The sequence below is a fragment of the Nymphalis io genome, chromosome 2 (assembly GCF_905147045.1).
Source record: "Nymphalis io chromosome 2, ilAglIoxx1.1, whole genome shotgun sequence".
In the NCBI taxonomy this organism is placed as follows: Eukaryota; Metazoa; Arthropoda; class Insecta; order Lepidoptera; family Nymphalidae; genus Nymphalis; species Nymphalis io.
In genome coordinates this window covers 5962536-6106714 of record NC_065889.1, presented here as the reverse complement: position 1 = coordinate 6106714, position 144179 = coordinate 5962536, and the positions used below count along the sequence as shown (strand labels likewise).

The following is a 144179-nucleotide window of genomic DNA, read 5'->3' as shown; positions in this document are numbered from 1 at the left end:
TTGCCGTCTCAAGCTTCGCAAAACCACAACATGGATAAATCTCATCGTCTCAGTATATCAAACAAATCCAACTCTTCAGAATGTCATTATACAAACTAAATGTGAAACTATATTGATTGACACGTAGTATTAGTGTGTGAATTATCTCAGTTACCATTTTTTTATTAAGCTTTCTAAACAATATGCGAAGACGCACGTAATGTAGTACGAATGCTATAAATACACAGTATGTAAATTTATTTATAAAATAGAATAGCAAGAACCAACCTTAAACTGACCCAAGTTATGTTGCAGTAGCATTCTCATACACCTCCTATAACTGACCAGACGAACGTAAGTGAAATATTATTAACTAAATATGCATTTTATAATTCCGATCAGTCACTTGTACTATGAAAATAAGCAACTGCAAACTTTTCGAAAATATATATTTCTATTTGAAATGGGACATTTCTCAATATCAACATTTGGCACACAATATTACTGATATGTATAGTTATTTCATGAAATAATAGCACGGGGTTGTGTTCAATACGATTATTCGCTATGGAAGCCCCATTTGACTAGATGTATACAATTTCAAACATTTCTCAACCTAAATTCAACTTCCTCGTTCCTTGTCATTCACACAAACTGTTCATACAAGTAACAGTAAAATGTCATTATAATCTTACATTACAAAGGCGTAACTGTAATTTTAATTACATTTTATTATTGCTATATTTATGGTTTGATTGAGAATGACACAGGTCAAGAAACTCTCTTTCCTTTTGACATTGTAACCAGTTTCATTTCATTCTGAATTTTAAAAGGAATTGTCCCATTTCTTATTCACTAAGGCAGGTAACGTGCATGTTATCATTATTTATAATTCAACTGACATTACAAATCGTTTTGCAATTCAAATATCACATAACAAGTCGAAAGTTTTTGAAAAGTAGATACAAATACACAATACTACCATAACAGCGAAAAATCTGTAATGTTTATATAAAATGCACTTTATGAAATAACTATAGATTATTTATTATTAAATACAAATTTCATGAAATTAGTTTCACCATGCGTTAACACTATCACTAATTATTATATAGCAACTCGTCTACTACTTACAAATTTTAAAGAATTCCTCTAATTCGATGTATTGAAATTTAGCTTTCGAAGTCTGTTTATAATTATGTTTGTTTTTTTATGACATCAACGAACAAATCACAATAACTAGAAGAATATCAGTTATCTACACTACGCGTCGTATTCCATTGTAAGAAACTATGCAAGTCACATGCTGATATGTATGCCGGTAACGGTACAAATATTGATAGGGATTTGGCTTGATTTAGGAATTTTGTTTTCATTACGACTCAACTATTTGATGGTAAACGTTGATTTGGGTCGAGTTTTGACTTTTTTTTTTGATACAAGTTATGTGGTGATAATATGGACTTTAAATATTATAAGTCTCAAACCAAGTGCTAGTAAGCTAACATGTTTTAAGCGTTCTATACACAATCGGACCAATCACAGTTGAAACCACATTTACCAATAAATACACTAAAAATAATTAGGCCATTTTAGGACAGATAATCACAATATTTTATCTAATTTAAACAATTCCTCATAGATAAAATCTCACATTTATGTCGAGTCGTTTCTTCTCATGCTTCTCCATCTTTTATCTTTGGATTTGTATCGATTTACCTGTAGAAATAAAGACATACTGATGAATGTCGTAATCTTGCAAGAAACATTCTTTACGTACACCTTCGATTCATTAACAATTAAAATGGCAAATCTGATATTTTTGTAAAATTATAAATATAAAGGTCTGTTTATTGCTTTGGCCGTTTTATATGCAGCAAAAGATCAATCGGCATGATTTTTTATAAGAGACATAATTTATAAGCCGAAGATTGCAAGACTACTTTTAATTTACACTTGGTGGTAGGGCTTTGAGCAAGCACGTCTGGGTAGGTACCACCCATTCTCTTACAGCGATAATGTCTAGTGACGATGGTGACCACTAGGTGGCGGTTTGATCGGCCACCTACCGATTTCATAAATTAATAAAAATTCCGGACAATTGATGGGACCTAGATGTTAATCATATTGGTATAAAATAAAGCGTAGCACATGTGGGTACGCACGTGGCGGCCGTGGCGGCGGCGGGCGGCGCGGGCGCGGGCGGCGCGGGCGGCGACGGCGCGGACGCGTTGCGCGAGCGCCCGCCGCGCGGCTTGATGGTCTCCGAGATCTGCCACATGGTTTCCTCGCTGAGCACGTCGTCGAACTCGTTGAACATTGCCTGGATGCGCTCGTTCTTCTTGAACTTGTACTGCCTGGAAATTAAATGTAATTTCGTTTCACTATAATCAGTAAATACGATAAAACGTAATTCTATATGTTTTGTTTCGAGGGACTCACTCTTTGTGGAAACGTTTCATGTTTTCCATTATATTATACTGTTGCCATCGTTTCGTGAAATTAATACTGCCGTCGGGAAGTAAATCCGGGTTCCCCACGTGTACGAACGTAAGGTCTTGAAGAAATAGGCCGCTGTAAAAATATATAAATTTGTAAATTAATAAAATATCAAAGCTATATGTGTTACTTTTCTAAGTAAATAATGTACGTGACATTAAGAAACTGTGTATGTCATCTATAGCAAAAGTTTTGTTTATAAGAGAGTCAGTAATGTTGTAGTTTCAAAGCAGTCACATGTAGGGTATGCAGGGCGGCTGCGTGTCGGCGAGCGCGTTGCGGTAGGCGCGGAAGGAGTGCGAGGAGTCGATGAGCGCGCAGTGGTCGCGCAGCGCGTCGGCCACGGCGCGCGGCCAGCCCAGGCGCCGCACGGGCGGGCAGTCCAGCGCCGACACCAGCGCCAGGTACGAGTTGAAGTTGTTCAGCTTGCGCAGAGCCTTCATCACCTTCAGCACCTTGCTCGCGTACTTCTCCCGCTCGCGCGCTTCGTACTGAAAAATCCGAACGTATTAAAAACACTTATACGAATAAATATAAACAGAAATGTAAAGATTCAATATTTGTTATTAAAGTTCCCAATGATGGTTTTCGAATTATTATATAGTCACAAATTTTAAATTTTTACAAAATACACTGGATTTCCTCCAACCCTCTCTTAAACTCATGATGTGATTTTAGAAGTAATCATTCCACAATATAGTGAAACTCACTTGCTCTAATATCCTGGAGCGTGCCCAGTAACTCATCTTGTTGAAGTGCTCGGTAAACCTCGTCAAATTGGGCGAGCTCTCCTCGGACTGGTCGCGCGGCCAGGAGAGCACCTCCGCGGTGGTTATACGAACAAATAAAGCTGAGTCTAGTAGCGTCATCTGCTCAGCTAACTCACTAGCTTTGAAGTCTAATAACGTGTCCCGACGAAGGGATACGGTACCATAACAGGGCATGTCGTATTCGTATTTGTTATTTGTCTGTAAAATAAAAACAAACATTTTATTAATTCGTACATATTCACATTATAGACACATGTTTATAAATAAATACTTACATTTTGGAAATGTAATTGTTTCTGTTTATCGACTAATATTTGTCTTAGAGCTTTTGATATAGGGAGCTCCTCCGTTTCAACGAGCCAATAAATGAATTCCATAATTTCCTGCATTAACGTTCGTTCTAGGTCAGCCATTCTAAAAATAAACATAATCTGCTAGAAATACTTAAGAGAGTTATTGGGATTACAGAACAAATATATACAGTCATCACTACTTTATATATTATAACAGTGAATTGACCTGAATACTGAATTACTAAATGTTTGTTTTCGTAATAAGAAAAATGGTATATCTCTTTTGTCTGCCCGCAACAGTGTGTATGCCGGCGACGCGCGCAATTCTTGTATTCCAAATGATAATTACAAACACAATAATTAACATTTTCAACTTGTACCAGACTTATGTCTATATTCTATAACTCACGTGAGATCGGCCACGACCCTCGTAAGCAGGCTGAGCGTGGAGCGCAGTTCGTGCGGTCGCGGGCGGTAGTGGTGCGCGCGCCGCACCAGTTTGCGCACCAACTCGCCCGGAGACACCCACGTCCTGTACGTCGCCAGAAATGCTTCCTGATACGCGAAATCTGTGCACATAGAATTGTATTGAGACATAGGCGGTAAAGAAATACTCGTTTGAGCTAACGATTGGTGTGAACGTGTGCATTTATTACAATATTGTTTTCTTTTTGTAACTTTCAGTGTTGTCAAGAGATTAGTGTAAAAATAGTAATGAACTATTATTTTATTAATCATAAAAAGCGATTAATTTAATAATGTATTTAAAAAAACTAATGACGCTTACAATATAAAAAAATGTTCTCTACTCCGTTCACATCAACGTTATAAAAAGGCAAAGCTAAATTTTCAAACTGGTAACACTATTTTGTTTGCAAACTAATATATCTAAAGCTATTTCAAACAAAATGTGTCACACTAATACTAAGCTAAAGCCATGTGCTTCAAACACTATGCGAATTACTATTTATCATTATATATTTCATAGATACAAATATCAATATATTATCTAAATTTAAAATATCATGCTCTTTGTTTATTAAAAGTGTGAGTTTGAACGCCAGCGAATCGCGTGAAAGTTTAGTATATTCAGTAATATAGTACTTATATAATTTACATAACAAGTGCCTCTAAAAACCATATGAAGCGAGACCAGCTAAGCTATAAAAATAATATTAGTATTCAACCAGCTAGTGTCTGTCAGCCCTCATACTATGATTCACTTACACTCGTCCGTTTCTGTAAAGTGAAAGCATGAAAGTTAAGAGGTTAAAAGCGATGCCAATTCTCTTTTTTTTATTTAAAATTTACTGTCTTATAAATAAGATGTTTATTTATTTTTTATTGTGCTTCGTCCATACTTTCTTATTATATGAAATGACTAAGACATGCTTTGTTATCTTCCAATGAATGTTTAAAACCGTTTTCCCGTATTAGTTAACTTATTATAAAAAATTGGCATCAATTGTCAATACTTAAATTTAACCTTGTCCCAAATATTGGTAAGACTGTAATAATGAAGACAAAATATGTTGCAAGGATTTGTTATATTAAACAAAGTACCTTTGGTAGCTTTAGTAGCGAGTACTATTAAGGCGTCTGGGTGACCACCGCGTACTTCGCGCACTTCGGAACCCTCTTTGGTGGTACCCTTCAAAAGGAGCCAACCACTAACGTCCGTCTGCAGGATAATATCGTCAGAATCGGATGTGATTGTGTCATTTGCTTCGGATACTTGCTGTACAGGCTCTGTGCTGCTTTCACTTCTCTATAAATATAGATATATTTTTTGTTTAAATAACTAGTTTGTAAAATTAACTACTTTAGTAAAAATAAATGTCGTTGTTGTAATCCATTTGTATAATAAATTTTATAAACATACCTGTGAAGGCACGGGAGAAGGCAGAGGCACGAGTCTATCTAATTCCTCCTCGTCGACGGGAAACTTGCCCGGAGATGACGAGCTCACATACAAATCGTCTGTACTCTGTATATAGAAAATATTTTCATTATCGTATCAAACGTAATAGTACAATTAAAGAAAATCTAAATTGATAACGCACCACGTTATTGAGCATAGATTCATCAGCTGAACTGTTATTTGAAGACGGCCGCGGTGAAGGTGGGGGTAAAAGTTCATTGCTCGAATTCATTGATATCTGACAAATAAACAAATATATATATCAATTATAAATGTCTAATTACATGTTCATGTAATGTGATTAATAAATGTTTGTTGACTATGTACCTGTTTAGTCTTATTCATCTTTGGTGGTAGCGCTGGAGGCTCGGGAGGTACTGGACTAGTTCTGCTCGATGTCTTCATACTGACACTATCTTCAGAACCACTGTCAATCAAATGACATGTATTTAGCAACAATATTTTTAATCTTTAAATACTTGTCTCATGGTCCTCCATTATAAAAAATAACATAACTTGATAGTCAACTACTAAAAATATTACATTCTACATAATTGATAAGGAAACGAAAACATTTAAAAATAATTTTGGAGTGGAGGATTTATAGGTTGAAAGGGTAACATAAAAATTACGAGATTATCATTTAACACATAGACAATTTCAAGTTCACGTTATAAAATCATTAATGAATAAGAAATATTATAATAAATTTTAATTACTAAAACAAGAAATAAGGACGAAACGAGGAGTTTCCTCGAGTCTTTTGTCGATTCTAAAAGTTCCTCTATGACAATACAAAAGTACTTGTGAGAGCCTATTTGAAAAAGTATATTTTGTTTTTATTTTTTATTTTCTTTTTACAGTATAGGTAGGCGGACGAGCACATGGGCCACCTGATATTAAGTGGTCCCAACGCCCATAGACATTGGTATTGTAAGAAATGTTAACCATCGTTTACATCGCCAATGCCCCACCAACCTTGGGAACTAAGATGTTATGTCCATTGTGCCTGTAATTACACTGGCTCACTCACCCTTCAAACCGGAACACAACAATACCAAGTATTGTTGTTTTGCGGTAGAATATCTGATGAGTGGATAGTACATACCCAGACGAGTTAAAATTATGGGTATACAAACCTTAATGGTGGTGTACTCAAATGTTGAACCGTTAACGACGAAGCCATAGTCCTTTGCATCTGGTGGTGACCCACGCTTATCGCTCCAGTACTCGAATGTTGTGCACTACGGAAACATACGCCCGTTATCAAATATACACAAAAAATATTAGGACTAATATTAAATCACGCTTAAGTTACTATTTGTATTTACATAGAATCAAAAGATTAAAAAAATATTGAGCATTGACCGACATATGATATGTTTTAATTAACAATGTCATCAGCTTAGTTACAGTTTATTGACACAAGATAACAAAAACGGATTCTCTACCGTATTCAATAAACGGATTCTACAATAAGTCAATATGTATTGCTAACACTGATATAAAACAGAAATTTACTATAAAATAATTTTACCTCGTTAAATTATACGTGTGTATTGAATGCCTAAACATGTCCGGTGGAGCCTCGGGATTGATCGGAGGGTGAGCGTTGAGCGTGTGACTGCAGTTTCCAAACATTTCCATGTAAGCCATTACTGAAAAAATTTGTTCGAAATATAAAATCATATAAAAATAAAATTGCCAAAAAAACGTTGTCTAGTAACAAATGCGTAACATGTTCTTCTATGCCGCCTAATAAAACAGCAAAGGCGCCGTAATGAAGCGTTAAGTACATTCATCATCTCAGGTGATAATTAACTACGCGAAATTCCGTTTGTATTATTAACAGACACAAAATAAAGCAGCGTAAGCCATATTGTGATAAGCAAGCAGTTTTATTGGTATGAAAATGTATCGTGAAAGCTAGAGGCACATGAAGTTCTCCAATCCGTCCGATTATTTGGAGTCGACGAGTTTCACCGCTAAATTACTCTCAGATACTAACGGTCTAACCAGTTGACTGACTTAAGTTTCATTAAAATGAAGTTTATCTATGCGAAATAGACACAATATATAAATTATATATAACACATTATATTTATATAACACATTAAAATTATTTACTATAATATTATTATTGACATAAGTATTTATTGAGTCATGAAACAATTAAAAATTGCTGCATTATTTCGCAGTACAGACGTTTATAAGACAATGTTGCAACTAGTTGGACTACCGTATCCGAGGGTATAGCAGCGCTAGGCTGAGGTATCTCGCATCTGGCGGGCTGTGGGAGGCAGTAGCGAGCATGCATTCCACTCACCGCTGTACGCGACGCTTTGAAACACTGCGGCGCCGCACCGGCACAACAGACAAACATGCCGTTATAACCCCCACTTAATTAAACATTAATAATCCCCGATTTTGGCATACAAGAGACAGTTAATTCGGTTAAATTACTAATGTAAGAGAAAGAGAAAAGAATTAAAATAAAAAATAATTATTGAACTGTTACACTATATACAATACCATTAAAAATAAACAATTCTTAACGGCACAGGTAGTTATATCTTTTAACGAATTAACTGTATAAATATTATTATTGATTCATTTGAGAATTTCCCAGTAGCCAAACATTAACAGAGGACAAAGTGGAACAGTAAACCATACCGACAATATTATTTTATCATATATTCAAGAGTTTTAAAGACAAATTAGAAATAGAAAATTAGAAACACATACACTTGAAAGTCGTGTACATTTCCGTAAATAGCATTTGCTCGTGAAATAGAAAAGATTCCACATTCTCACTTTCAACAAATATGCTACATGCAGTCAAAAACATCACTATAGTGACATTCATACATACATCTAAAACAACAACACAAGAATCCTTTACGCTAACAAAGTGTAAACTTGTTATATACTTTAAATTCGATATATTTATTAATGACCTAAGAACAAGTATAAGGATTTTTGCAACTTGTAAAAAAGTTTGATCAAAACCAATAAGTATGAAGTATTTTTTTTTTATTCATTACAATACAATATAGAGCGACAGTCAAGGCACCGGCCTTATTACGTCGTATTAACCAATTAAACTGATTTTGTGATTTTAAATTCTTTTGGAAAGGATAACTATTATATAACTTTTTCCTTCAATAAAGAAATATTTTCTGATCGCACACAGTATTCTTTATGCAAACCATACTTGTATTTTTAAAATACTGTGTTTTTTATTCATTTCTTATACACAAACAATAAAAGTATACTACAAGGTGTAATAAAATAGACGATACATAATTATGTATACTTTAGACGCGCGATACGCGACATTCTTATTATACAGATACTGACTGTGTTTCTTTTTGAGTGGTAGTGGCGGCGGTCGCTGGTGATTGTGCTCTGCGAGAGTGTGCGGCCGCGCCTCGTGCAGCGAGAACGGTGGCGTTTTCCTGTGTGATCAAACGGTTAGCTTGTTACTAAATTTTCAGATATTTTCTACGCAAAAAGTTTTTTTTTCGGGCTTTGATTTTGAATGAGATTGAAATATATATCTCAATCTCAATATCAAAAGTAACATATTACGATATGCATGATTTAAAATAATAATAATGTCCTCTGAACCGATTTCGGCCACGACGGAGAAATTCAAGAGAGATTAGCCAATTGCGCAGGACATATTAAAGTGCACAAGCTTACCAATAGCTTTACGTGCTTTAAGAGGCACGGGAGTGTAGTGTGTACACTCCACACACTTCCAACTTCCAGACTCCGGGCTGCTACTGAGAATTTTCGACCTGGGATTCGAACCCAGGACCTCCGAGTCTGCGACCTCACATGTAGCCACGAGGCAGTCAAATAATGATGATATATACATGATATATATATGTAGAGGAGCACCTGATCTCGACGTTGGGGAAGTACTGCTGCATATCGGCGCGCACGGCGCGGCGCGTCTTGACGGGCAGCTCGGGCGGCGTCTCGCTTTCGTCCGACGTGATGCTCGCCAGTCTGCGGACACGGACTCTCATTAACGAAATCACTCGACTCTACTTTTATTTTTTAAATATAATATGTAAGAAAGTCACCAGAATATAAATAATCTGTAATATTTACATTCATCTTATAAACAAAAATCGAGTAGATATTCCATTTTAGAAATTACAACTCTTAGCTAGACAATGTTAACAAAAGTTGTCATTGCATTTTTGTCTAAATAAGCTACTTTTACTCACGCGTTACTGTACTGGTTTTTTTTTCTAAATTTTCTATAAATACTACTAATTTATCATAATAGTTCAACGGCACACAGTCCAAGTAAACCTAACACATACATCTTTGCAACGTGCAATTTGTGCTACTTATTAAGAATATTAGTGACAAAACTGTCTATGATGATAAGTAAATGATTTCGAAATCGTTATGTAATTTTAAATATCTATTATTTCTTTTTTAAATAATAAATATTTTCAAGTAATGGTAATATATTTCTAGCAACAGTATATGATATAAAAGTGAGATCTTATAATTTCTTTTGATCTTATAATTTAAAACCGAACTTTACACCACTTTATACTTTCGCAATGTATTATAGTAACCATTTTATATATTATATTCATATAGCTCGTGACAAGGGCAATTCTGTCAAAGAGTCGAGGAAAGCTGAAAAAAAGGATCACGTATGATCACGGCTGAAACCCGAATATAATATAAAAAATGAAGAACCTTATTAGTACACCAAAATTATAAATCCATCCCGCCTACCTTCAATCTTAAGTTAAACAATTAATAAATAAAATAAATTTAAAAAAATTAAATAAGTCTGACTAACGGAATGAATCCGATTCAAATCAGTGTAATGTTCGTAATTATGACAATCAAAAACAGACGACAAAGCAATAAAAACAAATGTCCCAAGCCGGAGCTCGAGGCGCCGGCGGACACTCACTTTGAGGAGTTGTGCGCGGCCACAGAGTTCACACTGAACATGCGGCCCTCAACGCTCTGCAGAGTGCACTTCATTTCGCTCACATACTCTGTACTTTCAAAAGTACTGCAAACAATAACAGGAAGCATGACACGAAACAATCGAAACCAAAGGTAAGGTGAGAGGAGTTAATAGTGAAATTAAATAATTGTGTCCGGCGATTGCGGAATTTCATCTGGTATTATATCATATTTAGATCCTGTTTTTTTTTTTAATTTTAATCAATAATTTAATTACTATACTATATTTTTAATAAAAATGATAACGATACCAAATCGAATTCCTTAGTTATCGAAAATGTAATGCAAACAAGTGAGTGTACAACATAAAACAAACAAACAAGTGTGGGAACAAAACGTGACGTGAGTGATGCATAATATGTCACCTGTCCGTATGACTAGAGTAGTGATGCGAAGAGAATGTCGATGTAAAACTGTGTTCTGTTGATATCTCCGAGTGACCGACCGACACGAAACCGGATTCGTTGGAGAAACTTTAAATAAAAAAAAAATGCACGATAAATAGACTGAACAAAAATAGAGGAGAAAGATAAAGTAAATTTGTCATAATTATGCAATTGAACAACCAAAGCCTGTCGAGTTCGGAGCCAGCCGGGTATTGTTTACTCACCGATTGTGGTTGGAGTGACCGTGGACATTGTTCATGTGAGACTCGTGCGACTCCACTGAGGTTCGCATTTCGTTCATGTTATTGCAACTGCATATGCCTGTTATTCATAAATATATATATTTTTATATAATATTTAAAATTAAACAAACGAGATAAAATAAATACGTAAAAATCTCTTAAAATTAAACAATAAACAAAACCATAATCAAGATTTTGGTATCAATGACTTTATAATACTTGAAAATTTTCTCATAAATTTAAGTTGAGTCAATTACAGTTTGTATCTTAACTCTTTGATTTATTTGATATGTTCCAAATAACAAAAACAACAATAAAAAGAAGATTAGAAAAAGAAACATTTATATTAAATTACTTTGATATAGTTTAGACTACTAACCCACTAAATCAGAGTTAGGCGGAGTAACAAATACTTCATGGTTCATAGAATCGTGTGTATTTCTGTCTTCATCATTAGACACATTGAGCATTGAATCTAGAGAGCCACTGCTGTGGGATTGAAGTGATAATCTAGAAAAAAAAATTTAAAGTATATTGTATCTTTATAAAAAAAAAAACTTTTATTTTCAACATGTTAGTACCGTTAGTGCAGATAATTGTCACTTTTCCTAACAGGAAGGGAAGTGAAAGTGGTCATAAAGCATTAAAACTTAATAACTAATTATACCTGTCTATGGACAGTCCTAGTAGGGAGTTGTCGTTCGCGGACTTGCGCTTTGGCGGTAAAGGAGGGGCCAACTCGATTTTCCTGCAATAAACTTTCACTTTTACCAACCAAACATGAGTTCACATTATACAGAGAAAAGTGAAATTCATAACTGTGATGTCAAGGTCACACATTATGGAGATGTTTAACTTGATTTCTAATATATTCAAAATTTTATTTTATTTAAATTAATAAAACTAAATGTTAATGTAGTATTTATTGAACAGAGAAAGCATTAGTCTTAAATTATTCAAACTGTATAAGAAATATCATTTAATTGCTTCATTAATCGGTCGAAAGTTGTTTATTTACGACTGCGAAATTATCATAATTGTATTGATATATTCCATATTCACTTTTTTAATTTAAACATTTAGAAATCAATCAATTAATCATGTTCTAAATAAATCAAATCACTTTTCTATAATCTCTACATTCAATATATATTCAAACGCTTTTTGAAATCATTATATTTTAAATATATATATATATTACACATGCAAATTTGATGTTAAAAATTATAAAAAATTATATTAATTATTTTATGTAATAAGTATCCTTTTCTTACAAGAAGCTGATATTTATTGATGGATGGAATATTTATAAATATGAATTTGCTAATTTTATTTAATATGTATGTTGGTTGAGTTTTTGAGCAATACTGTTGACTGCAAGTAGTCTCCTTCGCCTAACCCTATTTCACTTTTTATTGTCTACATGTCTAGTATAATGCTGTGAGCACACTACACAATCGGACCGTACGAACTTGTTTCGAACCTTGTTCGATGAACTTACACTTTTTAATAAAACAGACGAATAAAACATCGGCTTCGAATGAAAAAAATATTGGCCTTTTAACCCCGAAAGTAAAACGTGATAGAAATACTGTTAGTCCTTATAAATTTTAGGTTCGGTTTAGTTATGTCGAGTTAAATGGTTTCGTGACTGACCGATTGGAGACCGGCCTGGCTGGCTTGGGCGGTGGCGAGTCTGGCGCGTCTAATATGGACTCCGACGAGTGTGACGCACGCACGCCGCTCGTTTCCGTACCGGGTTCTCCCGTTAGGAGGGACAACTCTTTAGGCGTAAGAGGTATGTCTGTAATAGAAAAACAATATGTAATGAATAACACATAAGAGGACTAAGAATATTTTACCCCAGTACTAACTATTTGAACATATTTTTTTTTACATTTAATATGATCAATTAATCATTATTGTAGTAAAGCTACTCTTTGTAAATTTAAATTTTAAAACTAGTTCGCAATTATCTAAACAAATTAATTTTACTATTATTGTTTACAATTAGACAATATAATATACTGAAATATTACTATTATAACTTTTTACTGGTCGTAGAGATTTATGCGAGCTCGTCTGGGTAGGTACTGCCCACTCATCAGGTTTGAAGAGTGAGTGAGCCACTGTAATTACAGGACAAGTGACATTACATCTTAGTTCCCAAGCTTGGTGGTGCATTGGTGATGTAAGCGATGGTTAACATTACTTACAATGCCAATGTCTATGGGCGTTGGTGACCACTTACCAACAGGTGGCCCATATGCTCGTCCGCCTTCCTATTCTATAAAAAAAAACTATTATAAGAAATGTCTATGTCATTGTGACTATTAAGTAATTGGAAATGGTCATGGGAGCCAGAGCCAGACAATGGCTTTCCGCATATACGGGCGCATTTGAGGGCCGTAGCTAACGCGCTCGAGACGTACCGGGTAGAGAGTTCCTCTGCGTGGAGGCGCGCGGCGACACGAGCGCGGGGCGCGGCGACAGCGCGGGGCGCGCCATGTGCTGCTGCGCCAGCGCCGCCACCTCCTCCACGGCCGCCGTCACGCCCTTCACCACCGAGCTCACGTGCTCCGGCGACAGCGCCGCCGTCGACGTCTCCATCTCCGTGTCGTCGGCGTTGGCTCGCAAGCTGACCACGGTCACTTCGTCGCAAAGTCGTATCAGCATGGCTAGTGCCGTGCACAGCCGCTTCACGGCGCTCATGAGCTGCGGCGACCGGCTGCAGTATGGTTTTATTGCTGTAAACGGAACGTCCAAAACGATTCATTATTATCGACTCCATGACCTCATTAAATGAACAAACGTAAAATAAAGTTTCTGCAAAACGGCAAACGCGATACGCATACAGATGCAGATACAATACCCTGGGTTTGGGTTTGTGTAAACAAAAACACAAAAAAAAGATCATGCATTGATAAAAAATGTATAATTAATTCACCTTTGTGTATATTTGCGATCGATTCGAAAACAATAGTGCCGTTATCCGGCAACATTTCCAGTTTCCTCTTTGTGATGACATCGGAGAAATGTTTTAAACCGAATGTGACCTGAAATTAAATACAATGACTTTTTAAATAAACTCCCTCATAAAGAAACAGCTTTGAATAACATAATTTACCTCAATAAATATCACATATTATTGTTTTGTACTATTTATTTGTTACAAAGATAATTTTATTTCACTATTATTCGTATTCGTGCGTGTGTGTGTATAGTTGTGTGGAATTTTAAACGAGATTATGTCAATAACCATTTTATTACCTCTTTGACTAGCCGTTCGAGTTCTTTGGCAGGTGTGATTTCACCCTCCTCCGCCGTGACGGATTTGGCTCCCATGTTCCGAGGTTTCGGACTAAGTGGGGAGTGCGACCTGGAAATAAAACGATACAATTTGAAATATTTTAAATGTAAACACAAACTGCATAAAGATATAGAATATTTTCACACTTCGTTATTAAAACACTTGTTTTTAAATGTGGGAACCACATTGTTTATGTTTTGCAGGAATACACACTGTACATATTATGATTATCGCATTTTACTTGTATTAATTATTTAAACAATCTTTTGTTTTGACGATTTTAATGAATACAAATTAAAATTCATCAAGATAGTTGTAATGTGTTTTCCGGCCTTGGCTAACGTAGATAGAAATCTCTTGTCTAGTAGTTTTTCACAATGATAAAAAAGTGCAAACAGAATAAATCTTAAATGACAGACTGCCGTCGTGAACGGCCGCTTTCAAAACGAACTTCGTAACTATGCGACATGACGCTGCGTATACAATTAGCAATTGGGCAATTCGATAAAAAATATTAAGTGGCACCGTTACATAAAAAAATATCACCCAAATGTACAACTGACTGAAATATTCGTATTGCGAAAGAAACTACTTTATATGCAAGCCAGCACGGCGCGAATAACAAAGCTAAGCTGTATTTGATATTCAAAGTCCCGGTTCATTTTACTCTGCGCATGTACAAATAACTTACGCATAATAAACACACATATTCATACAATTAACATTAGCTTTAATGATACTCGTGTGCGTTTGTGAACTTATTTGCATTTTGTCACATGCTGTTTAAATGTGTCTGTTGAATCCATTTACAAATATTGACAATTGTTTACTTTGATATATTATTATATTTTTAGAACATAAAAACCCGTTTTCACTGTTTTAAAGAATCTTATAATACTAACTAAAATAATTTAAGTCATGCAAACAATATACATAATCTTTTATGTATATATAGAGTATATACAAAATATAATTAATGACAAAATGTTTTTAACGAATATTGGACACGTATTGTAGACTACATAAAGAATAATCAAAGACAAATTTAAGTCATACTAGAGAAAAAATAAGGTCAAGCCCGCAAACTTTGATCACGAGCTCTATCGAAACGTACAATAAAAGAATAACGAGTCATTTCGAAAGATATAGTTTGTACCGTTATCGATCATGATACGACTTATAATAAACGTTAAACCATGTTAAAACTTATTCACTGTTTAAACGATGTATGGTTTTTATTACCCTTATAAACCGTACCGTTTTCCATTGTAGACGAGGCGCTGATGAAGCTTACTCGTACGCTTGTTTATCCAAAACCCGACAGGCGATCGTACCGTGTTCGACATTTAGACACACCGACCAAAACACCTGAACCGTAACGACACTCGATCACACAAGATTTTAATATTCACACAGTAATTTACTTTCAAATAACCTCAGATATTAAATACGCGTTCGGACACACTAAATAAAACAATTCACCCACTGACAGTCCGGTCGCGGACATTAAAATGTAATCACTTAACATTGCACGTTCCGAACTAATGAGATTTCAGCGGACAATGTCATTAATGCGAGCGACAGTCTAGCCGTCCGTGACTCATAATAAACGCCACATTAAACGCATTAAATACTACAGCATAAGTTAAACAATGATTTACAAAAGTATTATAACACTTTTAATTTCATATTCATATTAGATGACACTATTCATATTGGACGATATAATATTCGACCTTACGAGTCGAGATAAAGTAATTAAAATGAGCGACTTTCTTGAATAGCTGCCAGTATGACAGTAGAGTTATGTACGTATATGCAAGACTATTATCAATTCAGATAAGAAGCAATAGCTGGTGCAAAGATTTCATTGCTATGTACACAACTTGGAAAGATAACATTTTGTAGTGACAGATACACACAAACTTTATGATAGTAGAATAATGACTTGTCAAAACATCTTATGCGTAACATACGGATAATTTAAATTGTTATAATTTCAAAGGTTACATGCACAAGACACTTAATTATCATAAATAATATTGTTTTAAAAACAATTAACTAAATACGCAGTAGCAAATGTACCTTTAATTTTTAGTATGAATTTCATTCATTGAACTCCTATAATAAAGTAATCTATTTGAAATTGCTTAAGAAATCGTGTTTACCAATTAGTATTACAATGCGTAATTATTGATAATCACTATAAAGGTCATTAATAATATTTTTTTGTGTAAATGAAAGTTTTTAATTTTTATTTAAAATTAACAACAATTAAAATAGACCATATTTTACGCCATTGTCTCGCATCTTGTACCAAATTCCTGTCAACGGACGCGCGAGTCGCTAGATAACGTACTGACCTGATATTGGAAGCGAGATGCGGCGGATGGGGAGGCTGCGCAGGCGAACGCATGTTTGAGATGCGCTCGAGTAGGTCGTCCTTGAAGGAGCGCGCGCGCCGCGCTAGTTTGTTGGCGCCGCGCAATGATCCGCGGTGCCCCGACCCCGCTTCACCGCAAACCTCGTTCTCTGTAACCATTTACAGAAAAGTAAAGTAGATGACAACCTTTACAGCTATCTCATTTATGGATACCTAGATCTTAGAAAAAATCCTTCAGAAATGTACCACTATCAAAGGCTAACCTAACCTAAAACTCGTCTTCTAATTATTTAACAGAATTCTGTACCTTTTGGTTTATTCTTCGTTCACGTAATTTAAGGATAATTATTAAATATAATCAGGAATTCTATTATGAGACATCAAACATGCAGTACGTGAGGCTTTTCATGTAAGTGGAGAAATCCCTAATACCATTACGGAATATAAGTATACAGCGTCAATCTTCTTATCTTATATATTTCTTTGCTCATTATCCCTATTGTCGATATATTAATTGTACTAATAAAATTCAGTACACAATCAGATGCCAATTACACACTATCACTGACCATCGTTGTATAGTATCTGTACAAAATCTATGAACTAATATCTTTTTAAAATGAAAGGGGGCAAAACTATAAGGATGCAGGGCAATGGACTTTTATCAATAGCGGAGAGACAGCTATTCAATCCGGGATAAGAGATCCGATTCTCTACGAACTACCGGACGGACAGCATTCAACAGAACATACGAGCAGAGACCCGAGAGGCAAAACAGGGGTTGCCAGGACAGTGATACTTTGCGGTAGAATTTCTATGGTAATATGGTCGCTTCGATGATATGGTCGGTCGAATCGATTTTTGTGATATGCCAAGTGATAAATCGACTAAATCTGTAATTTTACAAATATAATCGTCAATCGTTGTGTCTTAATCTATGCCCGCGTCTATGTCAATTTTCCATATATTACGTAAAACAAAATCGGCCATATTTTCTTTAAGTCTACGACTATCGCGATCTTTACAATTTCTTCATAGCGAGCAAGTGAGTACGCAAAAACAGGTGCACTCTATTCACTCACGTAGTCCGATAGGACGGAAATCCGACACGACCGGAAATAGATCGGATAGATTATAAATTTTATAAAAATAATTTGACGATTTTGGTTGCATGAATGTTATTGATCACTTTAGATGTTTCTATATATTTGATAATGTTATCTGTTACATTATACATATATATGAAGCTGACTGTACCAATTTTTATGACAGTTAAATGTTTGTCACATTTATACTTCAAGGCTGAATATAATTTAATATTATTTCTATAATTTGTGTTGGCATAACGATGTATGCACATGTTATACATCGCATATTAAAACAACACTTTATAAATGGTTATATAATCAATCAATACAAGTTATACAACTTATACAAACTTTCTTTTTAAAATTATTTTTTACCAATTTTCTACTTGCTGTTTGTATGACGATTAGAAATGGATAAAGTTTTTATTTCTTATTAATTTAGTATAGCTAATGGGTCTGCTTCGAGGAGGCGTGAGCTCTCCGTGTCTTACTCTGCATGTAAATCTAAAGAAAAATTCTACCACTAATCCTAATTCAAATCCTTGAATAATGATGTAAAACTCAGATATTCGTCACGTATTGTGTATATATTAATTGACAATTTCGCCGAATGTCATGTGGGTGACATTATGTGGGTATGGAATCAATTGGAAATTTAAAAAACCTTTTACAGTGGAAAACTCGAGATTCGTCATATGTTTCTCTAAACAGCGTTTTCTCCTTTCAACAGCGCATTCAAAACGTATCTATGTTAAATATAAAACTATAATACTTATTCATATATACACTGAAACACCGGCATATTAACGAATCGTTTATAACCCTTAAGGGAAAATTATTGTAACAGGAACTCATTACGTAATTCATATTGTCGCTATCACTTCTAATTAAGTAATTAATCATGGAACAAAAATATATTAATTTATACTAATTATCGATTTTTTAATATATATTTAATTATACTTTATTTGAAAGCGCTGATCACATACCAACCTATTAGTCATATGAAACAATATTTATAGTTTGCATGATATATATAAAAGCCGAGTTGGCCCAGTGGTAAGAACGCGTGAATCTTAACCGATGATCGTGGGTTCGAGCCCGGGCAAGGACCACTGAATTTTCATGTGCTTAATTTGTGATTATAATTCATCTCGTGCTTTACGGTGAAGGAAAACATCGTGAGGAAACCTGTATGTGTCTAATTTCACTGAAATTCTGCCAAATGTGTATTCTACCAACCCGCATTGGAGCAGCGTGGTGGAATAAGCTCCAAACCTTCTCCTCAAAAAAAAGGAGAGGAGGCCTTTAGCCCAGCAGTGGGACATTCACAGGCTGTTATGGTTACGGTATGATATATATAAAGTTAACTGGCTCTATAACTTCACGGTATGGCCTTAATAGGGTTGTAATAACTTTGAATGATACTATAATTGTTCTAAAAAACTGACGGCACATATGTGTATGATATAGGCAAGTTTCCTACAATCCAAATTTACTTGAGGGTAGGTCTTTGTGCATGCCCGTCTGGGTATGATATGGGTTAAAGGGTGAGTATAATTGCAGGATTAATGGAAATAATTTCTTAGTTATAAGAAATGATTAAAGTTAAACTGGCAGACAGCTATACATCTGATTTTTGTATATATAAAATATTGCAAGACAATCCGTTTCGCACAGTTAGTTTAATACAAACTAGTACTTTTATATGATTCGATATTATAAAAGGAATTTGTTTACTTTATTAAACAAACACAATCGCCTTGTAATATAAGCATAACAGACTTGATAACCAAATATCTTATTTAAAGAATGTTCAAACGACGTGACGCATAATTCAACAAGAACAAATCAACACCGAGGCCATACAATCAAGGCAGACAACGATCTTTAAAGAATACCCAAACCTTATACGGTAACTCGTATTACGCATTACGGCTTTGGTGTTCACTGAGAAGATAATAAGAAGCAAAACAATATTTATTATTTTACTCGTTTCCGGTAGCGTGTTAGGGGTGTGACGGGGAGTTCAGGTATTAGGTATCCCATGTTCTTTTCTGTACCCCTAACAATCGGTTGAGTAATTAAGACATGAAAGCATTAACAAATAAACTCATTTATATATTTATAACGTTTATCATTAAATACAAGCAAATTATAAAAAAAAAAAAAAAACTATAAATAGATATTTGTTATATCATAATTGTTAGATAGTTATTAATGATTATATCCTCAACTGATTATTATTGTCTCGTTACTCAATGTTTATATTTACAATCATTTTAAAGTTCTTATATGTAACAATGGCTTTCCGTTTTTGGTTCTGGCCATCGTTGACGTAATGTTTCTATATAAACAAGTCTACAGTTAAATAATAATTCCAATACTTACACAGTACACAGTAATATTCCTATATGTTCCTTATCACTTTAAACATTTTAGAGGAATCGTTTAAGGATATACTGAACTAAAGTAGAAAACAGATTCTATTTAACTGAACTTAGCACATACATGCAAATTAAATGTGTATTTGTTTTAGGGGTATTTTTATACGTAAAAAGACTCAAAAGACAGCGACGCTACCCGTCTGTGCTCTGATCTCATCTCACTCTATTTCCTTGATTGCATCAATATTATCAACAATTATGTCTTAAATGTGCTAGATTAACCTCAAGGTTTTAGTTTACATTTAAGTGGACCATTAAGTTGCTATTTTCGAAGAATGTTTATATTTAACAAACAAGGTCTTCCATGCCACAGTACGTGCAGGTCAAAATAACTAATAAGTTTTCCTTATTCATCTACAAACTCATTTTACATGAATCACCAACTTAACCCGCATATATTTGATCACAATACATTTTTGATCAAAAACTGATCATATCACACTCACTTTTGTATTATAATCGAAAAATCTTCCAAAACTTGTTACGAGACGCGTTGGAGGATAGGTAAACAGTTTTATCAATGACGGTCGAGTTTATAAATACACGCGAAGGCGACAGCAGGACGCGCCCAAGCCGCGCCGCGTGACGACTGAGACAGGCTACACTAGTCGAGGAGGACACCGCACCGTCCCGCGCCGGACGGACGCCGGGTCATGCCCGCTTCCTGGGCTCGAGTGCGTCATACATATCATAAACAAAAACTAAAGCGGAGGACTTACAGTAAGAGATTTTTTTTTATTCGTAACATTTGAAAAAAAAAACATAAGTGACATTATTTTTAAATATACAAAACACTACAAGTATTTCATATGATATATGAAAAAATCTAAAACATACCGTTTCAACGAGATAAAATATAACAAAAATCGCTATGCTGCACTAAGCCTTAAAACACTTAGTATTCATATTTAGTAATAAGCGCCTGGTTTGGATATGATGTTACAACCTTTTTGAAAACTAGTTATAATACCTGGCTTGACTTCGCATTGTCTTTAATTATTGTTTTATTTATTATTTTTTAACATGTCGATATATATACAACCTAACCATTGCTTATCCATCATACCGTACGCCAATCGACTTTTCTTCTGACGCATCTTTGAATGTCTCCGAATGTCTAGTTAACTACTAGGTCTGAATTGGATGTTTTCAGCAGCAATTTATCTTTTCAAAATATGTTTCAAATTACAATGCTCTTTATTTACACAATACTGTATTTTTTTACCAAAAAAAGCGCCCCGACAACTTTTTTTTTCTGCTGTTACCTTACTGTAATAAAAATGTCTTTTAAGATAAAAAAAAACCAAAGGTCAAAGAACATCTTGTAGCTTACGCTAGTAAGGGGTGGTTACGCCCAGAGAATTGGAATAGTGATTCAACGGAGAAATGCATGCTTACTGGCATTCTAGCTATCATTTCACGCTTTATGAATTCTGTTGTAGTTATTTTAAATTCGTGTCTACATATCCGCGTGTGAGCAAGGGGGGGGGGGGGCAGGCACCCCTGACGTGTATAAAAATTTCACGATGATCGGTTGTACATTTTGGTAGATTTTATAATAATTCATTTAAAAGAGATTCAATGAGTACACCCATAAAACTTGTTGGAATTTAGTCTAAAATAAAAATGGGCTAATTTCGACCGCAAACGATACTTTTTATAAACTCTTTCAATGTAAATAACATACTTTCACAACAAAATAAAAAACATATATACATATACAGCATAAGCCCATAAAATATTTATATGTTAGTTTAAATGAATAAATATTATTCATTTACACTATATAAATCTGAAGAGTTTATTTGTTTATTATTCAGGATCCACTAGTTCTTTTTTTTGTGCGTAGCCGATTTATTGTGGAAAATATAGATTAAGAAAACATTTTCTTAGATATTCATCATAAATAATAAGCAAATGTTACAAACGTGAGATTATGTTGGTAAAAAATCATAATAGGTGTTTAAAGATAGTGTTTTTGAAATTTTGTAAAGTATTCCTAACAACCTAAAAATATTTTTGTAACAAAATACTAATAGCTGTTATAATGTTTAAAAATAATATTGTGTACATTCTTTATAAAAAAATTCTATAACGTAGTCATTAAATATAAAGTCAGAATTGACAGCGAATGATTAGGCACGATTTATGAGAATTTAATATTTCATTATCTTATAATTAAAAATTGATTTTCCAAGCGACCTCATAAAATTATAAAAACTTATGCACGTACTGGCAGGACTTGAATGACGTTATCGCATACGTAGAAGGGGATTTAATACATTTATCCTTCTTTACAATTTACATAACTCACATAGTATTACGATTTTATTAGAATTTCAGATTTCAGTTTTTTTTTTTATTTAGACGTAGGACTTTCTACAGATTATAAGTTTTATATATTATAATCCTACACAAATATCAACGCAAGAGTTGATGTGCCAATGTATTGGCACACGGGACTAAATGGCATAGATCCCATGACTATCGGCGCATTAACGGTATGAGGAGCGGTTTGTACTTCTTGCAGTGTCGGTGTCAGTCTTCCTTAAATTATAATAATTAAAAATTAACTCAAAATTTCCACCTTTTCGGAATGTACAGTACTGAGCGGAACCGAAGTCAAAAAAAAAAACTATAATGACTCTTTTATACGAATTGTAATAGATATATGATCAAATTTTTTAAAATTGCAATACGAATAAAATTTCAAAATACATTTTTTTTTAAATAATTAAAGATATTTAACGTGGAAAATAAAAATTAACAATAGTCAAAAACATTAAAACTTCTGGCAATCTCACACACTAACAAATTCATGGCACATAAAACTCAAGAAAAATAAAAGTATATTTAAATATTATTAACGACTTTTTCCGACGGCCTTAACATTACAACAACAATACATACAACTCTACACAATGCCCCGTTCTCGCGTATCTTACGTTTTATTATACAATATCAACTACCTCGTTGTACTCAGCTCTACGATACAACAAGAGTAAGAAAAACCGAATGCATTTCACATTCTCTTCCGTTTTATATAAGGAAATGAGATAGCGATTTAAATGTACTGTGCATATTATAATGAAAAAAAGCAAATATTTGAATTTTTTATACACCCATCCCATTTGTCTCATAAATTTCGAAAACATTTTAATAAGGTTTATTTTTAAAATTATCAAATTAAAGTGTTTTTGTCCAATGTATACTGGGTAATGAAAATGTGGACAAAATATACCAAGCAGAGTTAAGTAGTTTTTGAGGTTAGCGCGTTCTAACAGAAATACTGTTAGACATTCAACGTACAGGCTTAGTTTAGAATTGTTAATACACAAATATGTTCAATAGATTTTTGGGTGCAGTGTTTTAAGAACACATAAACCGATTTATTTTTTTGTAGAATAGGAAGGCGGACGAACATATGGGCCACCTGATGGTAAGTAGTCACCAACGCCCATAGACCTTTGCATTGTAAGAAATGTTACTAGCCAATGCGCCACCAACCTTGGGAACTAAGATGTTATGTGCCTTGTGCCTGTAATTACGCTGGTTCACTCACCCTTTAAACCGAAACACAACAACACCAAGTACTGCTGTTTTGCACAAAGCCCTACCACCAGTCATCTTTACAACAGAGCCAAAGGAAACAACACGTATTTGAAATAAAAATAATCTCAAATTATACGAACATACCGTTCAAATGATTGCTAGCGACACCGTCTCCGCTAATTTTCCGATAAACACCGACACCGGGAACCGCAGTAGTCCGCGAAAAGCGGCGTTGCACGGGTCTTCGACGAGCTTCCACTACAGAATACGAATTTCTAACGTCACCCCCCTTACGGGCAGTTTTACAATCTTCAACAGGAGAAACGTAATGTTTCAAACTTTCGTCGTGCAACAAATTTTGAAGACTGGTTCCATTTCTTATTTTGTCTTTTATAGAATCTTTCTTACCCTTTTTTAATGTCAAGTTATCGAAACTCTTGCAGGGCGTTAATTGCGGAATATTATTGTTACGTATATCATATTTCCGTGGATCGAAGGTACTGATGCGCGGGTAGTGACTTACTAATATGTCGGGCTTTTTACATTTCGTTACAATCACAGTTTGGGACGCGGATGACTCTGGTTTATATCTGTTACCGCGATGCTTGATATTCATAATATTGCGTTTTATTACAGAAGTACCTCTTACTTCTACAGCATGTATTACATCATTAGATTCAAGAAAGCCCAAAGGGTGTAATCCTGTCTTGTAAACATGGTAGCTCCGTTTATTTCTTCTCTGATTCTGATTATCGTCGTGGATAAAACTCTCATCGTAATGAGGCATCTTGGCACAATACATAGTGACCTTTCCAAATCATATGCGGAGTTGGAGTTATATTTATTAATAGAAAAACGGCATTTTCACATTTTCTTCTATTAAAGTCATGGAAAAGCTTTGTAATTAGATATTTGCAGTTACAGAGAAAGGGAGTGCCCTTAGAAATCTTCGAAAGTAGGCACTACACTCTCAACAAGTTTCTCCTCTGAATATTGATGAATGCTACACTGTCGTCGCAAGGTGTTGTGGGACACTGCTTGACATTCAAAATCACATCAGCAAATAGCGATCATTCAGGAACCGAAATAGCGAAGACGTAAGGTACAATTAGGTCATTATTTATTTACAGTTAGCGTCGCAACAAGCTTTATGTGCGCATCGCTCGATCTTTTACAGACTTCTGTCCAACATGCATAGAGGACCTTGGCAATGTAAATTTAACTAAATTAATCGATCTTTTTTGATCTAAATATAATAATTAAAATTACAAAAAAAAATCAAATTAAGTTGCAACAAAAATGCCATTAAGGATCAACGATATTTTTAAAAGTTAATTTGATCTTTCAAACCTATAGAAAGTTACACTATTATGTCATAAAACATATTTATAAAACGAACTTTAGACGATGGAATTGACTACTTTCTCTACAAATACAAACGGCAATTTCAAACTTCACTCAATCACTCGACTTGTAAGTGTGTCGTAAATAATATAGTGAAAAGTCCCCACTTAACAAACACTCATTACACATGTTGCCATAAGTTACGAAAATCCACTGTGTAGACCGCCTCGCACTGAGATAATTTCGTGTAAGCACGCCGTCTTTATAAAATACCTAGTCTAAAAATAGTTAACGTTTTTTCACAACCAGATCTCGATATTCAGCAGAGCAACGAGTAGGCGAGGTAATGGGCAGCAGAGCATACTATTGACACAGGATGTCGAATTGCGAATCGGTTAACGAGATACGCGGTAGAGAACGGTGCGGGTGGTGCGGCCGACAGCAGCGGCGCGACGGCACTGCGCCGACTGCCCCTGGGCCGCTGCTGTCGCACCAGCGAGAGTGAAAGTGCCAGATCCATGCATCTCCGCAACTGCGCCCGAGTCGGCACACCTGTCCTTACAAACGCTAGTATTACGATAATATACGATAGTTAATATCTGTTATCTAATACACGTACGTCTTCCCGCTCCTAGCACTTAACTGTTATTTTAACTGATTGAGAATATTACAGCAGGCGGTGATAAAATATATAATTTTGAAACATGGAATGCGAATAGATTTGCAGTTATTTTACATAACATTATGTTTGCTAAAAACTATATGATAGCGCGTGCCCTCTTTGGTAAGTACATAGAAACGTTTTTCGTAAATCATACAAAACTATATTTTTCTAGTCATTTTATCAACGATTTTCGAATGGAAAGTATTTACTGAATATTAATCACAATCCATCTAAATTTAAATTGAATAATATACGAAACGCTTAACTCTTTTATTCCATGATAAATTGAAATAGAAGCGTGCCAAAGATCTGTGTCACTTGACCATTACCAGACCGCCAGGGTTACACGCAAGGCAATTGTAACCGTATTAAACACGCAACTTATTAAATTAATCAGAAAATAATTAAGATAAAAATAACAAGTTTTTACATCATACATATGTTCATTATATAATAATCATGTTTATGTACATTATTTAAACTAAAAAAAAAATATATTTAAAATATTGCAGATAAATCAAGATTTTTCTTTAAAATTTTACAGATGATAATATTATTTTAATTCACGATAAAAACTGTTCCTATCGTTAAAATTAAAGTGTTCATTTGTCAAACGGTAATTCTATTCCAAGCGAAGTGTTAAAACAAATAAAAACTGCCACTCTCGAACTTGTAGCTGTAGTGCGTCAAAATTGTTACTAGAAATTAAATTCTATTTCGTTCTTTAAACAAACCGCTTTGTATATACAAAAGTGATATTTATAAATTACATATTGACCTACATCATGATACACAAGTAAAACGAAAACTAATAATAGTATGATAATACTCGTAACAAGATAAATAATGTTTGTTTATTACTTTTATTACCAACTGCTTGCGTACACTCGATTGTATTCCACTAAGAAGAAACTTATATTAATTAACTATACCTATTATTATACTACAATAACTCTTCCTAGTATTACTCTTAGGGCCCAAATTACCTCAATTTTAAGACGCGACAATTTTAACTACGTTTTTTTATGGTATGTATATACTTGAAATTAGTTTCATACGAATAAATAACGCAATGAATATATATATCGATTTATACTTTTTCAACTAAGTGCAGGAAACTCACACAAACGTGTGCTCGGCCACCAGCCACGGTCCAAGCAACTCACTTTCCAATAAACTAGCCCGATCGCGATACCTAATCTAACGGGATCGAATTACTCCTAGCCTTCTACTTAACTCGCCCAACCATTAAGTATAGCAGGGCATCATTCAATTATTCGTCGTATAATCATTAATAAAGAATTGCGTAAAACAATAAAATACTAGTTACATCATTACGAAACACATTCATCATGTTTTACTCAACATTGCGGTGACAGAAGACCCATCACGATTCCTAATGATAGTGAATTACTTCAAACCTTGAGTTAGATACAGCGATGAGCAGATACAAAGGTATCACGTACAGTGCCTCTATTGTAATATAAAAAAATAACTTATAAATGACTTTAAAATATAATTGAAATTGAAGAAAATAGAAATGATCTTATATTATTACTTATTATTATAATTGCTATTCTAGTGGTTTAAATATTATACGACTGTATCAATATTTAAACCACTAGAAAAGCTATAGGATATTTATATTCTAGAACACCCAATTAGGTAATAAGAATTGAACGGGGCGAAGCCCCCGTACGAAAGATACCAACTTAAAGACGAAGCTATGAAGCAATCGGTGATTATTTCACAGATCACCTCTCACGTTCAGTCATGTCAATGCATGTCATTAAGCTTATCAATAACCGGAAGAAAAGATGTGTGAAGGTCTATTTATGTGTTAATCTGGGAACTCGGAAAAAACATTTATACTCTAGTAACTTCTGAAATTGAAAAAAGTGTCAATTCTTGCTACTGCTAGTAAAAATACTTGTGACGGCTCATTTGATTCGTAATGACTAATGAAAATTAGAAAAAAGTACAAAAATTTAAGACCCGCTCATAATCATTTGCAATAGATCTGAACAATTACGGCCTTACTTATAAACGTTGTTTAACGGAAGATGATTCGTTAAGCAATAATTACTTATTTAAAATAATAACTTATTGACTCGAAATCCGAAAAAAGAATATAGAACATTGCTTCAGTTAAACACTGATTTCTCTATTTCTGTTAAGAAAGAGAGAAATCAGTGTGAAACAGTCGCTAAGCATCGTTTATAAGTAAGGCTGATTATGATTAAATGTCAACAATTTATAGATAAGATCTAAAAATGTGGTCTCGCTTTTTGCATATAACTCAAAAATGATTTAAGTTAGATAAATCTAACAAAAGGATTCTGAAAGAGGAGAATATTTCATAAACAATTATTGTTTAATGTTGAAAATAATTATTAATACTTAAATTTGAGGAGTCGAGATCCAGTAGACAGAATGCATAGTTGACCGAAAAGTCAGTCATTAGTTTGTTCAAAACCACAAAAGAGCCCCTTGGTTTTTCGTATTCTTAATTTAAATTTATATTTTGCACGGCGATAAGAGAAAACACCTTTGAAATTAGACGTGTATCCGCAAGCCGCATTGGAGTCTTGTAATGGAATAAGCTGCGAGTCAATCTCCATAACAAGGGAGGTCATTGGCCCACTGTGGGACATTTGCGAATTTTATTTTAGTTATTTTTATTTGTTGATGTAAATGATCCAATAAATTTAGAATAATTCGAGTTAATGTTATATTATATACAACATTTACCTCTCGATAAGTAAATATGAATAGAAATAATTGTAATGAGATAATCCATTAAAATAAATATCATTTGTTAACAATTGTTTAACTTAGTATTAATTATAAAGTGTATGTTAGTGTCTATACTTTTATATGAAGCTGAAGAGCTTATTTTTTTAAACGAGCTAATACAATTTTCTCCGAGTCCTATTTGACTTGTTAGACAGCCCATTTATTGGGAAAGGTTATAAACTACATAATATCACGCTACGGCATACGAGGGCTGAACAGTAATGTTTAACGGGGTGATACCGAGCCGAGACGAGAGGCTAGTCTATAAATAAATTGTCGTGAGCAATATTGTTAAATATCATTGTCAATATTATTAAGATCATTGCTTAAGCGTTTGATTAAGCAAAACACTAAGCAATTATGAAGATTTTAGATAACGTAATAACCATTTAATCGATTTGCTTCGATATTTATGATCAAGCTTGGGCGATGTCTAAAGTTACATTAATATTATTATATAACGATTTCTATATTACTAAATGAGATGGGAATATTAGTGATTTTAGAATAAAAATCTTGAATAGCAACGAGTATATATATATGAACACACTACACATTACAAAACCAGACAAAACAACATAACGACCTCAGAAATTAGATATAAGGTCGTTATAATATAAAACCATTTGACTGAGTCTACTGAGCAGCAAGCGGATTAATCAAAACATGAACTATATCGAGTGTCATTTATATTACTCGCGTTTGATATCAATAAGTTGAAGATAATTCGAAACTAGATTTAAAGGACTCGTTTTGCCATTCACTTTCGTTAGTAAATACGTCGATCGACGACGGTGCTTTTGCTACCGATGGAGTCAAGGTAAAGTAAAGTAATCTTGCACCTGTCGCAATAAGTCTATAAATCAAGATCCACGCGTGAGTAGTCCAACATAGCATGCACACAGACGTTTATGCAAACATTTCCATGTGAATGGCTTAAGGTAATTGAGGAAATAACGACTTGTGTGCCGAGTACGAATTGGTTCCCTATAACGGATCTTCGGAATAGAACTTTATGGCATTCGAATAGCCCGAACGGCGCGTAGGGTCATTGTAAATGATTACTTGTAACTTAGGATGCCGAACATATTATATAAATGTCTTTTGTTTATTTTACATTTAAAACGAATTGACTTTTTTTTATAGATTAGGAAGGCGGACCAGCATATGAGCCACCTGATGGTAAGTGGTCACCAAACGACCTTAGACATTGGCATTGTAAGAAATGTCATCCATCGCTTACATAGCCAATGCGCCACCAACCTTTGGAACTAAGATTTTATGTCCCTTGTGCCTGTAATTACACTGGCTCACTCAACCTTCAAACCGAAACACAACAATATCAAGTATTGCTGTTTTGCGGTAGAATATCTGATGAGTGGGCGAGCTTGCACAAAGCCCTACCACCAGTGACACAGCGGGGCCTTATGCGGGACTTGACTAGTCCATTATACTCTCACAAGATATTTTATCAACAATCAGCAATACCTTAAATTTCCGGTTTGAAAGACGAGTATAATAACAACCTGCAAATGATGCACTGCTGAGCTAAGACCTCTTTTTCTTAATCACATGTGGCAGATTTTCATCCTACACAACACATATTAAGTTCATGAAAATTGGCCCATAATCTTCGCTTATTATTTTGATATTCTAATAATTGGATCATCTCAAATCAAGAAAGACGGGTGACACAACACACAGACACAAGAGAAATAACAACTCAGATCCCATAGTAGTATCAGAGTAATTACTCCAGCAACTTATATTATCTTAATAAATATAATAAAATAATTATTAATATTTTAATTACAATTAGCAAATCTGCTTTCCTATTAGGAATGTTAATAATGTAAAATGGGATAATCATCCCCTTCGTAACTGATTTATAAATTTAGAAACAATGGTAATACTCGTTAACTAATTAATTAATCGCAAACAGCATGTAGATTTTACATAGGAAACGACATCGCAATTTACATAAGCAGCAACAACGCATGCAAAATACGATAATATTTTAAACAATCTTCATAATTGTATTAATAAACAACATCTTTGTAACCTTGACTTAATATTTTATGTAATGTTTTAGTACATTTCGTCAGAAAATTGTAAATAGAACAAAGTATTTAACTCGGCGATATTATTAAACTTAATTTTAAGATTAACTAAAAGCTTTTATTTGATCGATGTACTCAAACGAATAAAATAATAATATGATAGTTTATCTATATCACCACCAGCGCAAATGTGCGCAAAATTTCAGCTCAATCGTTTGTGTGGAAATGGTATAAAATTCAATTGCAAAATTTCATAAAAAAAAGTAATCGACGTTTACGTATTTATATACCGATATTCGAACTAAAAGCTTTGAATATAATAGCACGTTCAAACACTAAGGAAATGGAAGCTGAGCATTTGAACTCTTGTCGACAGACGAGGTCCCGTTACAGTGCCTTAGCAGATAGGCCAGAGCACGTTGAGCTAGAATCTACCTACATAATGAGTATTGTGCATATCGCAGTGATTACTTATTAAATAAACGATACATTCATACATTCAATATTTAATAACCTTTTTTTAATGATACTTATATCTGTCGTTAGGTAATTACTACTATTCACAATTTCTACTTATTAAGCATAAGTTGAATACGTTACGATTATGTTATTTGAAGACGACATTGTACTTACTCCTAAGGGGTCCACCTAGCGACTTTCACGACGCGAGGCGGCCCGAAAACTGTTAAGCTATTGTCACTTCATTTCCTATATGATAATTATTATGCTTGAATTTCTTAATATGTAATAACACAAATAGCAGAATAAATAAATAGACTTAAATAAAAATTATGTCATATACTACAATTTAATTTAATTTCCTTTTAGGTCATATTTTACATAACAGCTAACTACTTACTACTAAATTTAAATCGTTTAAAAGTATATAATATTTTTAGAACGAATGCGCATTATATCTTTTATCAATGTCTTAATAATAAAGCATTCTGCCCATGCCTTTGGTGGATAGGGAGCCAGCGTGCATTTCGGTATATGATTTGCTATGTTTTATGACGCTAGTACCTAATAAAAGTTAATTTCAATAGGAATCGATTTGGTAAAGTCCATTAATGTCTAACGCACGCAGCGAGCTTTTTAGCGCATATCTTCGGGTATGTTCTTATTAATTCTGCCTCTTTCGAGATATGTTCACTTTTTTAATCGCAATCAATTGAAAACGCAGAGGCAGAGCATTTGTGATCTTTTACATCGTCTAAAACTGAATAAGTTTGTCTTAAGTATGTGCGTATCAAATACTTTTTCAAATTATAAAAATATCTTTAAAGTCTTATTTCTAAAAAAATTATATATAAATGTCTGCCACTTCGATTTTAATTATTATTTATATTGCCAACGCGCCAACAACGTTGGGAACTAAGATGACCTTTGTGCCTGTACTTACACTGACTCACTTACCCATCAAACCGATACACAGAAATACTAAGTATTGCTATTTGCCGATAGAGTGACGAGTAGTTAATACCTAGAAGGGGTTGCGCAGCAAGCCTTACTACCAATGTATACGCCCGTAATTAAAAAAAAACAGACCTAAGAAGGAGAGACGAGTCTTGACCCTTAATGTTTACTAATTATCACTATTAATAGAATGTTAAAAATTCTAGCCAGCTTCAATAAGTGACATATTTTGTTGAAAAAAATATATTTATATATTTCCACTACCTGACCCGTGCCCATTTCATTGGGCGATAAACATTTTTACTTGTGATCGATTGGCCGAACATTAATAAAATTGTCGCGCGTATTTGATATTTTAAATTATCTCTTAAACTATGCAACCAAAAAACAAACTAAAAAATGAATTTTATCTAAATAAAATTTCCTTGGTAATAAAGCAATTTATTTTTAAATAAATTGACGTGTTGTAAATGAAAAAAACCGTCTAATAGAAATATCACTCAATACATTACGACATGGTCGCGGTTCCATACCTACGTCATATTATCTCTTTAACCATTGGTCCAAATTATACGCAGTAAAATGAAAAAGTATTTTGTTTTAAACACTTGAGACGATACGTTTACTTATTTTGATAAGAATTCATAATTGTTGATAATATGACCAATAAACATGACCTAACGATTTTCATTATTATTTTTTTAATATAAAAAACTACTTTTTGTGACAAATATAAAATTTATATATATGTTGTCACTGACTTTTTTGTAGACATTATCAAGCTCTACAACTTTTCTCAAGAACTCAATCATATACCTCTCATCGTTAAGGCCGTGTTCGTAAGAAACATTTTCGTTCGACCGTTTTTACTCCGAGTTACTTTGCAAATCCCCACTACTACGAAAAAGGCTTTTAATTTTTCGGGTTAATATATAACACTTACAAATGATGTGGCTTTCTATTGGTAAAAGAATTTTCAAAATCGGTTAAGTAGATCAAGAGATTACCCGCTACAACCTCTCAAACTTTACCTCTTTATAATATTATTATAGATATCAGTATGATTCATAAAAAAAAAACTTATTTTATAACAGCTGTTTTAGTAGTTAAAAAATCAAGACCAAATACGTAAAAATCTTTATAAAAAGCTGGCTTTAATCACGTTTAACATCCGCTCTCAATCGTTATTGATCAAATGCCCGACACTAACATGTAGACATAAAAAATTCTTTCATATTTATTTAACATCAAAATATACTAATGCTTTATCCTTTTTTACTATAAACATGAAATTTATAAATGTGATATTCTCACATCTAGGTCTAGAGTTTATTAAAATTTAAAGCCGTTTATAGTAATTTATTGCAAGGAATTGTAAAGTACATCGTTGTTTAGAACTCGACCTCTTTTCGAGGAAAGCTAAATATCTTGAACGGCATTACACGAGCTGTCGGGCGGGACCGGCACGACGGCGTGGCGGTTTCCAAGCGCTAACCGCAGGAATATTAATAAAATAAGTCGGACGAACTACGCCACGAAGCGAGCTGAATAGCATACATAATATCGTGTCTTCAACCTCAGACAGTAGACATCTAATTCTGATAGACTCTATTCTAGAATAGTGCCGTTATAAGCCGACAATCTAAAACAGTATAGACTTAAAGTCGGTACTTTTTGTTTGAAAAGATTTAGTTTTTATACTAGTAATTATGTTATTATACGTATTTAAATCACATATGATAATAACTTTGAAAATTATATAGCGTTTGTATATTACTGTAAACTCCTTTTAAAAACGAAGAACCAAAATAATATTTATTAAGATTCATGTTAGTTATGAACTGTTTTCAATAGGTCATTAAAATATACATTTCTATGTTTATGTTAAAAAAAGAAAGCGGTATTGTGAAAAACGGTCGAACGACAGCTCCAAAACAAAAGTGACTATGTTTTATTTCTATCAATAACCAATCGTATTTTTTCTAAAATCATGGATGTCAACGCTTTTCATTTCACGGCTAATTTAAGTGTCCGGGGAACCACGAAGAAAAAACTTTCACAACTGTCTAGAAACTAAAATAACCCAATCGAATCCGACAATGTATTGGCACACAAAGTGCTTAGCCGTTTATTTACTACGTACTGTGAATCAATTACGACTCTAGCAGTAATAGGATACGAAAGTTTAAGTTTTTTATTTATATCTTGCATGTTCTGATTAGGATGTTTCTTTATATATTTTTAGAACGCTGAAGAAATTAGAAGCTATGGGATTTTCTTGATTAGTGCTGATTGATTTAAGTAATACTAATTAACAGCAACACTAATGCGGACATACGGCGAAGGCTCGTGAGGCGAATAACATCTGCCCCGAACAATTCGTAATACTACATGGCAGCCACGACCGCTCTAAAAAGAGTGTCACGACGAAGAAGAAGAATTAACAGTAGCTTTACTTTTTTTTTTTGAAATAGGCAGGCCTACGGGCAAATAGGCATTGGCACTTTAAAAAATATTAACTATCCCTTACATCTTCAATGCGCCTCCAACCTTGGGAACTGGGATGTTATGTCCCTTGTGCCTGTAGTTACACTGGTTCACTCACCCTTCAAGGCCGAACACGAAAATATTAAGTATTGCTGTTCGGCGGTAGAATATGTGATTAGTGGGTGGTAATATATGATAATATATATTTAAACTAGCAAAAATCGTAAATTACACTCGTTTCGAAAAGTTAAGCCTATGGGCAATATTTACAAATGTTCAATAACACTCCATTCATTTTAATCAGTATCTTCAAAGTAAAAAAGTAATAAAAGGCATAAAAAATATATTCTACATGTTGTCTCTGAAATGCTGATCAAATTAAGTTTTATTAATATAGCTAAATACTGAATACTCATTGGCCGACATTTGCTTCATCAACTGCCATTAACCAAACCAAATAAACAGTTAATCTTACTTTAATTACCATTATTGAAACTGTCAGTAAAAAAATTACCTAAATAATAATATATCATTAAAAAAAAGGAATAGCATACCATATTTACATATATTAAAAATATATATTATCATTAAACTTAAAAAAGTAATTAAATTACATAAAAACCGTTTTTTATAATTATTAACAAATTACTAAAAACATGTTAGTTCTAACATAAATGGTTTATTTTAATTAAAAAGTTTTTAAAACAAATAAGATCATTTTTATGACACATTAATTGATAACCAGCTCTGTTAAGGCTGTACATTATTTGTCATTTCTCATTTTATTAAATAGTCATATCAAAGTGTCATAATGAAAACTTAAACAAATATTAATTATCTTAGTTTTTTTAGCACAAACTTTTTTAAATTAGGATATTTACTAACATTTATATACATTAAGTGTTTAAAAGCAACCATGGATTTTTTTTTAAAGTACTTTATAAAAGTGTAATAATTAATACTCAATTCTAAAATAAATATTATCTATATTATTTTTCAAATGTAGCTATTTTCACAAGTAAATTCTTAAAAGGCATTATGATTATGAATGAAAAATAGTAACATTTTTGATGATAGTAAAGTGTTAGCAATTATTTATTCACGCATCATGAATAATTAGATTTATTATTTATTCTACTAACCGCCAAAAATCGTAAAATGCGTCCATTTTTTTTTATTATAAATTTATAATAAATTAAAATACACGAACATGACATGCTTAATACAATTAATTATGTTATAAGAATAACAGATTAAATAAAATAATAAAGAAAGTCAATTTACAAAATGTCTTTCATGTTTACTAATAACGAAACTTAAATAACAATTTTATGTATAGAAACTTTAAGCTCTCTACAAAAGAAAGAAGAAATAAACAAAGATTAGTTTAAATCTTCTTGTTTATTTAAGCTTAGTGTAAGTGAAAGAAATTTAGTTAGGTATTTAGAAACCAACAGCGCATTAATTAATTAGTTAAGTAGTTCGTCTAATACAAAGTACCGGGCTATTTTTTATAAAATAAAATAACCATTTGCTAACTTAAGAATAAGTCATTCAATAATAAACGTAGTAACAAGTCTAGAAAACGGAACTATTTATAAAGACAAAGTAAAATACTTTTCAATTTTTGATACCTACTCATAGATGAGATGAAATTAATGCATAGCTTACCTTGTCCGCATTTCTCTGACTTGGGAGTCGAAGTCATCATGACTTTTCCTTTAATTTACAGTCATATTAACACATATAATGTTTTTTTAGAAAGTTTAAATAAGTTTTAATAAATGCTAATAAAATAAGGATCGACCGGCAGCCATATTAGACACCATATTTTATTTTTATTCTGTCAAATTTTTGTTTATGCATAAGGTTCAGCATACATGACCGGGGATCACCGATTATTAGTCATAAAAAAATATTTTTATTATAATAATAATAATAAGTTTTTATTGAAGTCAAATTTTTAATAAAAGATAAACATATTTAAATTTTAAAACAAGTTATATTTTATTGAAAAACAAACAAAATACGCTATACAATTGTATATTTAAAAAAAATAACTTGTTGAAATCATTTTATTTTCAAAATAATTAGCATTATTTATCCCATACTGTTAAAAGAAATTTTTGCCAAATGCAAAATATAAAATTATTAACACCAAAATATATGTTTAGTCTGTTATTGTGTTTTATCTGTTGTTTTTATTTAATTTGACAGCTACAACTTGAACATGGAGTGTTTGACACGGTGCTGGAATTGATTTAGTGTTTTATTTAGAAAAGTTATTCTTCGACTGTTTTCTACTCTCAAAGATTATGCATTACATACAATAAATGTGTATTAACTATTAAATATTTTTAATAACTAAATAACGTTTGCAAAGTGCTCATTAGCGCAAATAATTCGACGTAATCATGGCGGATCCTTTAAGTTTACTTCGCCAGTATAATGTAAATAAAAAAGAGATTATTGAACGCGACAACCAAATTATTTTTGGTGAATTTTCATGGCCAAAAAATGTAAAGACTAATTACCTTGTCTGGGGGTAAGTAGAAATGTTTGTGCTGCTTTTATAAACAAAAAAAAAACATAAAATAAATGTATTCTATATTTAAACAGATCTGGAAAAGAGGGAAGTGATAAAGAATATTATACCCTGGATTGTCTGTTGTTTATACTCAAAAATGTACAATTGGCCCATCCAATTTACGTTAAGCAAGCAGCTGTAAGTATTTTGAGATCAGATATAGTTTGTTGGTGATGAATTTAGAAATTTACTATATTTTGTATTTCAGGCCGCTAATATTCCTCCTGTACGGCGTCCTGATCGTAAAGAGTTGCTTGCTTATTTAAATGGTGAAACGGCAACATGTGCATCAATAGATAAAAGTGCACCTTTGGAAATATCAACACAGGTAGAACATTTAGTCAATAGATGGGCAGGAAAGACATTGTTTTATACTAATTTGAACATTTATTGCTATATCTAAAACCACACATTTAAGGTTAAACGCACTCATGATCATGATGGAGGTGAATCTGCAGCTAAGAAGCCTCGTATTGAGGAAACACACGTTCAGAAAGTGCGAGAACAGCTGGCGGCACGTCTGGATGCGCCTAAAGAAGCTTCTGTTACTGTTGATAATATTAAGTGAGGTTTTAATTAATATAATATTGTCTTTATACTCCTTCAAAAATATAGTGTATTCGTAAATTATGTTTCTAAAAAAACTACTTCAAGTTTATTACAAAGTTGTGTTAAAGTCAATTTACATACTTTAATAATAATTGTTTTTAAAGGTCCCTATCCGAGGCTATGTCTGTGGAAAAAATTGCCGCAATCAAAGCGAAACGTTTAGCTAAGAAACGAACAACTATCAAGAGTAATGATTATTCAGACACACTTGGTGTTGTGGGGTCCGATCTCAGAGCCATCCTTGACTATGATGTTGACCTTACTAAAGATATTATTAGTCGAGAGCGGCAATGGAGGACCAGAACTACAGTATTACAAAGTAATGGAAAAGTAAGTATGTTTGGAGATATGTTGTTTCTTAATAAATTAATATGGTTTGGTATTTATCATTATCTGTTCATTAAAAATATAATAGCTATAAATTTTAATTAGAAACAATCAAAAATTTCTATAAATAATAATTGAATTTTCGACATCAATTCCACTAGTAATTAGTTTTAATAATAATTAAATTTTCTTTGATTCTATTTAATATAGAAGATATTTCTAAGAATAGTATTTAAATACTTAATAGATATATTTTATGGGAATACTAAGAGGCATTATGCTCAATTTTCAGACTTTTGCAAAAAGTATTTTAGCCCTTCTTGGTAGTATAAGAGCCAGGGAAGAGGGCAGGCCAGGAGCACCTAGACCGCAACCAGTGGTTATGCCTCCACCTTCAGCTATACCTGCACAGCAAACTCAGTATAACAGATACGATCAGGAAAGATTTATCAGACAGAAAGAAGGTTTGTTGAAATAAAAATGACTTGTAAATATTAAAAAAAAACTTTATAATAATTTATGCTATATTTTCTTTCAGAAACGGAGGGTTTCAAAATTGATACTATGGGAACATATCATGGTATGACCCTAAAGTCAGTGACGGAAGGGCCAAGTGTGCCAGCACCAGCTCGTGCTCCACAAACACCAAATCATCCAAGACAAATGCCACGTAAGTACTACCTTAGCTTTTATCTCGATATTTAAAAGGAACAGTGGAATCTGTTTATTAGTCAATTTTATTCGGTTTAGTATTATTTGTTTTCATTCCTCGGCTAAATCCTAAATAATAATGTAGTCTACAGTATTTCTAAGATATAGAAAAAAAATTAAAAAAACACCAGTCACAACCTATTTATCTAGGTTAGCACAAGTAAGTCAAACTGGGTCATTAACTAGGCCAATGTTATTCATGACAACGAACGGGTGTCATTTTGTGTGATATGAAATCCAACGTGCTATGCGCGCAGAGGGCGTGGCGCCGGGCGGCACCCCGCGGCGCGAGCTGCTGCCGGCGGCGGCGGCGCGCGCGCCCGCGGGCGGCAAGCGGCCCTCGCGCACGCCCATCATCATCATCCCCGCCGCCGCCACCTCGCTCATCACCATGTACAACGTCAAGGACATGCTGCAGGAGCTCAAGTGTGTAACGTCTATTTTGTACTTATTACGACATGTAGGAAATCTACATAGAATCATTATATAGTTACCTCTTCCGGCTTATTTACTGTCGATTAATGCACCACATCCATCTTGGTCTTTTCGACGACTATTACGATACGATTTGAACCGCAGTCCCTAGACAAGTGGATCGTTTGAGGAAAAATAAAATTGGTAAAACTGGAATTGTTAATAATGATGTGTAAAATTATAAATACGAACATATTAAAAGATATTTTTTAAACATTGGATAATCATTATAATAAATAATAACTAGAAAATTAAAAAATATAGTTATTATGACATACTTTTGTTTACATATTATTTACTGATATGGAACATATTGTTGCTACTCGCCGTGTGTGATGTCCAAAACATGATAAGTGCATAGTTTGAACTTGCAATTAAATGTTTTATATTCGCCGGGAGGACAAATGACTCTACTTCACCTGATGGTAAGTGGTAGTAGAGTCCAAACGCGACGACGGCCAGTACATATATATATATATATATATGTATATATATATATATATATATATATATATATATATATATATATATATATATATATATATGTTGATATATATATATATATATGTTGATATAAGAATAGCGCCTGTCTGTCGTTTATTAAATGTCATATTATAGTAAAAAGCATTATACTATATTCTTCAGAATAATTTGTAAAATATGTGCATATTATTTTTTCTTTGTATATAAGCATAAAAATGAGATCGCATCACAAGAGGGGCGTGTAAGGGACGCGCGGGTTAAATCCGAAATTTTGCTAGTTTTAGGCTCTAGCCGAACTGTCTTAATTCAATCGAAAACTTGGGCTATGTATAGAAAAAATATATACTGTCATTAAGCATTTTACATGTAATTTGATTAAATTCAGTGGCAGCTTGAGTCTAGTCCAGAATAGCTGGACCAAACTAAACTCTCTGGTGTTATAAAAAGAAAAAATATACTGCAAATGTAGACATAATAATTAATAATATGCTAATAAAACTCAACAGATTTGTACCAGTTGAGCAGAAGAAAGCAGAGGGTGCAGTTCGGGAAAATGAAGTATTATTACAAAGAAGGAAAGGACCCACCGGTGATCAAGTACCTAATAATGCGACTACGATAACGGTTTGTGAAACAATTATTTCTATATTTATTTCAATTTGATTATTCAATCCATTTCATTGCCTTCACTGGTGACAGGCAGGCTGGTCCATTATGTCAGAGCGTCACGGTAGCATGCGAAAGCGATCCCGTGGCACTCCTCGCTAAGACGGAACCCCCCCGCCTGTTCCCGCGGGGGAACGTGTTTTTCCAGCGTTAAAAAAAAGGCTGGTCCATTATTCGTAATTGCGGTTCAACGGGGAAACGCTACTATCACTGTTGCCGTAGCCATAGGTCATGATTGTGCAGTAGCTATTTTTATACAAATATAGATATAGATTTTATACAAATAAAAATAGTTACCTTAATGTTAATAATTATACCCCCTTTTTTAACGCTGGAATAACGCGTTACGCCTTTCCCTCACGGGAACAAGGGGGAATGTGGGACTCGCCGGTGTCCAAGGCGCCGAGTGCGGCCCGAACATCGGAATACCCACTAAAAAATCCAGCGGCGGTACCCTTTCCGTCTTAACAAGGAGCGTCACGGGATCACTTTCGCATGCTACCGTGATAAATAATTCTACCCCTGAGTCTACCCCTAGCCGTCTGATTCTTAGAAAAAAAAGCCAATGATTCATTTGTTACTTTGGCATGCTGTTTCATGCTACGAACACGGAAGTAGTCGACATCAGTGTAACTACAGGCACAAGGGACATAAAATTTTAGTTTCCAATGTTGGTGGCGCATTGGTGATTTAAAGAATGATTAATATTTCTAACAGCGCCAATATCTATGGGCGATGGTAACCACTTAGCATCAGGTGGCCCAAATGCCCATCTACATACCTATTTTAAAATTTATATAATTAAAAAAAGTCTTTCTAATTTGGAAATGAATGTCATCTCTAGTTGCATCGTATTTACTTATACTAACTTGTTTTAATATCTTTCATAGGTACCTTATCGAGTAGTAGACAATCCTGCAAGATTATCTGCTGCCGAATGGGATCGAGTGGTCGCTGTATTCGTCCAAGGCCCGGCATGGCAGTTCAAAGGGTGGCCATGGGATGGAAATCCTGTTCAGATCTTTGCTAATAGTAAGTTTAAATAATATATTTTATATGAATATAAAATTTATTAAATAAATAATCAGACAAACTGTTCAGCTGATAAACTTTCAGAGTTGCTTTTCAGTAAATACAATTATTAGTATTAAATAAATGTTTTGGTTTATAATGACTGTGGTTATAACATGAATTAAAAATATAACACCAAACTAGAGTAGAGATATAAACGGCATCCTGCCACTTCTCAGTATGCGCGTTCCACCTGAAGTTCGACGAGATGAAGCTGGACGCGAACGTGGCGCGTTGGGCGGTGACGGTGCTGCACCTCAGCCGCACCAAGAGGCATCTCGACCGCGCCGCCCTACTCGCCTTCTGGGAGACGCTCGACAAGTACGTACTGTAGTTATGGCCGATAATTATCGATAATGATGATGAAATGTGAAAGATACATAGAACTATAGTAATATATACAAATGCTGTGTGGTTTCGGTAGAGTTGAATAGAGCTGCTACATCTCAATCCTTGGATGTCGTTTAATTTGACTAACTATATATGTATCAGGCTCGTCCATATCCATCCAATCGAGCACATTGCTCTACACATTATTGCCAAAGACGGAAGGAAGGCTTTCATTGCCTACAAAACACTTGCTCCATTCTGTTTACACACTAAGACCCCTAAAATATGATAAATGAGGCGATCGTAATAGATATTTTTACAAAAGTAAAACACATCCCAGGTATCCTCTAAAATTTACATTAGAGCTGAGTGCCAATTTATTTTACCCTATTTATTTTTAAGCACAAGAGATATAACATTGTCGAATACTACCATCAACTCGTTCACTTTCTCATATGCAATCCTTAAATAAAATAAAAAAAACAGCTATTCAAGCAATGGAATAAATAAAAACAAAATATGTATATTGCTTTATGTTTGTTTTAGTTATAATATTAATAGACGGGCGTGTTAATTTGAGTTATGTAATAATTAAACATTCTAAATCTCTGTTTCAATTCATAATTTTCGATTATTACTTACTAAAATACATAGTGAGTGAGATTAGTGGATGAAAGGGAGCAATTTAGTTATATGTTAAAAATATGTTTTTTTGTTTCAGACACATGATGAAGAATAAACCGCACCTTAGGTTTTAAGTTTGTTGTAGAATTATGAAATTTTATCCTATAGACTATTATACCGTGTGAATATCCAGAAGCCTTAAAAGCAATTAAAATCTAAGTCAATTCGTACCATTTAAAGAATATTTTGGTAATATTTCATTATAGTTATATAATATTTTTTCCTTTACTATCCATTGTAGTAGAGTTATTGTCTTTTATTATAATGAAAAAATATTTTCTTTGATTAACAAAAGGTTATCGCAATATAAGGTCCGTTATAATCAATGAATAATATTAGACAATTACGTACTATTTTTAAAATTTATACATTATTCATTGTTTATAATGTTATATGTAAAAGAGACCTTGCATTAATAAAATGAAAAAGTGTATAATGGTCGCAACTTCGTTGAACGTTGTATAAGGAAATATATTTTGTCACTATGCTGTTGTTATGGATATACGATAAAATATTAGTCCCAACTATGTTGAGTTGCATTAAAATCAATTCAATACTATCCGTGGTAATGCATTTAAAGTTAAACATTTATATTAACAACAGTTTGAGGCAATTGTTAAATAGTCTGTGATTCATCGTTTTGGAATATATTTCTTACATAGCCCACGCTTTGTATACACTAGTGACTTTGATTCTGTCACTTTAATAGCTCAAGGACTCTGCATTCTAATTATAAAACAGTGATCAAAAATAACTTGCATTAACAAAATTAACGGTTTTATGTAAATGTTAGACGAAAACGAATAATGACCAAGATTAATGGATCAGTCTTGAATGCTTTGAATCCAAACAACTTCAAAAGAAATATATTAAAAAATAGCATCGTTTTCGACATTTAAAACATTCAGAATATTAAAGTATTTCAGATTCAAGGGCAAGTGTTTTCACCTTTGAAGAAATTCAATGATATTTTCTTTTGTTAGACATTCCCGGGTCTGTTTTATTAATTAATATTATTAATATACCCACAAACTATATATACTATATAGGAAATGTCTTTTAAATGATTAAAATGAAGAAAAGTATTGGATAAAATGAATTAATATATTCTTTATGCAATATAAGTGTATTTACTATTACATATTGAGAATATTTTATTAATATTGCCTCGTTGGTCTAGTGGCTTGATATAACGCCGCAGACCCGGAGGTCCTGGGTTCAATTCCCAGGTCGGCCAATAAAAAGTTGTTGGGTTTTTCTATAAGTAGTAATTCTCAGTAGCACCCTAGAGTCTGGAAGTTGGAAGAATATATAAAATCCCGTGCCTTGGAAAGCACGTAAAGCCGTTGGTCCTGCGCCTCTTCTCTTTCCGGTCATGTCGGATTGCCGTCCCATCGGATTATGAGAGTTAGGGAATAGAGAGTGCACCTGTGTTTGCGCACACACTTGTGCACTATAATCCTCCTGCTTATAGTGCACACTTACTCCTGTGTAGTTGGCTAATCTCTCTTGAGATTGGCCGCTGTAGCCGAAATCGGTCTGGAGGACATTATTATTATTATTAACAATTCTTAAAACAGTCACAATTTTTGTCTTCTTCATTTGAATGTTCATTTCTATTTTTTTATCTATATATTTATTATGTAAAATTTGAAATACATGTGCATGCCGTTGATTATTTCAAATCTATTTAAGTATCAATACATTTTTGTTAATATTAAACCAATTGAACGAGTAATGTATGTTACATTTAAATATTTTGACGTAGCTTAGTATGAATTTATGTAACTGTGATAAATTTCATATATATAATATACTCCTAATATTCAGCCTTATATGTATATATTCTCATTAATTGTCTTTTTAAGGTCTCGAGTCTCGAAAAATATCGAGTAGTAGTTTCAACTTGCGATAGTGTATTCTAACTTCAACGTTGTTATTTTATTCAATAAATTATTGTAATAATAATAACATACTACCTATATCGTCTTAATTTTCAACTAAAAAAGCCAAGCAACTCAACGCCTCTTAATATAGTCATCTAAATTTCAGTTGGCAACAGTTATTTATTATAGATGGCTACTGGCCTCTATCTCAAATGATTTGTGATAATAATTGATATTCGGATATTCGAGGCCACTTTTAACAAACTCTGATCGAATAAATTACGTTTCAATTATAATTATATAGGGTAAATATTAGTTGTAACTGTTCGTGGATACGTGTCTATCGTCTCAAGTGTTATGTTGTAAAGTAGTAGTACATTTATAAGGATCGAATACTTCAATTCAAATACCTCTAATTGTTAATTGCAAAAAAAAAAAAAGTTTTATTTATTTTTCAAATAATAAAAGACAATAAAAGAAGTAGTTTTATTTTTTCACATGCATTTCATTATCTGTTTCGTCTTGTTTGTAATGTCATATGTGTAGCGTATAGTTATTTTAGATTTATATATAATGTACAGCCAAAATATGTTTTTTAAATGGTATCGAAATGTTCAAAGATCTGTGATCTTTGTTTATTGACAACAATAAATTGTTGAATATTTGATCTGTGATTTTTATTTCATTACGATATTTTCCACACCATACTCGTAAATACTGAATTCAAACAATAACAATACTCCTTACAAAATCACAGCAGCATACGTATGGTAACGCAGGCTTAAATTTTAGGTCCTTTTTTATTTTTGATATACATAAATGACCCGTTCTACGTTAACAATTAATCAGGTATTGTGTCTAGTGTCTTGTCCTGAAATAATTAACAGTTTTTTAGACAGACATTATCATATATACATATATTAGTCGTATTTTTTCTTAGTATAAATAATACTAAAGTTTTTTATGTCATGCCTTACAGATAGACTCAGCTTCGCAGGGCGGTTATATAAAGCTACTTAGCTGACTTTAGTTCTGCTCAATTACTATAAATCGTACCATATCTTTTGGTTTTATACTTACTAAGCATGGAAACTGCAGTGATAATCTGTAAGAACTCACTTCATTACTCACCCGTGAAATGTTGACAATTGACTTATGGTGGTATACTATTTTGATGTATGTGTTCTTGATTTGTTATAATATTATAATCAATATCGTTACTGACATTTCACGACCATTTTCTGCGATGAGTTCCGAGGTTCTTGCAGAATAGTCTACTGTTTTAATTCAAGAGCTGTTTTTTCTATTTAAAGTCTACATTCCGAGCCGGTGTACATTTAGTTTCATCTTGTAGAATGGTTCACAAGTACTTGTAAACCATTAGCCTGCCAAATAAGTACTACTTAAGGGGTCGGGGAGGAATGTTTATCATATTATATTATCATACTTAAGTATTATGTAGAAATAAAACAGCGGCTTCAGTTTTAATTTGTCTTTATTTAAAATTTCATTTAATTCAATGGTAGTGTATAACAATAAATAAATCTGTCCTTTATTAAGAGATAAGTACATAGGTTATTTCGCGTAAGTATAGGTATTTGATATTTTATCTGTACACAAAATAAAACCATCAGTTTTACCCATAACAGTATATCACATTGTTAGGTGTGTACTCGTGTGCCCAAGTTCTTACAAGTAACATATATTTAGAGTTTAGACAGTAATTGATATACGTAGATCTCTACACAATTAGATCGTTTAAAATGGGGTAATTTATAGGATTTTAAGCATCGTGGGTCATCTAATGGGCTTAAACGCTACTATTTTTTACTGAACATTAGACATCTACAAATAGAATTGCAAGAGCGAACACTGCTTATGAAAATATTAATGTATTACTTTCATTATAAAAAGTACAATTGCGACTGCATCGATTGCTTGTAATAAAAATGTTATAATTGCATGATTTCTGAACTAAAACCTATCAAAAATATTCCTTAATATAAATATAGATTGAAAAAGAAAACAGCGGTCACAGCTTAGTTTCGCCCCGGTAAGGAATGATAAGACCAATTTTTACCGGTCGCAAAATTGCGCCGTGACTCGCGGATATATTAGTCAAAAACCACACTTTAGTCTTTAAACGTGGGATAGAATAACGATGGCTTTATATAATATTCTTTTTTTAAAACCGTGATTTAATTTTTTGAACTATCTAAAATATTATAGTAAAGTTTTTTTAATTCAGCTATCATATAACAAAAATGAATATATTCATTTCTGATTTACTCGACGATATTTTTCATTGAATAAAAAAAGACAACTGTTTTGTATCGCAACAGATGAAAAAAAATTAAAATATTATATTTCGCTATCTATCCCTTGTAAGTAAAAATATTGCAAAAGAGAACAATAAATTTAAATAAACACAAGAATACTTACTCTTATAAAAACTAAGGTTTACTAAGAATGAGATGATATCTATAGACTATGAGTTTAGCACAATCACTCATAGTGATGCGAAAGGGGCTTTGAGCCTAGAGATTTGCCACACCGTCACAAACGTTGAACGTTTTCTACCTTTAGCTACTTTTATGTTATTAAAAATATTATAAACATTTGAAAACATTTCTACATTCGTTTTAATTTTCATTCAATTTATAATATTGGCCGGTAACGAAGTTTTCATCGTCATTACTAACTTTTGGATAATAATAGTAATATAATCCTTTTAAAATCTATATAAGTATTTGCAATTAGAATCGTATTAGTTGCCAGTTAGTATTTTTTTCAATTAATTTTAAATTTTAGCAATATTCAAAAATAATATCAGTTCCTTTAAAAATATTTGTACTAGAAACATCGACCTGGCGAAATCTCTTCACAAATGCCCGTAGGAATGATTCGTGCAAACTAATGAAATGAGAAATGTTGTCTTAAGTAAACAAAGATAAAAGTCGAATGGGCTTACAATAGAAATAAGGGAGCACTATACTTAATAAGTCGACTGACTATTTTGTAAATAAGTAAAAAAAAGTTTTCATAGCATTCAAAGATATTTTTGAAATAAATAAAAAATACAAAAACAACGACGATATAAAATTTCCAATGTTAATAATATAATATTTTTTGTAGATATTTATTTTAAGGTATAATAAGGAACCTGTTATATCAGTCAAAAAATAATTAACTTTATGATACACTGAATTGGCCAAACTTATCATAAATTATTATAGATTCCTTGCAAAATTTAATTGCTTGTCATTTGTTATACCGTACATCTTTCAATTTAATGGCCGAATCATAAATACGATTTCGAAAAGATAACGAGCCAAAAAACCGTTTGAAGATTTAAAAAAAAATGCCTTTTATAGTCCAGCGCGGACTTAATATTCGAAAGTCGTCGACGTCGGCACCACCTCCAGCACCATTTGCAGAAAAACTGTTATCTTGTCTGAAATGAAACAGATAACATAAGTATTATACAGCATTAAGCCATTTTAAGGTATTGAAACAACACAACACAACTAGTAAAAGGAACCTATGTTAATGATGTCGAGTTAATTGCAATTTTAATTTTATGGCGATAATTTATAGAGAACAAAACCATGATGCGTGTCGTTCGATCTATATAGTCTATATTTCATATACAGTTTTGTTTTTATTATTTAGTTTAATTCTTAGCGAAAAAACTAGTTAAGTTCAGTATTTTTTAACATGACTTAAAATTTAATTAGCGATACAGTAGAACTTCAGATAAGTAAGGAAAAAAATCATTTTTTCGACCGCTGACAATAATAATATACTAAAAGTCAACAAATGCATTATTCACTGATAAAAAAACGGAATCATTTACCGAGCACTAATAACCAATAAAGTAATGTGCAAATCTCCCACCGCTGGGATATTCTCCTCTCTTAAGGAAGTTTGGAGAAAAACTTATCCCATTACAATGCTCTACTGCGTGTCGGATATTACATGTGTTAACGTATACGATATAAGATTCGTGCGGTTTTTCTTACAATGGCTTCCTTAACCATCAAATAAACATACAAACTTAGTATACGTGTAAGTGGTGCGTGCTCGGATTTGATTAAACAGTATTCGGGATCTACGTATTCTTTCTTCTTACCACGCTAACTCGGCTCAAACAGATATGTCCACATACCCATAAACGGTAACGAATATCCCCACTTGACAAACGGCAAGTACACCAGCAGGCCGCCGAGGATGAACCCCCCCGCGTACAGATACTCCCATTGCGGCTTGTCTATGATCGGCGCCACGACGAGGTAGGCGGACACTATGAGCACTATGTATGGGATTATTATCGGCACCTGAAAATATATATAAACTGATGTCACGGGACTCCATGATGACAAGAACCATAGTATTTCATAATAGCATTCATAGCACTCCTTGTTAAACATAGCGTAAAACTAGAATAGTTATATATTTTAACATTTAATAGTTATATTATTATGAACATATATGATTTATTTAATAGTACTCAATTATTACTATTTTAGAGTAAGTTTTAATGTTATGACTGAAATTTATTGCAAGCAAACGTTGAGTATCGAGTCAGTCATCAAAGTAACCTTCAAATGTTTGGCTCTCGATCAATACAAAATCCCACGTGGATTTTTATTATGTTCAGAGTTTTAGATGCTGTTTTGGTATTTTTAATGAGTTTAAAAATAAGCAATTATAATAATTAATAACTAACCAGTTTTATTTAAATAACATAAAATTACATTATTATTATTATTTTAATTAAATGAATATATCAATCGCCTTTTAAGAGAATAGTATTTTATAAAGCCTGCTCCACTACAAGCCAAATGTATGCGTTTTACAATATCTTTCGACACATCTATGTTCAACGCAATGTACTTTATCACGAGAGTAAATGAATTATATAAATACAAATATAAACAATGATATTCGATCAGTAGGATGATCGTCGGATTTAATCTTGCTATCTCCCTTTAACATGTCGGCTCGATCTTGACTAGGCGTATATCCTTCTCATCTACCTTTCTGAACTGACTTTGACATACCTTATAAGGTCTGGGCGCATTGGGCTTAGTGTATCTCATGACGATCAAAGCAAGCATGGCTCCACCGTAGAAGATCCAGGCAGTGAACGAGAAGAAATCGATCAGCGAGTCTATCGTCCCGTACAGCACCATCGCTACCGCTATCAGAGACTGGAACACAACAAATTTATTAACAAAAGTTTTCTAGATACTGAGAAGGCAATGTTATATTTTGAGAATGCTTTCTCATAATATAACATTACCTTTTTGAGAATGCTTTCTCATAATATAACATTGCCTTCTCATAAAAAAACTATTTCTATCCTTTTCGTTGAGATCTACGTGCTCGTGACTCCGTGTCATCTCAGCTCTATAATAGTTATCCATGAGGTTCGTTTAATAAGGAACAACCTACAGTAGAGCGGATGACAATACATACAAGGAGTGTAGCAGAAAGTTTAATGATGCAGTTAAAACTTAAAGTAATAATCTTTACACCTTCGTCGGGGATCCAGAAAGATTTAAGCAAAGTAATGCACTAATAAAAGTAAAAAAGTAACAGCCTATGAATCCCACAGCTGGGCTAAGATCTCCTCTCCCTTTGATGAGAGGATTTGGAGATTATCCCACCTCGCTGCTCCATTGCGGAGTGGTGGATACATATGTACCAGAATTTCAGTGCAATTAGACTTAGGCAGGTTTCTTCACGATTTCTTCCTTCATCAGTAAAGTTGACCTCGGCCGGTTGGGCACTTACATGGAAGATCAGTCCAGGAGCTGGAGTAAAACGTCGCACGTGGACATATGATAGTATATCCAACAAGTGTCCCTCCCGAGATGCCGCAAAACACAATCTGCCAACAAAACATATATATGTCACTTACTGTTAACTTTTGAATAGCATTGAAAGTTAATCAATTGTTAAAGTCACAGCCATTCCAGTTTTTAACAATTCATATTTTTTCTGTGCATACAGTATCCATAATAAAATATTTTAAATTATTTTTATAAATGAATACAATTATTTTTATCGGTTTTCTTAAAAATACATATGTACCTATACATACTTACTATATACATACCAGACACTTGAAGTTACCTTTCAATCATAAAAAATAATACATATGTCTAATTTTGAAGACGACATCCCCTGACCGATATCGGTCGTGTGCGTTCTCAACGGAGTCGAGCCAGCTGCGCAGGAAATTATTGTATTATTGTTGCTATATGTATATTGTGTTGGCTTATTAAACAATTCACTATTTACGTATTAATTGTCATCGAGGTAACTGACATAGGCCTTACTCACACGTAGCCTCGTAGTGGACTGTCAATTATCTTATAGATATCGGGATGCGATGAGAAACAATTTTAAGTATTTTTATAGTTTTGACATATTCCTAACAATTATAGTCCAGGCGCATGTGCCAAACACATGTCTGACGGGACGGAAATCCGGACACGACCGGATCCGACGCAGGATCATCCAGTTTTACACCTTGAACTGCTGAGGATAACCCAATAACTTTTAATGTTTCTTCAAGGATGATATATACTTGAAAAACTAGACATTTAACTTGTTGGTAGCGATAATATATTATACATACGAGTATATACTTCATATACACACAAATATGATGCTGTTTATTATACCAGTATAAATTTGACTGGGCTTAAAATTAATATTTTTTTAAGGAACTAACCTCCCAGCAACGAATAGCGTCCCATTAGCGGATCCGAAGGTAGAGATGGTGACGGCGAGCGGCATAAGCCAGGCGAGAGGGCCCAGCAGTCGGTTGCCGAACGTGACGGCCACCGCTTCGCTGTCGGCCATCTCGCTTACCGACATGACGGCCAAGTACGATACGTTGACCAGCGCGTAGCACAGTGTCACCAGCGGGATACCGATTATTATGCTCAGTGGGAGGTTCCTTTAATGTAAACGGGAGGTCCACAGTGAATAAAGATTAATCTTAAATCAATACAATGCAAGTTATATAAATAATAATAATAAGGGTGAATAATTATTTAATTTGATATTACTTATGCAACGAAAAAACAAAAAGGTATATGAAAAGCTGCTATGAAACTTTCTAATTAATTAGTTTAATACACGAAGATATATTGTGCAGTGTGAATAGAAATACATTTTCTTGGACTCGCACAATAAATACCTAAATCGCTATTTTTAATATAATATTAAAATAAAACTATCAATATTCGATTTATTTTGGTGTAAAATATTATATTTTGTTATAATAAAAACTACACTAAATATATAATAAAATATTACTTACTTGGATGGGTTTTTTATTTCCTCTGTAACATAGTTAAGGTTATTCCATCCGTCGTAGGCCCACAGGCCCGTGTAGAAGGCCGTTGCGATGTTGCCCAGAGTCGCCGTGCTACTGGCGAAGTTGGGCTCCTGTAAATGTCGCGTATTACCTGCACCATACGGACACAACCTCCTGTCAGTCTATTCCGAAATATATTTAACCTTTATGATTATATATCGATGAATTGAACCATGGTTATGAAACGAATGAATAAAACTAATGAAAAGCAAACGTTTAAGAATTTAGAATTTCGTTAATTTTAAAGGCGAAATTATTATTTCATTACAAAATATATTGTTAGTCAAATCGGTTATTCTGTCGATTTATAGTTTATAACGGAATGTAAGTTTAACTGAAATGATGTGTTATGTGAATGTGTTTTTAGTTAAATGTCTGTGTGGTTTATTACCTAATATTAATTTGTACGCTCCTCCGCAGACGATTATTGCAATCGCTACCAATTTTGCCGCAGTGAAGATGTTTTGAACTTTCGTCGCTAAGTTCACACTGTAGCAGTTGACCGCCAGGATCATTACTAGAATTATAAAAAGTTTAATTAGTGATGTATAACAACAGACCATGCTCATTAAAAATAAAATAACAAATGTAAACACAAAATATATCCACTTTTAATAACAATAACATTTCATGCCCTACATTACGTTTCTCGCTACGTAAAAGCCCGTAAAAACCTACAAATTGGGCTTTCGCGAGTTTCAGTACGTTCATGATATTTTACGAGTGAAAATGTCGAGCGGAATAAAGCGTTTTCGCCGTAAAAATATCTAATTGACATCTAGAAATATAATGATTTACTTGTATGTTATATTTGTTATAAAGGTATTAATGTATACAGATACAATATAGCTTTATATAACAGAATATTCGCCACAAAATAATACTTAGTTTTAAAGTTGAGAATAGAAGTATCGTTAATGACTTAATTACCAATAGAAATGACGGCCACTAGCTTGACGAGAGCGTGTGGTGGTTCGCACTCCGACACGAACGGCTCTACAGCGTATTTAGCGAAGCTGAGGCAGATGATAGCCATTTGAGATGGTTTCAGTACTAAAGTCGAGACCTAAAATGTAAAGCAAAAGAAATATTTTTATATTTGAATGTTTGGTGATTGTATCACATAGAAAAATATTATATAAATATATAAAAGGCATAATTTCTTTACCCATGAAAATAAAAATGCAGGAGGTCCTCCGAAAGCGTCCATAAAATACGCGTACTCAGCTCCGGATGATGTATTCATCGTTCCTAGCTCCGCGTATGCGAGCGCTCCTGTACATATGATTGTATGAATTGTACTTACTGTTTTTAAAATAATTATAAAGCATCCGTGTCGATTAAAATACCTACATGCTTTGGAATGCGTTGTCGTTTGAAATTTCTGACGGAGTCTTAAAAAGTATTATCCTACATCACAAATTTAAAAATGTTGTAGGTAATAAAAATAACATTAAACTATTGAAGATGCACAACATGGTCTTATCGCTAAGTAGCAATTCTTCCAAACAACCTAAGGGGCTAAAGATAAATGTAAGAGTGGTGAGTGAGTATATATATATACAATATAATAATTTAATGTATACATACATGACATCATAATTATAACATATTAGTTAGTATATACAGTAATATTTATTGTTTAACAAATATAATAAAGAAAATTGTGCAAGTGACTAATAGTATTAAAAATTATGTGATAAAGGTTTATGACGGTTAATGTATTTACCGAGCAGGGAGAGCAGGCCACACGCCATCCAAATGATGAAACTTATGCCCACTGAGCCCGTGCGCTCCAAAAGCCCAGAGGGCGACACGAATATTCCAGAACCTTCGATAAAACAATGCTAATTAGAAAATAATTGAATGATTATCGTCAAGTATTCTATCTGTGATTACACCATACAATTAGAAGCCTACGATATCTTATATACTAGTAACATTTTTTACAAAAATATAAATGCTTTAAAAAATTAAGAAATTTCCTATTAAAGGGAAACATATGGAGCAAATAAACCGCTATTCCATTGCGGATTGCTGTACCTACACATGGCTAATATCACTACATACACATGCAGATTTCATAGCGATGTTTTATTTTACCATGAAAAAAAAAATATTTGTCTGCGTGAATATGGTTAAGAATTTAGTGTTTTATCTTTTACCTCTTTTCATTTCGAACATTATACGATATTTAAAAATATATTCATAAATATAGTAAGATAGTTATGGTCCACGGCTTTACTTGCAATGAATACAAGTAATATACATTTATTTTACAAACAGTTTGCCATATTGATTGTCGTTTATCAGTTCCGGCTTTTACAGTCGTTGTTTGATGTCCTACTAGTATAAAAGTAAAAGTTTGTGACGATGTTTGTTATTTGTTCATGCCAAAACTATTGCACGGATTTAAATAAAATCGAAATAGAGATAAAGTATACACTGATTTAAAAGATAGGATAGAAATTCTACCTAACCTACCTGGCCCCCATCTCACAGGCGGACGTAGCCGCGGGCGGGAGCTAGTTACTCATATATGTAACCCGCCCTAATAAATGGAACATCTAACGCCGAAATAATTATTCAATTAGCGCGCTCAACCATGCAATCCAGCATTATAATGTACATATATAGTATATACAGATTAGTATACAATGTTAAAGGTTTATCGATTTAAACAATTCCAATACAATAACGTCTTTGTACGGTTTAAAGCAAAAATGTACACTGTGATTTTACACGTGATATTTGATCAGAATGTATGTATCTATGTGTATCATATATAAAATTACTAAGTGTTAAAGAGTGACTTTATTTTAAATATCAGAGGTGTCGTATCCGGTTGCGACCGTCACATTTATCATGTTACAAGTATAATAACCGCTATTGTACTTGGAATTCAATTGTAAGTAAAACATGATGATGATTGATGAAAAGCATTGTTCATTTTACTTAAGATAGATTGTTTCATTTTAATATTTTTAAGTATGGCACGGCCTACATTTATTACAATATAAAATTGCTTTTGGTACTACTTTTTTCATTATGATAAACCCTCTTTAAGTTATAAGCTAAATTGTATTTTTTTTATTATTGAAAATAGGAAAACAGACCACCTGAGGGCAAGTGGTCACCAACGCCCATAGATATTGGCACTGTAAGAAATTACCTTATATCTTAATGTCTATAGAAGAATAAAAATTGTATAAGAATTTTTTTTGTAATTTTTTAGCTTAAACGTTTAATCTCACTTTCAGAGCGTAGAAATAAGGGTAAGCCGTACTCTAGATTTTATTCTCGACTTTAAAGATTATCCGCGCATAAAACTCGTTCTATTTATAGAAGCTTTAACGTATTGTCATTGTATGAAATCATTCATGTCTTTACAGTAGTGGTGATTTTGGTGTGTGTAATGTGTAATATAAAATATTTGGAAAACTTAGTCTCGTGACCTGCTATCATTTTTAACCCCAAACGAAAAAGTGACAAGATTATTTTAATCCCTTTAAATTAGTTTTAAGATCGTTTACAACAGAATCAGATTACGCTCGTTAATAGTTTTGATTCGATTCGATGAAATCTGTCGTCATTTCGTCATTATACCAGACAACATGAACGTAAAGCTACTCCCCGGTTTAGAAAGTACATGTATGTTTCTAAACGAATGTTTTTTGTGACGTATTATATTTGTCAAGACCTTTTACCAAATCAAATTAACTTAACGAAAAACTTAACTAATGCTACATTACTACTGATTTGCAATGTCCAGGTATGACTAATTTGTAATAATTGCATTGTTTTTTAAAGCCGAAGAAATCCAAGAAGGTGCAACGATTAGTAAAATGTACTCAAGGTTGATAGAAATACTTGAAAACGTACACTAAATAGCAATTAGATAAGAGACAAACCTTAGTCTTCAACGGAAACATTAACAGAAAAAATATATTACTTCCTAAGTGTAAATAATCACAATTTTCTTTATAAATAATATACGAGTATACTAATGTTGAAATAGTCAATAAAAAAGTCAAAGGTTATTTTATGTAAATATCAGTATTTACCGAGATGGCTATTTATATGATCAAGACCTTTTATGCCAATCGGAAAAGATATATATATATATATATATATAATTGTGTATGCACCTATACAATTTGTAATCACTAACTTTTGAGAAGTTTTTTCGTTTGAAACTAAACTTGTGTTTACTTAAACACATTTTTAACTTTTCCTTTCAATATACATGGTCAGTCAATGTCAGAAGAAACGCCGAAAGAATGGCAACTTTACAAATGACGCGAATAAATCGCTGCAGCGTTTATATATAAATATTTTTTGTTCGTCTGGTGCGAAATCGACGTGTCTAATGTTAATCTTTGTATCGTGTTTATCGAACACATGTTTTACTAATGGTTTATCTGCGTCAAAACTTAATAGCATCAAATATTTACAAGTACTGTGTATATGACATAACATGAGTGTCACAACTAAGCAATCATTATGTTTGTTAGCTTATATTCTTATGGCTTTTGTTAGTAATAAAGTATTTAAAATAATCGTGATTATTAAATTTATTATTATTATAATTATATTAATTATTATTATATTGAGTGGACAATTATAATAATTGAACATGATTTATCATAACTTTTTTTTTTATTGGATTGAAGAGCGATAGTGTAGCTCTTCAAATACAAAACAAATAAAAAAAATGGTCGACAAGCAGAGGAAAAAAAGGTACGGAACTATATCTATGCCTATTTATATAAGAATGTTAAGATTCTTACCAATCATAGTGCCGACGATTAGAGCCACCCCACTGAAGAGTCCCACCCGTCTCTTGAGGTGAACAGGGTCGTCCGGAGCTGCGTCCGACCCCTCCAGCTGTAATTTATGAATTAAAACTAGCTCTATAAGATTTACAATATGAAAAAACATTATTAAATACATAGGAATTTAAGAATTTAATATTAAGAAATGTAAATTTCTCTTCCCTCCTCTCATTTCCTCCCTTATCATTTTATCGTTTTTAAATTATTTTATAAAACAAATAAAATGTCACAAAACATATTTAAAAATATTGTAGTACGAATTTTTATTTAGAAACAGATGTTTTTTTTAATGCAATAGCACCTTTGACTTCATATTAAGAACTCATGTTTAAGATCTAAGGTTTTAAATAAAATTTATTATTACTTTCAAAATGTAATAAATAAAGTTTTATTAATATTCTCAAAAAATTCTATTCCTTCGTTATTATTTATTTTACACAACTATAAGCTATCGTCATAAAGATTATTAGAATTCACCCAATTGTTTTCGCGTACTGCGTACAACTAGACAGACAATATTACTAAAAGTTCTGCATTGGCATTTTATCAATTTGTAGTAGAATAAAAAGTAATTAGATAGGGCAATTATTGTGTAGAATTTTATATTTTTCTACGTTCTTAATTAATTACACAATAGCTTAAATTTTCCATTTAATACCATATTTATAAAGAATTATTGCTTACATTGAGAATAATGATTTTTCTTTACTAAACTAACTGACAGCTCGCTTAAATTAAGCCAATGGAGAAATTTTAGAAGAAATTATGAAGTTCTTCTTTACTTTCCAACGAAAGTAAACAACAATACATGCAACACAAATACGTCTTTTACAGATAAATAATTATACCTTAATCTAGTAATATGTACTATAAACATAAAGCTACCTACCCTAAATATAAACATTTCAAACCATTATAAATTATCTATCAATTTAACTAGATCGATTTAAAAATTGGTTTATTATGTTTTTTACCTTTTACTTACACAAAATAGAGGAGTAAATAATATTACCAAGATAAATAATTAAAGCTGTGTGATTTTTATTCTCTGAAGATAAAAGAGCACTACCACGCTGCTATTCATTCGAAGTGTGCAATATTTTTGTTGTTGAGTATTTCACCTTTCTATTTATTTAACTCTTCGCAACCCGATCTTGAACTTGATTAAGAATATTTTGTTGTAAACATAAATCCTCCATACCAATAAATATGTCATGTTATTAGCGACGCCTGAACTGGTACAGATTGTGTTTACCTGCTTTTTGTCCACCCATCCATGTTTTACTATTATTAACGACCAAATGCCTATCCACTAATGATGATGTCTTCCTGACCGATTTCGGACACGGCGGCCAATCCCAAGAGAGATTAACCGTGACACGAGAAAATTTTCAGGCACAGCTTTACGTGCTTTCCGATACATGTACACAATATTAACTTTCAGACCATAGACTGCTACTGAGAATCTTCGACTGAAAAACCCAATAGCTTCTTAATAGTCCAACCCGGGTTTGAATCCAGGACCTTGGCATTCACGGCCATATAACTAGCCACTAGACCAACGAGGCACTTAAATTCACTATTTCACCAATACTGCATCTATATAACCTAGCCACTAATATATCACCTATTGCAGACAGATTAAAATTGTGTAATCAATAAATTACACATTAGAATATTTTTTTATAGAATAGTCACACCATCGCCCTTATAGATTGGCGTTGTAAGAAATATTAACCATTTCTTAGATTGCTCTATATCCTTTGAGCCTGTAGTTACACTGGCTCACTCACCTTCCAAACTCCGATTTGGATCATAACAACACTAAGTGATATTTCTGGTCTATCTGATGACTAATGACTGATGACTAAAAAAATTGTAACTGTCCAGTCGAAATTGCACAAAGCTCTGACACTAACTAATTTTGTTGGATATATCTTTTATACGGACACGCCAATTTTACAGTTTTATTATAATATGTATGCATTTAAAAAAATAAAACTAAATATTAAAGAGGAAGAAATGTATCCTCACAACGAACGGAAAGTCTTAACATTATTGCAGATATTTCAATTAACTTTACACTGACACACCCGCTCTGTAAATTAATATAATGTAAGTAACTTATAGACAAAAATAAAACGAAATACGTTCGTGACGTAAGAACGTGCGTCTAACACAAAATATTATTTTTTACTACTCGCGTTCGTGTGTGCTTTAAATAAAAAGATTTATTGGAAATGTATTGAGAATAACAGGAAATAACATTGATCCTGAGCCATTGAAGTAAAAATTGAAATTCTCGTTCTAACTATCGTGAAAATATATGTGTTTTAACTTCATAATAAATATCATCCGCTCATTAAAATAATGAGAGAATGTATGAGTACACGCTAAAATAATGAATTTAATGTTGTATTGAATTTACGACCTGTACCTTGTCTCCTGGGTTGGCGTTGCCGTCGGTGAGTGTTCCCGCCGCGCCGTCTTCGGCGTCGCAGTTGGCGGCGCACCCGCGCCACACCAATCCGCCTTCGCGTGCACTCCCTGCAACAATACCACACATTAGTAACTCTACATCTCAATAATTTTTCAATAAATTAAGAAAAAGGGCCAACAATAATTAACCAGATTTATAAATATTATATTTTGTGATGTACCGCTCAAAAGAAATGGAGTCATTAGCCCAGCAGGCATTTATAAGTTGCTTACTTTACTTGTATATACATGTAATTTTTTTTGTCGAGATTAAACTTTTTTATGTACAATTAAAGTATCATTTATGTTCCCCCTCTGTAACGGAAACGGAGATAGGGAAGTTATTTTGTTACATAATTCGATTCCATTACCTAAATATACGCGAAAAAAAGACATTACTTTCTAACTCGAAAAATAAAACTTTGAAATGAGCAAAGTTTTAATGTTCTAGATATAACACGTGCAACGCTGCAAATACTTCGAATTTTTATTTAATTTATCGTATAATTCAACAACGAATTCTATGTTATTAGAAGCTTTACCCCAAAATAAGATTCCCGTTGATATACAGTGGCAAACGTTACAATGATTATAAATTCTTTGATAATGGCTTCGCGAGATCGTCAGCCATTTACAAAACGTCTGCCAACTATCGAAGACCTCCCAGAGGTGTTTCGTTCGATAATTTTAAAACAATAATTAATTATGTTCACACTTGTCCGTGACATTCCGAAAACAAAAAGTAAAATCAGCGACTTCGCATGGTTGTTAATTCAAGTTTGAAATGAGAATACATATCAAATATTTTTTATTGTTTATTTATATTAGTGAAAAACAAAACGACCTCGTCTTCGAGAAAATCTCAAGTTTTTCCTTTTTACCGAATACTTCGTATTCTCACTGTTTCAAGACTTCTATTCCACACAAAATGTATAAAAATCTAGTATAGAGCAATGAATAAACAACTGAGCAAAACTACCCGTAATTTATTAAATGAATTATAATTCACTTAATTAACAGTTATTTATTTCTTACGATTATTATGTACTTTGTACCTTTTAAAAAGTAATAAATCTATGATTTTTACTGAAACTTAAGTCAGATTATTGCATGTGAAATAACAGTTGGTACGTTTATAATATTGTCAGTAATTTTGGACATGAACGGAACATAAATTAAAAAAAAATCTATTTATTTATGGCAATTTAAGTAATATTTTATTGAAATTGAATCAGAATTCAACATTTTCAATGATGAAAGCTCAATAATATATTTTAATGTATTTATTTCCTTAGACTTAACCCGATCAGCTCAAATGTAAAAACCAGTCAATTTTATTGTGAAGCATTCTTGTATATAATATGAGATATATTCCGTTTCATTTTTTTTATTCTCCACTATTACTTACTGTACTCTGTATATTTGTGTTTTGTATTGTATTGTTATAATATATACGTTCTACATACGAAAAAGAAAAATATTACTATTTTTATATCATAATACTTTAGTACTGCGCAGTGGCACGGTGTTGTAATTATGCAAAATGTTACATTGTAGAAACGAGATGTTATTTATATTTTCTTTTTCTTTACTTACTATCAATAAAAATAAATATTTTATGGTTAAAAAATATTTATTCTCAAATAAGACATAACAACTAATATCTATGAGAATAATGCAACAATATAAATACACAGAAAATAAATATTATGTATGTAATATTTGAGCCGGTTGGCGTGGTTGGTAGAACACTTGCCTTTCACGCCGAAAGTTGTGGGTTCGATTCCCACCCAGGACAGACATTTGTGTGCATGAACATGTCTGTTTGTCCTGAGTCTGGGTGTAATTATCTATATAAGTATGTATTTACAAAAGAAAAGTAGTATATGTAGTTTATGTAGTATATCAGTTGTCTGGTTTCCATAGCACAAGCTCTGTACAAGATTAATTTGGGATCAGATGGCCGTGTGTGAAAAATGTCCCAGGATATTATTATTATTATTATTATTCTACAAACAAAACAAAATTCTTGGCCCAAAACCATTGCCCGGTTTCTCTTCTAAAGCGTTAATTTACTTGAACATATTTTTTAGATTTCACATGAAGTACTCAGCGAGCTTGGTTTTAATTATGTATTGAATTACACTTTCTTTATATATTACCTCAACCAAACATCTACTATTAGCGTTATCGAAAATACGTATTGAGTACGTAAAAACAAGTTTTAAAGTAGCTCCAATGACCCTTAAAAAGTAGATCATTGTATCAATATAGGTAGGTACTCTGTAAAATCTTGTCTGAGTTCGACATTTCTAAGATTTCTTTCAAAAAGAAAGAAATCAATAAATTATTATAATTCTTTTATTCAGGCTCACATATACAGCTTCGTTGGAACGAAGCTAAAAAGGTGACCTTTACATTAAGATGTCAAAGTTATTTAAATTACAGTAGATGTTTCATTCTTATATTGTGATGAAAAAATCTTATGTATTATATAAATACACTTGTTTTCATTTAGATACCTATTTGTTTACATAAAGTTTTGAAATTTATTAAGTACTAGTTTTTGCCCGCAGCTTTGTTCGTGCTCGTGTTAGGGAGAGGGCGCATGTATTCGGTAAAAAAGTATCCTATGTCCCTCTTTGGGGTTCGAGCTTGCTTCATACCAAATTCCATCAAAACCGGTTCAATGGTTTAGCCGTTAAACAGTAACAAACAGACCGACAGACATACAGACAGAGTTACATTCGTATTAACACGAATAATAATAATAGTATAGATAAATTATTACTTTTTTCTCATATGACTACAAATAGGTATCATATCGATCTAATCAGTAGCGCAACTAAGATCAATCTAAGGTATTCTATTTTTTTTAAATCCTTTGGCCATAAGCGTCGATATGGCCTGTAGCTAATACACGTGAATTGTAACCGAAGATTGTTTGCTCAAATCCGGACAAGCACTGCTGAATTTTCAAGTACTTAATTTGTGTTCATAATTAATATCTTCCGTGGTATGAAAATATGTCACGTGAGTATTCCACCGACTAAAATTGGAGCAGCGATGTGAAATAAGCTCCAAGCCTTCACAAAAAGGATTTGCTGGCTATTCCTTTATTTTTACTTTACTATGGAATATCAATAGGTTAACCATTTATCCGTCTACCTTTTACGTTGTAATTATTAAAATAAACACTTAAATATTTAAATGTTAAATAAATGCTTTACTGTAGTATTTGTATGTGTAATATAGAACAAAATTGTTAAAGCGAATCATTCCAATTATTTAGTCAATTTGAATTATTTGCTTTAACAATTTTGTGTTAAATTTGCAAATTAAATAGCGGTCAAAGAGAATCGATATCAGCTACATTTGTTTCCACACCGGTCGAGTTTCAATTTGATGACACATCTTTAACCACTAAGTCACTCAACACGCCGGACGCGACGTAATCAAAACATACATACATAGTCTACAATGTGTACATCACGTATACCACTTTATATTTATAGAATTATTTCAAGAAACTTTTATTTACTATACGTCAACGCTTATATGTACATATGTAATAGGTTTCAAAAACATTATCATCATTCGGTCGGTTCAATATGACTTTGTTTATAATACGTTACACTATATTAAATATTTTCTGGGATAAAATAATAAACCCTTTATCCCCCGCCTCATAGACTACGAGTATGCATAATCACATCGATCCATTGATCCGTCGCTCCGTTGCTGAGTGAATGAAGGACAAACCAATAAACACACTTTCGTATTTATATTAGCTTCCTTTTTCATTTATTTTCAAATGTTACAGAAGACAGTAATGTAGAGAACGCCCGTGTCCTACTTCTGATTCTGGTAGGCACCTGTTATAAATATGTTTCATACTAACCATTGCGTAAAACTCATTCATGCAAATAATAATTGTATAATACAATTTTGCGTTCGAAATAATTCAGTAAACATAGTGTATCCAAAAATAATATTTCGAGCGACGTGCGTTATTGATTTGTACTTTAAGCTTTCATGAAACGATAGTAAATGTTAACAATATGTTCTAGCGTTTCATCTCTTCATCTGCGGTATGAGTTTTACTAAATGACGCAATACAACCGTCACGTGCCGGTTACCGGAATACCCTCTACGTACGACCTACCAAAAGTTTATATAATAAATCACACAATCGTTAACTGTGGAATGTATCACTTGACGCAGACCGAGATATTTTAAATAACATCATCGCTTTAATTGTGATAATATTTTAGACAAATTACTTGTATAACTTAAGTTCGTGTTCCGTCAACGTATTTTAATAAAGGTAAAAAAGTATTTCACGATTATTTTTATTCTTCTAATTAAAAATTATTTATGTTATATATTTCTAGTACCATAAAACACTTCTATATAAGAATAAGTTAAAACATATTTTATGAGTGCTTATTTATTATGGTTTAGGCCTCAGCCAAGGCCTTTTTAACAAATAAATAAAAACTACACGCCAACTTACACACAGACATTACGGATTTATATACTTACATATATAAATGATCATAGTTTACTAATTCAGCAATATTTGGGTATAAAATTGTTAGGAAAAATATATTAATAATTTCTTTAACTGTATAAGTAATGCTAGATATTGACTGCCTCGTTGGTCTGGCTTGATGTAAGGCCGCAGACGCGGAGGGTTCAATTCCCAGGTCAGGCCCATAAAAATGTATTGGTTTTTTCTGTCTGAAAATTTTCAGTAGCAGCCCGGAGTTTGGAACTTAGAAGTGAGTACACTCCCGTGCCTCGGAAAGCTCGTAAAGGCTTTGGTCCTACGCCTGAACTCTTTCCAGTCGTGTTGGATTGCCGTCCCATCAGATTATGAGAGTTAGGGAATAGAGAGTGCACCTGTGTTTGCGCACACACTATAATATCTCCTGCGTAGTTGGCTAATCTTTCTTGAGATTGGCCACCGTGGCCGAAATCGGAGGACATTATTATTATTATTAATGCTAGATAATTTAAAGATCGAAGTATAAGTAAGGTCAATAGCTTCACTGACGATGTAAGAAATAGTAACCATTCCATCGCCAATGCGCCACCAACCTTGGGAACTAAGATGTGATGTCTCTTGAACCTGTAGTTATACTGGCTCACTCACACTTCAAACCGGAACGGAACAATACTAAGTATTGCTGTTTAGCAGTAGAATATTTGATGAGTGAATAATATAAGTAGGGATTAGCATAATTATCAAAGAAATGTTTTAAAAACAAATTAATTAAATTGTTATTTCGATATCATATAAAATGTTTTAGAATTATAACACATAATGATGTAATATAAAGAACTGAACATTGAATGTTGTACGTTTTTTTTCTATTTTTATCATATAAGTAATAAAGGATTGAAACATATTATACGATATTTTGTGACGTACATTAACAATATTGTCTACATTTTATATTACATCTAGATCTGTCTAATAAAGATATTCATATTTATGTAAATCAATGAGCCGATGAGTAGTCTGATATTTTTATATTCATTAGATTTAGATTTTTACTGTATACATTTTTAGGTTTGTACGAAAAATACTGTAAAATTTTCTTACATTTGTATTTAGTATGTGACATTTTTTTCTTTTAATTGGATATGAAAAAGATATATATATTTTACTTAATCCGTGTCATCTCAATGTTAAAACATGATTGTAGTAATAAAAATAATCTATTCCATTACGTTATTTTTTTATTCTAGGCAATAAAAATAGAGTATATGGAAATAAAAAACTCCGAAAGAAATTTAAAAAAACGTTCAGTTAAAATATTGTTTTGATTTAGAAAAGAAAAATGAACCTTCATTTGGGAAGACCAAAACAGGAGTAATGGCGCCATTGTGCAATTTGTCCGCGTTTTCTGTATGCGCGTGCGCACGGACTGAGCTACGCAGCAATGACGCGAGTTTGTCGCGCATCGCATCGCACATACGGTCACGCTGCGACCCCTCCACAGCGCCGGCGCCACAACCAAGAACACAACCTCTAAACGAGCCAAATTTCCTCAACACTTTATAAATTTAACGACGATCAAATCCGCCTAACAACTAAAGCTGCACTTCACAACCACAGTTTTATAATAGAAACTATTATCACTTCACGATATATTCCTAATATTATTCCATAAAATATTGCTTATAACAAATTGAGCGCAACGATTTTTTGAGCAGGTAATTTCGTCAAACTGCTAAAATTTTGAATGAAACATCAAACAAAGCATAACGTAACATCAAACAAGGCACAACGTAAATATAACTTCTTAAAATATAATATTTTATTTAATTAACTAAAAGGCACTTTTATTTGACTCGTGTTACATTTAAAAAGCAATGTCTGGGACGATCAGTGGCTCAGGGCGGACTGGCTATTCCGAGCGTGAGCCAACACGTGGGCGGGAAGCCGCCCGCCTCCCGCCGATCAATGGATGAGATTCGACACCTGACCCCTAAAATCTACAATGTAAATCTACTTATCAACTAGCAAATACATATCTTATAATAAGTAAGAAGTGTGGAAAAGTTTTGAAATTTGTCTTCTTAAAATAATTTTAAAAATATATTATTTTTTACGAATTATTATATACTTCGCTACATTATTATATAACGTTTTAATGTTTAAAGTACGTAGAATGAAATGAAATTTTAAATGTTGTCATACAACTACATACAATTACATAAATATTCATCATTATAGTCTGATAGGCACAAGACAAACAAGAGTACGAGGTTCTTGACCTTTTTGTTATATCAGGTATTACATACATACATTTTAGACTAGAAAAAAACATCAATAAAATTTATTCAGTTATTTTGTATGCTCCACAAAAACAGTAAGTTTTTGACACGCAAATTTGTATTATTGTTTTATATATTTCTGAGCGATATAATTGTAAATTGGAAAGTAAATAATTTAAAGATGATATATCTTTTTATATAGCCTATGTGTATATGTAAATAAAATATAAATTTCCAATAATATACAAATTTGTAGAAGTAAAAGAGCATCCACATTATTAATTAACATACTAAAATTCTTCTTGTCATGAAACATTTCAAATACATACCTAAATCATGTACCAATATAATAATCGTACATACATACATATATAAAAATAGTAGTATTTAGTTTTTTAGATAACACTTGTAATAATAATTGATAGGAACGGCTCTTGGCACTCATTTAATATTATGCTCAACTACGTCACGTCGTCGTCAGTATTTTTCACATCATAAGATATGAGAAAACAGTTTTTCAACCTTATTACGATTACATAAAATATTACATACGTGTCTTAAAACTCTATTTCCTGCAATATTATAAAAATACTAACAAGGTAGATGTGATTGGAGCCCAAAAAGAAATGGGAATATAATATAATAATTTTATAAGCTTTTTATAATATGAGTCTGTTATAAAAGAGTAATCAATCTAGTTTCGGGCAGAACACATTTGTTATGTTGTTATTTGTATATACATACATAAGTACCTACTTATGTATGACATACCTACCTAGGTATGTCAGTACGTTTCTTTCCCCTTAGTACGTATCTTCAGTGAAAATTATCATATATAGTGCCTTACTAATTTTATCCGTAATTTAATATTTTTCAACTGATTGCTTTACATTGGATTATAATAAAAAATATATAATAAGAATTAATTAAAGAGCAAAATAGAACGCGTCAAATAAGATGCGGATGAAATGATTTCAAAACCAAATCAAGGCAAAAGGTTTGAAAAAATCGATTAAATATACATAAAAAGTTTTGCAATTACACAAGTGCTAATTAATTTTCAAACGTAATTAAAACATTATTGAAGAATGTTTAGATAAACAACTAGATGATTTGGCAACATAGCGATAAATTATAGATGATCTGCAACTTGTTCTTTGAGGCTATTGTGCAACATTACAACTTGATTCAGCTACTTATATAAGTAAACTAATTTACATAATGTATATTCAAAATTGCATTGTTAACTTAAAAAACATATGAGTTAAAGCTTCATACATCGTTATGAAAATTTAAATTTTGAAACAATGACAATAGGATTGAATTGAATTCGAAGCGTAATTTATAATCATATGTCAGGCCAAAAAATATTGATCGTTTGAATTGATATTCAGATAGCTGGCACTTAATAAGATCAATAGATTGAAGGAGTGACAGAATATAGCGACCGAAACTTGAATATAACAAATATGGAATTTTGTAAAGAGCTATTTTTTTATATTAAAATAAGTAGGCAGACTGGCAAATGGCAGTGGTCACCACTGCCCATAGACATTGGGCAGTTTAAGAAAAATAAACCTCTTACATCGTAAGTGCACTAACTTTGGAAACAAAAATGTTTTGTTCCTTGTTCCTGTAGTTACACTGGCTCACTCTTACACTGGCTTAAAACGGAAGCATTGTTGTTTGATGGTAAAATATGTGTATAATTTTTCAATCAATTGAAATAAAAAAGCATTGAAAAATTAGGATGATGAATATGATAGCGGAGATTTAATCTTGAAAATTTGTAGCAAAAGTCGAATACAATTTGTGACGTTGATAGAGATATGAAGAAAACTTAGGTACTGATAATGTTTCTGAGCAGGGGTTAACAACCCCTTTTTGTGACGTAGTGAATAAAACTAGTAGACGTTTCGTCGCCAGAAAATGTCCTTGAGATGACTTTACGTCCAAGTTCTTGAACTGGTATGAGATGAGACATTTTTATTTCTCTTACAAAGATAGCCCAGTAAATAGAGCAAATGAAGCTTAGCCGCGGATTCAAAACCAAGCAACAACATTAATTTTTTATGCTAATGCTAAATTTATATTTAGAGTTCATCTCTTACTGAGAATAGAGAAAAATAATTAGGAAACTTAAATGCATAGATAATAATTCTAAGACCTGATTGGCTTAGAATTTTCTTCTCTTCATCCATCTATTGTGTTTATAATTCATCTCGTGCTTGACGGTGAAGGAAAACGTCGTGAAGAAACCTGCATGTGTCTAATTGGAATAAGCTCCAAACCTTCGTCTCAAAAGGGAGAGGAAACCTCAGCCCAGCAGTGGGATATTAACAGGCTGTTACTGTTACATCCACACATGGAATGAAACAGCGTTGTAAATATGAAATAGTAACATTCTCCAAGCGTTCTCCATACCATGAAATTATGTTACGCCCAGCAGGCTATAGTCGAAAAACTGTTTTTACTTAACTTATTTTAATTTTATTATTAAATTGAGTTTTGATTAAAACGCTTTCATTTGATTTTCTTAAATATACTCTTCATGGCAATTTAATTTAGGTCATTACAATATAATGAATAAAATATAAATTATCATCTTATTTATAATTATCAATAAACGAACTAGTCTGTTTCAATAATAACTTAAACTCTGACCACCCGACTCCCCCCATTTAGCTGTCTACACGTGACATACTAAAAATAGAGACATTTTTTATAAACTTACATGCAGCGTGGCTACATTTAGACATTTTTTCGATAGCGTACTAAATTACAAGTAATAAAACTTAAAGATACGATACATATATAAGTGTAACAGTCTATAAATGTCCCGATACAGGGCAAGTCTTCTCTCATTTTGAGGTTTTGAACTTACACGTGTGGTAGATTTTCATCTGACACGTGGAGATTTCCTCGCGCTGTTTTACTTTACCTCCGAACTCGAGATGAATTATTAAAACGCAACCCTCAGTTAAAGTTCCACCTGTTCTATCCACTGGATAATTTTGTTTCAAAAATATCAATGAAGTCATATCAATAATCAAAAATTATATATGTAAGAGAATTACAATGTTTTTTTACTATAGTAATTATTTTTATGACACGTTTATTATCAATATTCAATGAACGTTTAGTGCCGCAAGTGAAGCTGAAGCTGTACAAACACCCTTTTCATACTCTGCAATTACGCACAGATAAGCTTTAAAATGAAGCTGCAGATAGAATCACGATAGTATATTGTAAGTATAATTAGAAGCGACCATCGTTTATTCTGAGATTGCTACGTCACAGGACCTCATATAACACATCTCTTAAACGCCCGCTGAATTCCTAAATGCTTGATTCAAAGTAAATTATTCATTTAAAAGCTTATCATTAGTATTAAAAATTAAGACGATTGTACTAATTAACAATATTAGATACGAAACAATGAATATTGTATCAAGGCCTACTCGACCATATTATAATTGTCGGTAACTCTACTTCCGTAATATTAACATATATAATTGATTACGTCACAGTGTCATTTAATAAAAAAATTATTACAGTATTCATTTGTAATCGCTAGTACTTAAATTATATTTAAAAGTACTTATAATGTTATATAGCAATTTGATAACAGTAAGATCGAAATTTATGCTATATTTATAATTTTACAATTATTTCTAAGCCACTTTGACATTTTCAATTAGGTATGATCGTAGAATAATAGATAAGTCAATGAGAATATTTTCAAAGTCAGCCAAAGGAGCGGGATTCGCTACGGACCAATCAATATGGTTCACGCATGCGCCAAAACGAGTTTAAGACATTTTTGTGAAATAAAAAGCGTAGGCGGCTTGAATTTCTATTTAAATTACAATGTTTAATCAAAATAATAATATATATTACCATTCATCATTCTTCCCGATATAAAACTATACTCTATAATACAAGTATCATTATAAAAAGTTATTTTTTTAAGTTAATAACGCTTTATTGCTTTGTGGCTAGCGTTGGAATTGCATTATCTGAGACAAAACTATGAGACAATATATAAAGTACGTTTTAAGTGGTTTCTGGCATACAAATGCATTATTTAACAGATATGTTATTATAATTTTATGTGTATAGACTTGACGTGGATAATTCAACAATACAATAGGATACGTGACATAATTACAGGAACGGTAAAGAGTGATTTGATATATCTAATCTAATCGAGTAATTTCTAAATACATAAGGCGTCATTCCTCTTAAAATTAATTGTTACCGATGAGAAATTTTTCAAATAATGCAGTGCCTAGTGTGAATTTATTTACTTATTCGACAGCGTGGACGAATGAAATAAAAACAGCGCCGTCAAGTGACAGTTATTACATATATTTATTATACAGTATTCCAAACAAATTTCAGTTAACGTCAACGCTATCGAATAAGATAAAAATACTCGCAATATGCACACTGATGTAATTACCAATATGATCTCAACTTAATTTCATCTAGTAAACTGTTCAGTAGAAAATATCACGTCATATTTTAATATTATGTTTGCTTCTAATATATGTATTTATTTGAATTGCAAATTTAATTGACATTAAATTAATTGCGCTATCTCTATTGAATAATTATCTGTCTCATAAGAAAGTGTACGTTACATTGTAAAAAGCTTTGAATCCTCGATTTATTCGTATGTATCAAAGTCCAGTCCAATTATTTGTTGTATATAATTTAATTTAAGAACATGGATCTAAGTATCAAATAAGAATTGCTTAAAAGAAATATGAACCTAACTAATTGTAAGTCATTACCGACGCGATTCCCCGATCAACATAATAAGTGATTAAAGTAAAATCTGCTACCTAAGTGTCTCAGAGTGTAATTAAATGTATCAGAGAGTAACAGAGTCTAATGACTCAGAATCAACTAAGCATTTTCATGGAAAGAACTAAATTAAAAAAAAAGTCTGTATAATTCATGTTATAGTAATTGAAGACATTAAAACAAATTTATTTTATTTTCTTACTTCTACCGTTGCCAAAGTATGTTATTGTTATGTGTATTATAGAATGTATTGTAATTATTCCACGATAAGTGTTTTTTGCTTTCATTCCATTTTTATTTTTCACTTACTGAGTAATCTTTTTTTTAATTATGTAGATAATTTGAATATATAAAGCCTAAGACACATTTAAGGAACTATAATACGTACACCTGTGTAGTGTGAACTATGCTTTTAAAATATCTTCGTTAAAATAGACTGTAGCTGTTTGGCGCCTATTTTATTTGTAGCATGTCAGTCATGCTAGGCATTCTATCGTTGCGTTTGATCTAGAGTCGTCTACGTCAAGTATGCACGTAGAACTACCTAATTTATTACATGGAGATTTTATTATAAAACTTTTTATAACTCTAAATGTAGCTAAATTTGTTTTTGTTAACGTTTCAAGCCGACATAGCCCAGTAGCTAGACGTCAATTTTAACCAAACCAGGTTCATACCCAGCCGCTAAAATTTCATGTGCTTTAATTTGTGTTCATAACATATTTCGTTTTCTGGAAACCTGAATCTATCGAATTTCACTTAAATTCTGTCACGTGTGTATCTCCAACCCACATTGGGTCTGTGTGGTGGAATACCTTCTCCTCGACATGAAAGTAGGTATTACACATTGAGACATTAACTTTTCTACTTTAACATTTTAACGTGTTTTTTTAGAAACACATTATTTTAAATAAAAATACAATTTCCATGAATTAACGCTTGTAATCTATGAATCATATTGGTAGAGACAAAGAAAACTTTTTATCGTAGGAGTCGAAAAGTATCACCAATTCTAAGTAAGTATATTTAATATCTATTTCGTATGATTTATCTTAGACATTTAGTTGAGAAAATAGTATGAACATAATATTTTGTATGTCATATGTCAGTTATATTATATAAAAACCGTAACAAAACGAATAAGATTGGTCTAGATATTCTTTTACATTTTTAGAACACGTCACCGGCATAAAATTTCACTTTTATTCAATAAACGTTAGAAGGAGGATAACATATTTAACGCATTTGAAGAAAGTCGCCATTTTCACGCTACGTCACGGTACAGGATATTGACTTTATATTATAGTTATATTCTTTATTATTAACTGCCTGCTTGATGTAAGGCCGCAGACCTGGAGGTCCTACATTCAATTCCCAGGTCGGGTCAATAAAAAGTTATTGGGTTTTCCTGTCAGAAATTTTTCAGTAGCAGCCCGGAGTCTGGAAGTTGGAAGTGTGTACACTCCCGTGCCTCGGAAAGCACGGAAAGCCATTGGTCCTGCGCCTGAACTCTTTCCGGTCGTGTCGGATTGCCGTCCCATCGAATTATGAGAGTTAGGGAATAGAGAGTGCACTTATGTTTGCGCAAACACACACTTGTGCGCTATAATATCTCCTGCGTAGTTGGCTAATCTCTCTTGAAATTGGCCGCCGTGGCCGAAATCGGAGGACATTATTATTATTATTAATGCTAGATAATTTAACGATCGGTCTGGAGGACATTATTATTACATTATTTATTTGATGTGTTGGCAACCCTAGTTTAAATTGATACTATCACTTTCTATACAAGTTACAAATTCCAGTAGTAAAGAAGAGCGTAGAATGATGCAATATGGTTAACAAATGTACAATTTAAAAATCGGAACGCACACATTGTTAAAACTCTGATTAGGCCAACGACATTTTAAATGATGCTCAACCCCTTAATTTATGTTCGAACTGATTTCATCTTGACATATGTACTTACTCGTTCACTATATATAGAAGTAAATAGTTTGCAACTATGCGGATCGATTAGTAAGATATTAACATAGAATCTAAAATTAACCACGACTATTGTGAAACTTAGGCTTATTCAAAAACTTTTTTTAATGTTGTATAAAATTGATTTTAATCTATTTTTTTTTTAGATTAGAGAAAACAAACACGCATCTAATTGCTTGACGAAAAGTTTAGACACAATCTACGGTTTTTTCTCTTCAATAAAATTTTAAACACAAAAGTTTTTTTGAAATACACTCCTTCGGCCTTACTTATAAAAGTTGTTCAGTTAAAAACTAGTGCTTCTCTTTCTATGATAAATGAATTGTCATTCGAAAGAAAAAGACGGAACGTTTTTAATTATTCGCCCTTAAACATGTTTAGGTATAGCTGATAAGTGATTATTATCACAACCTTTCGTCATGAAAGTTTTAAATAAATGAATATAAGACAAATGAAGCGGCGTTAATTGAATCATCGGCGTCGATTTGAAGATAAAAAAGTTGTACATCGTATCCGTGACAGAATAGAATATCAAGCGAATCAATAAACATACAGTGTAACATTGGAGTTGTCGATTAAGCAAACACGATATTATTATTGGTATTATAAATTCAGGGCAAAGATTATGGATTTATTGCGCCGGTAATATTCTGTTAATTCAAGAACAAATGTGACCTACGAATTACTTTATTGTTTAATGTTCAATGATAAAAATTATCTGATCGCGAGCATACGATAAATATCGTTGTCCTATATTTTTCGATTTGTAAAAGCATCTATGATGTCAATGTTAGGTAAAATGATTAACCAAATCCAAATTCATCGATAATTAATTTTATTTAGGTTTTTAATAATCCCTCGCAATCGAGGAAATTATAAAGTAGATACACATTTTTTTACGTAAATTTTAGTTTTAAAATAAATTAATAATACATTAATAACTACCATTATAAGTTTTTATTTTTTAAGTACGATTATAAGTTTCGTTTAATATTTAGGCGAAATACCTTATCTTAATTCGGAGTAATTATTTGTATTATTTCATATAATATATTCCTTAAATCCGACTATTTAATTTTTACATTATATATCCTTCCTTCCTATATCCGTTCGTTTGGACTGAATATTGTGTGTTATTTAATATATTTAATGTATTTATTTATAAAAATCATAATTATAAATTGTTAATTGAAATGAAAGAAAGCGTCAGCCAGTAAGTTAAGTGTCGAAGCCGAAATACGAGACAGAAATTTAAACAAACAAATTAAACACGTGACAATTCAGTGATCGGATTCAGACCCAAGATTTCTATTAATATCGACAAATTCCATCCATTGGACCACTCGGCGCTTGATATGAAAGTTTATGCAAACGTTATCTTTTAAGTGCTGTAGAATTTTTAATTAATCTAATGAGTCCGATAAGTATAAGACATGCCATTCAATTAATTCCATTGATACCAAGTCGGCATCAGTTAAGCGAAACCTTTGTTTGATTTGCTCCTGCCCTAATTAGGTGCAGCACGCTATAAGGCTACGGCATCAACATGTCCTAAGGGATTTAATAGGTTTTCCTTAGCGGCCTTAATTTTACTTTTAGTCTTAATTTATATTATTCGTTGTTTTTTTTTTTTGTATTTTATATTATAATTGCATTTGTATTACTTGTTTTAATTGTCACAACTATTAAGGTTTGTTACTAGAAAACAGTGTTATCTCTAAATCATTCTCTATACCTTCGAATTTTATCGTAGGAAAAAACAAAAAAAAATAGCAATATAGATACATGTTAATAAAATTTAATCAAAAGAATAAATTTCGGTACTTTTCCAAAAAGTGCCAAGACGAAAGTCGCAAAAACTTAAAACACAGCAATATTATTGATTTTATATTATTATAATTAAATATTTCAAACTAATAATAAAACAAAACTGTGTGGATATGAAATATAAAATTGTATTACTTTGACACAGAATATATATCTTATTTTCGACAATGTAGAGATGCATCTCTATGTCACAAAATATAAGGAATCAATTTGTATCGGTATTGATACTTGAAATCGGAACTACAAGTTAAAAAATATATATATTTCATTTTACACATTCACTTCAAACGGGGCTGGTACTGACTACTGATAGCGTAAAGTATTAAAGGGTTTATTGTTTGCTATTTGAGTAACTCTTCGCTAATTGTCCCTTTACATGTAGCGCAAGGTCAATGAGGACACATGGAATTTAAGAGGAGCTTCATCGTTTATTGTATACGTACAAGATATAAGTAGTAATGTAATAGTGTCAAATGAAAAGAAACATGTTCGAATATTAAATTGAAATTAGAAATATTTTTTTTGTAAAACGGATGCATTTAAAAACAAAAAGGTTCTAAATTAAAAAAAAAAAATGCTTTAATTTCTTGATATTTATTTTAAATTATACTGATCAGCGTGTTAATAGAGGATTCGTAACTATGGCTTATTACGTTCATTTTACACGTATATGGTTTTGAAAAAAATAAGAAAAATATAATACTACTACTGTTACCTACTGTTTCTTTTCAGTTTAGATAGTAGATAAATACGTAAATAGATTGATTCATTTTCTTTAAAAATATGTTTAAATGTATCTGTATATAGGTAGATAAATCAAAATATTTAAATCTCTTGTGTACAGGCTACTTGTGTATACCTTAAAAAAATAAATAGCATAACATTTAGCACTTACCATTACATGCAATCCCAGGCGGCTGTTCATGGTGATGCATTTCTCGGAGCACCGTGATGCGTGTGAAGAATCGCGCCCTTTCATGTCACAAGCGAGACTGAACGACCGACTAGCCTAGCCGGCTGAAATGCTGTAGCTTCGTCCCCTCCCCGCTACGCATGCGCACGCTGAAGTGAAGACGTACCTCCACACTTCGAACAAATTACGTATGTAGTACGTTAATGAATGGGTAATTGGTTATGGTGGTACATTTAATTTGATCGTGTTTATATGGAATCTCAATGACATTACTGTTGTGTAATATTGTACGTACAAAAAATTTAATTTTTGAAATAATTAACCTGTAAATGTTAACTTAAAATAACATAAAACAATTACATTGTCATTTTCCGCAAGTTACTTATTGGTTTGGTTAAATACTTTCTTCTCTTTAAGGCCCATATTTTATATAAAGATTTGCCCCATAATTTAGGTATTTTGTATTATAATCAATTCGTACTAAAAATAATAATAATGAAAAGTGTTTTTAAGGTGCTAGCTGAAAAAGTAGAAAAAAAATTAAAAAACATAGTTGATTTATTTGACATATATGGTAATGTAATTATAAAAACTAAAATCATACTTGTTATAAGCTATTTTTAAAGAATACTAGCAATTCCCGTTTAAATATAATACATTTTTTACAAATATATTCCCCTCCAATTAATCAAAAAGTGTGTATGACAGACAGAGACCTTAGGAGTGGGTATGACAGACAGGGGAGTTCAGGATTGAACTTGCGAATTTTATATAACATTTATTATTATAGTGAGATGTGAAAGATATTTCAATAAAACCTATCAAGTGTGACTCGGGCTAGCGTAGAGAGGGTTTCGTACTATTACGATTAAAATTAAGAAGAGAAAAATATTTAATAGTGTTAGAAATACTTATTTATGTACTTCACTTAATATGTTTAATAATTACATATTTTATATTGTATTTGATTTAATAAAAATATAATCGGTTTCAGAACGTCATTGGTATTGTTTGGTAAAAAGTTAAAAAAATAGTTTTCCCATATAAAAAAAAGAGGAACGGAACGATTGTCATCGAATTAACAATATATGATATTTTGTTTTAATTAAATTTAAAATATCTCATAAGTTATTATATTAAAGATATTAAAATTAACAAATAATAAAATTTATTACTTCTACTGGTGTATTTAATAATAAGTACTTAATTAGGTATTTCACAATAAGGTGTACCGTCACGGGATGACCTACAGCTGTGAAACATCGAAATTGATGGTTATAGAAATAATTTATAATTAAAGAAAACAAATACATAAGTACATATGGACTAAAATAAAAACAGAGCTTCGATAATAAAACAAATAGATGTTTTTTTTTCTTATTATTATTGTAATATAGCAACGAATTACGTAGTAGGTATACACGTCACGCACACAGAAGGAAGTAGAGAACGGCGGCAGAGATAGGTACTACAGCATCAGAGAACTAAATGCCATTTTCCCTTGTTCCTTCCCTCTGTGGCACTACGCTGATGATACAAAGCAAAATTGCCATGCTGGGAATCGACGTTCGATGCGACCTCAATCCAAAGGATTATATCGAGGCTGTTATCAAAACAGCCTCACGGAAATTCGGGATTCCGAACAAAGTCCGGCGTTTTTTCACGCCACAACAACTGTATATACAATACGCAGGTGCGGTATTTCGTTGAATATTGCTCGCACCTTTGGGATGGCTCCGCTAAGTACCCACTTGAGGCCTTGGATCGGTTGCAACGACGTGCGATTCGCATTATCGACGACGCAAAGGTCACTAACACCCTCGATTGCCTTTGCAATTGCGTCGAGAGATAACAGCGCTTAGCGCTTTCTATAGAATGTATCACGGCGAGTGCTCTGAGGAATTATTCTCCCTCATTCCCGCTTCCCCTTTTCTTAACAAGTCTACGCGTGCTGGCTCTCGATGTCACCGCCTTACTGTGAGATCAACTCTATCGCGCAGAAATTTGGTAACTCTTTTCTTTGTCGCACTACTAAAAAATGGAATTCTTTACCAGCACACGTGTTCCCCTCCTCTTACAACCTGGGTTGCTTCAAAACGAGGCGTGAAGAGGCGTCTTGCGGGCCGGCAAGGGGGGGACGGCTAGTGCAGAACATTCTCGACTGTAATAGCCTTTGGACGCGTTTGGACTCCACTACCACTTACCATCAGGTGGAGTGGAGTCATTTGCTTTCTCGGTATATATATATTTAAAAAAATGCCAATTGCCGTCGCGTTTTTTATCGTTAAAAAAACATGTTACGCGTTTCCTTAACGGAGAACAGTAGGGGTATGCGGGACTCGCCAGTGTCCAAAGCACCGAGTGTGCCTCGAACATCGAAATAACCACTAAAAAACCAGCGGTGCAAGACGTAGAAGTACAACAATATTACATGTTGGATTTTTCAAGTGGGAAGGGATGGCCAATTGCGAAACTATGAAGAATAGAGAAAAATACTGAACACAGCCTTGAGCCGTTTATGATGAAATCTAAAACGTTGATCGTTTGATTTTTGAAAATTCAATATTCGTAGCCAGCAGGTGTGACTTTATGGGACTCCGGGCTAATACTTCTTAGGGACCTGCCTAATAATCAAATAATTGCAATTTTGTCAAAAACTGGTTTCATAATGTGTACTAGGTACACGTTATAGGAAAAATAGAAACACACAAATGTCAGCTATAAGACATAAGTGCTATAAGATACAGCTATAAGATAAATTGCAAAAGTAATTAACAGGTTATGTGTAGGTATATATATAAATCACTAGTTTTTGCCTGCGGCGTCGCTCGCGTATGAGGGGAGGAAGTGTTAGACAACGTGTTTGCAAAATTTTTTGTTGATCAAATGAGCAGTTAAGACTTGAAAGCGTAACAAACAACATTTCTGCATGTTTGTGTTGTAAATTAATTAATTTACTCTTCAAAATAAAAACAAAAAAATCAAGACTTCCGATTTCAACGTAAAAATTTTATTAGCCGTTTTAGTAGTAGTAGTTAGTAGTGTAAAAACTAAATCGGATTCCGTGTTGATTCCGTGTTGTTGCGTTAGATGAAGAGAATTCAAGTCTATCAGTTTCCCGCCAAAAAGAGTATCTGTCAATGTTCTTGTTACCAGATTAAAAATATAGATTATTATTAATGAATATAAAAAAATGACAGATACTCTCCAGTAATATTTAATATTAATTGGTATCACATCTTATATTATATATTACAATCTGACTTAGTCTTACAGCTCGGCCATCCTTTAATGAGTGAGACCTCTCACTCAGACGATAATAAACAAATAATAATAATAATTCTCGCAGAATACCATACTAACCATACATACCATACAATAATGTTTGTATAAAATAATAGTTTCTTATTACTATAACTATCACATCTAAACAGTCTGCTACGATCTATAAACATCTGTGATATACCAATAACATTATCATGCATAAATTCTGCACTGATTGCTCATAGCCTGTGTTCATATAAAACTTATTCTTAATAGCCATGACATCATTCTTTTGTAATTCGCCTAATAATTAATTAATAAATAATTATTACAACATATCATATGTTGCAGATCTACTTAATATTTATAATCTTTTAAATATTCCATACCAATATTCCAACACGAATCCTATAACATAAAATTAGATGTATATAAAACATAATAATCAAAAGTCAATTTATTCATGATCACTATTGCTAAGCTCATTGTCATTTTCAATTGAAAATCATTAAAATTAAGCCAAAATTATAATGTCTCTCCTTTCATCGTTAGATCAGAAATTACAATTCCTAACATTGTAAAAATATTGCCCGACGGTCAAGATTTGACAAAGATTTTACTAACTCTGTTAAAAAAAAACAAATGAGTTTTACTTTTTGCAAAAATATTTTTTCTTACCTACTTAGTCTCGTAATTCACTGCACCACTTACGGTAACTCGATGTATTACTCCGATCGTCCTGCGTCATCGTTTGGAATGACGCTTACTTTCTGTGCTGCGGCTCACTCGATACTCGTGTTCACGCCCGCAGCTCACTTGACGCTCGTGTTCACGCCCGCGACTTACTCGACGCTCGTGTTCACGCCCGCGGCTCACTCGACGCTCGTGTTCACGCCCGCGGCTCACTCGATGCTCGTGTTCAAACTTGCGGTTGAGTTTCCGCCTTCCTCGATGCTGTCCTTCAGTTCATGTTTGATGTCTATTCATCCGCTCGCTTCATCCGTGGACCCACTACGCCAGCTTCAGCCTCGTTTGTGTTGTTTCTCTGTATTCGTCCTGTTTTCGTACTCTATATCTGGAGCAAAGCTGCTACTTCAAAGACGATTTTATTTTTATTTATTATAATTAACTGTGTGTGTTGTATTTATCCCACTTCTGAATTGTAAAAACTAAATCTCAACACGTAATCCGCAATGCTCGTAAAGAGAATTCAAGTCTATCAGTTTCCCGCCAAAAAGAGTATCTGTCAATGTTCTTGTTACCAGATTAAAAATATAGATTATTATTAATGAATATAAAAAAATGACAGATACTCTCCAGTATCACATCTTATATTATATATTACAATCTAACTTAGTCTTACAGTAGTAAACTTAACACAAGGAGTACCTACCTACAAAAGTACAAAAAAAAGAAATAAGATTAATCGCCCGCCAACAAATAGATATATGTAGCTGTTCGACTGCGAATGACAGCGTTTACAAGAAAATATACCGAAACCAAGCGGCGGGGAGGCCCCCGCAACAACGCGAAAAATACAACCAAAACAAAGGACGGCGACTGTACATCCCCCGTTCTTTTTTTTAATTCATAATTTTGTACACTTTGCCTTCAATTGGGCCTGGGGCCCTTTATAATAACGGGACCCTGGGCTGCAGTCCAAAAAGCCATTATATACATTCGCCCGTGCTAGCCAGGAATCAATACGTTGATTTAAAAAAAAACACTATATTGTTGTACCATTCGATGCACCATGTCGAAAATAATGATCAAATTCTGGGAAGTAATGGCATACGACAAACTAAAGGAAAATGTTAAACTTTAATGAACTAATTAATATTATAAGGTTATGTCTTTAATTCATACATTACCTTGTTCGAAATGATGCTCAACTATAATTGTTTTCTTAGAGAAGATGTAAAGAAAATGGGCAAATGTATTAGGCGGAAGGACACACGCAGGAGCGATCTTATACTACCCGTATTTAATTATCGGATTTGCGAAATAGAAGTGCTTAAAAAGGGCATAACATAACAGAGGACATCTTAATTTATGTTTGGCAAAGCATTGGCTTCCCTATTATCTTCAAAATTGTAATGGAAATAAAGAAATATACCTTTTGAATAACGGTTACACGTACATGGCAGTAATAGAAAAAAATTAGATACCTACATGACATCACTGAGTACATTATATTGCGCTGTCATATTCCTATATTTTCGTTCAGAACAGCGTAAAATATAATACAATATAAATTAATTATAATTTCTCAAATTTATACCTACTACTTTCGATTCAAACCCTCATTTTCTCTTTCAAATTAACACAGCTTTGAATTACCATTTTTGACAAATTTAAATATCAATAACAAAATCCTTACAGACAAGAAAAGAGAATAAAACAAGAATATGATGTGGATTTTTATTTATTCATATAAAATTAAAAGCAACCAATTACAGCGTATGTCGTATTTCTTTACCTTTAAACTATATCTTATAATTTAAGTTATTGTTTATTAAAATCCAATAAGATTCCCCAAAAAACAAGTAGCAGGGGAATTAATACAAACATTCGAAATTCAATTGCATGTATACTAAAAGGCAAAGTCTGTGACACACCCATGTCTTCACAACTTAATATTTAAATGGCATATTTTATTTCAATGATAGGCCATGAGAAGGCAACCTCATAAAGCAGATCTACAACACTCGTTATTTTAGTCATAAGCTCTGCCATAGCTGTTTTTATCAGTTTATTCTGAGCATAAAGATATATAACGATATAACTACCTCAAGGTAAGAAACACAATCATAGCCCTCCGTATGGAGGAGAGCTTTTTGAAGCTATTGTAATGATTCAAATTATTAAGAGTAATATTTTATCAAGACACATTATCTTATGACTAAATAATTGCATGGACGATTGGTGCTGTATTATATGCATGTCCTTACTATAATTTTATGATAAAGAAAACCATTCCAGTAACAATATTTACTATGAAGTATAGCAATTTCATTAAAATAATGAGTGTATTACAAAATGCTGAGTAACTTATTATCTGTAAACATGATATTATTTACCATTAACTACTTATATCTATCAATATAATATTCAAATATATACAGAAATATTTAATGAATGTGTAATAATGAAACAACTGTTAACTTTGTTCATTTACTAACTTAAAAACAAAACAGGTATATATATTAAGTGAAAAAGAATTTTATTTGAAACAAATTCCATTTTAAATTTTGATGATAGCAATTAAATCTTTAAATGCTTGAAAATGTAACTAATAACATGTTCTCTAATAACACTAATTAAAAGATAAAAGAGGCCTTACTTATAAGTGTTGTTTAGCAGATGTTTAGTTAAGTAATACTTCTTAAGTCTTTTTCATTTGAATATCAAATCAATAATGACAGAAAGAGATTAATCAGTATATAACTAAACAGACTCTAAGCACCATTTGTAAGTAAGGCCATCATCATCATAATAGGCAAATAAAGGAAAAGGAGTGACAGTTATTATTATAATGACATATTATACTATTTACTACAGTAAAAGCATAGATAAAATAAAGACTGTTACATTTTTTTTATAAAAAAAACAAATCTGTAAAATATAATTGAAAGAAATCTTCTAACTAAAAGAAATCTTATATCTCTTTAATTTCCTTTCATTTAAATTTTGTGTGTACATTGGTTTGGAATGAAACTGTTCTTTTAAATGATGGAATACCAATAAATTTCAAAACAGACTACATTAACTTACATCCAATGTTAATTCTGTTACTTAACAAAAGATTGATTTAACTTCATAAAACTACAAAACAAGATAAAACAGTAAACACAATTTTATATTCAAAAGATCCTTATATATCCACGTAAAAGTTTCAACATGAACTCAATACAATGTTTAATTTTCAATAAAGTGTGTTTAACAATTTACTATATTCAATGTACCAAATATAAACTTTATTGTTTGCACTTTTCCTCAACTACTAATATCTTAACAGATGTATTTGTCTTTTAATCTATTCTCTTTTGAAATACAAAACTTTTTATAAATTCCTACTTAAAACAAAATTTAACATGAACTTTTTTTACTTCTCTGTCACCACTATTTTTGAGTAAAATATTATCACAATTAATTTAATTTTGGTTACTATACCATTTTATTAATGACTATGGATGTATATTTTTTAAATATATTTCATATTTAGTTTATATTAAACAATTTCAGTTGTACTTCAATAAAATAATAAGAATTACCTAGACCAATTTGACAATGTGATAAAAGCCAATTTATTTTTAAATTTTAATAAGTGCTGAGTTATACAGCTGCACATTTATATTATATAAATTCCCGAAATAAAAGTGAAAGATCTATCACACCTATACATTTTTTACATATAAAATATCAGAGTAACTATTACTTATAAATTAAAATTACACTCTATTGTAATAAATTTTATATAAAATAAGGAGACACTAGTATATTGCCAATGTTGAAAAGTAGTATGGGACTTAGCAAGCACAGTTATCTCCATCCCTGTTGCGACCATTATCATTAGCATTCAGCTTGATTTGATCAGGGAACTCATTGTACAGCTCTGCTTCTGTCTCTTGCGCCAACGCATTGCGTGCTATTGTCTGAAACGCAAGTTCGACATTCACAGCTTCTTTGGCACTTGTTTCGAAATAAGGGATATCATTTTTACTTTGACACCATTGCTGGGCTCGTTTGGCAGATACAGCACGATTATCCAAATCAACTTTATTACCTAGTATAACAAATGGAAAGTTTTCCGGATCGCGTGGAGATGCTTGTATCAAAAATTCGTCTCTCCAACTCTCCAAGGACTTAAACGTGTTGGGGGCAGTTACGTCAAAAACTAAGACGCAACAATCCGCCCCACGATAAAACGCCACCCCTAGTGATTGGAATCGCTCTTGTCCTGCTGTGTCCCAGATCTGCATTGTGACGATACGGTCATCGACAATTACCTCTTTCGTGAGAAAATCAGCGCCTATTGTCGCCTTGTACTGGTTGGAAAATTTTTTATTGACAAACTGATTCATCAATGATGTTTTACCAACGCCACTGTCGCCTAGGATGATAACTTTTAAAAGAACCTTTTTTCTTGAAGACATTTTGCACGAAAATTTACACAATTAGTACGAAAAATAAAAATAATAGTCACTCTTTGTCTGTAGGTACTTTTTGACATAAAACGAAATTGATAAATGCGTCACCTGTTTGCAATGTTACCATTGGTAAAAATAACGTAATCCAGTTATACATGCTCCAATAAGGATCTTTTAAATTAAAGTCCGAAGTCCAACTCGATCATAACATCTATTTTAAAGATATTTTTAGATTTCAAGTAATTAATATAATATTAATTTAAACTCTACTTTATAATATTAATTTTAACTACTACCATTACAAAGCTATACTTTTTAAATTCATAATTTGAATTTATTATTCGTATCTAAGCCTTAATTGAAATAAACCTTTTTCCTTCACGTTTTAATTTAGTATTCATATTTAAATTGAAAACGTACTGAGTGGAAGAAAAATAATAATTTTTAATAATACTATTGAATATTTAGGCAAGACATTTTAAACTTTAATATTTAAAATAGGTTTATTTTTTATAAACGTATATCTTATATTAACTAAACTTATTTAAAATCATAATATAATAAATACATAAAAAAGTATTTTGCTCATAACTTCTAATAAGCATTTATATATATATATATATAAGTTCGCTTGAACCATTTTAAACTAGAAGTGAAAAATGATTACATATGTTATTAATCTATTATTTTGTGTATCTGTAACCTGCGCTGATTTCCGCAGATTTCCGTGTTTCATGAAGTACAGAATTGTTTCAATTTATGTATTTAATTTAAAACAAATATTTTAGTCTCTATTAAAATAAAAAATGAGACTCGATTAAGTTATGATCTCCATAAATTAAAAAACTTAAATAATATTCGTCGTACAGCATAGCCAAGAACGAAGGTGAGGTTGATCTGAATCATGTTAACACTTTCCGTTATCGAAATTATAATTTTGTTGCAACTTTCTTAAATTAACAGGATGGAGAACAATTTAAGTCGTAGTGGGAGCCGTTCGAGCTCTGTTTGCGAATTAGAAAAAGATTTAAGTGATATGGAAATTATGAAATCTAGGACGAATCGACGCAACGTATTGGTTCGATCACAACCAGCACGGAAAGCAAAACGAATCAGGTTTTTTCGAAATGGTGATAAATTTTATTCAGGAGTCATCATTCCAGTCTTGCCAGAGAGATACAGGTAAGCAATAAGATTTTTCAGTCTTATTTGACATTTTGTAAACTACTTTCACTTTCCTATTAGGATACCTATTTTAGATCTTTTGTGTTGCTCACTGTTAAATTAGACGGCATAAGTTAAGCGAAACATTAATTCCTTTACATTTTTTTTTTCCATGGGTTAAGAAAGAAATAAAAAATTAATTATTAATTATGAAAAAAAAAGATTTATTCATAAAAGTTATATCATATGAATTGTTTAATAACTAACAATGTATATGCTAGTTTACTTACAGCCTACAACACAAATTTAACATTAATAAAGCTAGCAGTTTACATTGACAATGAGTCATTCACTGCAACAGAACTATACCATTAACAAGTGAATACATTCAGTTACAATACTTGTATAGCATGTAAACAAGATTCCATATGTAGTTTTATACTAAACATATAAAATAAATAAGGTTCTTAATTTCAGATCTTTTGACAGCTTAACTGCAGACTTAACTAGGGTGTTAGTTGATAATGTTACATTGCCTAGCGGTGTTAGAACAATATACTCCCTAGAAGGTAGAAAAGTAAGTTAATTTTTACATAGCGCTTAATTGATATCCATTTTAACTTTTAAAGGATGTTGATGAAGAACTGGTGTTATTTTACATAAAATAGTAAAAACTTTAAAATACTTAACTTATATAGAAAGAAATAAAGAACAATAAAACTTATATTTGAAAGAAGCTTGGGAAAAATTAGTCTATGAATAATTTTATTATAATATTAAATTAATTATAATAAATTAATATTAATTACTTTGGTATTATCATGCTTAAAAGATATAATGCATTTTCTTAGAAATTTATATGGTTAAATTAAATATTTAATTATATAATATTTAAAAGATTTTGAAATAATTAACAATATAAATTTGATTTACACGTCATTTTCAATGTGAGATTGTTTAAAACTATAAGATTTGTATGAAAATATGTCTCATAAGACTTATTAAAATGTTTTCACTCTTTCTTAGGTAGGAAAACTAGATGATTTAGAAGATGGTCAATCATATGTTTGTAGTGGCTTTGGCGAACCTTTCAAGAGATTAGACTATGAAGCAAGTGCAGTTACACCGCAGTCATTTAGATTAAGTGGACCCGAGTCTCTCAGTGATAGTGCAAGTCCGTCACCAGCCAGAGCTAATAATCGCTTGTCCCGATATTTGCAGGTACAAAGTAATTTTATATAATAGATATATTTTTAATCAAATAGAATGAGCTATTATTATCAATTATAATTATGACATCACTATTCACTAAGCATGTGAACAAAATGTCTTTGTAAATTTGAGATGATACCAGCAATTAGCTTGATATAAATTAAATTGATCATAATGCTTCTGAAATTATTATTTTTAGTAAAATTAAATATTCTTTAAAAGTGGCTACAGAGTGAGTGACAAATATTTAATCACTATATAAATAGTAATACTATTCAATAAAGTACTAAATGCATATCCAGAATTTGATTTAAAAACTAGATATTCTTATGTTGAATTTACAACAGTTTTTATGTATTTTCGATCTCTTAATTTAATGAAATCGAAAATAAATACTATAGTTTATCTGATTAAACAATAATAACTATATAATTCTTAATATGGATACTCCAAACTTTTTAATATGGATACTTTATGGAAAACCAAGCGTACTAATATTTTTGTATCTACCATGGGTAGTGTTTTCGTCTGCAGATTGTGAGTTCAAGGTTCAAATACTATAAGTTCCCGAAGTTAAGACATTAGCAGTATATACATTTTACACTCATTTGTAGCTGTGCCTGGTTTTTCGGTTGTGTCAGATTAACGTACCATTAGTGTAAGGGATAAAACTGGTGCAATTTAACATCTGCGATGTTGACTTATCTCTTTAAATGGCCGTAATCGGTTAAGGGGACATCACCAACATCTTTGTATGTATAAAGAGAGTAATTTATTCTTGCCCAAACTTTGATTATTTTGCATTCTGTTTCACTTTCACCGAATACCTTGCTTGTTTGGAATTTTATTCAAATGCGCAATTGATAAGAGTTGACTCATTATCTACTTTAGTCAGGACGACTTAGCTATGTAGATAACCGTAACAGCCTGCGAGTGTCCCACTGCTGGACTAAAGTCCTCTCCCTTTTTGAGAAGGAGGTTTTGGAGCTTATTCCACCATGCTGCTCCAATGCGGGCTGGTGGTGGAATGTGGATAAGTTATGTAATTGCGATAATTGCAAAAACGCGTTATTCAATACGGCCGCCAAGGTTCGGTTGTTCCCGTGACGAAACCTGCCCAGCTAAAATAGTACATTCAAAACTAAACGAAAAACGTAATACGGAATAGTAAAACATCTAGTTCTTCAGTTAAATATTTCTTATATAAATAATAATGAAATCCGTACCACCGTATTGCGGCTACAGCGCGTCAGTTTCAAAGACGAGCCACCTGTGCAAGATACGAGTGTCGTCTTATAGTGCAGATAAAATTGTCTCTCTATATTATCTCTCTCATAGTCCAATCATGACTGAAAACCACTACCTTATGTGCCTTTAGATGGAGTGTAAAGTAACACGGCTAACGTCCTAGCTGTTACTGTGAATTTCTTAACGGGAAAACCTTATGACTTTTTCTATTGACCCGACACGAGATTTGAACCCAAGACCTCAGGATCTGCACCCGTATTATGTGCCACATAACTAACGAGTCAGTTTTATATATTACGAATAAAGAAAGAAAATGTATAGCATTTAAAATTAATTTCAGACAAATGGTAGTAACTCTACCGGCAATGGGACACCAAGAGTTAGCCCTGCTGGAGACAATGTAATCCGGCCCCGTATAGTTACTATTATTAGGAATGGAGTGAAACCCCGCAAGGTAAATCGTTTTTATGTACAAAAATAAAATTGTGTAAATGGATTAAAGCAGTTACGTCGTTATAACAGGTATTAATCCATTATGACGCTGTATGTTTTGTTTAGTTATTAAGTTCTACTTTTACCTATGGAGATTTTATTGATAAATACACAAATAATAAAATATTATTAAAAAAAATATTAAATGTATCTTTATTGGTTACTAGTATTAGTACAATTTTTTTATTATTCATGAATGTTAAGAAACATTATTTTGATTTCCAACACATCATAACTTTGCTTACGCCGAGGATGCGTAGACAAAATTCAAAATATAGATTATTATCTTTTTGCATTTCAGATATATTTCTTGAACAAACCAAATAAAAGATTTTATAAAATTAACATAATGGTGTCTTGATACTCGATTTTATTGTGAGAATTCCATTGTTCATCTACAAATATACTCAAAAATGTTTGGCCACGATTTAACACTATTCAAATATATGCCAAACAAAAACACAAATAAACTAAAAATTTTTTTATCTTTAGGTATGCAGATTGTTATTGAATAAACGCAATAGTCCAACTCTGGAACATGCCTTGGCGGCAATCACTGAGTGCATCAAGTTAGACACGGGTTGTGTTCGCAAAGTGTTCACCCAAACCGGAACCCCTGTCACCGCTTTACATCAGTTTTTTGAAGAGGAAGATGTATTTTTTGCATATGGAAACGAAAGGTATAATATTTTTGGTCATTTTAATTCAATGTATTTGTATTTACTTTACTATATTTATTTAGGTATTCCTGATATTATTTGTTTTCCTTATAGAGTCAATCAAGAAGACTTCGAACTCGAATTTGAAGAAAGTAAGGCTGTATTACAATGTAGGAAAAGTAAATGTAATGCAATTTCAAGAAATACTAGGTAATAATTGTTTCTATGTTATATAAGGTTGCTAATGTAGTCAACTGCGTAAAGTCGGTTGTACGATACGTGGTGTGCGCAGGGCGGGCCCCAAGCCGCGCATGCCGCTGCGGCCGGGCGCGGCGGCGGGCGCGGGCGCGGGCGCGGCGGGCGACGGCGACGCGGCGCCGCTCACGGGCCTGCTGCCGCAGCCGCTGCGCCTCAAGTACAGCGTCGGCAAGATCATAGGTAACGCACGCAGGCAGGACGCCGATCTATCCTTGGGTGCCACTTTATGGGAACCAAACCTACTAAATGTCACAATCGAGGTCTTATAAAGTCTTTACCTCTATTTAAGTTTTTCCTCAGCCTGTATACTATAATGGATTTTATATAACAATATAAATTGAAAAAATTAGGAAGTTGTCGTCCTATGAAATTTTATGTAACAGACAAAATAAGTAAAACTTTTTTTGGTAATCTTAAATAAGGTTAATTTAATGAAGCAACTATGCAAGTATGTATTGCTATACTTTTTTAAACGGAATACATACATGACTCTCTACTGTCTACAAATCATGAAATGTTTGAAACAAAATTAGTTTTTAAATTAAAATTTTCGGCGTCTATTTCACATTTTTAGTTATGATATATTTTCACAAGAAAAATTATTACGAATTATAATATTTAGCGTATTTGTTTACCTGTAGGCTTTCTGGCAACTTACTATTGTTTCATTTTGGTACAATATAAATATTGTAATATTATTCAAAGGTGACTAATGATGTAGGCGTACGACATATAAAATAATGCATTCTCACACACATCCATTAGAGCGCAGGATATAAAAAGTGAAAATACAATATAAATAATGCACAAACGCGAACAATAGAACTATGCAAATTATTAAAGTAGAATGGTAAGCGTAATCATTGAAAACTGACGTACAGTATTTTTTGTATTAATTATTTTTATTTTTATGCACACTTGAAACTTGTGAAGATTATTACTGAAATACTCTTGCCTAAAAAGTAATTAAAACGCTCAAGAGCAGCTTGCGTTGCTCAAAAATAGCCAGCGCACAAAACAACCATTGAACTAACGAAATAACATAAAGAGCATATTTTTATTATTTTGTTTATAGTATTTTTTTATTAAAATATGTCTTTCATAAATTTCAGTATCCGTGTCTATTTCGGAGACAAAACTTACAATTATTAATTATTTAATTTATGTCATTTGATTGAAAAGGAACTTTTGATTTTCTTTCCTACTTGCACTGCATAATGTATCACAGCTAGTACTTCACAATGAAAACTCTTAGATATAAGATTAATATAAGATTTTTATTTTATACCTTTTATATAGTAAATCATCTAGATGCACTATTATAGATAATGTAACAGTAAAATATTTTATATTGTTTATTATGATAAATAGATTAAAACAACATTTGGCATACGAGCAATTCAGTTTATTAACAAAGTAATTATATTATTCTTATTGTTCAGGTGATGGCAACTTTGCAGTTGTAAGAATATGTAAGGACAAAGGGAATGGAAAGGAGTATGCTCTCAAAGTAATTGACAAGGCAAAATGCAAAGGCAAGGAACATTATGTTGAGGCAGAGGTGAGTTATCTGTTGAATATTTGAATACTTGTTTTAACATTATGTTATAACATTAATGAGACAATTTATCAAAATCTTTTAATAAAAAAAAAATCTTTAACAAATTCTACTAAGACACCTACCTATATATGTATGACTATAAAACAAAGTCCCCTGATTGTCTGTCTGTTTGACCGAGATAAATTCAAAAACATACAAACGGACTTTTAAATGGTGGTAATCACCAATAGGCGGAGTGATTAATAAGGGAAAATACCGTCCTTGTGTGCTGTATAATATTTATAACTATTATTGTTACCGACTGGGAGCTGGCATAAGCCGTGTAAATCTATAGAGTTATATGAATTACAAAATAAACAAATTGTGTAGATTCTCATTCTACCCGTGAGACTGGTTTTAGTTTTAGACAATATTGTAATGTATTTGATGATATTTTTAGGTGCGAGTAATGAGAAAGCTATGCCACCCTCGTATAGTTTCACTTATTGAAGACCAGGACAGCCCCGAATGGCTGTTCCTTATCATGGAATTAGTTAGCGGTAAATATACTATTAATTTCATTCAACCAATAACAAATCATATTATGTAATCTCTTAACTTTCACTTTTGTCTTACTGCACTACAGTAGGTGTACATTTTATGTCCCAATTATTTATATTTGAAAGTCACGATATAGCACTGTTAACAATTATAAAAACCGCTCTTTTATTTATATTAACTGCTTAAATAAATAATAATATAAATACAAAAAAATTACCTTCATTTTAAAGAGTATTCATTTTGCACTTTATCATTGATATTATTAAAAAGCTAAATATAACTTAGGAAAAAATTCTCCAAGCGTGGAAATAAATAGAATAAATAGTTCAAATTTCCCTAAATTTTTGGAAAAATGTCAGTATCGCACACATTTTTTTTTTGCTTTAACTGTTTACGGATATATCAACGAACTGTCACTTTCAAGTGTTAGTACTCGTAAGTCTTCAACTACTTTTGTATTTTCTAGGTGGCGATTTATTCGATAGTATTGCAGCCGCTTCTAAATTTTCTGAGCCTCAAGCGCGTTTGCTAATAGGGCACCTAACATCAGCTATTGCATACCTACACTCGCTTTCTATCGTGCATCGAGACATCAAACCCGAAAACCTATTGGTAAGACATTAACTAAACTTTCATTCAATGTATTATAAAACACTTTACTAATAGTTAGTAATTAATAATAAGTGTAATCGCATGCGCAATACATCAAGAGCATAAAAAAACGTCAATATAAAATAATTTAAATTATTACATCTTACTAAAGATTAGTTTTGTTTTGAATATATATTTAGTCAAGAATGATATATTTAAACGTTTGAGTTGTATGTTTGCCTTATTTGATTATTATCTTTTTTGTTTTTTTTTTAAATCTTTAAATAATTATTATAATACATTTAAGTTATTTTTTCAAATACTCACAATCTACTGACGCTTTTACAAAGATCAAGTACTAAACTTATCTTCTGTAAGATTTATAGTTCTCCAAATCATACGTGTGTTAGGTTGAGGTGGGCTCAGACGGCAGTATACGTGGACTGAAATTAGCAGACTTTGGGCTAGCCGTAGAAGTGTGGAGACCACTTCACGCCGTCTGCGGAACGCCAACGTACGTAGCGCCGGAGATCCTGCTTGAAACTGGATACGGCCTTAAGGTTAGATTTGTCGTAAAATATTAATTTGAAATCGAAAGGGAACTCGCTTTAAATATGTAATTTAATGTTGTTATCTAGATTGATGTTTGGGCAGCGGGTGTAATTCTCTACATCCTGCTGTGCGGATTCCCTCCATTTTCCTCGCCCGACGGCGACCAGGAGAAGCTGTTCGATGCGATCCTGTCGGCGCGACTGGAGTTCCCGGCGCCGCACTGGGAACGCGTATCGGCCGGTGCCATCGACCTCGTCGCCAACATGCTCCGTCCGCAGCCCGAGCTGCGCTTCGCCGCCGAGGACGTGCTCGACCACGCCTGGATGTCGGTCAGTGGTCGTTTCGTCGTAAGACAGTTTCCTATGTCAAATTCTCTTCAATTGTTACCGAAAACCTGTTCTCAATCCCCCCACGCGAGTGAAGCCGTGGACATGAACTCGTTTTTTATTAATTGACAAAACATCAAAATATATTTAACAAAAATTGTCTTTCAGGATGACTACGATGAGATGTGCGACTTTCGTACTTGGTACGATGAAGACTCTTCATAGCCTCGCGACGCCAGCCGTTCGGGGGAGGTGTCGGGGGCTGCCGACGCCCTGCTGGGTGCGCAGTCGGCTTCACCGGCCGCTTGCTGTTTGCGTTGAGCTGCTCACGGCTATGCATGCCTTCATATTAACACCAATACCAAAGTTATTCCATAATGTATGTAATATAAAAATTATCGAAACAATACTGCACATGTGTGTTCAATTTTCAAAAACGTTTTTTCGATCAAATTATAGTGATGCAGTATCGTCGTTGTTGTTCTGGTTTTTGTACTGATGATGTCCCCACTGATTGATATGTTGATAAAAATTAATCATCTAATGAATTCTCTATTTATTTATCTTTTACGCAATTTATGTATATTCTTTAAGAGATGTAGCGGTAATTTGTATTTATGTGGCTGTAAAACCAGTTTCTATTTTAGTATTATGTAGTTTTATTTTTATATGATCGGCCGATAAATTTAAATGCATTTAAATCGTTGATTTTTTTGTAATCAATTGTAACGATCTCTATTATTGCATTAGTAGGCCACTAGTATATTTTTTATTGTTTATTTATGGCTTCAAATTACATTTATAGTTTTAAGTGGCATAACATGCTCTTTTCTAGAGGCCTACTGCATTAGGAGAGATATTTTGAAATAACAGAAATGGCTATCAAAAATTATACAAACTATTTGTGTAAGTAAACGAATATACCAGTCTTTCGATAGGGCTTTGATGACTAGCTTTGGGCTCTTAAAATGGTGCATATCTTCAACTTCATAGGGAACTAAGTTTTTTTTAGCTATCAAACGATTTTTATAAGTTTTTCTAGAGTTCATTAATTTTAAACATTTTACAAAATATTACACATATATAATTAGTAATAATAACTGACTATAAAGGATATGACATTTGGCACAAAAACTGCAGTAACTTTTCTCAGAGAAAGTATGATTATGGAAAAGATAATAATTCATGAAACTTGTTTTAAATCTGGAGCTCTATAGGCTCCACTTATACGTGATTAAGTTTAGCCATGCATCATTAAATTTTCAGACTATTTTAATTATTTACAAATATAATTCAACTTTGGCATACAGTACTAATGTTATAAGTACCAGTTAGTAGTATTTAAATCATTGGAATATTTGAAAATGTATTTACATATTTAGTAAAACCCTAATCAATCAAAATTATGAATATTGTGCAGTGGGAATAAAATCCTTGTGCCAAATTGTAAATGATTTTATCAACTTTGATAATGATTTAACTTTAATGAATGTTCCTCTCGAATATAATGTAGAAATTTTGATGTTAAACAAATGGTTTATGGTTTATTTATGTTAATTTTATGAAAAAAACTTAATGCATTAGAGGATAAACATAATCAGACTGATACACATTCCTTTACATTCTTTAATAGTTGAATATTTTTTTCCTTTTGTGTTATATTATAATAGCTTATCTGAAGAATGTATGTCCCCTATAAATATATGCCCAAATGCTTTTCTTATGATTTGAATTGTCAAACCTTATTTTATCCTATGTTTTATTAAAGCGATTGAAAGATTAATTTGCTTATAAAATAAATTATTTATTATAAAAATATAAAAGATTTTTAATTATGTCCGCTTTGTCATATCAGTCATGCACAATATTCAATACATTTTAATAAATTTAGAAAAAAATTATATGTTTAATATTTATCTAAAAAATCTAGATGTAAAATTGTTTTAAGACTTACATATGGTGTTTGTGTGATTTATCTACCATGACATGTTAAATAGTTTATGTAACCACACAAACATGTATTTTTGTTGTATTGCCTATCTGTATTCAGCAGTTACTTTTATATTCATTACATTTTGCAGCAAAGATATTAATTACCATACCTATTACATGTAAACTAATGATGAATTGTAACTGTTCTTAAACATTTTACAGTAGGAACAAATTGTAATTTTGCTTATTTAGAATTATAAAAGCTATCAAAAGATCTTTTATAAAAAAGAAGCAAATTTTTGATATTTTATATAATTTGTATGACATTTAAAAATTAAAGAAAGCTTGTTACATTGTTTAATATTTAATTTTTATATTTAAATGAGTCCAAATCTATTTCAGAATATATCCAGATAAAAGAAACCCACTTGAACCATTCATCATCACTTCTGGATGTGTCCTCTCAGGTAAAATCTGTAATAAATAATAGATTGTGAACAAAAATGGAGATAAGAAGTTTTACATAACAACTAGTTTTTGCCCCTCATGTGTGAGTTGTAGGGGTAGGTGTAAATAATATAAAGTCGAAATAAATACTAAAATAAAATAATCAACCTGATAATTCCTCATCCAATTGTTGGTTAATCTTAAAGCAGCAATATTACTTAAAGACTTAAGTGTCATATATAAATTTTGCAGTGGTTCAGCTACATTGTAATAAATAACAAAAGGTCGTCCAGGCTTCACAAAAGTCATGAGTTCCATAAATATATTTTGAGGGTCTTCTTTACATACTATTACTAAAGAGTCGACTTTCTGTGATAAAATTTCTGAAGCTGTTATATTATCAAAGTGCCATTTTGGTTTCTTCGGTGATGTTTCCTCAATCTCATTGTTTTCCTTCACTTCACTATTTTCCTTCACTTCCTTGTTTTCCACCATTTCATTCCTTTCCTTAATGTCACTGTGTTCCTTATTTAGATTGCCATCACTAATGGTACCTAACTCCTCTAACTTGTGCAATTTACTTTCATATTCTATATTTTCTGGTGCTTTTCTTTTCAGGTTAGTTATTTTTTTTGCAGTGTAATCTGCTGAATTAGTATCAGAGCCTTGGTACACTTGTCTCAAGACTGAATACACATTAACTGATACACATTTGTTATATTGATCAGAAGTAAAGTTCATAGCTAACAATGCCTGTTTCTGAGACATATTTCCAGGATGCATATGTACCAATCGCCCATTACTTTGTGGCCCCATTGCACTTAATAAGGCAGCAGCAAGAAGACCATTAGAACCTGAATCATAAAGTAAATGATTACCTTCACTACTAATATTTGATAATGTCATAATTTGGGACAAAGTATCTATCCGCACACCCTGTACCTTGCTTGGATCTAATTTGTATAATATTTCAGTAATATTCCGGAGATTTGGTTTCAAGATTTGAATGTATTCAAAATATTTCTTTTCTTTCTTTTTTAAATATTTAGCTTGTGAAAATTCAGTTTTATTGTGAAATGTGTTTGAATTTGTTATTAAAGTTTCAACTATTTCTGATGCACTTGTGGAATCACTCTTGAGTTCACTAATTTCAGTAGCCGATAGTTTTTGTGATCTGCCATCATCGTAAATATTTCTGTTGTCAATGCCTGATGTTTTTAAACTTATTTCTTGTGCCAAATTAACTGCTTCTTTGGATAATTCTAAGTCATATTCTTTACACCTTTTTGTACCCTTAGTTATCATCTTAAATATTGAAAAATACTGACATCCTTCTATTCCACTTAAATTTATTGTATCTTTTCCTAAATTTACAGTTGAATTTGGTTTATTGAATTTATGTAACTTTTTATAGTTGTGTTTTTGTATAACAATATATTCACCAACTTTAATTGCATTATCACACATCATGATATCTACTTAATTACTTTGTTTCCTTAAAGTTGAGTTGTTAAGGTTATAATAATTGACAATATTTTTAGGTTATTTTAATGTCAATACGAGTACTGACAAGATAATCTCAAATGACGACGTAACTAGAACGAAGTCATTAGATACCTAAGTATTCTGTGAACGTAACGCCGAAATCGAAATTCGTCAGTTTAAAAAATATATATTTTGTTTTTATTTATTATTTTCTCTGTGATGCATTATGCACAGATTAACTATAGAAACTAACAATCAATGCTTCAGGTTTCTTTACTGAGCATAGACGATTCTTTGTAGCAAATTCATTCAGTCGGATGTAAGAAAAATTTAGTTCAAAAGATTATTATGAACAATTCCTATTTCACGCAGATCTTATGTAATTAAATATGGATTATTACTTTGTGGTTAGCTTCGTAAATCCTATCGATTTCCATCAATCATTTTGAAGATGTCAACTGTCAATTGAACAGGTGGCAGGTGCCGACTGTTATAGATAGTGATTAGCTATGTAAGTTTTACTGTATAAGTGACTTTTGAACTTCATATTATTATAATAAATATCTATAATCTGAGTATAACGCAAAGTACACTAGTGGGTGCCATCTAGTGATATTAAAAAAACCCTTCATTTCACAACTAACTATGGCTGCTTTAACCAAAACTAAGAACTTCAAAGTATTACGGACATTAACCCAAAAATATTGCCCACGAGTAATTAGTCGAAGACATTTAAATCTCCAGGAATATCATAGTAAAGACTTATTACGAAAGCATCAAGTGTCTATACAAAATTTTCGCCTGCTTGATTCTTCTTTGGATCCAAAATCGTTATTAGATTTCAAGGCTGAAGAATATGTAGTAAAAGCACAAATTTTAGCTGGTGGCCGCGGAAAAGGTCACTTTGATAATGGCTTTAAAGGAGGAGTTCACTTAACTAAAAATCCAAAGGAAATACTTAATTTAGCCAAAAATATGATTGGACATAAACTTATTACGAAGCAGACGCCCAAAGAGGGAATTCTTGTAGATAAGGTAATGGTAGCAGAAAGTGTTAACATTAAACGGGAGACATACTTAAGTATTGTAATGGAAAGGACTTATAATGGTGCCGCTCTTGTTGCTTCGCCTGCTGGAGGTATGGACATAGAGGCTGTAGCTGAAAAAACCCCACACTTGCTTAAGACAGTACCCATTGATATCCATGAAGGTATAACTGATAAAGTTGCTAAAGAGGTAGCTGAATTTTTAGAATTCAAAGGCCCTTTAATAAACAAATGTGCTGATGAAATAAAGAAATTATGGCAATTATTCCTTAAAGTAAGTAAAGATTTAACAAATACAGCATTCTGAAAATATTGGTTAATGTTATGCACTCATTAATTATCTTTTTAGGTTGATGCAACTCAACTTGAAATAAATCCTTTAGTTGAGACTGATGATGGAAGGGTAGTTGCAGTTGATGCAAAAATTAATTTTGATGACAATGCTCAGTTCCGGCAACAAGATATATTTGCTTTAGATGATACATCTGAAACAGATCCTAGAGAAGTAAATTTATTTTATTTTTTAATTATAATAAGGTTATTTGTGCCAATTTAGTGTATAATTTTTACACAAATATAAAAAAGAAGATATGTAATAGATTTTGCACATATGAATACATATAAATATATGATAGATTTGATAATTATAACTTATCACTATGAATATAATATGGCTTATCTGAATTGGACACAATATATTTTAAATAAACAAGGGCAATCACTTATCATGTATGCTTTAAGCAAAAATGACAAACTTTTAATGTAGGTATTACTGTGAGTATCAATCTTATCAACAGTAATGTGTTATTGTATAATTTATCAAGTCACGTTGAATACATAATAATAGACTATGCAACTTATGTCAAAATATAAAGCATTCAAGTATCAAAAACAGATGTTTCGTGTTGTAATATGAGAAATGAGTATTATTAATTACACTATAAGTAAATGAGATAAATAACATTTCTACAATTTTATTTTAATACAATGACTGATCAAGGCTTAACCACAAAACAATACATCAGAAATTAGTATTTATTAAATGTTTAAATACAATTAAAAATTTTATATATTTAGTAACACAGATTATAGTCCAAATGAAAGAGTACTAAAATGTAATAATTAATTGGAACATAAAATACCAAATAAAAATATTTTCAGAGGGAAGCAGCAGCCCTTAATTTAACTTACATAGATATGGATGGTAGCATTGGATGTATGGTTAATGGTGCTGGCCTGGCTATGGCCACCATGGATCTTATAATGTTAAGTGGAGGAAGACCAGCAAACTTCCTGGACCTGGGTGGTGGTGTTGGGCAGTCACAAGTATCAGCAGCATTAAGAATTTTGGAATCTGACCCCAAAGTAAAGGCTATATTTGTAAATGTTTTTGCAGGTAAGAATTTCATATTAATTTTTGTTAATACTATAGCAGCAAAACTTGGCAGATGTTGTCCAGTCTGTTTATGTCAAATTTGTGGTGATAGGTTGAATGATATAAAGTGCAGCAGAATCATCTAAGAGTGAGTCAAAACATATGAATAGTATAAAAACCTCCTCCATAAAAAAATACATACATATATGTACCATTTTTCATGGTGATTAGTCAAACAATTTATCTCTTTATCAGTCTCAAACAGATATACGAGGCATGCCTTTTAAGTTTTGTCATTTGAAGAAAAAAAACACAACTAGAAAATTAGAGTACTTTTTATTGTTTTTCAAAGTATTCACCACGTGGCTTAATACACTTTTCCATTCGCTCAAACCAGTTATTATAACATTTATTCCACTCTAAAGTGGGCGTGTTCAAAATGGCTGACTTGAAAGCTTCGACTGCTTCTTCACCCGACTGGAACCTTTGACCACGAAGACTTTTCTTAATTTTAGGAAATGTAAAAAAATCGTTAGGGCTTAGGTCATGATGTATGGAGGATGGTCAAGAATTTCTACTTTTTCCTGCTTCAAAAACTCAATCGTTTGACGAGTGCTGTGTGAGCTTGCGTTGTCGTGGTGCAGGATGATGCGTCTCTTTGAGTTAGATTTTCGAAGTTCGGCGATGAGTTGTGGTAAACAAACTATGGTATACCACTCTGCGTTAACCGTTCTACGATCTTCAAGTGCAATAGTCGCAACATGGCCGGTTTTTCTAACGAACGTGGCCACCATCTTTTTTGAAGTGCTTCGAGAACGAATAACTTTAGTTGGCTTTGGCTCGTCTTGAAAGACCCAGATTGTAGATTGTTGCTTGGAATCAGGATCGTAGGCATAGATACAAGATTCGTCACCACTGATGATGTCGTAGACGTGATTTGACTCTCCTCGGTTGAACCTTTGCAGAGTTTTCTTACACCATCTGACCGCCTTGTGATCGTCGGAAAGCAGATGCGGTACCCAATGGCAAACTAGCTTTCTCACACCAAGCGCTTCATGCTTCATGCTTTCATGATCTTCTGAATGGTTGTCTCTGAGATGCCTAATAGAGCTTCCATCTCTCGATACGTCACGTAACGATCTTCGAGAATTAGTTGTCTCACAGCAATGATGTTATCTTCAGTGAATGCGGATTTTGGGCGTCCTTCGCGAAATTTGTCACTAACACTAGTATGTCCACGCTGGAATTCTAAATACCAGCGTTCGACAGTCCGCAGACATGGGGCTTCATCACTGAACACAGATGTTAGCTCTTCAAAACACTGAAGCCGTGTCAGGCCTCTTCTAAAGATTCATTTTCGTACGTAACCTGACAGATTCCAATCGACGCTGTGACTAAACAATAGCATTAATCCTAATTCTTTCAACTGTTTTGAGATTCAAAATTTAAACACATTCGAATATTGAACAGTTCCAAATTCAAAATTGCCGGGAAATATGGAAACGACAGAACTTATAAGGCATGCCTAGTACCAACTTATAAAATCACAGAGATACATTGTAACTGGTTATTTAATTTCAGGAATTGTGAACTGTGCGACTGTAGCTAAAGGAATTGTTGCTGCATGCAAAGAGAATCCCCCTAAGCATCCCCTTGTGATTAGATTGGAAGGTACAAACTCTGCTCAAGCTAAGATAATTCTAGAAGAGTCTGGTATGCCATTCAAAATCATCAATGATGCTGATGTTGCTGCTAAAACAGCTGTCAAATTGGCACAGTAAATAAAACATTTTTATAGTAACAAAATGGTTATTAGTTTTGTAAATTTGTATAAAACAAAATGTTTAGAAAACAGAAAAATATGCATTTTAAAAGTCCTCGTACTTTTGTCTGTTTAAATTAGTTAAGTATAGGTAGTAGGAATTAGAAAGACTAGTTACTTCTATTATTATTTGCAAAACAGGGCACGGATTTTTTACTCATGTAATAAAATTAGAAATTAAACCTTTTTTTTTATCAAATGCACAAATAATGACATTTCTATTAAGTTTTTTTTTATAATTACACATAATACAAATTGTACTGTGTACTTAAAATATATATTTTTATTTATGATTCCTAAGTGTTTTTAAAAGTTATTGGTTCTCTATGAGGCTAATTTGTTTCATTTTAGAACATTTTATAAGCAGTTTAATTTTAAATCAGCCATAATTTCATATTCTTGCCACAAATTTATAATATGATGTTGTTAGATATAAGTGTTATTTTGTACATAAAATAAAGATTAAATATATCATGTTGTATTTTTATTTATATAATTATTGTGTTTTAATCAAATCAATGGCAAAAATTTACAGTAATGCAAAGGAAAACTTTTCTAGAACTTTTCGAGTGAAAATGTTCACATGACTAGTGTAATTTAAGGAAATGTCTCACAACTGGAAAGTATTGATCTTCTAATTTAAACTCTAATATTTAATGTTACCATACATGACTTATATATATATATATATATATATATATATATATATATATATATATATAATAATAATAAAATTATTAAAATTAAAGGTTTATTATATATATATATATAATAAACCTTCCATGTTTATGAAATAGAGAAATTGTATAATAAGTTCTTAAAAAACATAGTATTTGGAATGAGAACCGAATGGAAAAAATTGCGATTTTTAGCTGGAAATGAAATAACAAATGAGTCAATCAAATTTCGATTACTTCAAATATTTAAAAGCCTTTAAAGAGATTTTAATATTAAATAAAACAACTAATAGAAAATAAGACTAAGATAAATTTATTTAACGCCAAAATATACGAGAACATAGGCTAGAATATACTGTTAAACGCGGAAAAGATTTAGCCGCCTGCCTTGAGATGAAGAATCGCTCTTACTGAGAGTCATGTTGGCTTGGATGTCTTCGAAACTGGGCAAGTGCGTGAGCTTCCCGCGGGCGGCGACGGACGGCCGCTTGCTGAGCATACGGCGCGCTACGCGGATAATGTCATCCGCAGTTATTTTTTCTGTAATTCAAATAATATTGAAAATTAATAAATCATATAAATTTTATGATAATCTTTAAATAAAATAAAATAAAATCTTTACTGAAATCCAACAATGGAAAATATTAAACTAACCAATTTCGTTGATGAAGAAAGAAGGCGGCTTCCTCTTTCCAGTCGCTAGAACTTGTCGCCCGACATCTTCGAAGACAACCGGCCTCGCTTCGAGGTTCATCAGTAGCATTGATTGTAGCTGAGTTTTCGCTCTCTATAAAAATACGTTTAATCGTTTGGTTAAGTTTTTACATTATATAATAGGAATATGTAATGGATTAAATTTTCAACGAAACATTTTATTAACGTTATTTAAAAAAAAGGGAAAAAAAAATTTAAATGCTTCAATGTTTATCAAATTTAAAAAAATATATATATCATCAACACCTATTGTTCGAGTTCAAATGTATCCCGTTTGATTTAACAAAAGGAGATACAATGAAACAAACGGTACAAAGGTTACCCTGAGCTCGGCGTCGGCAACGCTGGCGGCCATGTTGGCGAGCTCGCGCGCCACCAGCAGCGCCGTGTCATGCGCGCGCGCGGGCGGCGCGGCGGCGTGCACGCAGAACAGCCCCGTGTCGCCGTACGCGTGATTGTACGCCGTTGCGTTGAACATCCAATGGTACCTGCCGTACACAACATGCTTGTATAACATTCTATACTAACTGACTTTACAAATGTTTTTTTAATTACATAAAGGCGGATTAGCTAATCCGTCTGAAAGGTCACCATTGCCATAAACTTTAAACTGTTAATGCTGACGAATGCCAAGTTTAGGATTTAAATAGCGTTAGTTCAAAGATAAGGAAGATGAGCTTATTTTTTTATGATCTCAAAAAATCATATTTAAAATATAAAAAATACTAGCGAATTTTTTTTTACGATATCTGCAAAAATGAATTTTTTACAAATTTTTAAAGTTACGAGTTCTTAAATTCTTTTCTAGAGCGAACGATCGACGCGTGACGTCACATCGCCCAATGTCGCTCGCTCGCCTATACAATTTCGCCTAAATTTTCGTGTTATTCTTGATTTTATTTATATTTCGGTTGATATAAAAAAAAACTTTAGTATATTTACTAAACAGTACCATAGCATACTAATTTAACAAATAGAACTCAGGAAAAATTCTTTTTCTATATATATTATCAACAAACACATGTAGATATTTTCGAGATGAGCATTTTAATATGAGTACCTTAGTAGTGAAATTTCTCGTATTTATGGGTTTTTAGTTTCAAGATCAAACATTTAATTTTTACAGGCTAGTTATAGGTATTCGTTTAATATAAACATAATTCAGAATTTCAAAATGATCGTAATAACGGCCTTGATACGTTGAATACCGATAGTGTTGTCAAAAGAGTTAATATAGAAGAAAATTGCATTTCAATGTTAATCTTAGGTTTATTGTTAATCTCGAAGATGTATTGTGAACAACGCCGTATCGGCAATGATATAAGTTGAAAAAATCATTAACGTCTGTGACCCATTGAAATTGAATTTTACCATATTATGTTTCTTTGAAAGTTAAATACGTAGTATGCTGGGCTAGTCTAGGGCTAGATACGTAGTCTAATAATAATAATATAGTGTCCTCCAGACCGATTTCGGCCACGGCGGCCAATCCCAAGAGAGATTAGCCAACTACGCAGGAGATAGTGCACAAGTATGTGCACAAACACAGGTGCACTCTCTGTTCCCTTACTCTCATAATCCGATGGGACGGCAATCCGACACGACCGGAAAGAGTTCAGGCGTAGGACCAACGGCTTTACGTGCTTTCCGAGGCACGGGAATGTACACACTTCCAACTTCCAGACTCCGAGATGCTACTGAGAATTTTCTGTCCGAAAAATCCAATAACATAGTACATATGATACAAATGTCATTCAAATAGGCTTATAAGGGGACTTGTGAATCGCCATGTTATAGTATATAATTAAACGTAAAGCTGCCACCTACTCTGCTTTTCTGTATTTTAATGACATGTGCAAATTACCATCATTCAATGTTGGCAGACGACAGCACTGTAGACGTTTTTTATACCGGCCGCGCTAATATTTGCCGGGAACGCGTCGATGAGTATAAACTTGTGTCTGAAATAACAAGTTTTTAGGAACCAAAGCCTGAGATTGGGGCCAACCAAACTTGGTACAACTCAACCCCAATACGACAAAATTTAGCGCTATGACTTCTAAATTGACACCTTTTGACCACGATGACTTCTAAGATGACCATTCCCTCATTTTGAGAATACCGCCTCGCTACCAAATCCAGTATCAGGACGTTAGGTTCCGCGGTCTATTGGAAGGTGAAGCCGAATTAGCCTCTAAAACCTTTGTGTGATCAACAAGGTAAGTCAGTACTTCACGTCAGCTCCTCGCCTAAAATTCTACAAGGCGAAAACTCGGCCCCACATGGAGTACTGCTCTCATCTCTGGGCGGGAGAGATGTTATCACTCTACATCTTCTATCGCATCTTTTACGGAGAATGCTCTGAGGAACTGTTTAGATTAATCCCATGCGCTGAATTTCACCACCGGACATCGCGTCTATTTTCTAAATTCCATCAATACCATCTTGATGTCTGGAAATCCACTACTACAGCGCTATTTTTAAAGTATTTACTGCCATTTCTGCGGAACCATATTACCCGGCGACTTTTCCGAACCGTTATGACATAGAAACCTTCAAGAAAAGCATAAGCCTACTCATTCCTTTAAGGCCGACAAGGCAACTCCGGTGTTGCTGTCCTTGGACTGTCCTCCTGCTAGTTTGCCTCCCTTTTACATAAAAAAAAGGTTTCTTCCAGTAACAGATTATTTCATTAAAAGTAGGCTCCTTACATCACTATGAGCGCTACCAATGGATTTGCATTTTTTTTTATATTCGCCGGAAGGGCAAATGACTCTACTCCACCTGATGGTCAGTGGTAGTAGAGTCCAAACGCGACGACGGCCAGTACAGACGGGAAAAACGTTCTGCACTAGCCGCCTTCGCTTTGCCGGTCCGCAAGATGCCTCTTCACGCCTCGTTTGAAGGAACCCGGGTTGTAAGAGGAGGGGAACACGTGAGCTAGTAAGGAATTCCATTTTTTGGAAGTGCGACAAAGAAAGGAGTTGCCAAATTTCTTTGTTCGCGATGGAATTGATGTCACAGTTAGGCGGTGACATCGAGAACCAGCTCGTGTGGACTTTAGAAGGAAAGCAGGGGGAAGCAGGAATTAGAGAGAATAATTCCTCAGGGCACTCGCCGTGATACAGTCGATAGAAAGCGCTCAGTGCTGCTATCTCACGACGCAATTGTAAAGGTTCAAGGGTGTTTGTGACCTTTACGTCGCCAATAATGCGTACGGCACGTCGCTGCAACCGGTCCAAGGCCTCAAGTAGGTACTTAGCGGAGCCATCCCAAAGGTGCGAGCAATGTTCCACGCACGACCGTACTACCTGTGTTTTGTACAGCAGGGACAGTTGTTGTGGCGTGAAAAAGCGCCGCACCTTGTTCAGAACTCCGAGTTTCCGTGAAGCTGTTGTTATAACAGCCTCGATGTAATCCCTTGGACTAAGGTCGCAGCGAACGTCAATCCTCAGCATGGCGATTTTGCTTTCATCACCAGCGGAGTACCACAGAGGGAGGGAAGAGGGGAAAATGTTGACTTTTTCGCCGTGAGAGCGCATACCTGTGTTTTCTTGACATTAAACTCAACAAGATTATCAGAGCCCCATTTGGCGATGAGCTCTAACCTCCTATCGAGTTCAATGACAAGATCCTTCCGCCTCTCCTCAATTTCCGCTCGCCCAGCCACTGCGCGTCCGTGGTATCCACCATGCACTGTACTATCGTCTGCATAGCAATGTATGTTCCCAAGAGAGAGCATATCATTGATATGCAAAAGAAAGAGTGTGGGAGATAGCACAGATCCCTGGGGGACCCCAGCATTCACTACATAGAATTGTGAAGCGCAACCATCAACTAAAACACGAAGGCTACGCTTGTGTAGGAAGCTGGCAATCCAGGTGCATAGCTGAGCAGGCAGACCATATGCCGGCAGCTTGGAGAGAAGACTTCTGTGCCAGACCCTGTCGAAAGCCTTGGAGATATCGAGGCTGACAACCAACGATTCTCCATGCTTGTCGATAGCTTCACCCCAGAGGTGCGTTACGTACGCTAGAAGATCACCTGTGGACCGTTTTGGTCGAAACCCGTATTGACGATCATTAATTAAAGAGTGATCTTCTAGGTAATGGATCAGTTGGTTGTTTAAAATCCGTTCCATCACCTTACAAAGTACTGAGGTGATAGCTATTGGCCGATAATTTGCCGGGTCAGACCGATCCCCTTTTTTGGGAACCGCTTGCAAATTAGCTCTTCTCCAAGCCTCCGGCACACTTCCCGAAGAGAGAGAAAGTTGGAACAGGCGCGTTAACACAGGAGACAGCTCCGCTGCGTACTTCTTCAGCACTATGGCTGGTATTCCATCGGGACCGCTAGCTTTCCGTACATCAAGTGATTGCAGCTCCGCACGCACATCACGTTGCCTGATTTTAATGTCAGGCATCGTATGGCCACATGCAGGTATTGTAGGTGGCAGTGCACTACAATCATCGATTACGGAATTGTCGGCAAAGAGTTTAGCCAGGAGATCAGCTTGCTCTTGCGGACTGTGAGCTAGCGATCCGTCCGGATTTCTGAGCGGTGGCAGCGAAGGTTGGCAGAAATTGTTTTGCACAGACTTGGTCAGACGCCAGAAGCTACGGGAGCCCCTAGGATGCGAAACAAGGTCATGACCAATCTGTACAATGCGCTGTGCATCCGCTCTCGTGTATGCCTTTTTACAGGACTTGGAAGTTTTATTATAGTTTGCTTTCAGTGAGTCAATGTTAGATGCCCCGCTAATGCAGCCGTTGATCCACTTGCGATATGCCGCCTGCTTAGATGATACAGCATCGGCACATTCACGAGTGAACCAACGGTTACGCGTACTCCTACTGACGAGATCTGAGCTAGGAATGTAGTATTCCATTCCCAACATGATCTCGTCAGCAACAGCAGCGGCACTAGCTGTCGGGTCATTCCCACTGAAGCAACGTTCCTTCCAAGGGACCGACGCATAGTAATCGCACATACCGTCCCAATCCGCCGACTTATAGTGCCAAACGCGACGTTTGCATACCGCTAGTGGCGGCAGCTTGGCCTGTGGCACACTGGTAGATATAAGGCTGTGATCCGAAGAGCCAAGAGGAGCCTGAACCACAACCTGATATTCCACCGGGTGAGAAGTCAGCAGAAGGTCCAGTAGAGAAGGTGCTTGCCCATCAATGTCTGGGATCCTGGTGGGCTGATCAACCAGTTGGGTCAAGTCATGTGTGAGAGCAAAAGCATGAGCAGTCCTTTCAGCATGGTCAGTTTTGAGGGATTTCAACCATGATTCGTGGTGAGCATTAAAATCCCCCAAAAATACCAATTCCGCGTTAGGAAATTGCTCTTGCGCAGCATCTGCCACCTGACTAAGATGGTCAAATAATCGGCTTGTCTCCAAGTCACCATTGTGGGATCTGTAGAGGCACACGTAGACTCGACTCTGACGAACCAGGTCCACACGTACCACCAACATGGAGAAGGAGGGGTCCTCCAAGCAGCGCAGTCGGTGACAGCAAACATCCGTCCTGACGAACAAGCATACTCCGGCTTTCGCTTTGAAGGATTCTTCAAGCGTGTAGCCGGGATAATTAAGGTAGCTGGTATCGGCAGGACGGAGTATTTGTGTCTCCGTGAGAAACAACATTGCTGGCCGTGCTGTCTCGAGATGGTGGAGGACAGCGTTGAGGTTAGTGTGTAGTCCACGGATGTTAGAGAACTCGACCTCAAACAGCGAGGGTATGGTGGGGGTGTGCACCGCTGTACGACCGTTATTTCTGTTTTGTTGCGCCATTTGGGAAAAATAAAATGGAAAAGAGACGTGAAGCGAGCAACGAATTGCCACGATAGGGATGGGCAAAGTGTGGAGGCGTGTTTCCCCAAGTGGTTGCCAAAAGGAAAAATACACTGACTCGCCGGACGGAAGGGCCCCCGAACCCCCCCGGAAGTGGCCGCCGGGACCCCACCTACCGGTCACCAACCGGCACGACGGTCCACCCCGAGATTATGCGTGGCCTGGTGGGGCAGTCTCACGAGCTGGTTAGGCACGCTCGGGCCCCTGTACTATGCCACGGGCGGCCAGTGGAACAGCCGTTTCTTCGGGTCACCCTGTCCGGCAGGTCAATACAGTTTCCCCCGGCATTGGTTCAACAGCCGTCTCCATGGGACCAACACCCATCGCGGCAATACTCGCTCGGGCTCTGGCTGTACGCTGGCTGACCTCGAAACGCGGCTGCAAGCCACTTCACGAGTTTTTCACCATGCGTACGGTGGTAACAAGCCAGGCGGATGTTTAACATCCTACCACCAGAGTTGTTGACAAATCGCAGCTTAAATTATGGAACAATCACTTACATTATTCAAGATGATTACTATTCAACCTTCACATTCGAGATTGTTAATTTTATTTGCACTTTCATTAGAGGAAAATTTACAATAATGTGCCGTGGCTCTATATCGTAACTATCGCACCCCGAACTGTGTACGTAAATTAAAATTTAAGAAATGTACATTTTATTCTATATCGATATTATCTTCTATCGAAAGCGAAAAGCACTAGTATCTACATGAAGAATACGGACTTATTGCCGATCACAGTTATGACTGCATTAACAAAATATTATATTTTGATATACAATATTTTCAGTGATCTGTGAAAGAATCCACAATCATAAGATCGACTTTCCGTAGATTATTTGTTAGTCTACGTAAAAATACTGCTCTTATTTTAGCATAAAATAATATAATAATAATCGTTCTAATATTATTATAAGTAAAAGAACATATGTGGGACGTCAAATCACAAAGAAGAAATACAAAATTATCTACGCGCGTATCGCAAAAGAGTCGCCCGCTATAACGAACCGGCGATGTGACGTCACATTCAAAACTCGGACGGAGCACGAATTATACGACCGCGGCCAAATTGATTTGCTTATAAAAAAAAGTTTACATGATATAATCATATTTTTTCACTGATGTTATTATAATCGTGTAAAGATTATTTTAGTAGAAAAAAAAAATAATTTTTATTTACATCTTCCTAATTGCCAGCAACAATATTTGGCCTACCTACCTATCTATACAGACAGAATTGTATAGAGCAATATCACCAGACAAATATTCAAATCTTTGACAAAAATAACATAAAATGTTCGACTTGAGACAAAACATCCCAAAAGCAGGTGTTAGCTACAAAAAAGTAACCTTTGTCACTGGGGTCCAAGCTTGCTTGAAACCAAATTTCATCAAAATCGGTTTAGTGATCTAAGCATGAAAGCGTAACAGACACAGTTACTTTCGCATTTCTAATATTATAGTTTGTGTAACCTGTTGAGCACATTGGTGTAGAGTCTCGTGTACATGCCCTTCCCGGGCCCGCCAGCGGAGAAGGAGCCGCCGCCGCCCATCATCATGTTGAGCACGCACGTCGCCACGAAGTCGGGGTCGCCGTGGGAGCAGCCTGAACATTCATTAAAGTATTTCCTTCATCCATTTTCCCAATACGTGTTTTAATTATGCCTTTCTCTCTAAACATACTATCTAACGCTTTTTTTACTCCAATCAGATTAACATTAGTTCAATCGGTTCAAACAAACAGTTCTTCAACCTTATAATATTATTATATCACACAATCATTGTGACAGTAGAGTGCTCTATATGTATATACATATATATCTTTTTGTGGTGGATGGCATAGACAAATAGAATAAAATGTTATTTTTAGTATTATAACATTTAATTATATGGATATTGATACTTACTTTCTAATCCTATAACAACATGAGACAATTCAGGTAGATCGGAACCTGGGTAGAGTGGTATTTCACATTCTTCCTGAAATAAAAATATGTATCTCGAAAATAAATGTTCATAAAATTATATAAATAATTATACTATCAAGAAAATAGGATTGCTCATACAGAACATCCTCTTTTACCATAGAGGAATTACTAGGGTATGGACAGGGGTATTCATCAAGCATTAAGTGTATTAAAAATTACAGGTTTGGTTGGTTACAACTGGTTTATATTTCAGAAAAAAGATTGACCAACACCACCAAACAGTAAAGTTAAAAAATCTTTCCCTAATACGTATAAAATAATATGTTTTTTTTTTTAACTTTAATTTGCAAAAAACAAAGAAACACACAAAGTGATAAACACACAAGGTTATATATTTATGTTAAGTGTGAGGCGAGTTTAGTTTATAGTTGAGGCAGAATAGCTAATGCCAACAACTGCATCTTCTTCATATTTATAATTTGTTTATATACAAAATACATAATCGCCTCATCTATGCAAAATATATATCTAAAAATGTTTATGTATCTATGCAAAATATATATCTAAAAATATTTACTTGTTCTAATCCTCCTGTATATTGTGCAATTGATTTGTCTATCTGAGGCATAAAAGAATCACTATCTTCGCCTTCCCATGTTGGCTTCGTATCTACAAAATATTTTTGCACATATTCAACAAATGGCCCATGATCAACCTGGAAAACAATAAGCTCATGTCATTATTTACTTAATCGCAATATTAAATAAATTATTTAATATTGATGTATTGTGAAAGAAAACATTATTTAAGAGCCAAAATAGCCTGGTGGGTAAAACTGTTATTTTTTCTTTGCATTATTCAAATTTAAATATGAGATATATTTCGTCAAACTCACCCCAACCGCTGCGACTACCATTCTATCGGGTGTGTAATGATTTTTCAAGTAATTAAGTATTACACCTCGATCTATTTTAAATACATTTTCCTGTGGGCAGATTTTTGGCAGGCCAAGTGTATTACCTTTGTACGCAGCCTGTAAAATCATTTCACATTATCACTTTATTAAATCTATTTAAAATTCCATATGAAAACAATATTTTAAATGAAAATGACACTAACACTCACAAAATATTACACCTTATATATATTTTGTTTCAAAAACTATTTATAACTTTTTGCTCTCAAAATAAATATTAATTTATCCAAGTAGTTCATTCTATACAAAAAATAGAAAAAATAATTCCTAAGGGTAAACATTTATATAGTGAACTTAAGTAGAAAATGAGAACATTACACATATAGAGAATACTTATCACACATTATTATAAATAATTAATGTACATATACTTAAGCACATACTGCATGTATCATGTCCATCAATATTGTTTCCTGTTCAGGTCGCATTGACAATGTCTCCAGTTCAAATGCAACAGCTTGTCTGGCAGCTTCTATTTCATCAGTGGACAGTTGTGGTCTCAATGTCACTTCAGCTAAAACCTATAAAATAATCGTTTTAATTATATAAGTAAATAAGAAATAAACTTTAAACAAAGAATGTCTTTATAAATAGCTGGCTAATAGGGTTTAATGTATATAACACATAATTATTTTGCCTGTACAATTGTACTTTTTTTTTATTTGTACTTTTTATTGTACTTTTTATTTTAAGCTGATTTTTATAGTGAATAAAGTATATGTATATACTCATATTACTTGCACTCTGGTGAAACTGGAAGAAATCTCAAGATCTTATATTTAATATTATCAATAATTAACAGAAAAATTAAATAGATCTCTCTACTGATGGTTAAGTTAGTGCAATTTAAAATAAGAGCTATACTTTATAATGTGCTCTAATGAATGAAAAAAAATAATGATTCTTAAAAATATATTGTATTTACCTGTGTAATAGCTTCAAGGCCTCTTGAATCAGCACTGGTGGCATAAACAGTAGTATCGCGCGAACCTTGGCAATCACATATACCACCATGTTTTTCTAATTCTCTTAGCATAACATCTCGGGTAGAAAATTTATGGGTAGCCTGAAAAATTTTGTTTTTTCTTTAATATTAATGTAGACATATTATTTAACATCAAAATGACTATAAAAACTAATTTAAGCTAATGCAATAAATGTTAACTTACACCAAAACTCAGTTTTTCAAGAAAGTGACAAATCCCATTAGGATAAGCAACTTCATATCTGGGTCCGGATTCAATAACAACTGAAAAATAATCAAATTATATTTAACAGATCTCATTACCACCAGTTTCTGCGACGGTAATCGAAGTCAGATTAATATATTAAAATGAATCTCTATGATTATGAGTAGGTGGCAGTAGATTATGCAAAGGGCAAGCAATAAATGTTCAGTATTTTGTCAGATTGATTAATGTGCCCAGCTCATCATTTCTAGTGGTACATTTTTAAAAAAACCCATATTTTAATATTGCAATTATGATTTACAATATCAAATACAAACACTTGATTATAGCCTATTCTAACCTCAAGAAGAGTTAAGAGAAATAAACTACTTAGACATTGAACTGAGATAATTTCATTATTTGAGATATTGAATAAACTATGATATTCAAAATGGATTTGCAAAAAATAGAGCTTCGAATGTCTGCGAAATTCTTATCACAAATTTGGAAGTAAAATTAGTAAATATAATGGAAGTTCAGTGGAACAGTCTTGTATCATAAATGAAAATATATTAATCAAGAACTGTTTGTATTCATAGTATAGCAAATCACATACAATATATAAAGCTAAGGTTTTTTTTATCTTTTACCATTCTTCAAGTGGAATAGGCTATTTATATATAACATGTAATCTCCTGTGCAGTTGGCTAGGGACTATTAAGAGTGGCTAAAAATATTGGTCGAAAATTTCATCATCTATGTGATTCCACTAATATAATATTTGTTAAAGTAATATGGTAATGAAAAATACTTAATATAAGTGTAGTAAATTCTCAACTATCTTTTCTATATAATATTACAAAAATAGGCATTTATATAAATAGGATCTTATTACTCACCACCAGCTGTACAGAATTGACCAAACTTCTTTTCTGATGCAACTCTTAGTCCATTACTTAACGTTGTCACTTCTGTAGAGTAGTTTTCAGATTTTGAAGATGCATACACCACATGGGGGAGATTAGGCATTGGCTCAGATAATGGTGGCAAAGGTGTCACACTTCCTTTAGGTAATGGCTGTGGTGGTTTCTCAACATTTTGACTAAAGGTTCTATTCCCATATTTGAAGGTTGGTAAGCTAAAAACAAAAAGATTAAAAGTTATTTTATTATTATTAAATCTTAGTGTATTTTTATTGAACAATTTATTAGAATATTATAAAGCTTTAAAGAAATGTATTAAATTAATTAATTACGATTGAAATAAACTTGTAATTATGTGTATTACATCAAATGCGAATTATAATAAAAATAATTTGTTTAATACTAACCCATTTTTCATAGAACACAACCTAGAAAATAGAATTTTCATGTCAGATACATGGGACATTATGACGATTTATTAATTACATATAAACACGACAATTATTTTGAATACAATATTGTACTGATAAACTTTAATAGCAGGTATTATTTATTTTAAGCATCGGGATTTTCAAGCAATCGGGACTTTTAAATGCAATTTTTTTAACTATTTAATATTTTAATGACAATGACAGAATTCTCATGACAAACGGCAAAAAAACGACCACAGAGTAGAGTAAATAATCAGTAGGTAGTAGGTAGGACATAGGCAGATAAGTGAGATTTGGGTCAACGCAAGTTCAAGTGTCTAAATTATTATAGCACTGGTTATCATAATAATAAAAATAATGTCCTCCAGACCGATTCTGTTCACGGCGGCCAATCTCAAGAGAGATTAGCCAACTACGCAGGAGATATTATAGTCCACAAGTGTGTGCGCAAACACAGCTGCACTCTCTATTCCCTAACTCTCAAAATCCGATGGGACGGAAATCAGACACGATCGGAAAGAGTTCAGGCGCAGAGCCAACGGCTTTACGTGCTTTCCGAAACACGGGAGTGACACACTTCCAACCTCCTAGCTGCTACTGAGAATTTTCTGACAAAAAAAACCTAATAACTTTTTATTGGCCCGACCTGGAAATTGAACCCAGGACCTTCGGGTCTGCGGTCTTATATCAAGCCACTAGTTCAACGAGGCATCTATTTTATACGATTGATGTGTAAGCAAATGTGAAATTAATTAAAAGCAGGTATTCAAACTTTAAAAAATACTTAAAATAACATAAAGGAAGTCATGGATAAATGTATAATGTTTTTGAAATTTTATAAACTTCAATAATATCGTTATATTTCCGGCGGCAATAAAGAGTTCTACGTTGTAATGGCACTAAAACGACAGCTAGAGTTAAGACATGTAATGAAAGAACAAAGACAACACTACCTTAATGTGACATAAGAAAAGACTTTTGAAGTTTTTAGTTTTGACATTTGGATCGACACAGGCAGATTTATATCGTGTTTATACTTTTCGTCTTGTTCAATTTATTCATAAATTTGAATTTAAGATTTTATTTTATTGAATATATTTCGGGTAAAATGTCAAAGATTGTAATGTTAAGTAAAATAATACTTTTGGGACTTTTAAGCGGTTTTTATATTTATGTATAACACCTAAGTCATCTTTTTGATAAGAAATAATGAATTTTAAGCCATTTAAGTCAACTTTTCGGTTGTTTTCATCTTATAAAAACGTGCCCCGTGTATGTGTTGTGGGCGCAGGACCTGCTGGCTTCTATGCAGCTATGCATTTAGTTAAGAAATTGGAGAATGTATGTATTGATATTATAGAAAAGCTGCCAGTTCCATTTGGATTAGTGCGGTTTGTTGCGTTATTTTAATCTTATTGCTATGTTGTAACATATTGTAGTAGTAAGTACTATGCTTACTAGTACTATACTAATATATGTCTATGCATATATTTTAAAACTTGTTAAAATCTATATTTGGCTACATGGAAGTGATGTGTTCGGATGTGATTGTGTATAAAATAGAAAGTTACAAGAAGTTGAATGACATACTTTCTTATTGATGGTTTTGGTTGTGTATTGTTGATCATATGTTCTTTATTAGGTATGGTGTTGCCCCTGATCACCCAGAAGTTAAAAATGTTATAAATCAATTTACCAAACTGGCTCAACAAAAACATGTTAATTTTTATGGTAATATAACATTAGGAGAAGATATAAGTTTGTTGCAACTGAGACAACATTATGATGCTGTTTTATTGGTAATTTACTGATTATTAAGTTTTATGTATAATATTAAATATATAGGTATCTTAAAAGACTAATTTTATGTAACTAAAAATATATATTTAGACTTATGGAGCAGAGGAAGACAAAACTTTAGGTATTGAAAATGAAGATGCTACAAATATAATTGCTGCCAGAAATTTTGTAGGATGGTATAATGGTCATCCAAGAGACCGAGATCTTAAGGTATACAAAAATATAATAGGTTTTTGATACAGATACATCATTCTTATACATTTTTAAATAAATTTCAGGTTGATTTATCTGGGCATGTTGCAGCTATTCTTGGTCAAGGAAATGTAGCTCTTGATGTTGCGAGAATATTGTTATCACCATTAGATACTTTGAAAAAAACTGACATTACTGAATATGCTTTGCAAACATTAGCTGAATCAAAAATCAAAGAATTATATCTTGTAGGAAGGAGAGGACCACTGAATGTGGCATTTACAATTAAAGAACTCCGTGAACAAATTAAACTTAAAAATTGTGCAACAGTTTGGAGGGAAAATGATTTTGAAGGTGTTGCAGAAGCTGTGAGTGATTTGCAGCGACCTAAAAAGAGATTGGTAGAGCTTATGCTTAAATCTTTAAATGAAAGTAATAATGTTGGTGGCGAAACTGAAAAGTTTTTCAAGCCTATATTTTATCGAAGCCCAAAAAAATTTTTGCTTAATTCACAAAATTCTTTAAGTGGTATAGAATTAATAGTTAACAAACTATCAGGTGATAGAATAGAAGACCAAAAATGTGTTCCGACCAAAGAAAGAGAAATTTTAAATTGTTCTCTTGCTTTTCGTAGCATTGGATATAAAAGTATTAAAGTTGTTGAAGATTTACCTTATAGCACTAATGGTGTAGTAATAAATGAAGATGGTCGAGTTTTAAGCAACGAAGATAATGAATTTGCAAAGCTCTATGTGGCTGGATGGCTAGGTACAGGACCTGTTGGTGTTATTTTACATACAATGAGTAATGCATTCCAAGTTGCAAAGTCAATTTGTGAGGATTTAAAAAAATGTAATAATTATAATAAGGGTGGTTTTGCTGAAGTTAAAAATATTATTAAAAAGGAAACTCCTGTAATAGACTGGAGAGGTTGGGAAAAAATTGACACATATGAGTGTGAAGAAGGTAAAAAACTTGGCAAACCTCGCGAAAAACTGACTTCCATAAAAAAAATGATTGAAATAGCAACAATCTAGAATACTTGAAAATTTATTCGATTAAAGCGAAATTTATGTAAAATAAGATATAAAACATAGTTAAGTATAAGTGACTAAAAATATATATCTATGTACATTGATATAATACAAATTGTTATTTTTCTATTATAATTTTTATTTTAATATACTAGTGTTTTTTTTTAACTGGTACCGTGTTGAAAGAGAAATCCAAAACGATAAAAGATAGAGAATCTGTCGACTGTCATATGATAACAAATTTGGCATTGTAAATTTTTTTGTCAAGTGTCAGCTGGCATAAAAATAATTGTTTTTTCTATGAAAATCAATTCAAATAGGCGTTTCATTTTATTATACTGAAAGAAAAAAATCAAATCGGAATTGGAGATAGCAGAAGTTGATCAAATTTAATAAAATATTTCTGATATTATATAAGTATATGTACTCTTAAATGACGATTACGACTTTGCTTTATAATATCCTTTAACACAAATGATTGATGATGTTTTTAATTTTGTAATTGAGCATTTCGATTTTGATATATTTCAAAAGATGCGGGCAAAAATTTAAAAAGAATCAAAAATTCTCTTATTAAGTGTGACTGTATTATTTTTTAAGTGTACGACATCTGAAAAAGTTACACATTTTACATTTTGTTGTTACAACATGCAGAACGCGGCTATCACGAGTCACTATTTTTTTTAAATATTTTCAGTGTATGAATAAAATATACCATAGTTTCTTTACTTTTAATTTGTAAGTGTAAAATTTTTTTGACAAAAAGCATAGTTTGATCTATTAAACTTTAAAAACCGCTACTTTTGTGTCATTTTGTTATAATGCCAGAAATCAGAATTAAATGCGGTAAAGATATCCGAGAATTCTGTAAATATGTCCTTGTTACTTATTGAGTATCTCATAAAAATATATTTGTACGTTGATTATCGTCAAAAAATTAAGATGTATTTAAATGGCCTCAATGATTATTTTAGTTTATTTTGTCAAGTATAAAGTGCTTAGTCCAAAAAATAAACATCTCTATAAAAGGCAAAATATTTAATTGACTACTTACTTTTTTATTATGCATCTGCGACATATAATATTATATTTTTACCTACCAGGGAATTTCTTAGTTTATTAATTTATTTTATTATAGATATAATTCGAAATATTTTATTTCAATTATTTAAATATATCTTTACAATGGCAACTTTTTGATAATGCCAACACCAAGAATCTACGTAATGCTAACTTCCTTTTTCTCGTGTTCTTTTGACAACACGAGGTTATAACTTGTAATTTGTGAAAAGGTATGTATTTTTTTCACTCAACGTATATATTTTTGGATTAAAGTGGCCTACATAGTGCATTAGTGAATTTGTGTATTTAATTTTAGGTGTTCACAATGACCGAAGAAAACTGGAACGAGGATGGTGCCGAAGTGGGCAGCATGGCCATCGACAGCATGCCATTGCCGCAACCGGCTGACATTCCCGAAATTAAACTGTTCGGAAGATGGAGCTGTTATGATGTGCAGGTTTCAGATATGTCGCTACAGGATTACATTTCAGTCAAGGAAAAATATGCTAAATACTTGCCACACTCGGCAGGTAGATACGCTCACAAGCGATTCCGTAAAGCCCAATGCCCTATTGTTGAACGTCTGACAAATTCATTGATGATGCATGGACGTAACAACGGAAAGAAATTGATGGCCGTGCGTATTGTTAAACACGCTTTTGAGATCATCCATCTTTTAACTGGAGAAAATCCTCTCCAAGTTCTCGTGACAGCTATCATCAACTCTGGTCCTCGTGAAGATTCCACTAGGATCGGTCGTGCTGGTACAGTGCGACGTCAAGCTGTGGATGTGTCGCCACTTCGTCGTGTGAACCAAGCTATCTGGTTGTTGTGCACAGGGGCACGTGAAGCAGCATTCAGAAACATTAAGACAATTGCTGAGTGTGTTGCTGATGAACTTATTAATGCTGCTAAGGGTTCATCAAACTCTTACGCTATAAAGAAGAAGGATGAATTGGAGCGTGTTGCTAAATCCAACCGTTAAGTATGTTTAAGGAGAGGACTTAATAAAAAAAATAAGAAAAGTGTGTCTTTTATTTGGTTTATGTCACCCAATTTATTTAATTACAAATTAAAGTAATGAAACAGAATTAACTTGCATGATTTAAATGAGAATTGTTAAAGAAAGTTCAATAATTTGTTATGATAAATTTTATATATTAGACTTTAAAAACTTTCATCAACACTTAGCCTATCAATAGGACTAACAACTGTTATTTACTAATTGGTAAAATAAATGTGTTCTTTTTCTTCAATGTTTGTTAATATTGTCTAGTGTTAATTTTATGAATAAGTTTTAATATTATAAAACAGTATTTATTTTTACAGTATCAATTAAAAATGTGATAATTAGTTAAATAAATAACTAGATTTACATTATTAAATTTGAGAAAAGTTTCATTATATTAAAAACAAAGCCTGTCAATCTATTTAACAAAAATAATTAAAATTACTTATAGTCACAATTGGTCAGTGGTTAGATGTCTGGATTTTAACTAAGTAGTAAGTTCAAACAGGTTGAAGAAAACATTGTGAGGATATCTGCATGTGTCAAATGAAATTTGTCACTTGAGTATTTGTATCCATCAAAACAAATTGGAGCAGCATGGTGCAATTTGGGCAGCATTTTTCTTTAAGGGGAGGTGGCAACTGGCAATAGCCCAGTTGTGAGATATTTACAGGCTGTTATTTTACTGAACCCATCGCTTTATTTTGATAGTTTATTGTATATTAATAGCCGAAAAATAAGTTTGTAAAACTATATTCAAATGAGCATCAAATTTACATAAATCTGGATCTAAATCTGGTTTATTTTAAGTAAAATTATAATATTTTAAAAATATATGTATATCTCTTCACTTTTATGTCTTTATCAGTTCATCATGCTGCTTTACTTGCAAACAATTGAAGTAAATAAATACTTTTATTTAATATAGATAATTCATAGTTCACTAAACTTTAAAAGAAGAAAAAAATATCTCCGAGTTTACTAAATAGATAAATTTGTTAAGGTTTATCATACACCTATGTAAAGATAGATGATGGTGTATATATTTGAAATTAAAATACTGACACCGTTAAGCCCAACAAGTATTCTTGGAGAATGTTTTTATACGATCTACTTTATTGTCAAGTTGCTACATGACGCAGAATGTCTGCAGTATATCAACTTCCAACCCGTACAGATCCGTTAACACCTACCATTAACACGCCGTAATTTTTTGACAGTTTATGATCTAGCCAGATTAGTTTATAAAAAAAACTGGCTATGTTTATTTTAATCCAATAAAACATATACAAAGGCAGGTCTGCTGGATTCTGCTAGTATTGTGTGATATTGTATACATGTAAATAACTCCTTCCAACTATATATTATACTACCTACTTTCGTGTTTGTACAACACTGTTTTAATACAAGTAAAAATTATTTTTCCCTTACAATTTCAATATAAAAAGTAGTGTATAATCTATAGCAATTTAAATTATATTATTATGTATCTGTTGTAATTGTTGAGGACGTCAACGTTAAACGTCTAATACAACAATCAATCAAGTTGTCAAATTTGTATTGCTCCTGAGTGACGTTTACATACTACAATTATATTTATAATATTTAACAAAAAAAGAAAGTTTATATATATACATCACTTGTTTTTCCTTATTAATGAAATTATAGAAAATTATTCTTTATTATGAAATGAGTTAGTAGCTTAGTAGTGTTATTGGCTTAATGTGAGAATTAAAATAAATTTTACATATTAAAGACGGAAAAACCTGAAAAATGATCCATAGTTTGTTTATAATAAATCCTTCTGGGTAAGTAAATACTTGTGAAGATTTTAATGTCTACTTTGGTTTTTTTTTTACTATTTAAAATATTTCTTACAGTGATGTATTTCTTGAAAAACACTGGCGGAGCGTTATTCCAAGATCAGTATGTGATTATTATTTAGAAGCTCAAAGAGCTTCACCTAACGTAAGCAAACCATATTTTAATATTAATTATTGATGTTCATGAAATTGTATATTGAATAAATTAATTTGCATTATAGGATGTACCACCTGTTCTTGCTGCTCCCCATCATTACCTGATATCCATACAGCGAGGAGGTGTTGCTCTTGTAGCAGTTAGTAAACAAGAGGTTGCCCCTCTTTTTGTCATTGAATTTCTGCATAGAGTTGTAGATACATTCCAGGTATGTTACAATCATAAAAATGTAATGAAATAACAGTTCCATTTTTAAATGTAAATTATGTTATTGCAGGACTATTTCTCTGATTGCACGGAGACTATTATAAAAGAAAATTATGTTGTTGTGTACGAGGTAACTATACAATTTGTATAAAAATAAATTAGTTAAGTTTGTATTGTTATTGCGTATGATGAAATGTGAAATTTTGCTTGTTTTTATTTTAGCTTCTTGATGAAATGTTGGACAATGGCTTTCCATTGGCGACAGAAAGTAATATTCTGAAAGAATTAATAAAGCCGCCTAACATTTTGAGAACAATTGCTAACACTGTTACTGGTAAATCAAAGTATGTACCAAATTATTTTTCATACTCAAACTTGAAATCTAAACATTGCTTAAGATCATATGTTATTTATAATGTTATTAATATGTACAATTTTTTTATCCTATCTTGTATCCACTAAGTAGAGAATATGTAAGAATGTGTACAAAAAATTATTTTCGGTTTTATATCATGTATTTAAAATTATATCATACATACATTGGTCATGTAGTATTAAGTAGATCACATAAATGTACATATATTTTTGTGTGTGATTATTATTGTTTTATAAAGTGGTTTATCTTTAATTTTTCTTTCACCACCTAAGGTTGTCTCATGGAGAAAGCTAGGAGCAATATTTAGTATGCCTTATCTAGTTCAATTAATATACATATAGTAACAATAACAGCCTGTTAATATCCCACTGCTGGGATAAAGCCTACTCTCCCTTTTGAGGAGAAGGTTTAGAGCTAATTCCAACACGCTGCTCCAATGCGGGTTGGTAGAATACACATGTGGCAGAATTTTGATGAAATTAGACAAATGTAGGTTTCCTTACGATGTTTTCCTTCACCGTCAAGCATGAGATGAATTATAAACATAAATTACACGTGAAAATACAGTGGTGCTTGCCCGGGTTTGAACCCACGATCATCGGTTAAGATTCATGCGTCTAACCACTAGGCCATCTCGGCTTAGAATATAATATGTAATTAATTAATCATTTAAGTTTAATAACATGCATTTATTTTGAATAAGTTATTGTATAACAATGTTTGTTTCTTTCTTTAGTGTTTCATCAACACTGCCTTCTGGTCAGCTATCAAATGTTCCCTGGAGAAGGTCAGGTGTTAAGTATGCTAATAATGAAGCATATTTTGATGTAATTGAAGAAGTAGATGCCATAATTGACAAAAGTGGTGCAACAGTTTCAGCTGAAATACAGGGTTATGTAAGTTATAATAAACTATGTCCAGGCTTATCCTGCATAGTCCCAGTTTCCAATTCCGCAGAGTCTAAGAATTTGTTTCTATAATAAGATTTTCATATCAATAAATTGAAGTTTCATATTAAAAAAACATTGATAAATTAAAATGTTAGAACATAAGTGGCACCAAATTTGGGTCACCTCTCTTAAAGATATTGGCATGTCAGAGATGTTAGGCATGATAATATGTGTGTCTTTGCGTGCGTGCGTGCGGGTTTTGTGTGATAGCAGAATTAATATTTTTGGGTAGTCAGTAGACAGCATGAAAGAAATGCGACAATAATGCATTGCTACATTTAACTGTATTTAATTTAATGAATGTAAAATTATTTTCAGATTGATTGCTGCATCAAGCTAAGTGGTATGCCAGATTTAACACTCACGTTTGTGAACCCGCGTCTCTTTGATGACGTTTCATTTCATCCATGTGTTAGATTTAAGCGGTGGGAGGTATGTTTTTAGTTAAAATATTAAATACTTGTTACACAACACTACATATTGACTAACATTGACGATTATGATGAAGATTACATAATAGCCCACTGTCTCTCGCAAATATTATTTTTTAGACAGTCGAGTATTGTATAGACACCAATTAAGCATGTGAAAACCTAAACGATTCTTGTCTGTTGTTTAGTGATGAGAGTGAAATCATGTGCATTTTGCCTTATAACTTTTTTTTTCATTATTTATCATTACTAAGCGAATCGGTAAATGGGCCACCAAATGGTAAGTGGTCACAACCGCTAATAAACATTAGTGTTTTCAAAAATATTAACAATTCGTTACATCGCCAATAATTTTGCCCTGCTGTTATGTATTTCAGGTTATTGAAATTTAACATCAATATAATTTAGTATAAAATTATTTCATGAGTTAATTGAGATTATATTCTGGTAGGGTTAACATAAAAATAATTTTTATTTCAGTCTGAAAGGATATTATCTTTTATACCACCTGACGGTAACTTCCGTCTGATGTCTTACCATATTGGATCACAGAGCGTTGTTGCGATTCCTATTTATGTTAGACATAACCTTACGTTAAGGAATAATGGTGACCAAGGACGATTAGATCTGACTGTTGGACCGAAGCAGACCATGGGAAGAACATTAGAAAGTATGTGTGAATTTAATTATATTAACAATTAGCTTTAACTAAACTTAATTATATTAACTTTAAAACAATAAGATAAAAATACAACAATACCACTATCACAAAAACATGCACCAACATATACACAAAATATATCAACACATACATGCACTGTGTATTCCTATTTTGGGCTTATTTATGAATAAAATAATATTTAATGTAACAAGTTTTGTATGCAAGTTGTTAGATTACTTAATGAATAAGTAAATAAAGTATTAAAATTTTGTTTAATTAAATTAATATTAGACCGCCTATTTAATAAACAGTTCGTATTATTTGAACACTTGTTTTATAATTTTTCTAAGTTAAAATAAAATTTTCAGATGTCGCATTAGAAATCTGTATGCCGAAATGTGTTCTTAATTGTTCCCTGACTGCGAACCAGGGTAAATATTCTTACGATCCTGTCAGTAAAGTTCTGCTCTGGGATATAGGGCGTATTGAGCTACCAAAACTGCCCAATATACGAGGAAGTGTAAGTAGTTTTTATTTAATTTTATTTTGTATATTTTTAGTGAAAAGTATACATACAGAGAGTAAAGTAAGTTCAAAGTTGCATTAGGTTGTAATAAAAGGACAATCGAATCAGATCGTTTTCCCATCAGATTATGAGAGTGAGGGAATAGAGAGTGCATGTGTTTGCTTACACACGTGTGCACCATAATATGTCCTGCGTAGTTGGCTAATTCCTCATGAGATTGGCTGCTGTGGCCGGAATCAGTTAGGAGGACATCATCATTTTAGTCTCATTTGTATATGACACGATCGGATTGAGAATATTTTAAGATAGAGATTTGGATGCTTTATATATATAATGTATATATAATGATAAATATTGTAATGTTATCAGGTATCTGTGGCTTCTGGTGCAGACACGTCCGGCGCCAATCCAAGCATCAACGTTCACTTCACAATACCTCAGCTGGCGGTCAGTGGGCTCAGAGTGAGCCGGCTGGACATGTACGGCGCTAAATATAAACCTTTTAAGGGTGTTAAATACGTCACAAAGGCTGGCAAGTTCCATGTGAGAATGTGAGAGTAAATGATCGATGTAATTGTTATACATATATATATCAATATTTTAAGCAATTAAACTATATGTATTCTGTTATTTTGCTTTATTTCACTTATTATTATTAGACACTATTTAGTTTTTTTTTTTTAAATAAGATAATTACTGAAAATACCCGTGATTGAAAAGGAAAAAGATACCTTGTTAAGTTTTTGTTTTAATTTAATATAAACTTATGAAAGTAAAAGCACAAACGAGATTTGATATAAAACTAAGCCAATAACATTAAAAATTTAATTTGTTTTTGTTTTGTTAAACACCAACTTGTATAAAATGTTTTTAATTCATATTGTTATAAGTATCATTCACGGTTTGTTAGTTTTGAGGTGTTAAATGGAACTATTGTTAAAAATGTTGATGATTGTTGATAACATTAGATTAATTGAAACAATGTATTTCGATCTGAGTATAGTTAACGTAGTTTTTTTCTTAAGTTGGTAATGTAATAATAAAAGTTTATATTCAATAAAATATTAACAAAACGCTTTTGTTTTTGTAAATGTATAGTTTTTTATTAACTAATATTATTATTAATTACCAGCTACCCGCACGGTAGGAGTAACTATGTTAAATTTAAAGTCAATTGGGTCTATAGTTTCGTGATGAATTAATCAGTTCGTCAGTGGTATTTTGCGTATGTATGTATATATATATATATATATATATGTGTGTGTGTTTGTGTATATATAGAAGATAATAATTAATTAGTGACCTAAAACATTGCATTGGCGCGAAATTTGGCGTAAAGATGTAGGTATATTGAATAATGGTGAGTAATTCTCTCATTATTATCTTATCATCTGTCCTAATTTCCACACTAATATCATCATAAAAATATTTGAAAAAAACAATTTTGTAACTACCGTGTTGAGCTTAATGACTATAATTCTTAATATACTTATAAAATAGTTTACAAAATAGGTCCTGGGTTCATTTCGGAGTAGAGTCAATAAAGTTATTGTGAGTCAAATAAGTCTGCTTAGCTCGTCAAAGTTTGAAAGTTGACAATATTTAATATATATATATATATATATATATATATATATATATATAATCTATACTTAGTACTAGAATATCTTCTGAGCCATTGGATAATCTTCATTGAAAATGGCTACGTGGTCGAAATTGGTCAGGATGACATTATTACTTTAATTTAATATAATAATATATCCTAGGACATTTTTCACACACGGCCATCTGATTCCAAATTAAGCTTGTACAAAGCTTGTGCTATGAAACCGGACAACTGATATACTACATATACTACTTTTATTTTGTAAATACATATTTATATAGATAATTACACCCAGACTCAGGACAAACAGACATGTTCATGCACACAAATGTCTGTCCTGGGTGGGCCCAGTGTGTGCATGGATGTGTTTCGATTCCCAAAACGAACTTACAATCTTCGGCGTGAAAGTATCTACCAACCAGGCCAACCGGCTCTCTAGTTAATTTAATTATTTTCATTACTATTCTTATATAACATAGAACTTCGTCCTCAAAGCGTTCTCTTTTTCTATTATCGTTACTATAAATTAAAAAAAAAAAACAAGCGGAAACGTTGTGATGAACTAAATAACCACCGTTTGGCTCGCCCTTGTATCAGGAACTTGTAAGAGCCGCAAGTAAAACAGCTGTAAATTTTACCGCAAAGCTTCCATCCATTCCAGTTCGAAAGATATCTCAAATAATATATACGACGCAGAAACAAATTATAATTCAAAATTTTAATTACAATAATTTAGTTACTAATTAAAAATAACTATTGACTGCTTACTGTTCAATAAGGAGAAATGTGAAAGTACATAATAATTGTGTACCAAAAGCTTTCGTTACCGTTTAATGACACATCAAGCAGTGACCCAAAATTGCGAAAGTGAGGGCAACTAGCGCAAGTTATCATTTCAACTCAGTTCCTTAGGTCAGTGGTTCTTAAGCTTTTTGGGGTCGGGGAACACTAAATTTTATTATTTTATTGCGCGGAACACTTTTATTCAAGCAATAAAAAAGGAGGTTGATCGCAAAAAAAGCTTATTATGGAAAAGCAATAACACCTCAGCTTCGAAGTGTTACTTTCATTTTCAGACCACGTTAATCCATACTGGATATATGCCTCCACTTTGATACAAAAATGTATCACTTTAATTTAATGAATGTGGAATATAGCATTGTTCGTAATATTTTCTTCACCAAAAATTTTTTAATTAAATATTTAATTGTTAATGGTACACTAAAACTCTTAACTATGCGGACCGAGAATGCGGATTGAGAAACACTGCTTTAGGTCAACGAATACTGCTTAAAGCCTCTGCTCACGCACCTGGCGGCGGAGTTTGTAACGCATACGAGTGTTTATAATATAAAGTTTATTTTAATAATTTTCAACGAATTCAGAGTTCAGATAAGATCATAAATAAATGATATTACGTGTTAGATGTGTTTTTATTTTAATATAAAATTCTTGCAGCTCATGAACCACCTGCAGTTAAACTTTTGTGTTTTTGGATTTTTTTATAATCATAACAAAAAGAAGAAAATAAATGGCTATATATAAATACAAAATACATCTACACTAATCTAAATACAATGCTAAGATTTTCGTACTTGGGCAAACTGTGTCTACGTGACTACATTGGTGCCTTTAGGTAATAGGTGCAAATATAGGGTATATTTGCACCTATTGAGCTGTAGTAAATAACCGTGTAGGTACGTAATAATATGAACAGGATTTTTAAAAAAATTATATTAGGTTCAAAAATAAAACCATTTTTTCCATTACACACAACTTTCGTAAAAGAATTTTGTGTATTCAATTTAGTACTTACAACCTTTGACTTGTCACGAACATAATATCTTTTTATTCGAGTCGTGGTCAATCCGAGAATAAAAAATGTGACATTAAATGAACTGTTACAACAGTTACAACGTAGTGAACTTCAAATAACACCTAGACAACTACTAGGTTTTATAACCAGCAAAATAACTAACTAAAAAAAAACTACCTAGTAATCGAGCGAGTCTTTTTACAGAATAGATAGGCGAAAGTGCAAATGGGCCGATTCATAATCATCACCACCCATAGACATTGGTGATGTACGTAATATTAATCATTCCTTACATCCCCAATGCACCACCAACCTTGGGAACTAAGATAGCCTAAAACACAACAAAAGTACTACTGTTTGGCGGTAGCATAATTGATAAGAGGGTGGTACCTACTCAGACGAGCTTGCAGACAGCCCTATTCTTAATATAATATATTTATATAAGTTAAATGTAAGTCCCTTTTTTCAGTTTAAAGTAAATGTACAAAAAAAAAACAGTTTCAGTATCAGAACAACTAGATGGTACCAAATTATTTTATTGTCACCTGATTTACACAAAGTTTATATAAAAAAAAAACAACAAAATTTAGTTTCGTTTCGTACTTTCTTATTTCAAAACTTTTGATTAATTTATATTATTAACATTTTTGGAAAAAATGAGGAAAGTGGGAATGAGGACACGTAACAAACATTTTATTACTGTTATCTTTAACGTTGCACAAAATACATCTCATCTCAAAACTTGGTTAGCTCGAGAGAAACTTAAATGTTTTGTCCTGATCGTAATTATTATTTAGTACATTTCGTTTTAATTATATAATAAGGGCAGAAATAGAAACACATTGTTTTTTTTAATTTTAATGCATGTTATTTTCTGTTTGCTGTTGTTGATACCTTAATCGAAATGGGTTATTTACTATTGCATAAATTTCCTACGATGTTCTAATTTTCGTTGTACATTGTGTACAAAAGTGCAAAATATGAATAGGATCTCGTTAAAATCTGAAACATAAGAAATTATGTATTAATAAGTTTAATTATTTATTTTCTCATTATTTAATATTTAAAACTTACCGCAGAGTACGTGACAAGCGATATTTTTGTAAATTTCATTGCAGTAAATGCAATCGGTTTTTGAGATCTGTAAGGAATATTAAAACGTATACTTTATTGGCTACAATGAAGGACTGTATAAAATGTTCACAATGAAGGGCAAACATACATAACATACATATAAAAAAATCTAGTTTCTTGGCCTTGAAATTTCACGGACTCAGAACAACTCACCCATCACAATCGGATCAATGTCTTAGGAACGTATGGAGAATAAACACACAAATATTCATTTTTATAAACTCTGATACTGTAACAAAACAATATACTCGTACCTAAGGATTAGAAACGCTAAGGCACGTCGACAACGCGGGTTCAATTTATACCAGCCGCTATTGTATACAGCTGCAGCAATATTTTCATTCTGAAAATGAATAGAGAATGTCAATATTTGTAAAAGTGTCAATTATTACAATTATGAGCAAATTTTAACAATTATAATGACTAAATACATTTACATATCATGTTACAAACCGCATGAAAAATGTCGTCCGCATACCAGCATAAAGATCCGACTTGTATTAATGCCGATCCCAGAAAAAGTTTATTGCTTATCGCCATTAACGGTTCTAGTAACTGAGCAAAATATTAATTAGCTGTTTTAAAAATACGATTTGATAAAAAAACGGAAAACGGCGCTTCGCTCTCTCGTTGTTTTTTGATAATAAATAAAATAAAATTATATATTAATAGTATATGTTACTAATTATTATTATTATGAAATAATATTTTTCTCGACAGATTTAAAGTTTCAGCAATAGAAAAGATATAATAGATAATGTTAAGAGATAATGTTTTAAAATACTAATTAAATATAATATTTTTCGTCCCTTATTATCCATCAATTTTTTTTATAGAATAGGAAGGAGGACGAGCATATGGGCCACCTGATGGTAAGTGGTCACCAAACGCCCTTAGACATTGGCATTGTAAGAAATGTTAACCATCGCTTACATCACCAATGCGCCACCAACCTTGGGAACTAAGATGTTATGTCCCTTGTGCCTGTAATTACACTGGCTCACTCTCCCTTCAAACCGGAACACAACAATACCAAGTACTGCTGTTTTGCGGTAGAATATCTGATGAGTGGGTGGTACCTACCCAGACGACCTTGCACAAAGCTCTACCACCAGTAGATTGGAGTACAAAACCTTTTTTTATACAAGTTACATTCGCATTTGTGCGTTATTTTTTACTTGTTAGATGATTTGTTTTTCGTATAAATCAAATATATAAAGATAATAATTATAACGAAGAAGACATAAGGAAAGTAAGTCTTTATATTGATATGGCTTGTGTGTTGATACTGGTGTCTAGTGGCCTTTTTTAATATTTACATGGTCTTACATTTCTAATTAAACGACGATACAAAGTTTGTATCGTGGAGTTGTTAAAGTATTGTATTTGTCGAAAATGAGTAGCTATGTATTCTTTATACCGAGCCTCTTTATTATATTTATACTATACAATCTACTATAGCTACGAATTATACGAATCAGAAGGAATAAAGTAGGCTTAAAGTAAATAAATACAAACCACAATGACGAAAACAACACAGCAGATGTTAATGGAACTCATCACAATATTAATAAGATTACAAAGGGAGAACGCTTCCTCCAAATTGTTGCAATAACTGCAAAAAAATAATTTAATACACGACTGATTCATTTCTAAATACAATTTATTTCAATTTTAAATACATCAATCATTACGCTACGATACTTTACTTTGCTTTACTTTATACTTTATTGTACACCACAAGAGATAAAAAAAAATACAAAACATAAATAACAGTAGTATACAATTTTGGCGACCTTATACATACATAGCGATTTTTTCCAGGCAACCAACGGAGTAAGTGATAACTCATAGGATATGAGGTAGGTGGTGCTCCAGCAATAAATAAGATAACATTAATTTATGATTAAACAAACTAATAATTAAATGCAAATATAAAACATATAATAAATAATTTATATTATCAATACACACTACAAACAATAAGAAGGAATAAAAACGATAAGTCCTCAAACATAAGAAGAAAAACAAAAAAAAAATTAAAAATAATAAAAATAAAAGAAATTAATGGTGATAAGGCATTTGAGACAAAAAGTGATCTTTTACAAGTTTTTTTAAAAATATCTGGATCTGGCCTCCCGAATATATAAAGGAAGGTCGTTCCAGAGCATAATAGCCTGAACTGTAAAAGAATTATTATAAAAAGATTGTTATCATACTAAGATATGCAATCAAACATAAACATTATATATGTGTAAAAATAAAAAATATGTTTTGAAACTAGTAACTAAGTAAACTAGTTCGGAATTGTCGAATTCATAATCGGCTTTACGTAAAAATGTTAAGTTGAAGAATGCTGTGTTTTCTTCTTTCAAATGTAAAATCAATCATAAAAGAAAGAGATAAATCAGTGTTTTACTAAGCACCTGCTATACAGCGTTAATATGTGATGCGGTAAAAGTAGGTAATTATTTTACTATCTCTGAAAGATCGATGTTACATTCGATTCAATATATTGCTATCATTTGCTTGTCTTACCTTATTAATCTTTGATGCAGCCTTATATTAGATTGTATTTCTTCATAGTGTTCTTCATCAGTTTTTTTCAATGATCCCACTGATTCTAAACGGCTTTGCAATATACGCAGTAGAAGAGCAATGTGACTCGCCATTCCAGAAAATAGTAAGTCAGACGATACCATAATCCAGACACAAGTGACTCCTAATAATAATAGTAATTATAAGTAATACTTTTGTTTTTAACCGCAGGAATGATTGCTGTAAAAGAATTGTTTCCACGGCTTTGAAGTACGTATAAAAAATACTCAGGTATATTTTATTTTTACATGAATAAGAATATATTTTATTGGTATTTATATAAGCTTTAAATATTAAATTTCCATTACGCTGAACATAGGCTTAAAGAGTATTAAAAGTAAAATAAAATTATACTTTAACGAAGAAAAGAAAAAAAGAGGTTAATGTTAAAAATCGAATTCATTAAAACATGCAAATGCATGAATTAAAAATCTTCATCTTGCTTTATTAAATATTGTAATTTTTAAATCATATATCATGTTTTATGGTTGCTATCTTTATCTAAATAACTTTCTTATAAATAATTATAAATTGTCTATCATCGAAAGTGGTGCAACTAAGTAAAGTGAATCGATGTTTGTTTTGATTTCAGGACGAGATGATAAATGCTTAGATGTTATTCTTGTGCCTGATGACCGAACAATCAAAATTATTATTAATGTTTAATGCATTACTCTCGCGTGATTATTATAATTATTTAGAAATAAATCATCAGATATTATTCGATTGAGCTAGACTTTTAAATCAAGTATTATAAAAAATCGGTCCGATTTTACTAATAATTTCACAGTTAGCTTTACTTCGATTATATCTTTTTCAAGAATGATAAGTTGTTATCAGGGTACTAGAAAATAAATATTTTAATTTATTTATTTGAAATCTTATTATTTAAAAAGCGCGTTTGACATTTGTTCGTGTCTAGGCAGTAAGCGTTATGTATCGAGCTCTTTGTTTTATTTCGTAAATACTACAGGTAAACAGATAGATACTCTTTTATTATTTACAAAACACATAAAATAGAAATACATAAGAAATCACAAAATATACGTTTATACAATAAGGTGGCTTCATCGGTTACTAGCGATTTCTTCCAGACAACCTTAGGGTTAAAATTTTATACTGAAAGAGATGGGCAGGTGGTGCAATAAAAAATATAAATACATATAATAACATAATGTTATTCAATCTAAATTTATATCCTTCCGGTTATATTAATATAGGTATGACATTTAATTGTAACCAAGCATGTAATATTTTACAATTTACAATATTATTCAAGCCCTTTGACTTTTAAATATATAGTCGTAATTGTTTAAGCTTACCAGCGTATATTTCAAACAGGTAGACAGCGATATGAGCTATGGGTTGATGTTTGTCGAAGGGATACCAGGACACCCACACAAACCCGATCTGTGTATCCTGACCTTGCCAGACGCGGTAGAAATAAATTATAATTGGTGTGATGTTGTAAAACCACACACCCATAATATTAACGCTAAAGTACCCTGTGGTGCACAAAAAGATTAAGAGTAATTAAAATATATAAATACAGTATAAAATAACATTACTAAACAGAAAAAATAATTAAATATCTTACATCGATGACTGACACGCAAGGCCATAAGGCTTTTTTCTTTATTTTGTAAAGCATCGTCATCAAGAGGAGGCATGGGCCATATTCCAGCTAGTTTCTCTATTAGTTCTCCAAATACTGTATTTTTATACCACAAAACGAATACTTTTGCGATACCTATAATAATTTTAATCATTAAAATATATTTTTTTACATTCCTAAAATATGAAGCTTTCCATAATTCATGATTTGCTTAAAAAATAGGGCTTGTTTATTGATACATCACTCGCGTTGTCAGCTACTTACATAGGTAAGTTCAATTATAGCGTATGTTGCAGTTCACAAGTCTAGGCTCGTTTAGAAAAACGTGTACCGTGGGAAGTTTCTTGAAGCGGATATTTTAAAGTTAATGGTGGCGACGACGGCAAAGAAACACGAAATCAAGTGTAAAGTTGATATAAAAACAAATCATGTTACCTAATCGTTTGTGTTTGTATAAAAATGATAGTAGCAATAGATATAATAACAGTTAAAAAGTATATAATAGTTTATAAAAAATCTTACTCAATGCGCCGTAACCAAAGGTATGAAAGAGCGGAACGACATCTTCGACACGAGGTGAGCTGGCGAACGTGAGGACTATGTTAATGAATTCACTGAAAACGTGACAACAGATACTACAGACGGACGCGACGAACATTAGTTTTTGGCGAAAGTAAGCTGAAGTGGTTTTAGGCTTATCGAAAGATAAGCCTATGCGCTGCATACTGAAAGTGCTCAGCATCAATGATTCGTCTATTTCTATTTTAGCCGCTTTTAGTGTAGATTCTTCCATTTTTGACGTGCGTGTTATATGAAAGATTTTTAAACAATGAGGCATGGATATCGATTATACATTTTAGACGATACTTGCTACTGTGTGTGTGAAAATAATAAACAAATAGAAAATATATGTAATATTCGTCAGTTAATTGATCTTGATATTTTTTACAGACATTGTTTCGCGCAGTTCATATTTATATATTTTTGAAATATTTTAAACATAATATCTTTAAATGCCTTAAACGATAAAACGACTATTATATTATTACTTAAAGTATTCATTCTAAAGTTTAATTAATATAATTTAATCAAATATAGTTGGGTGAAAGTATATAACTTAAAGTACATATAAAAGTGAGAAGGCGTGTTTTAAGACTTTACAATGTTAAACTTCGAAACTTTATTATTCAGAAGACAAGAGTTGATAGTTTGACACCTCCCTCTTTCATTTACCGATAAGTTTAGAATTATTTAAATAAAATATATCCACTAAGATATGTTTTGTCGACTGTAAATTTATGACCGTGAGTGTATGGCCTGACTTTGCTTTTGTATTATATTATTTTAAGCTATCTGTGACTAAATGACTAAGGACAACAGAAACCGAATAAAATACCTATTTAGTGTTCTTAACGTGCATATAAAGACAAGCTTCGAACATTTTAAACTAGGGATATTACAAACACGATTTCCGTGGTTGGTGGTTATTTGAAATAAAATATTATCCGATAGCGTACCGTTTATATTTATTTGGTCAGGTACCAAATTATTATTATAGTATGAAGTAAAAAATGTCGATTGGTGAGCAAAATTTTAATTTTAATTATAATTAACAGTGATAAACTAATTGTACGGTAAGAAATATTAAAGATTACACTTGCCAGTTTGGTACAGCGTTATGGTGTTATGTTCAGTTGATATGCAGCTGACATATGTCAGCGTGCCTATATATTAAAAATGGTAGTACAATATTATTCCTGTCTCTGAGGTCACTGGTATCCTGGTATCAAATCCGTTTTACTACTTTTTTTTTAATTTTGGTCAACAATTTATTATAACATAATGTATGTATATGTTAACATAATTAATTGTATAACACGAAATATACCTCTAGATACGTCTACGACTTATGAATATTAATGAAAATGAAAATAATTAACTTTACATGTTATTAATTGATGGTGTTGAACGATTACATATCAATTCGATCATCAAGAGATCGACTATATTAACCTTCACCTAATTCTCATCAATGTCATGATTTACCATGAGTCAAATGTCAATAGAAAGAAACAAAATGGATACGTTGATGCTACACATTTTTAAAACTATGTACCGTGATAGTGTAGAGCACCCGAGCTGATAATTTAGTTGTTTTTTTTTTCTGTAGCGAATAACACGACATACCTTGAGTTAGTCAAATCCATTCTTATTGATCTAAGTTGTAATCTTTATCAATATCAAATATAAGTATATGAACATTAATATCTATCAAAACATACTAATACTTATTAGACGTTAAATCAGATATTCTATATTCGAAAAAGGAAGACATATTCTTTCACTAAGGTATATAGAAGAATCTATAGTAGCCATCTGGCGGTATGGCTTAGTGCAAGCTCGTTCGATTAGGACCATCACCCATTCCTCAAATTATTGTTTGGCGGTAGAATTATTCTGTCGCCATATATATATTTAAACGAGTACTACATTCTATCAATAACAATTTCGGTTTGAAGGATGCGTGGGCTAGTGCAATTTCAGGTTTACATGGGATACATATTTTAGTTCCTATGGTTGGTAGCGTATTGGCTAAATATTAATAAATACACCAGTAGAAGTAATACAATTTATTATTTGTTAATTTTAATATCTTTAGTATAATATCTTGTGAGACATTTTAAATTTAATTAAAACAAAATATCATTATATTGTTAAATCGATGACAATCGTTCAGTTCTCCTTTTTTTATATATACGCGGGAAAAAAATATTTTTTTAACTTTTTTACCAAACATTACCAATGACGTTCTGAAACCGATTATATTTTTATTAAATCAAATACAATATAGAAATATGTAATTATTACATATATTAAGTGATGTACATAAATAAGTATTTCTAACAATATGGTATGATTAATATTTCTTACACTGCTAATGTATATATGAGGATGATGGTAGCCACTTAGCATCATGTTGCGTCATCATTTACTCGTCTGCTTTCTTAAATAGAATAACAGCAACTATAATTGATGATATTGTATTGGGTAATAAAGATTTGAGCGAGTGAATATAGCGAGTGAGCGTGTAAAAATGATATTTTAGGTATTATTTAAATCAATTCAGTTCAGGGATAGTTGTAATAAGGTGATTTTATTCGTGAATGAACATCATATCTTTTTTATCAATATTAAACAGAACCGGTAAAAAATTTACGATATCTTTTTAATGCTAATTGGTATTAAGTACTTGCTATTTTTCCTGTTGAAATATAGCTACATATTAATCTTGAGGCATAAATATAGTCTACCGAGTGTACCGTAGTGGGATAAGTATATATTTTACAAAGCATGACGCTATAATTCATTTGTGATGCTATTAATATGGTGCAAACACGTATATAATTTCGAGATATTGTAAACTATATGCTAATATAACTCCATAGTTGTTAACTGTTAATAACAGACAATTGAATTTAAGTAAAAAACATTAAAAATTTAAAGAATTAAATATTTGTTGTACACAGTTGAATTAAGAATTAAATTTAAAATAATCTTTTTAAAAAAAAAATTAATTCGAAATAAAACTGTGCAGAACAAATATTTAATTCTTTAAATTTTAACTTTTCTTCTTTAATTAAATATAATTGATATTATCTTTAATTGGACCCATAAGCAAATATGATTAGATTTTAATATATTCTAAGGTGCTAATTTCAGACTACACATAGGTCACATAGGTAGTTGGTGTTGATAATCATATCTATTGTATATTGTTCAAATATTTTTGAACGTATTTCGACTACGTTGATTACAATATTTAATAGACTGGAGAAATAAGAGTCAAATATATAATATATTATAAACATTATTTGCACATAACGATTAACTTCTTAAGTTTTACATAACGTATGCTACGTGCATATCTCGACAGCTTCAAAATTAATATTTAAATCAGGCATTAAACTTATTTCAAAAGAACCATATACATTTTATATACTTATTTTAAGGGATTCAATTGGATTCAAACAAATCCCTTAAAATTACATTCATCCTATTACACTAGTGCTAAATTATGTGTATTTTGTCCGACTGAGGACAAAATACACATAATTTAGCATATATATTTATTATAATACACATAATTTAAGATATCACCTAAATTAACAAAATAAGTAAAAGTAACTGTTCGTACATTTCCCACGTTTAGACAAAGGATTTAATTCTTAAAATTTATTTTTTTCTTTTCAATTCAAGTAAGCTCTTAAAAGCTGTTTTCATAAGTTAATATACAGCTACATTCAAATATGAACGATATTTTCAATAAACATAATAACAATGCTTCAGTTATATCAGTAAGAATTTAAATAATATGATAAATTTTTGAATCATCTAGTCTAGTTACAAAACGAATAGTAATTATGTTATTTTAAAAAAAATAGACTGGTTTTGAGCACTACATTAGGGATTCTTAGAAATAAATATCCTGTTAGAAAACTATATATTTATCGTCTATGATTTTTTTCGATATTTAATTAATACCTTAGCATTTTCAGCATGTTATGACCATCATTAGGAGAGATTAAATCAGCCTGCTACTAATGTTATAATTGTGTGAACATATAATTAACATACATTAAGATGTATTTTACACTTATTTAGGTAAGCTCACTATTAATTGTTTTCGATTGCGATTCTAACTTATACCGAATCCGAATAATCCAAATCCGATAACTATATCGACATTGAAATGTTTTAATTGTCAATTTTTAGTAATGGGCGGCCATCGACACGGATTGAAGTGATTTAAGAATTTCCCGCTAGAGATGGCGGTGTTTCGGCAAATTTAGCACGCAGCCGCGCTCCGTGGCGCGCTTTACAGTTCGCCACCGTTACGCGGCGATTAAATTGCGCACGCGTACCATGAAAGGTACCGTCCCAATGATTGCAGCGCTGTACACATGTCACTCCACAGCTTCGACTATCATCTGTTTCAATAAAGAGGATTGAAGAGCAATACTACCTTTTAACATACTTTTATTAAACTTCATCAATAAGTGTGTGAGTTTCAACTTAAAGATTTAGATGCGGTGTAGTGTTTATAATGGAGACATATCATAATGATTCAATCGCATTTTTCATCTAAAACGCTGTGATGTTTCAAGTAAGGCGATAAGATACCATAACAACAAAATGCCCTAAATAATACAGATATATAGTTTTTGACACTGACTGAAAACGTCTGAATCGGGAACTGGAAGATTGCGTCCTATGTTCCTCCGCGGCTCGGGATACAGAGCTGTCAATACTACGACGCAAAATAATTATAAAAAAGAGCTATATTTTATTAATGTTATAAATTTGAAAGTAATTACGTATATCTGTATGTCTGTTACCACTACCACTGAACCGAATTTGATGAATTTTGGTATGAAGCAAGCTTAAGGTCTACGGATCCTTTTTACATATAATATTTGTCATTTTAACACTTCTTGGGTAAAGCCCATTTCCCCAAAATAACTAATAGTATTTAAGAATAAGATTAAAATTATATATATATACACACACATTTATATATATGTAATATATATTATTATATTTAAATTCGCAATCAATGGAGCGATACAAAACAAAAAAAAACGTGTACAAAAGTCTGCATAATTAGTAATTACATTTACAAAATTAATAAAAAATAAACTATAAAACCAAAATTTAACTGAAATCCTGAGCACCCTGGTGCTGGTGGTAATATAGTTGTAAAGAGTTTGTTATAAATTGTTCAAAATTGCAAAATAAAAAATTAAATTCTTGTGTAAGCTTAAAATGTAATTTTTAATTACGTCAATTAAAAATTTTTGTGTTATTTTTATGTAACAGAAAGTAGGAATACAAAAACTTCTAGCGAGTGACAACAGTTGCAATCAAAACAATAACAAAAATAAACAAAAACAAAAATATTACAATAGATAATGTAAAAAAATTATAAGGTTCTGTAATAGAACCTTTTGAAATACGCATTTTAGCACAGATTCAAATAAAGGAATATCGGAAAAGGAAACTTTTAAATATAGTTAATGTTATAGAAGTAATATCTGTGCGTCTAGTGCGACTTTTTTTACTTGTTCGATAGCGTTAATGTTAACTGCGATTTGTAAGGAATTCCGACTATTGTCACCAGACGGCACTCTTTTCATTCCACACAAATCGCAGTTCAAAGTAAAAATATACTAAGCTCAGACCAATGCTTTTGAATCATCATTTTAGAATTTGAATTAAAATTTGTAGGTACAAAATCCCATTCCCGTAGAAATTTTTGGACTTCTGATCAAAAAACTGTGGCAAGAAATTTTGTAAGTCCTGTCTTGATATTAATCTAAATATTAACCTAAATAATCCTAAAGAGACGAAAAAAAAGCAATTTTTTATTTATAAAATACGAAAACACTTTTCCCCGACCTTATTATTTGTTACTTTATTACGTATTTTTTTAATGATTAGTTATCTCCATTAAGTAATAGTCGCTTAAATGATGTACGCACACTACACAATGTTTTTTCTGAAATTACACACATTATAGTTCAATGGTACACTTGAATCAGAAAGAAACATTTATTTATTATTTTCAAGATTTATAAATATTCTATAATGTAAGCACGTAAGACCTTCACTCGTCAATTATCTAATATATATCAATTTAATAATTTTATTTATAAATTATTGTACATTAGTAATAATAGGCAAATAATTACATAACTAATGTATACATTCAGAAAAGTGTTAAGGACTAAATATTGATTTGTGTAATACAAGGGATTTTTTATCTAAGGAAAACTAGTTTTATATTTGTAAATACTATTTGTATGAACTTCAATAAAATCACTATGCTCAATGTAATGCACGCCTAATACAACACATATTTAAATTTCTCTAACATCTATGATTATTTTCATTTGCTTTATTTAACTTAATCACGGCTTCAATTATAATATTCGATTCTATTATGCTACCTGACAGAAATCGGTTAAGTGTATTTCAGACGCGAGTTCAGTTCAAAATAAAATTAATAATCGTCGATCTCTCCAAGTAAAAGTGCTACGTATTATCAGTGCTTTGATGAGCGACCCAGATCTGCCTGTTGAGCACGCAGCTCGAGCAAAAACACCTAACAAATGAACGCCAAAAAAAAAAGGTGTTAAACCGAAGTGAAATAGATATTATTTGTATCTCGTATATTCTTCGACTATAATAGGCGATTAGAAATAACAAACAAAACGGCGTTTGCGTATTGTCATAGAAAATTATATACGAATAAAGTAGGATTACAGATTTTTTTTAAATGCGTACACCGCAATGCATCTAATGATATGTAAAATACGTGACTACTGTTTTCCGTCATTTATGTATCTTTTATTTGAAACGTTACTTTTATATGTTGCCTTCAAATTCAACCGTAAAAGTTTGCTTTCATTACATCAAATATTCACTTTAATAAAATATTTATCATAATATTAATGCGAATGTTGTTTATGGACTATTGAACCCGACCTCTTGTCCACAACATTCGCGGGAATGCGCTATCGTGTCGTAATGGTTTAAGTGCTACAGCATTAACACAATAACCCACATGAGAAACATTAATATTGGAAATTGCTTATATGCGATATAGAGACTGATATCACATTTGCCAATTTAGTTTCTATATCTGTGTTTAATGCCGATCGTGATTCAGGTTGTAATTTAGATGTGCATAATTATTATAATCGGACGCTTAAATAAATCTGAATTTTCTAAATATAAATATTTAGTATGTTTTAAATTAGGTTAGGCATTATAAGTTTAACAAATTTGCTGCTAGTTTTATAATTATAAAATTAAAAGTAAACGTGCGAATACATTATCGTCATTTAATAATACATAAATATAAACAACATTACAACTAAGAAATTATCTTAGTTGAAATGTTACGTTTCAGATGAATATAAAAATATTTACAAAAATATTAATATCAATGAATTAATGTAAACGCGAACATTAATTAATTATCATTTATAAATAATTATTCGAATCTGCATACTATTTATATACAGTGTCACACTAGTTATTACAATTTTAAGGTGTATAATTACTATTGTAGGAAAAATAATCACATAGCGGTAACAGCTAATGAAAATTACGGTAAACAGAAAAAATAACAATATCATCTTACACTGATAATGCAGCCAAGTAAGCGGAATAGCTCGTACTAATTTCAAAAGATTAAAAACCAGAGAAAACAATTTAGCCCCTTCTGTAGCACTGCAGCGCGCCATCATCATTCTTCTTATTGCCTTTCTGTCACAGAGCCGTACCGACTCATTATACCGGCTGCAATGACTTACATTCTGTTTCTTAGCCGAAGCCTTCGGCGCTACGCGGTAATTATTTTTGGAAGCGAGTAATTGAATCTGGCTCGAATAAAAACAGATAGGATTGCCGTGCGCGATGTAATTTAAGATTTTCATCTCATGGATAAGTGGCAATGAGAATTACGCGAATCAACACATTAACTTTCACTAGTATATCGTTTCGAACTTGGCCTTAAATCCTCTTTGGGAAACCACAGGAAGTGAGATTAAAATGCCGTCTGCATGGTCTCACGTTTTGTACAATTTTTATTGTATCAGTAATGTTATTAAGTAGTGATAGTGCTCATATAGAAACTATAATTTTGTTCATACCCAGCCTGTTACTGTTGTTTCAAGTTATTACTTTTATCTTTATATTATAGAATCAGCTTTTGTTTTCAACTTTCATAATAGTTTTGAAACCGAAACTAAGCTCGACTTTGTGCTTTAGTTTATTAATAATAATATAGATTTAAGTTATTTAAGTAACGCTAAACATATGTGTATTGCACTTTATATAAAATAAAATAATCCAAATAAATGCAATGTCTCAGCAGTCGTAAAGCTTAACGAAAAACTAAAGATGAAAATCGTTTAATTTACAGTTGGAGAATAACTTCCCACGTAAAATTCTTCTTTGTTTAGCGTAGCTTGAATAAAGTAAGACGTTCGTTCACACGTTGCCATTTCGATAAGATATTAATGAGATTATGCGATTCAGTACTCCATGCTTGATATATAATTATAACATAATATATTACACACTAGTTAAATAATTTAAATTCACCTTGAACTTTTAGTTTTATTCATGTGCAGGTAAATGAAAGATTGGTGATTTCAAAATAAACGTTGTATTAAAAAAAATATTTTCTATATTTAATCGACTTCAAAATGAGGAGGAGTTCTTGATTCAACGCCCATATTTTTTATGTACATATTTTCACATAGAAGTTATGATTATTCCATAGATAAGGTAGATTTGGAGGTGGCCCTACATGTTTACTTACCGTTTTTCAAGTAAGATCCGAGAACACCAAGTGGTTAGAACATGAGAACTTTACCGAACATTGCTGACCAAATCCGGGCAATCATTACTGATTTTTTATGTTATTGCTATTATTTCTTAGGTTCCCGTTTTTGACAAACTAGTTACTCAATTATTCAACTAATATGTTAACTCTAATTGCTACATACAGCACTTCGATTTATTTAATCTAGTCTTAAATATGAACTTCAAAATAAATAAGCTGACTTGAAAATACATACCATACTGTCTTATAAAATGCTTTATTATTTAAATAACATGTTTTAAAACTTCGCTTGAAGTAAGGAATATATAAATAATAAAGCATATATAAAAAGCATGAAAATTATCTATTTATTTACCTTAAATAAAAAAGCAAGAGTACTTAAGATTTAATTTAGTCTTATAAAATTCACTGAATACAGTAAACTAATAATTATATTTAATAAGTATTTTTTTTCTAAATATATTTGGTAAATATACAATAAATAACCAAATTATTAAAAACCCAGAGATGTGGTTTCCGGCATAGTGGGAAATATTTTTCTGAAGCGCATGAAATAATATTATGTGCTTAGGGCGAGACTAGCGCCTTAATAAACGGTACGTAAGGAAAACCAAGTCATCAGCAAAAGCGTTTCCATGAAGGGTTGTCTGTTAGTGAAATATTTTTTCTTGCGGTGTTTTAGCTCTGCGCTGACCCTAAAAAGAGCTTTTAGAGGTTGCTCTTCTTTTTTTATAGAGATGCATTTTTAGGGCGAGCACAATTTATTTAATGTTTCCTTTTTTTAGTGCGGCATATTTCAATCCAGTATGAATTTATTTTACTTTAAAGTAAAGAACGTATACTGTATAATTGTAACTAAAAGTATACAACGGTTTATTGATAAAGGTAAAACAAGGGTGAAACTTATAAAAGGAAAAATTACTTCAGCAAAACTTGTGGAAACAATGTCAGAAAAATGCTTTATAATTCTAATGCGACGCGGGATGAATGTTATTATTTTTATTGTTGAATTCATAAAATCGATTATTGTAGAATAAAAATCAGATATCGGTTCCTTGCGTTAGTTATATAGGTGTGACGCCAAAGTGGACATCGAAATAATTATTATTTCGATGTCCACTTTGGCAGCTTAGTTGTAGGAATGTTGCGGTTACCCGCTCTACCTTTTTGTTTCGATAGCAATTCTTGATGCTATTTAGAGTTCCGTTGTCCTGTTCAGGCTTTACCAGCGCTAGACCCAGCAAATTGCAGTGTTCAGCTTCGGGCGCTTTATTGAAAATTCGATCTATCTGTTACAAAACGATTGGAAAACAAAAATACATGTTATGCGTACGTTCGAAGAGTTAAAGTTGTATGGCTCCTACGCCCGTTGGAGTCCGTTATCCGGCGTCAGGTTACGGTCACGTCTATATAAGACGGTGGCGTCTTCTTCACCGTTTCATTCTGTTTGAGACGCCTCGGCTGCGTGCTCCCGTGTGCGCGCCCGTCTCTCTAGTGCCGGTATCGCGAGCTTTTTGCCTCTTCTCCACAGTAGGGTTAGGTTTAGGTTTTAGTGGTCGCGTTTTAAAGGACAGTACGTGTTTCAATTTGAACTTGCTCGTGTTATTGGTGTCCTTGAAGCTCCGACAGGTATGTTTTGTGGTTAAATAAAATAATGTCATGATTATCAAATTATTTCGGTGATGTTTTTATACAAAATTAAAAAACTGTTTAAGAATTTTAACGTTTTAAATAAATTAAGTTTATTATCTTAACTTATGTTACTTATCTTTAAAGTTCAATAAAAACAAATGTAATGCAATTAAGAGATATAATAGAAGACATATCTGTCGTTCTAGTTTTAAAATTTTCTTTGAAGTTTTCTTACAGGTATTTTATTGTTTGCATTTATATAGGTATTTGCTCGGAAAATGGTTATTTTTTCTAAAAGAGTTAATTTAAATTTTAAAAACATTTATTTAATATCTATAAATATAGCGATAAAATATTTGTTAGTTTATATATTTTTTTAATATAATATGTATCATTTTATACAAATTTTACAAAAACAATAATGTCATTTAATATTTATCAAAATTTTAATTTTTTATTGCATGATCTTGATTTCTATAGTATGATTTTCTGTAACCCGGTAAGTCAACGCATACAGCTTCTAATGTCAATTTCGTTAATCTGTTTTAAAACGTTATTACAAAACAATTTTTGATAATCGAACCGAACATTGTCCATAATAGATACATGACTAAAAGAAAATACATTTTTACATTTCTATAAACACTATTAACCTTACTTAGAAAAAAAAATTGTATTACTGATATTCTAGAAACCGTCAACGACAAAAACGCTATCGAAGCGGTCATGTTATGTACATATTCGAGGTACAAATAAAAATTGAATTAAATTTCCATTACAATATTTCAAACGTTGATGCAATGCAATTATATTATACCAT

At 32.4% G+C, this 144179-nt stretch overlaps 12 protein-coding genes across 26 annotated transcripts in view; 5 read left to right on the top strand and 7 right to left on the bottom strand.

Annotated features, from left to right (window-relative positions):
- Positions 1–1655, bottom strand: part of LOC126774766 (zinc metalloproteinase nas-13-like) — a gene marked incomplete at its 5' end in the record, with an annotated part of 10650 nt that extends 8995 nt beyond the window's left edge. Inside the window, one exon of the mRNA XM_050496312.1 lies at positions 1634–1655. Coding sequence (XP_050352269.1) covers positions 1634–1655 — 22 coding nt within the window. The remainder of the gene's footprint in view (positions 1–1633) is intronic.
- Positions 1–36468, bottom strand: part of LOC126779014 (guanine nucleotide-releasing factor 2) — a 37666-nt gene extending 1198 nt beyond the window's left edge. Inside the window, exons 1-28 of one of the 9 annotated variants that reach the window (XM_050502796.1) lie at positions 36322–36468; positions 16777–16945; positions 14374–14482; positions 14051–14159; positions 13536–13850; positions 12760–12907; positions 11771–11851; positions 11483–11613; positions 11086–11182; positions 10841–10948; positions 10417–10521; positions 9369–9479; positions 8823–8920; positions 7789–7812; positions 7000–7120; positions 6602–6706; positions 5790–5889; positions 5605–5700; positions 5424–5528; positions 5105–5309; positions 4769–4780; positions 3951–4110; positions 3524–3662; positions 3189–3446; positions 2716–2969; positions 2422–2553; positions 2145–2336; positions 1–1698 (exon numbers count right to left, since the gene is read on the bottom strand). The exon at positions 1–1698 is cut by the window's left edge and continues 1198 nt beyond it. In XM_050502796.1, the coding sequence (XP_050358753.1) occupies positions 1695–1698; positions 2145–2336; positions 2422–2553; positions 2716–2969; positions 3189–3446; positions 3524–3662; positions 3951–4110; positions 4769–4780; positions 5105–5309; positions 5424–5528; positions 5605–5700; positions 5790–5889; positions 6602–6706; positions 7000–7120; positions 7789–7812; positions 8823–8920; positions 9369–9479; positions 10417–10521; positions 10841–10948; positions 11086–11182; positions 11483–11613; positions 11771–11851; positions 12760–12907; positions 13536–13850; positions 14051–14159; positions 14374–14482; positions 16777–16945; positions 36322–36361 (3528 nt within the window). In that variant the 5' untranslated portion in view covers positions 36362–36468 and the 3' untranslated portion in view covers positions 1–1694. Of the gene's footprint in view, positions 1699–2144; positions 2337–2421; positions 2554–2715; positions 2970–3188; positions 3447–3523; positions 3663–3950; positions 4111–4768; positions 4781–5104; positions 5310–5423; positions 5529–5604; positions 5701–5789; positions 5890–6601; positions 6707–6999; positions 7121–7788; positions 7813–8822; positions 8921–9368; positions 9480–10416; positions 10522–10840; positions 10949–11085; positions 11183–11482; positions 11614–11770; positions 11852–12759; positions 12908–13535; positions 13851–14050; positions 14160–14373; positions 14483–15670; positions 16128–16776; positions 16946–20275; positions 20332–20777; positions 20936–24027; positions 25114–36321 lie in introns of those variants that run through there. The other 8 variants (XM_050502767.1, XM_050502813.1, XM_050502823.1 and 5 more) reach the window with 8 other exon arrangements.
- A 413-nt stretch (positions 36469–36881) lies between these two features.
- Positions 36882–45126, top strand: LOC126779156 (parafibromin). Its single transcript, XM_050503033.1, has 12 exons — positions 36882–37195; positions 37270–37375; positions 37446–37565; positions 37656–37801; positions 37951–38176; positions 38466–38637; positions 38712–38843; positions 39142–39310; positions 40348–40465; positions 41398–41539; positions 41758–41899; positions 42630–45126. Exons 1-12 carry the CDS (start codon positions 37065–37067, stop codon positions 42664–42666), a joined length of 1641 nt encoding a protein of 546 aa, XP_050358990.1. The 5' UTR covers positions 36882–37064; the 3' UTR covers positions 42667–45126.
- An 829-nt stretch (positions 45127–45955) lies between these two features.
- On the bottom strand, positions 45956–75637 carry LOC126779135 (b(0,+)-type amino acid transporter 1-like). 4 transcript variants are annotated; one of them, XM_050503012.1, is made up of 13 exons: positions 75497–75637; positions 59141–59256; positions 56665–56761; positions 53604–53705; positions 53043–53149; positions 52805–52940; positions 52266–52391; positions 51818–51965; positions 51224–51451; positions 50278–50374; positions 49542–49691; positions 48647–48815; positions 45956–47932 (listed from the first exon to the last, which is right to left on the bottom strand). In XM_050503012.1, the coding sequence occupies exons 1-13, from the start codon at positions 75534–75536 to the stop codon at positions 47865–47867; spliced, it is 1584 nt and encodes a 527-aa protein (XP_050358969.1). In that variant the 5' UTR covers positions 75537–75637; the 3' UTR covers positions 45956–47864. The 4 variants fall into 4 exon arrangements, with proteins under 4 accessions (XP_050358969.1, XP_050358979.1, XP_050358952.1 ...); XM_050503022.1 differs by having other exon boundaries at positions 59147–59256; XM_050502995.1 differs by lacking the exon at positions 75497–75637 and adding an exon at positions 65043–65581.
- Positions 75638–81187: 5550 nt separating this feature from the next.
- LOC126779293 (ras-related protein Rab-7a) lies at positions 81188–84039 on the bottom strand. Its single transcript, XM_050503290.1, has one exon. The coding sequence runs from the start codon at positions 83932–83934 to the stop codon at positions 83308–83310; it is 627 nt and encodes a 208-aa protein (XP_050359247.1). The 5' UTR covers positions 83935–84039; the 3' UTR covers positions 81188–83307.
- A 595-nt stretch (positions 84040–84634) lies between these two features.
- On the top strand, positions 84635–94694 carry LOC126779127 (serine/threonine-protein kinase GA29083). Its single transcript, XM_050502981.1, has 14 exons — positions 84635–84814; positions 84892–85110; positions 85570–85669; positions 86119–86313; positions 87893–88006; positions 88537–88724; positions 88818–88913; positions 88996–89141; positions 90404–90522; positions 90962–91061; positions 91529–91674; positions 92064–92213; positions 92292–92534; positions 92700–94694. Exons 2-14 carry the CDS (start codon positions 84893–84895, stop codon positions 92754–92756), a joined length of 1872 nt encoding a protein of 623 aa, XP_050358938.1. The 5' UTR covers positions 84635–84814; position 84892; the 3' UTR covers positions 92757–94694.
- Positions 94695–94803: 109 nt separating this feature from the next.
- Positions 94804–96498, bottom strand: LOC126779174 (tRNA (adenine(58)-N(1))-methyltransferase non-catalytic subunit TRM6). The gene is made up of 2 exons (XM_050503072.1): positions 95079–96498; positions 94804–94937 (listed from the first exon to the last, which is right to left on the bottom strand). Exons 1-2 carry the CDS (start codon positions 96378–96380, stop codon positions 94857–94859), a joined length of 1383 nt encoding a protein of 460 aa, XP_050359029.1. The 5' UTR covers positions 96381–96498; the 3' UTR covers positions 94804–94856.
- A 392-nt stretch (positions 96499–96890) lies between these two features.
- On the top strand, positions 96891–101076 carry LOC126779182 (succinate--CoA ligase [GDP-forming] subunit beta, mitochondrial). The gene is made up of 4 exons (XM_050503084.1): positions 96891–97715; positions 97791–97946; positions 98603–98837; positions 100398–101076. The coding sequence occupies exons 1-4, from the start codon at positions 97041–97043 to the stop codon at positions 100595–100597; spliced, it is 1266 nt and encodes a 421-aa protein (XP_050359041.1). The 5' UTR covers positions 96891–97040; the 3' UTR covers positions 100598–101076.
- A 529-nt stretch (positions 101077–101605) lies between these two features.
- LOC126779166 (mitochondrial-processing peptidase subunit alpha) lies at positions 101606–113516 on the bottom strand. The gene is made up of 12 exons (XM_050503044.1): positions 113292–113516; positions 112861–113099; positions 111962–112041; positions 111718–111858; positions 111176–111313; positions 110712–110849; positions 110394–110531; positions 109796–109868; positions 109362–109494; positions 102352–102517; positions 101970–102102; positions 101606–101855 (listed from the first exon to the last, which is right to left on the bottom strand). The coding sequence occupies exons 1-12, from the start codon at positions 113348–113350 to the stop codon at positions 101674–101676; spliced, it is 1620 nt and encodes a 539-aa protein (XP_050359001.1). The 5' UTR covers positions 113351–113516; the 3' UTR covers positions 101606–101673.
- Positions 113517–114435: 919 nt separating this feature from the next.
- On the top strand, positions 114436–118428 carry LOC126779284 (40S ribosomal protein S5). 2 transcript variants are annotated; one of them, XM_050503277.1, is made up of 6 exons: positions 114436–114706; positions 114958–115114; positions 115206–115325; positions 115394–116283; positions 117528–117564; positions 117720–118428. In XM_050503277.1, exons 1-6 carry the CDS (start codon positions 114525–114527, stop codon positions 118386–118388), a joined length of 2055 nt encoding a protein of 684 aa, XP_050359234.1. In that variant the 5' UTR covers positions 114436–114524; the 3' UTR covers positions 118389–118428. The 2 variants fall into 2 exon arrangements, with proteins under 2 accessions (XP_050359234.1, XP_050359225.1); XM_050503268.1 differs by lacking the exons at positions 114436–114706; positions 114958–115114; positions 115206–115325; positions 115394–116283 and having other exon boundaries at positions 117534–117633.
- Positions 118429–119958: 1530 nt separating this feature from the next.
- Positions 119959–124634, top strand: LOC126779186 (AP-3 complex subunit mu-1). Its single transcript, XM_050503099.1, has 10 exons — positions 119959–120220; positions 120293–120380; positions 120457–120600; positions 120670–120729; positions 120822–120943; positions 121712–121871; positions 122244–122357; positions 122837–123026; positions 123386–123537; positions 123913–124634. The coding sequence occupies exons 1-10, from the start codon at positions 120186–120188 to the stop codon at positions 124096–124098; spliced, it is 1251 nt and encodes a 416-aa protein (XP_050359056.1). The 5' UTR covers positions 119959–120185; the 3' UTR covers positions 124099–124634.
- A 3229-nt stretch (positions 124635–127863) lies between these two features.
- On the bottom strand, positions 127864–133105 carry LOC126779194 (odorant receptor 4-like). 3 transcript variants are annotated; one of them, XM_050503110.1, is made up of 9 exons: positions 132835–133105; positions 132295–132447; positions 132020–132202; positions 130638–130821; positions 129618–129714; positions 128553–128654; positions 128354–128442; positions 128040–128106; positions 127864–127967 (listed from the first exon to the last, which is right to left on the bottom strand). In XM_050503110.1, the coding sequence occupies exons 1-9, from the start codon at positions 133103–133105 to the stop codon at positions 127908–127910; spliced, it is 1206 nt and encodes a 401-aa protein (XP_050359067.1). In that variant the 3' UTR covers positions 127864–127907. The 3 variants fall into 3 exon arrangements, with proteins under 3 accessions (XP_050359067.1, XP_050359084.1, XP_050359076.1); XM_050503127.1 differs by lacking the exon at positions 132835–133105 and adding an exon at positions 132577–132637; XM_050503119.1 differs by lacking the exon at positions 128553–128654 and having other exon boundaries at positions 132835–133039.
- Between the last annotated feature and the right edge of the window lie 11074 nt (positions 133106–144179).

Bases quoted from the DNA above. Each gene is read 5' to 3' on its own strand.
- LOC126779135 (XM_050502995.1), bottom strand. From the start codon at position 65,172: ATGTGCGATGCGATGCGCGACAAACTCGCGTCATTGCTGCGTAGCTCA. The intron at 49,692-50,277 runs GTAAGTGCCCAA...GTTGTGTTCCAG, and splicing joins CTCCTGGACTGATCTTCCAT to TCTCTGATAGCGGTAGCGAT. The intron at 47,933-48,646 runs GTATGTGGACAT...GTTTCATTTCAG, and splicing joins ATATTCGTTACCGTTTATGG to ACAAGATAACAGTTTTTCTG.
- LOC126779186 (XM_050503099.1), top strand. From the start codon at position 120,186: ATGATCCATAGTTTGTTTATAATAAATCCTTCTGG. The intron at 120,381-120,456 runs GTAAGCAAACCA...TTTGCATTATAG, and splicing joins CTCAAAGAGCTTCACCTAAC to GATGTACCACCTGTTCTTGC. The intron at 120,730-120,821 runs GTAACTATACAA...TTTTTATTTTAG, and splicing joins ATTATGTTGTTGTGTACGAG to CTTCTTGATGAAATGTTGGA.
- LOC126779293 (XM_050503290.1), bottom strand. From the start codon at position 83,934: ATGTCTTCAAGAAAAAAGGTTCTTTTAAAAGTTATCATCCTAGGCGAC.
- LOC126779174 (XM_050503072.1), bottom strand. From the start codon at position 96,380: ATGATGTGTGATAATGCAATTAAAGTTGGTGAATATATTGTTATACAA. The intron at 94,938-95,078 runs GTTGATTATTTT...TATTTATTACAG, and splicing joins ATTGGATGAGGAATTATCAG to ATTTTACCTGAGAGGACACA.
- LOC126779284 (XM_050503277.1), top strand. From the start codon at position 114,525: ATGAATTTTAAGCCATTTAAGTCAACTTTTCGGTTGTTTTCATCTTAT. The intron at 115,115-115,205 runs GTAATTTACTGA...ATATATATTTAG, and splicing joins ATTATGATGCTGTTTTATTG to ACTTATGGAGCAGAGGAAGA. The intron at 117,565-117,719 runs GTAATGCTAACT...ATTTAATTTTAG, and splicing joins TGCCAACACCAAGAATCTAC to GTGTTCACAATGACCGAAGA.
- LOC126779182 (XM_050503084.1), top strand. From the start codon at position 97,041: ATGGCTGCTTTAACCAAAACTAAGAACTTCAAAGTATTACGGACATTA. The intron at 97,947-98,602 runs GTAAATTTATTT...AAATATTTTCAG, and splicing joins CTGAAACAGATCCTAGAGAA to AGGGAAGCAGCAGCCCTTAA. The intron at 98,838-100,397 runs GTAAGAATTTCA...ATTTAATTTCAG, and splicing joins ATTTGTAAATGTTTTTGCAG to GAATTGTGAACTGTGCGACT.
- LOC126779127 (XM_050502981.1), top strand. From the start codon at position 84,893: ATGGAGAACAATTTAAGTCGTAGTGGGAGCCGTTCGAGCTCTGTTTGC. The intron at 86,314-87,892 runs GTACAAAGTAAT...AATTAATTTCAG, and splicing joins GCTTGTCCCGATATTTGCAG to ACAAATGGTAGTAACTCTAC. The intron at 92,214-92,291 runs GTTAGATTTGTC...GTTGTTATCTAG, and splicing joins AAACTGGATACGGCCTTAAG to ATTGATGTTTGGGCAGCGGG.
- LOC126779156 (XM_050503033.1), top strand. From the start codon at position 37,065: ATGGCGGATCCTTTAAGTTTACTTCGCCAGTATAATGTAAATAAAAAA. The intron at 38,638-38,711 runs GTTTGTTGAAAT...ATTTTCTTTCAG, and splicing joins ATTTATCAGACAGAAAGAAG to AAACGGAGGGTTTCAAAATT. The intron at 38,844-39,141 runs GTAAGTACTACC...CTATGCGCGCAG, and splicing joins TCATCCAAGACAAATGCCAC to AGGGCGTGGCGCCGGGCGGC.
- LOC126779166 (XM_050503044.1), bottom strand. From the start codon at position 113,350: ATGTCCCATGTATCTGACATGAAAATTCTATTTTCTAGGTTGTGTTCT. The intron at 111,314-111,717 runs GTAAATACAATA...ATTATTTTATAG, and splicing joins GCCTTGAAGCTATTACACAG to GTTTTAGCTGAAGTGACATT. The intron at 110,532-110,711 runs GTGAGTTTGACG...ATTGTTTTCCAG, and splicing joins TGGTAGTCGCAGCGGTTGGG to GTTGATCATGGGCCATTTGT.
- LOC126779194 (XM_050503110.1), bottom strand. From the start codon at position 133,105: ATGGAAGAATCTACACTAAAAGCGGCTAAAATAGAAATAGACGAATCA. The intron at 132,203-132,294 runs GTAAGATATTTA...TGTGCACCACAG, and splicing joins CTTGCGTGTCAGTCATCGAT to GGTACTTTAGCGTTAATATT. The intron at 128,655-129,617 runs GTTTGTATTTAT...TATTTTGCTCAG, and splicing joins GTGTTGTTTTCGTCATTGTG to TTACTAGAACCGTTAATGGC.